The sequence below is a fragment of the Cydia pomonella genome, chromosome 1 (assembly GCF_033807575.1).
Source record: "Cydia pomonella isolate Wapato2018A chromosome 1, ilCydPomo1, whole genome shotgun sequence".
Lineage (NCBI taxonomy): Eukaryota > Metazoa > Arthropoda > Insecta > Lepidoptera > Tortricidae > Cydia > Cydia pomonella.
Genome location: NC_084703.1, coordinates 15,917,562 through 16,061,740, shown reverse-complemented (window position 1 = coordinate 16,061,740; position 144,179 = coordinate 15,917,562). Strand labels below are relative to the sequence as shown.

The 144,179-nt window shown below is 36.7% G+C and overlaps 4 protein-coding genes and 1 long non-coding RNA gene across 8 annotated transcripts in view; 4 read left to right on the top strand and 1 right to left on the bottom strand.

Annotated features, from left to right (window-relative positions):
* Nucleotides 1-441, top strand: part of LOC133516827 (uncharacterized) — a 1,675-nt gene extending 1,234 nt beyond the window's left edge. The window contains exon 2 of the mRNA XM_061849820.1: nt 1-441. This exon is cut by the window's left edge and continues 11 nt beyond it. Within this exon, the coding sequence (XP_061705804.1) occupies nt 1-264 (264 nt within the window). The 3' untranslated portion in view covers nt 265-441.
* Nucleotides 442-14,842: 14,401 nt separating this feature from the next.
* On the bottom strand, nt 14,843-48,510 carry LOC133516819 (SPARC-related modular calcium-binding protein 1). Its single transcript, XM_061849808.1, has 12 exons — nt 47,834-48,510; nt 41,830-41,998; nt 39,042-39,266; nt 25,855-25,908; nt 24,708-24,907; nt 23,643-23,769; nt 21,539-21,607; nt 20,275-20,390; nt 18,041-18,233; nt 17,529-17,622; nt 17,140-17,396; nt 14,843-16,217 (listed from the first exon to the last, which is right to left on the bottom strand). Exons 1-12 carry the CDS (start codon nt 47,918-47,920, stop codon nt 16,141-16,143), a joined length of 1,668 nt encoding a protein of 555 aa, XP_061705792.1. The 5' UTR covers nt 47,921-48,510; the 3' UTR covers nt 14,843-16,140.
* A 7,828-nt stretch (nt 48,511-56,338) lies between these two features.
* LOC133516853 (uncharacterized) lies at nt 56,339-65,825 on the top strand. The gene is made up of 5 exons (XR_009799291.1): nt 56,339-57,339; nt 57,574-60,635; nt 61,013-63,625; nt 63,715-65,184; nt 65,689-65,825. It is a non-coding gene; the product is annotated as an uncharacterized LOC133516853 (long non-coding RNA).
* Nucleotides 65,826-73,189: 7,364 nt separating this feature from the next.
* LOC133516639 (peptide transporter family 1-like) lies at nt 73,190-124,235 on the top strand. 2 transcript variants are annotated; one of them, XM_061849659.1, is made up of 13 exons: nt 73,190-73,475; nt 102,640-102,718; nt 112,410-112,551; nt 113,049-113,135; nt 116,091-116,365; nt 116,711-116,793; nt 118,288-118,452; nt 119,423-119,548; nt 119,635-119,757; nt 119,850-120,184; nt 122,352-122,571; nt 123,300-123,536; nt 124,008-124,235. In XM_061849659.1, exons 1-13 carry the CDS (start codon nt 73,419-73,421, stop codon nt 124,179-124,181), a joined length of 2,103 nt encoding a protein of 700 aa, XP_061705643.1. In that variant the 5' UTR covers nt 73,190-73,418; the 3' UTR covers nt 124,182-124,235. The 2 variants fall into 2 exon arrangements, with proteins under 2 accessions (XP_061705643.1, XP_061705649.1); XM_061849665.1 differs by lacking the exon at nt 73,190-73,475 and adding an exon at nt 83,130-83,349.
* Nucleotides 124,236-137,257: 13,022 nt separating this feature from the next.
* The window catches only part of LOC133516665 (pancreas transcription factor 1 subunit alpha), a 12,468-nt gene continuing 5,546 nt past the window's right edge, over nt 137,258-144,179 (top strand). The window contains exons 1-4 of one of the 3 annotated variants that reach the window (XM_061849699.1): nt 137,258-138,363; nt 139,721-139,893; nt 140,275-140,380; nt 143,420-143,540. In XM_061849699.1, the coding sequence (XP_061705683.1) occupies nt 138,311-138,363; nt 139,721-139,893; nt 140,275-140,380; nt 143,420-143,540 (453 nt within the window). In that variant the 5' untranslated portion in view covers nt 137,258-138,310. Of the gene's footprint in view, nt 138,364-139,720; nt 139,894-140,274; nt 140,396-143,419; nt 143,541-144,179 lie in introns of all 3 variants that reach the window. The other 2 variants (XM_061849694.1, XM_061849688.1) reach the window with 2 other exon arrangements.

Genomic DNA, 144,179 nt, shown 5'->3' with positions numbered 1-144,179 from the left:
CGGCGATCGGACCACATCGACGACATCCTGTTCGCGGAGTGGCGGCGCTGCGAACCCGAGTGGACCAACCTCCACTCCGAGGAGGCCGGCGTCAAGGCACAAGTGTTCGAGAGCCTCTTTCAAAAAGTTCTTAGCGAGACTATCGACCAATACAAACAGACCGTTCTCGGATTAATTACATCAGATGAAATTCACGAAAAATCTTTCAGAAAAAAAAAATCTACCGCCAAAATTAGGAGAGTCTTAAAAATATGTAACGTGTAATCTATTTTAATTATAAATTATAATTATCAGCCTGATGATCAATGGTTTTATATGTTCTTAGTTATCATTACGTATTTGTAATATTACTATATATATATAAATATATATACCTGTACTCGTATCATATTGGAAAAAAGTCATTAATTATTATTTAATACATACTATTTGCTGTTTGCATTTCTTTGGTTTTACTACCAACTCATCTCACATCTTTATGACTGGTTGGAAGGAAATATTGTTTTCCAGGAAGGAACATCGTTGGGATTCGCCGGAACATAGATTTCATCGTCAATAAATAGTTGAGTGATTTCCACAGCTGACTATTATAAACTATTCGGCACCCTCTTTTGGCACGTTCCTTTTGGTCCTTTATGCACCTAGGAGCTGTTTGGTTCACATGTTATATCATAGGGACCGTGCGCGTTGGAGGGTCTGCCATCTTGTGGCCTGAATCGGAACCATAAACATGTACATTTACACGTCACGTGTTTTCTTGTGCATAGTAGGTTCTCCCATCTTTTGGGCTACATCGGAATAATAAACATCACATTTACGCCTCGCGCCAAAAATCTGACGGCTCTTGTGCTGCCTCCTACAGTTCATGCACGCTCCCTATATGCTTTTAAACCTAAATCGTTCCTTTTCATTCTTGCGACAGAGGACTTCAATATTTTCGATTTTCATTCGCACACAAAAATAAAATAAAATTACAGTACATATGGTGCTACCTTATCGCCTTAAGTGCGGTAACTAGGACTATACGTGCGTATGTCGAACATTTAAAGATGCGAAGACGTAATTCGCAACTCGTGTGGATTTAAAGTACTACCTTCGGTCGTGTTTTAATTTATTAGCACTCGTTGCGAATTTTTCACTTTTCGCAATTGTATCGTAATCTCCTAGTGAGTGTTATATTCTTTGGCTTGGACTTTTTAATAAATCTTTCAGTTAGTAAGACTTGGAAAATTGTCACTTTACTTCTGGGACACGAACACCCTTTTCGCTTTAAAGTAATAAATTGATCACATATTCTACTAAAAATATCGGTCTTACTAAGTTTTTATTGGACGTTAAGCCGTTGTCTTTTGCCTATTTCAACGAAATCCGACCCGGGACATACTAGTGGTTCGTCCTAAAAAGAGACCTCGCGACATATACATACATTTAGAGATCCTTGATATTACGCGAAACTCTGCGTAGGGGTCGCCACTATCACAATCCATCACAATCTGAGGCTCAGCATTTAATTGCGAAATATTTAAAAAATGGGTAAAAAATGTTGTGTGACAGGATGTAGAAGTGAAAGTTTTGCTGATTGTGGTATATATTTTCACAGGTGAACCACAATCATTCTCATTCAACTTTACGATAAAAATACAAGACGATCATTCAAACTCATTAGGGTGACCATGATGTCGGCACGCTGTGAATCAGTTTTACACAATTCTTATTAGGTACTTCAGTAAGTTTATCTAATAAGGTATGTCTATATTTCGGCATGTTTAAATTGGTGGAATAATAGCTATTACAGAATAATTAATTGCCAGAATTGAAATCCAAAGTCCGAAACGGTTTTACTAACTATTTATATATACCTAATTAATTCGATATAGGTTGGACACACATTTCCGTCAGTAGAAAAAGGCGGCAAATTTGAAAACTAGTTGCAATCACAGAACTACGATGAGTAGATGACGCTTAAAGGATTAAATATAGTTAAAGTGTGCAAAACGTAAGCCATCACGCATATGAACATACCATGAGTGCGATAGAGGCAGACTACAAATGAAAAATCGTGACCATTTTTGAGTTCAACAGTGGCGGCTAACGACCGCCATTTATTAATTTTCAAACACATGTCGGGCGTCGTAACACCTTAAGTATGTTAATTAGAAAATATTAATCTCATCCACAAGGAATCCAGGGCTATAACCGCGAAAATCGAAGTTTATCAAGTGCGGGCGTTTTTCTCTGTCACTCTTATTACGTCTCAGTGAGAGTAAAAAAGAAAGATCCCCGCAATTAGTGAATTTCGTTTTTTTTATGGTAGAGGAGGCAAACGAGCAGACGGATCACCTGATGGTAAGCGATTACCGCTGCCCATGGACACCTGCAACACCAGAGGGATTGCAAGTGCGTTGCCGGACTTTAAGTTGGGAGTACGCTCTTTTCTTGAAGGTTTGAAGGTCGTATCGGTCCGGAAATACCGCAGGCGACAGTTCATTCCACAGTTTAGCTGTGCGAGGCAGAATGTTCCTGGAGAAATGCACAGTTGAGGACTGCCAACCATCTAAGTGGTGAGGATGGAAATGTTGTCGCGTAGGGCGATGGCGAAAAGAAGCGGCAGGGATTAATCCGAACAATTCCTCGGAGCACTACCTGTTGTACATGCGACTGAGGCCACTTCTCTTCGCAGCGCTAAGGAGTCAAGCCGATCCGAAATACGCTGGCAGTCGACAATTCGAGTCGCTCTTCGTTGGATGCGGTCCAGAGGGAGAAGCTGGTACTGGGGTGCCCCTGCCCATAGATGAGAACAGTATTCCAGTTTTTGCGGTAGGCCCCCAGTTATTAAATAAATAAATAAATAAAATCTTTATTGCCACACAACAAAATTTACAATTTGTGAAAATAGCTAAAAAAATACAAAATAACTTAAACTAATTAACTTAAATTAACACAATAATTATAACTTAAATCTATAATGTGGCAAAGGGTCCCAATCTCAGCATGTGCAGTGCCAGAGGGCTCTGCGCTGATTTTCAGACCGGTCCCAGTAGAGATCGGGGTCGGTCACTACTAGCATAATGTACCTTTCTTAGGTACAGCTCTATATTTACATCTTTATGTGTATTTGTGTGTGCCTGTACTATAGTTAATTAATGTGCGTATATGGGTATGTGGGGCTGGTATGTAGAAATAGTGTAGGTAAGAATGTACTTTGTATTGTGTGTATTATATTTTGTCTTTACATACAGATAAAAGAAAAAAAGAAGAATACATTAAATAAATATAAAAATAATAAAATGAAAATAATTTATCATAACCAAAAAAATAATAAATATATATATAAATATAATATTTGGAGCTACAACTTATTTTGCATATTTAATAGATGTGTACGGACTAAACGCTTATATTTTAAGAACGTTAAAGGTTCTCGCAAGGGGGTAGGTCATTCCAGACTTTACTAGCGGCAAATTTGAAACTCCCCCTGAAGGACGCAGTTTTATGCGGTGGGATTATTAGTTTCGTGCATTTTCTCAGCGTCCTTGAGCGCGTATCCTTTACCCATTTTATTTTATCAAACAGATAGCGGGGTTTTTCAAGATCTAACACCTTCCGAACAGCGCAAGCCAAATGCAGTCGTCTTCGATTTTCCATATTTAAAACTTTGTTTTCATTAAGAAAGGGAGTAATGTGTGACCTACTTGGAACTTTGTAGCAGAATCGGACACATGCATTTGTCTGCACTCGCTGTATGGACTTTTTTGTTTTAGCAAGTAGTCTCGGTCCATATACAATGTCGGCATGGTTGAATAGTGAAAGAACTAACGATTCGACTAAAATTTCCCTGACTTTAACGAATAGATATTTGCGTATATTATACAGTACCTTAAGTCTGTAGAAGGCATTTCGTATGTTTATATTCACATGTTCTGTGTGCCGCAACTCTCCATCCATGGTCACTCCTAGATTTTTTGCATATTCTACTTCTGAGATTGTTTCTGTATCAATACTGATCGTTGGTTTTTGTGCTTTGATTTTCAGTCGTTGACGTTTAGTTCCCATTATTACGAACTGGGATTTAGAAGGATTTAAAACCAGGTTATTCTTGATTGACCAATCTGCTACTATTCTGAGATCTTCGTTTATTTTACTAACTGCTGTGTCTAGTTCATCTGGTGAGCATGAATAATATATTTGGGTGTCATCTGCGTATAAATGTGCTTCACTATGTTTTAAGTTTTTTACAAGATCAGCCGTGTAAAGAATAAATAACAGAGGACTTAAAATAGACCCCTGGGGCGTGCCACGACTGATCACTCGAGTAGATTAGTATGTGTAAGCGAGAATGAATGTCGACAGAAGTTACGGCGGACCACCTTCCTCACGATCGATTATGGTGGCGGTCCGGTACACCCATCAGCTATCAGTAACAGATTTTAGGACGACTAAATTAAGTAAGATTTTGTGAAGCGTTTTACAGAAGAGAATAAACTGTATCCATCCCTTTTCAGGGGCCATAATACTAGCACAGCAAAAAGACAGTACGAAAATCTTACTGTCTTTGCACTTACTGACTATGCACAAATGGTCACCCTAATTAGAAAAAGATGCAACGGCCCACCTTGACTTCTCATGTGGACACACTTTTTAGCCAATGTAGGGTACATCCGGTTAATCTTATAAGTCCGTGATACGAGTATGTTACATACATGGACTCTGGAAAGGGTTAACTAACTCTAACCTGTATGCCGATCTTCCTCATATTCTTAAAATTAGAAACTTAGTTGTCTGATATGGATGTCGGGAACGTTCCTGCCTAATTTTATAAATAAACAGTATGACGATATTGTCTAACAAATGCAACCCTATTGACCTCGCTTCGTTCGGTCGATCATTTTACCAATCTCAAGCAAATACTTAACAAAACAATGTTTAGGTTTGGGACATGAATAAAATCACGTAGTCCAGTAGTTACATTATTCTCTTTATTCGGGAATAATTTAACAGAGAAAAATATCACATAGTTCTTATATTTAACACTGACTACTTAACATTATAAATACTTAGTTTATTTTATTTGAAAAAAAAAAAACGTCAATTTAGTAGGTACATATAAGTAGATAAGTAGATGCATATTTAGTTATTGTTACCTGGATGATTTGGGTTTTAGATAAAATCTCACTAACAACACGTAGACACGTTATATACATTCTGACATATGAAAAGTAACCAGCAATAGACATACATATTCCTATATTCATTCGTAAATATTAGTGTACGTAAGAAATCAGAAATATGTATTCTTAAATTTAGGGGCACTAAAACTGATATGTACGATTAAAATACTAATATGAATAATTATTTACTTATGTAATGTGATGACAATGTAAGTTTTGTTAAACGATATATAAATATAAATACCTATTATGCTATTATAATTTAATACACTTATTGCATCTGGAAAGAGGCGCTTAAATTGCGTCTACTTTATTCGTAGAATTGTTATGACCGTGAGCATTTTATGTGTCTAATACGTTATAACACGTTCCTTGTCCATGGTTTCTACAAATTAGTTATTATGGCGTTAATTTAACTGTCCAAATTACCCTTGGAAGCATATTTGATATGAGTATAATCTATCATCTTGCTCTACGCGCGTGGCCAATTTCGAGTGTGGCTTTTTATAAAAGGTAAACGCATATAAAACCTTTCAATATACCCAGGTAGCAAACTGACGTCAGTGACGCACAATTGACGTCATTTATAGGTCATAACAAGGTCAGTACTCTATTCGTCGAGAGTAGACGTTTCACTGACGTCTATTTAAGGTCATTATTAGGACGTACCATTTTGGACACAAAATTGACGTTTCACTGACGTCTATTTGGGGTCACTATCAGGACGTACTTTCTTTGTCACAAAATTGACGTTTCACTGACGTCTATATGGGGTCACTATCAGGACGTACCTTTTTAGTCACAAATTGGACGTTTTACTGACGTCTATTTGGGGTCACTATCAGGACGTACCTTTTTAGTCACAAATTTGACGTTTTACTGACGTCTATTTGGGGACACTATCAGGACGTACTTTCTTTGTCACAAAATTGACGTTTCACTGACGTCTATTTGGGGTCACTATCAGGACGTACTTTCTTTGTCACAAAATTGACGTTTCACTGACGTCTATATGGGGTCACTACAAGGACGTACCTTTTTAGTCACAAATTTGACGTTTTACTGACGTCTATTTGGGGTCACTATCAGGACGTACCTTTTTAGTCACAAATTTGACGTTTTACTGACGTCTATTTGGGGTCACTATCAGGACGTACCTTTTTAGTCACAGATTTGACGTTTTACTGACGTCTATTTGGGGACACTATCAGGACGTACTTTTTTATCAAAAAAATTGACGTTTCACGTACGTCTATTTGGGGTCACTATCAGGACGTACTTTCTTTGACACAAAATTGACGTTCCACTGACGTCTATTTGGGGTCACTATCGGGACGTACCTTTTTAGTCACAAAATTGACGTTTTACTGACGTCTATTTGGGGTCGCTATCAGGACGTACTTTTTTTGTCACAAATTTGACGTTTTACTGACGTCTATTTGGGGTCACTAATACGACGTACTTTCTTTGTTTTAAAATTGAAGTTTATTTGGGGTCACTATCAGGACATACCAGCTTAGTCACAAAATGGACGCTTCACTGACGTCTATTTGGGGTCACTATAAGGACGTACCTTTTTAGTCACAAAATTGCCGTTCTACTGACGTCTGTACGGGGTCACTATCAGGACGTACCTTCTTAAGTCATTAAATTGACGTGTCACTGACGTCTAATTGGGGTTGTAATATAATGGTAATTGGGGAATCTTTTGTAAAAACAAGAGACTTGGCAACACTACCGTGTTGAAACAGCGATTGCAGCGCCGCTACGCCCCGCCGCAGCGGCGTCACAACAACGTTATTAATTTTCGAACAACGAGTCAAAGACGTGCAGGCCTACCGCGAAAAACGAAATTCGCAAATTGAGGGGATCTTTCTCTTTTACTCTCACTAAGACGTCATTAGAGTGACAGAGAAAAATGCCCGCAATTGACGAACGTCGATTTTCGCGGCTATTGCCCTGTTTCACTAAACGTGATTCTTAATATTAGCGTAGTAACTTCTTATAGAAATTTACATCTATTTGGGGTCTCTGTTAGTAGGACGTACCATTTTAGTCACAAAATTGACGTTCTATTGACGTCTATTTGGGGTTACTATCAAGACGTATGTAACCGACAAAATAACGCGTTTCGTTTCTTGATACCAATTTGTCAATCTTGTATTGTAAAATATTTATAAAGTAAAAAAAAACATTTCCGTTTGTTTCGGTAACTCTAAAGTTGTTATACAGTATTTTTTTTATAGATTTTATAATTAATAACACCAAAACAAGCTTAAAATTGTTATTTTTAGAAACATCAGAAGTTGGAACGGAACGAAATTCTGACATTTTGATTGAAGTGTCATGTGTCATGTATCGTTTCCCTCCTTTTCCGTTTGCCCGGTCTGTTGTGTTGTATCGCGTCCGTGGGTGCTGTGCAATTCGAGACTCTTAAAGGTATATTTTAGTTTTATCACATGATAAACACATACTCAGTGATGAGTACATACTCAGTGATACAATTCAGTGATCAAGACGGCGGATCAATATCCATTGTAATCAGTGGATTACGCCAAGGCGTCGGGAGGTATTTTGGCCACCCGTCAAGGGATCTAAAGCTTTTGAAAAGGTGTTGGCGGATACCAAAACACCGGATGAGAAATGGAAACGATACTTCATCCAAAGAGTTTTTTGTGAGACTGGTACGTATATATTTATTTTAAGAACCACGTTGATTTTGCTATTGGTAAGTCACGTACTTAGAGGTATGGTATCTGGATGCAATATTTCTTGATTTACCGAGAGCTTACTAATGTTGGTGTAAGTTTCCGTTTTCTGTGATAGTTCAGTTTTTCGAAAATAAAATATGTAGAGTCATTGCGTTAATTTCCGTACAGATTATCAATTAATGTAATTGATTTTTAATTTTCTATTTGCGACATATAATTTTATGTAAATAGATTGATATATTGTTTTGACATTAATGATTGCAATAGGTACGTACAAATTTGTGCAGCAAAGTACGTTTATATTCAAATTTCGTCAAGTGGACGAAAACTAGTGCCGGACAAAAACCAACACACCTACATATAGGTAGTATTCTTGTTGGTATATTGAGTAAAATATGTTACGTTACTGTAGGTAATGTCATTGTCACAGCAGTGTTATGGATTTATTCGGATTTGTTATAGTATCTTGTAAGTTTACATATTCAGCAGTAATCTTAATTACAAACAGTATAGCAATAATTTAGTGAAGTTCCGGGTAAAACTTATTACCGGGTAAAAAAAATATTTTCGATTAGTTTAGCGATACACAGACAAAGAGACAGAAAGATAGAGTTGCTTTCACACTTATAATATTAATATGGATGGACAGCTTATGGTCATTTTCATAAACCTATTGCTGAGACAAGTAGCAGCATTTTTGGGATAATTTTACCTTGCATTGTGTCTGTATTAACATAACTTCTGTAGTGTCCAGGTAAATGGATAATTGACTGTGCTACTAACCACTTACTACCCTGTTCCTACTCCATCCTACATATTTACCAATAACCTTGTTTTAATTGACTGAGGGATGCATTATGTTGTGTTCATTTATTATTTTTGCATGTTGTGTGTATTTTTTATTTTATTTGCATGTAAAGACGATATAGATAAAGCCAAAAGAAAACTGAAACTGGTCGAGGAGACATCAGACTTACAGACTGAAGCAGAAGAAGAACCAAATTTTAAGCGGAAAAGAAATAACAGATATATTTCCACAAGCGATGAAGATGACGGTCACATAACGCCACCACCAATTAAGAAAAAAATCTTGAACAAAACAGCTGCTGCTGCTTACTATAGAGGTAAGTTGAGGTTATAGCCAACGGGCCATTATTATTTATGAATTAAGTCCCGCCACATTGAACAATTATGATGCTGTAGATACTTGTTGCATGTGTCAGAATAGTAAGAGTAGCTTTTTTTTCTAAGGTTTATATTGTCAATATTCAGTTTAGCAACTTCATAGGTGTGCAAAGTGTCAGAATTTACTTCATAACTGCCATTTTATGTTGCTGCTTTCTAATAATCAAACAACTTTCAGCCAGTTTATTTAATGTATTTTTGTCCCATGGTTCTCATGCAAATATAATATATGATATATCAGGTGCTTCCTATAACATTAGAAAATAATTAAACCATATTATTGTAACTCCTCAAACTGATCAACATTTGTTCAGCAACTTTAAAAAACTTATGAAATCTTCAGATTTTCTCTTTTTCATACAAATTAAATATTATTTTCAATATATCTGTTATCACAGTTCTAAGTATGGGGAACCCCCAAAATTTATTGTTTTTTTTTTCTATTTTTGTGTAAACATCTTAATGCGGTTCATAGAATACATCTACTTATCAAGTTTGAACAGTATAGCTCTTATAGTTTCAGAAAAAAGTGGCTGTGATATAATCGGACACACAGACGGACATGACGAATCTATAAGGGTTCCGTTTTTTGCCATTTGGCTACGGAACCCTAAAAATGAAATTTTTGACAAAAACTTATTTTGGTCAATATATATAGCTAGCTGCTTACTGCTTACTCTGTTATATCCATTAAGTGTTTCTTCTAGTCAAATTTATCTTTTTGTTAGAACACTGTTTTGGCATGGAGAGACAGATGGAAGGTTTTTCCTTTTCTGGTATGGACCCTTTAATATCAAGAGTAAATAGATATATTTTGTGTAGTTTTTTTTTTATATAGAAGTATGATATTACAAAGAACTCTCAAAAATAATATGTTATGGTTTGTACAGATACCCGTCAGGCTCAGCCAAACATTACCCGAGTTTCCCGGGAAGCTCCTTCAACACCAGAAAGTAAGTAAATCATAATTAATACATACCTAATAGAATATTATTCTTACCAGTAAGCCTAGCACATGATTGGCGCGAGAGTATGTCGCCGCTAGATAGACTACCCATCTTATTCTAACTGTATTAATTACAAAGGGACGGGTAGTTTATTTCGCGGCGACATAACCACAGGTGATTTATTTTTTAGGGTGTCGTACCAAAAAGGTACAAAAGGAACCCTTATGGTGCAACTCTGTCCGTCCGTCCGTCCGTCTGTCTGTCTGTTTGTCACATCGCTATCGATTTGGAATATTATAGTCATCAATAATGCTAACCCAAACACATTGAAAGTGTTATTTTTCTATTTTATTTTTATTCAATATGAAAAATGCCCCATATGAAGAGAGGACAAAATTTCAAATTACTAGGTCTAGTGGGGTATCGTTTCAAAGATCTTAAATGTACATTTAAAAAAAAAATTTGATTAATTTTTTCATAGTGAAAAATAATCATTCATGAAGGGAAATGTAAAACAAACACGCGGGATGGAATGTCCTACGTTTCCTCCCGTGGTGCGCATACTATTTTTCTGCTCGACGGAGGCGGAAAGCGGCAACTTCGTTTAGCGCAGCGGGAGCAAAGTTGACGCTTTCCGCCCAGAGGGCAGAAAAAATATAATCATGCCTATATCTTGAAAACTTTTTTGTCACTATCAAAAAACCTTTCGAAATTTAATTTGCAATTTAACCTCCTTTGCTGGTGTTAATTATACTTGAAATTCGTATGAGATTACACAAAAAACACCTTTTTTTTCAAATAAAACAAAAAAAATTGAAATCGGTTCGAATGATAAAGAAAAAAAACAACATATGTACACAGGTCCCGCAAATTAGTTAGCGAATTTGCCGATAGATGACGCTGTACACAATTATACTTAGTATACTTCTGGTCATTAAGTCTTTTGTATTTTTACATGAGATAATTGAAAGTTTGTACGGAACCCTCGGTGCGCGAGTTAAACGAACTCTCACTTGACCGGTTTTTTTTTTATTTTGGACTGGGTAAGTCGGTCTAAGCGTGCATTGTATTATTAATACTCATAGAAAATAAATATAATACATATTATGTTAATGTTTTTTGCCAACAGAAACCCTCTCATTGCTGAATGTAGTTGACGGGCTTCCTGTCTTGACAAACAGTGTCCTGCAAGGTAAGATATCAATGTTTAACCATCTGCGGTGGTTTGATTTTCATGTTCATGTATGTGTAATATGTGTGTGGTGTTCATTCCTATGTTCATTTCTACAGAGTAAACAGCTATAGCTGGTTTGATATTGCACGCCGTTGTATGGGAACCTTGCACTTTGTGACTATGCGCTGAAACTTGGCATCGTTGATTCTTAGCTGGTTCAAAAGTCTGCCCTGTCTGTCTACTTGGGGTTGCACGAAGGTCAATAACAACTGGGAACCTACATGGATGGACTTGCCTGTTGCTGCAGAAGCATGTCCCTCCCGGTCTGGATCTACCAGCTAAGAATCGACTGTACCAAGTTTCAGCGCATAGTCACAAAGTGCAGGGTTTTTGTGCACTATCAAACCAGCTACTAGGACGATTTTTAGAAATGACGTATATTCATCTTTATTTATTGATAGGTAGGTACCGGAAAAGTTTTGTATTGTTAATATTTTTGACTTGTCAGATTTAACAGAAGACGGCGAGGGGCGGCTAACTCCGGTTTCACGCATACGTAGTCCTTGGTCGCGAAAAGAACAACCACCGAATCTCGGCAGCGACGTGCCAGCAACGCCATCGTGCGGTCAAGGATTAAAAGGTAGGTAAAGGTACAAGTTGAAACACAACTACGCGTCGCTGATCTCGACTTCATGTCGCCGCGTCACTGACTGGTTTCTATGTATTTCTATGAAATAGCATTCGAACGCGGCTACACGAAGCCAGCGACATGAAGTCGAGCTCAGCGACGCGTCGCTGCGACGCGTATAATGATGTATATCCATCATTGGCGTCAAAAAGGTTAAGACACGCTTGTTGTTCACGGCTGGTAGGACGTTAATACTTTGCCGCTATATTATTTATACATACATACATTCGGTATCTTACCTGCGACCCATCACTAATACATTATTACATTAACATAACTGTCTTTCAGGTTTGCAAGATACAGTGGTGTCACTACTGACCCACATAAAAGCCCAGAATGATATAATCATCTCGATTTTGCGAGAAAAACATACAAGATTGGATTTAAAATCAGAGTTCAAATTTCCCATCAAAACTTCGGAGGAGTTGGAAATTGTGGAAAAATTATTAACGTCACAAGAAAACCATGCTAACGTGGTAAGTTTTAAGTTTGTCAATGCGATAGTATCATCGAAACTACAAGCGTACCGGATAGGTATAATAACCGGCATAGCCTCGTAACGTCGTAAGTAGCCGGGTCCACACAGAGCGAGCATACGCGCGAGGATATTGCCCCGTGCTTATGATCGCTGTGTGGACCCGGCTAGTCCCGTGTTTTTAGGAAGCAGGAGTCATAACTGCCGAATCTACTATTTATGAAGTACAAACTAGTACGTTTTTTAATTTAATACCCAAGTTTTAATACCTATGTGTTTCTTAGCGAGTGTCAGGATGACAGGACCATATATTTATAACAAATGTTACTCCAAGTTTTAGTACCTTTTTAGGGTTCCTTACCATAAAAGTACTAAAGGAACCCTTATGGTGCCACTCTGTCTGTCCGTCCGTCCGTCCGTCTGTCACATTGATAAATATCTCGAGAACTACTTAAGCTATCGATTTGAAATTTGGAATAGTCATGAAGAACGCTAACCCTAACACTTTGAAAGTATTATTCTTTAAATTTATTTTTATTAATTGTGGAAAATGCCCAATAAGAAGAATAATTATGAAAGGTACAAATTAGGTACTAAATCTTTGTCAAAAGTTGGATTCTATCGATATAACCCCTACAACTAGGGGGAACTGGACTTGGTCCTATCAACCTGACGTCAGAATGGCTGACCACTTTATTTTCAATATTTAGAGATTTTAAGTTAAGTACAAATTTTTCGATGTCAGGTACCAAATAGTACAAAAAATTGACACTCGACGAATTGTACACAGACAAATTGGTTTTTATACGATTTCAGAGAAATACCAACCCGTTATTTTATGATCTGCAGTATAGTTAAGTTTGTGAATGTTTTTGTAATAAGAAATATTTACAGGTAGCCTACTTCAAGAGCCTTGGTGGACAGGGCGTTAATAATAAAGTATCTAGAGTTATGAAAGTTGCATTGTCTGACTCTATGGCAAGCAAGTACAACTTTTACGGTAAAAGATCAGACAAGAAGCCATTTGCAGAACTACGTCTCCGGGCGTGTGCAAAACCATTCGATGTAGAAGGAACCCACCATCAATTACAATGTCACTACCAGCAAGCTTGTTGTGGATCAGACTCTGGTGAAAACAAATTCGGATTTTAGAAGAAATTCAAAGTGGCGGCCGTGTTTACAATCTTTGACTACGAATTCATATAAGGGTATCTTTCGGATCCTCAGATGTAATTTGTTATCGTGACTAGATCAAATTTTCCGTCGGACGTACCGTTTTTGAACTACAAGAAAAAAACTTAAAAATAGCAAAAAAAGTTCCACAACTTCTGGAATGGAGCAAACTCGGATTACACAAATTTAGGATCAAATAAAGGTATTAAGACGATTTGACTGGCCTCTTAAAATACTTAAAAAGTACCTTGTTAATATGTAGTTTATATGTTATTATTAAACTACTAGTTCCTTGATGTACATTTGGGGTTTTTTTATTTTTCTTGCCCCCGTTCAGCATCGCGTCGCATGCAATTGACAAATAGTCGTCATTGGGAAGTAACGGTTGCTTAATGATAATGAGTTTAGTTAATGAATTGGCAAATTAATAATTCGTATGTGCAATATATCAATTGAATCTTCAATAAACGAATGATAACTGGCTTAAATTGAAGTCCCATTGACGTCTATTGTATTTGCCAATTGAACGTCATTTTGTCGTTAATAGGACTTCTTTTGAAGACGTCGTAGTATCTTGCATACATCACAGCAGGGTAATAACGTAATACTGCGTACGTACGTTAGGACGATCCAAATGTCATTCATTGTGTAGAAAAAATACATTTGGATCGCCTCAACGTACATACGAAATTTTACGTAATTGCCCTACAGGAGACGTCTATATTACGTTACTAAAAGACGTCCTACTAACGACGTTAAAAGACGTCCATATTACGTTACTATTGAACGTCCTACCAACGACGTTGGAAGACGTCTAAATTACGTTACTAAAAGACGTCCTACTAACGACGTTAAAAGACGTCCATATTACGTTACTATTGAACGTCCTACCAACGACGTTGGAAGACGTCTATATTACGTTACTAAAAGACGTCCTACTAACGACGTTAAAAGACGTCCATATTACGTTACTATTGAACGTCCTACCAACGACGTTGGAAGACGTCTATATTACGTTACTAAAAGACGTCCTACTAACGACGTTAAAAGACGTCCATATTACGTTACTATTGAACGTCCTACCAACGACGTTGGAAGACGTCCATATTACGTTACTATTGGACGTCCTACCAACGACGTTGGTAGACGTCCATATTACGTTACTATTAGACGTCCAATACGACGTCGTTAGAGACGTCGTGAGGCTATGACATATGTTCGTCATTTCGAACGTCTGTACGACGAAAGTAGCGACGTCATTAACGTCTGAAATGACCGTGAATGGACGTCGTGACGACGAAAAATTGCTACCTGGGTATCGAAGTAGACAATGTGCCTGGAAATATCTGGGCACTTTTAACTCTATTCGTACGATATAAGTAGTGTGTAGATTTCAGTAATACATATGCTAATACTTTTAAATATTCAAGTCAAATTATATTACATTTAACAAATAAAATAATACTTCGGGTATAATTTAAAAATACCATGAAACTATGTTTAACAGTAAAAAAATCATAAAAAAAAACTATAGCAGCTACATTTCAATTGTAAGACAGTTTCATCTACTGGCACGATCAGACTCGAGTCACTGAACGTTTTTTGTATGTCCGCCTAGATTTTTTACTGATTTCACGTCTTTAGAACCTAGTCCTAGCGGTACACCCCGAAATTCAGTCAAATGCTGCGGATGGTGTTAAAAGTATGAAAATCGGTAAGATTGATTTAAAAATAAACGAAAAACAAAAAAAAACTTAATGTAAATATTTAGAGCTAGGGTTCAGTTAGGAATGAGGATATATGATGCAAATATTACAAAAAAAAATGGTATTGTATCTGGAGAAGCTCACACTTGATGTTTTGAAAATTAGTATTATTCTACTTAATTAAAAAAAATACGGAACGGTATTAATGTGATATATTTTTAGAATCGGCTTAAAAAACCCTTTCATTGAATACCATACACGATAGGTTTCTGAAGAAATTGTTAACGTCATAACTCCTCTCCCTTTTAATTTTTTTTAAATGTTCTATGTGTCAAATTGATTCAAATGGCCTAAACATAAATCTTACTAATTTTCATGCTTTTAACACAATTTGCAGGGTATTTTAGCGTACCACTAGCACTAACCGCAAATTTTTCGTCTTGTCCTCTTTATATCATCGCGCAAGTGTGGTGTGAAGTAGCCATTATTACCTCTTATTATAGGACATTATATCTTGCAAACAATAGTCCCTAGGTTTGTTTCTTTTTCATTCTACAGTAGGTAGGTACGTTTTTAGCGCTAGCCTACCATTATACACTGACCCTGGTTCTACTCGTCTCATCGCTGGCACCTAACGTCTAGTACTGCTTCAAAAATTTGACGAACTGCAAAAAGTCACAGTGTGTAAGCTGAATAGGCTTGTAGGACTTGTGCCGTGCCCGATAATTTCTCGGTCACGTCGAAGCCATGTTCCAACCGCAAAATTACGTAGTTCCTATCTTAACATTGTTAAAAATTAAGCTGCGGAATACGTGACTGTACATTTCGATTATTACTTTTAGTGAAAGCTTGTGTTTAAACACGAGCAACGCTAGCAACATTTATTGTAAAATCCATAGCTCTTTCCTAAATTTTAGTCATCTGCTTTCAGGATTGACTCAAGAGGATTTGGTCCTTTTCTTCTAGGATTTGAAACCTTAGTTGGCTCCGCTGAAAAAAAAAACAATATGATATTTGACGTCCAGTGGGTACATAAAATAAAACTACTGGAATAAAAACTCCGACCCACCGACCAGCTGAAGTCAGGCCGCGCCGGAGCGCATAATCAATGTGCCTATACATTATGTATGGCAGACGCGATGGCCTCCGTCCGGAGCCGACCGGCTTGCGGCCGTACAAATGTGAAATGCGCTCCGACTCCGCCCGTTTGGTGGGAATCGTACTTAATGAGGGCCATGATAGATAATTGCTGACTGTATGTAATTTGAAGTATTCTAAGGCCAGCTACTTGAAACTTTCAAAATCTTTTGGTAGGTAACTGGCAACAATTATATACTTGAGTTCAGAAGTATCGCTCTGCTATAGGAATAAAGATCAGCAGGTGGGCAGTTCGTTGGTGGCAGTCATTAAAAGTAATCGATATTGTTGATCTAGCTGAATGATATGAAACATATATAAACTCAGAAAAACTACGAGTATTCATCCTCCTCCTAGATAGGCGTTCCCTCAAATCCCTCATTACACTACTACAATTATCTGACCTAAAAGATGGCTTTTATTTAAATATTGGCTTTTTATGGTTTATGGAAACTATCATAAATAAAGGACGCATAAGGAAACACATATAAGAAATTGCTGCACGCTTTAAGAAAAGCGCTGCTTCATAACATTCCTATCGTCGAGCGCCTTTCAATACCACTCGTATTGGAATTTGGAATTGTTCGCTACTCTTTTTCACTCGCTGTGTCACCTCCAAACACGCCATCCACTCCGTGATAGTGATGTTGAAGTGGTGGATGATCCAGTAGCGCAGCAGCGTGCATCTGGACTTCTCTAGTGGCGCTGTTTTGGTGATCGATCGTACGACTTTCACTCCATCGCTCTGTCCTGACAGTTCATATATTACACTTACTCGTTTGGCTCAGTGGGAGTTGCGTGACCTCCAAGCAGGCCATCCACTCAGTTATAGTAATCTTGGAGTCGTGGTTGATGTCGCAGTAGCGGGGAAGCTTGCGCCCGCACCTCCGCAGGGGCTCCATGTTGGCGATCAGCTGGTGGAACGACTTCCACTCCCGTCGTTCCAGGGCTTTGTTTTTGTCCTTGTCTAGCATCACGTATGTCCATGTGGCCGCTTGCTCTTCTTTTGATGCCCCCCATTTTACGATTTCCCTGTGAATGTTTAAATGTCAGATAAGCGAAGGAGTACCTTGAGCATAGCATCCTAAAGTAGCGAGGCGTGACAGGAAGACCTTGGTGGCCAGAATTTAAGATCAAAGTGAATATAGCTTAATAATAGCTTACCCGGGTCCTGTTCCATTCGTGGTTGCCGCCATTTTTGTAATCAAAAATCTCATCAAGTCTCGCAGGAAGTTTGACTTCATTGGTTCGGGACATCCTGAAAATACACATAGTAATTTATGTCAAACTATAATTGTGGCCTGATTAAATTTCTCGATGATGTGATGAGTTGTATTTAGACTATCCAATAATTACATATTGGTAGATCTAGTGCTGAAAGGTCGGTCAAGAACCAAGAACCAGAGCAAATATGCCAGTACATATTTCAAAAGTACCTTGTATTGGGTGTCACTGCAGACCGGCAGAGCTTCTCAGTAGATCTTGAGATGGATCATTGTATTATTTTGACAGTTCTGAGCAGAACCCAACCGGTAATTTCAAGCGATGGACAATCAGACTCAGGTATCTCTAATGAAATACCACGCCACAGGTGTAGCGTAGTGCGGTGTAGCGTTACAGTTGTTGACGGAAGAGTTCGGTATGGGCTGCTCGGCCTAAAGCTGTATAAAATATACCTCTCATGGGGCTAGCGTGGTGCGGCGCGGCGTCGCAGTCCGGCCGCAAGTCCTTGACGGATGAGCCCGGGATCGGCTTGCCGGTGTCCTGGTGCACGCACCAGCAGTACCCGGTGGAGCGGTAGCATTGCGCGCGCGCGTATCGGCCGTCCCCCGTACACTCGGGCACGTACAGCGCCGCGGCGCCCGCCTTCTACATGAACAAACCCGATGTTTAGGTCATCAGCTTCATAAAAAAACATTTTGCTGGTGACAAATTTTGAGCTATGAAGTTGAATTCGGTGAAAGCCAGAAATACCTACATCTATAATTAACGGTGCTCAGCTGATAAACGTTGATCTACGGCTTGTTTTCCACCATCATGGTAATTATATTAATTATTAAAGAATATAATAGCTGCGTCGTTATATTTAGCAATGTGCTTTTTATGCAACTTAACCATCCATCCATCACGTCCAGACCCAACTAACAATCGGCAATTAAATTAATTATATTAATATACAGTCCTGTTAAATACGTACGTCAAATTATGCAGTACTTATTACCGTACCATGTATCTTTTTTTTATACTACGTCGGTGGCAAACAAGCATACGGCCCGCCTGATGGTAAGTAGTATCCGTAGCCTATGTACGCCTGCAACTCCAGAGGAGTTACATGCGCGTTACCGACCCATCTAAAGAAGAAAAAATTGTTCAATGACAACGTAGGTATTACTATACTACCCCGGTCGATTCAGTACATTAACAGATTCCATACTGACAACTACTTTATTATGTATTTATGCAACAACCTACTAACATAAGTGTAATATACGCCAGGTATGATATATAGTAGGTAAAAGGCCTTTATATAATTAGCTTGTTTAAATAAAAATTATACAGCTCTGGTATGCAGGGCAACGATATACATACTACTTAAAATAAATGAAAGTTAAACATGTTTTCGTGATTTTTTTTAGCGAGCCAACTTTAACCTTTAAAGGTTTTGGTTGGAGTCTGCCCTTGCATATATTCTAGTTTCCATGTGATTTTTTTCATGGCATTAGCTCTTGATTTAAACGTGTTAAAAACAATATAATGACTAACTATAATTTAGCGTTAGCCCCCTCTTAATGCTACTCTTGTTGACGTCTAGTTACTGTAATTAAGCCATGAGTTACTACCACGCTGATATAACTGTAAAAGGAGCGGCAGAAAACATGCCCATTTAAGTACTAACTCAGAAGTAGGTAAATTATGTTTGTCGTTAGTTATATTAGTGGCGATCACTTAAACCACATTCATAGACTTACTCCCACAGACTGGGCATTGGGATGCTTAAGACGGATTGTGGATGACCGCTTCTCGATAGTAAGGTAGTTCCCTTTTTCCATTATTAGGATATGAACATTATACGAAATATTATTACACAATTTCATGGAACTAACCTCTTTGTTTGACTTTTATCCTTTTTTTAAATTATAGAGGCAAAAGCGAAACACGAATTAAATACAATATTTTAATGGTTGATAACCAAAAAAACAGGAAAGAAATCAAAAGCTATCGTTTAGTGGGATTTATGTATGTTGGGTGTGACTAGCACGACTCATCTTACCAATATACTATTCCTAGTGTTTTAGATCTGGGACCACATTATAATAAGAGTAATGGTGAGCCATATTAGGCCTGATAATTATGGGCGTGCGTGAACAGCTTTGATATCCCACAGTAAAGGATATCAAGAAACCTATTAGTGTAGGATCTACACTAATTAGTTTATTTAAGCCCTAGTAGTAAGTAGATAATTGCCGGTTCTGGCGCACTTTATAAGTTTGTTTTAAAATTAAACTCGGGCGTGCATATATCGTTTTTTTTTGTTATTATACCACGCCTGCAAAAGGAGTTGTTACATGCGCGTTGCCGACGTGGTATAAGAAAAGAAATAAAAAGCCAGGAGTTCCCAACAAGCAGTTATGGCGCAGCGAGGCGGAATGGAAAATGCGGACTGCCTTGATGAAGGCCCCTTTCTTGGTCAAAAACATGAATATTATATTTACAATATCCCACAAGCCGTGGGAAAAGGCTGGGAGAACGCTGTAAAGGTAGCTTATGAGAGGAGATTTTTTTTAGAAGAGTAGCTACTTTAAGCATTTATTTTAGGAACACATTTAGGGCTAGTTGCACAAATACCGATTGAGAATCTGATCAATGCCACTCAGCAGTCAGCAGATGTGTATAAAGCAATTGCTCGAACCTGTTCGTCCAGAACGGCCTGTCGGTCCGTGAGGCAGTCGTTGGCCTCATCTTCTCGGTGAGCTTCCGATTCGGAGCCGTCGGGCGCGAATGAATGCCTGATATTTCCCGGCAAAACTGAAAAATAACGGACACATTTAGGAGCATTCCTTAGGATCCCGTACAAGCGCATTTTACACTTAGGAACAAAACTGTCCCAATAGTAGCATATTAGTAGAATGTGGAGAAGTTGATGTCGATCAAGGGGAGGGGCAATTAGTTAATACATAACAGTACTCCATGAAATTTTCTAAAAATCGGCTTAACATATGATGTACTTGGCATTTACGCTTATTTTGTAATTTTGAATCGAAAAGTAGAAAAAAAAAACACATTTTTATTTGTTCCAATATTTCTAGTTCCTTCCTATGAAAACTCCAAGTCAAGTGTGAAAATATGGGTGCGCACAACTTATTCCAAAATATAAAAATTTAAGAGTTACGGGACAATTATTTTTGTAGCAACATGTGTGCACCTCTATGTTTTTATTTTACACTTGACTATACAAAGAAGTTAGAGCGAGTAGAGTTTTTACTTAAAAAAATTGTATTCTCTCAATTTTATTTGTAAAACAACATATATATACTTATATAATAATATTAAATGTTATTATATAAGTATATATATGTTGTATACAATCGAAGTTAGGCTCTCATTTGAAACGTCATGCTTAAATTATATGAAACTTGGCATGAACGTTTACGTAACATAAGTATATAAAATTTATATACTTATGTTATGCCAAGTTTCATATAATTTAAGCATGACGTTTCAAATGAGAGCCTTATTTAGATTGTATGGAATCTGCGTTTTGGCAGCGGGTTAGTGTGACTCTTAAGAAGGTAGTAATGGAGTTCAAAAACGCCCCGCCACTGCTGTACGTGTACAGGGCGCGTAGCCAACGTTACAATCGTTAACGCTCCGTAGCGTATCGTGGTCATCTCTCTCTATCACTCTTCTTTATTAGCGCGACTGTGACAGTTGCGTTTCGTTCGCCACGGAGCGTGAACGATAGGCACGTTGCCCACGCGGGCTGATCGGTTCACGAAAGACGACATGAATAGAATGAACGAAACTTCCATTGTATTAGTGACACTTGTATCGGTATACAGTCATAGTCGCCATTTTATTGGTTGATGTCACATATCTTCATTCACTCATTCGTTCCATTCGTTCCAGCTCTTACGAATTGACCTGTAGAGTGGTGGTACTAAGGTCTATGTCACCTGCGCTCGGGTCCGGCGGCGGCTCTTCCTCCCCATAGTCGAGTTCGGCTTCCGCTCCGTTATCCTCGTCTGCGTTCAACAACATGAAGAAACGGAGAGAAACTATATATTATTATTATGTTTGCACAACGATATGCATTGGCGCAATCAAACATAAAAACAACGTTTAAAAATGTATATAATGAATACTAGAATATAAATAGGTGATTCAAATTATTCGGGTCACTCGTTGCCATGGTTAGGCTCTCTGGGTCAGTTTATAAACCCTGCTTTCATAATATTTTACATTTCACGTGAAATCACCGACTATATTCCAAAATCTCCCATCTATGGTTCATAACTAACACGAATATTTTCTTTTAAGTATAAATATTATTTACAGTAGATATGGTGCTACGTTCCCGCATGCGTGCGGGAATGAGCACTTTCCGCGCATATGTCGAAACTTTAAAGAGCTATAGTTACTTTAAAACGTACCATACACGTGCGAATAGGTAATTCGCAACTCGATCGATCGATTTATCACCACTCTTTGCGATTTCCTATTTTCTGCGCTTGTATCGTAAATAACTATTGAATGACTGAGTTAGATAACACTAAAAAGAAGATTGTTATTAATGCTTAATTATGTATTGAACTTTGGACCATAATTGCAGTATTGGACTTTTATAGTTGGGTGGTTTTACAGTGCCTAAACATACATTTGTGGGTACAATTAGGCCTTTTCTATAATGTGCCCTCTACCAAGCATGTGAGTATTTTTATTTTTCTAAAAAAAAATGTGTCCCGTGTCTTACGGGACTAAATATCAACAAGAAATTGATTCACCCAATTGTTTAATGTTCATACGTCCTTTTTATTTTTTATGATTAATACGAGTGCGCCGCGATAGTATACAGTAATACAGTAAAAGATAGTCTTTCTCACGCGCGAGGCACTATCGGTGCTATAACTATAAGGCATGTGCTGGGCCTTCATGAGTCAGTTTAGTATAGTCTATAAATTATCGCTAATATTTTTTTAACAAAGACACAAGCAGTACGTTAGTGTAATGTGATACATCCAAAAGTTAACGCATTCACTGCCACCGACGCATATATGCGTTCACCGTCATACAAGTTTGTTCCTAGGCCACGCCCCCTGGCAGTGAATGCGTTAAGGCACCAAATATTTAGATATGTAGTACAGTCAGCATCAATAGTAGCGGATGAAACAACGCGCCAAAAGTATCTGATATTCCGGATAACTTATCCAAATAAAGAAAAATCTCTAAAATTCACGTTCATAAGTATTTCTTTTACAGTTTTAATTGCTCTATATATTAAAGACATCACTTTTTGTTAAGTTGTTACAGAATGGAAGATACTTATGTATGAAGCGTTACTTGATCCGCTACTTTTGATGCTGACTGTACCTACCTCAAAACAATGACATTTAGACATGCGTTTACAAGCATGCACAAACTCTGTGTGTTATTGTCAATTGAAACCACAGTCCACGTAAACACATTCACGGTTATAATAATAACATTGATAAGGTTTTCCCACCACGACCCATTAGAAGGATTGCTCATACGTTTCACAGCTGGGTAAGTCCGGGAGCACGATGACGTCATCGGCAAAGACATGATTTAAAATGTTTTTAGGATTTTCGACAAAGTACTTCATGATTTACGACATATTTGTTTATTTACACCATTAAAGAGATAATTGGTCTAGTATTAGGTAAGATAAAAAGCATAAAAAAGCACTGTACAACAAAAATAGGTACAACTTATTTTTAAGTGATGATCAGATGCAACGAAAATCCCACTGGTATTCCCACTAATTTACGAGCAGAAACATTTATATATCGGTTTGTTTATTTGTTCCACGCTACTGATGAACCAGTAATACAACTTAGTATCTAAAACATGGTTGATATAACGGCATTTGGTTCTCATAGAAAACGCTAAAACAATCTTTCAGTGGCCGTCTTAATTGGTGCTGGAAAAGTGGGTATCTACATCAGAAATATTCTTCTCAAGAAATAAGTTCATAAATGCAGGGTTAAGTTACTCAGTACGTGTTTTTGGGACGTGGCGCGAAAACCTAAAGGTACTCACAATCCGGTGCAGGCGGTTCTGGATTCTCGAGCAGGCAGGCGGCCCACTCGGTAGCCGCGATCTCGCCGTCGCCGTCGGCGTCGCAGCCGCGGGCCCAGGCGCGTGCGCAGCGCTTCGGCTTCACCAACTACGAGTATACACAATTTGATTAGTGTACTAATACTACGAACAGAGTGGACGCTCAAGCGAGGCGTACAGCACAGCGTGCCGTGCGGCTTTTATGTTAAACAAATGCAAGTAGTCTCAGTGCTTGTAGCTCAGATTACTTTGACGCTGCCCACCCGCCGAGCGTTGCGCTGGACGCTCGACACCGAGGCCATACACTTAGACCTCACCGGTTGAAGCCTGTTACTATCTTCCCACACACTGTGACACTATTACGCTTTCTAGGAGACTTCAATCGGACACTGTCATGTCGATTACTTAAATGGTACACTAGTCTGGAGTTAGCAACCCTTGGAACTATTTGGAACAGCATTCGAATGTGTACAAATTACGCACTTCTGGCCAATTACTTATCAATAACTCGAGAAGAAGTTTTTGTAATCATAACACTAGTAGGTTAATAATAACACTAGTTGTATAGAATCACTATTAAATTGTAAAACTTCGACCACACAGAATATAAGACGCATAGTATATGAAGTGACGTACTTAATCTGCACTTAAGCCATAATTTATCGTAGTCCGTGCGCTACTTAAAGAGGGGGTTATACTGTTCTTTTCTAATTACTTGGCTTTACATAATAAATAACAATAATAAATATTATAGGACATTATTACACAAATTGACTAAGTCCCACAGTAAGCTCAATAAGGCTTGTGTTGAGGGTACTTAGATAACGATATATATAATATATAAATATTTATAAATATTTAAATACATAGAAAACACCCATGACTCAGGAACACATATCCATGATCATCACACGAATAAATGCCCTTACCAGGATTTGAACCCGGAACCATCGGCTTCGTAGGCAGGGTTACTACCCACTAGGCCAGACATCCCCTTTTAAAGCACCGACGTGGATGATTTCTTTATAACTCTAGAAAACAAGTTACTTTTTTGATGAGCCTCCTCAGTCCTCTGTACTCGGGCTTCTGCAAGGCCCCGCTCCTGTCTCGGTCGAGCTCCCCGAATTTCCAGTCTGCCACGGAGCGTGGCTCCATCGAGCCCGAGCCCGACCGAGCGCGCTCATACTCTACGCTGAATATCTTTATAAGATTCGCGTTGAATAACACCCGGTCTGATCGGGAACAACCTGTTAAATAGAGAATTAACATCTAAAAAAATCTTCAAGACCGCTGTAATCCAAAGTCCAAGTCAAAGATATTTTTCAACACTTTCAAGTTGTCACTTTTATATAGCTGTTATCAAAGATTTATACGAGTAAACTCCGTACAAGATAAATAAATTCTAAGAAAAAAACGTGTCTCGAAAAACGTATGCTCGAATACGATATACCTTTGGCCTATACTCGAGTAGATGGCGACAGCGTTCGATATTGAACACATATCAGTGACTCATTCTAATCCTGTGTCGAAACTACAAATTTACTTTGACACTACGACTCTATACTCGATTATGCTAATGTGCTGTTATTTTTTATCGGAAACAATCAAAAATTACTTGTTTGCTACTAAATGTGGAGGCCAAATTTGGTAACAAACAAGCATACAGTTCGCGTGATTGTAAGTTGATTTTTATTTATGTATAGCTTTATTTTGATATGATTAAATATTCGGACTCCAAGCTCCAACTAGCCCAGTCCTAGAGATAGACCGAGCTAAGATGGCAGCGATTTTGATAACCCAGCCTGTGCAAGTGTTAAGTAAACGTCATAATTTCATAGATGTTTGACGTTTAAAATAACACTTGCACTGCCTGGGCTATCAAAATCTTGGTCAGACTCTAGGAGTTTCAAACATGTACATACGTACACCGTTAGCGAAAATTGACAGGAGTATTATATTAAAAACACTTCATTTAGAAATTTAATAAAATTACAACTCTACCTAGACTAGACTATCTACAATAAAGGGTAATTATATACTTAGGTAATTCTACAAGAAATTAATAATAAAGACGACACATTTTACGCTGCTGATATCATGAGTCAAAAACGTCTATACTCGTAGTTTAAACGATGTCCATTCACCGCCGACTTATTCGCATGCATCTGAAATGAGACCTTCATCTAGAACTCACTTCTTTTATTCCGTTGACCTCGGACCGATGACCGACGTCTGGTGTGCGATTTACCTGGGAACAAAACGCCCTGCGGTTATAGTCAGGATCAATTTACGATCTTTGCGTATCGATTTAACATTTTAAATGTATAACGTCTTTTTAATTTAGCTTTTTTACTGCTAATGGATATCCTGTTGTTGAAGGTTACCATAAATACGAGTATACTTATTGATTACTAGTTGCAAGTTCCGAAAACATTGGTCGGTATTCCCTGTTAAGCAGTGTTGGCCGAACGTTAATTAGAATTGACCAATAACCATTACAAATTGAACCGTAAACAGTAACGGACGGTTACAGTTTACGGTTCAATTTGTAATGGTTCATGGTCAATTCTAATTACCGTTCAGCCAACACTGCTGTTAAGAGTGTTAAGTATTAGTATGTACAATGTACTTAGTCAGGTCATAAGTTCTGTCACAAAGGTTTTGACTGATAACAAAGCTATAGGTACAGATCCCATATTAATCTATATAAATAATAAATAAATATTATAGGACATTATTACACAAATTGACTAAGTCCCACAGTAAGCTCAATAAGGCTTGTGTTGAGGGTACTTAGACAACGATATATATAATATATAAATACTTAAATACATAGAAAACACCCATGACTCGGGAACAAATATCCATGCTTATCACACGAATAAATGCCCTTACCAGGATTTGAACCCGGGACCATCAGCTTCGTAGGCAGGGTCACTACCCACTAGGCCAAACCGGTCGTCAAAATATATATCTTTCTTAAAATACATAGTACCTGGGCGATCGAGCTTTGCTCGGTTATAACTAATTATTGTAATATGATGGTGTATAGGTGATAATCTTAACTACATTTTTTTACTAAATTAAGCTTGTCTAAAACAATAAAAATTAAAAAAAATATATATAAACTTGAACATATAAAAAAAAAAACAAAAGTTAGTCACCGGGCGAGATTCGAACCCGTAACACTCGTTTCTAGCCGTCCGCGTCTTAATCCGCTGGACCAGACGGACAGTGGCTAGCAACACGAAATTAGTGACCATATTCTGCGTCTTAAGAAAAACGCATGAAAACTCGAAAACACGCGTTTTCCCAAACATAAGACTAATCTAGATCGATTGTATACCCCCAAAAACCCCCATATACCAAATTTCAGCGAAATCGTTAGAGCCGTTTCCGAGATCACAGAAATATATATATATATACAAGAATTGCTCGTTTAAAGGTATAAGATATAATTCATGAGTATTGGACTGCCAAAATTGCAACTGTACGCGTGTTTTACCAAGTCTAGTTACTCGTTGGATGGCAGTCAAAAATTAGCGTGTCACTGAAACCCTAATTTTGAAGGTTATTAGCTGAAGTACAGACTTGTCGGAGAGCTAAGTGCTAGTGATAAAATAACTTTATAATAAAGTATTTTCATACAAATAAACAATTGTACCCATTTTATTAATGTGACATTGTTTTTTACTCCTTTTTGCAAAGTATAATTTTTCACAATCCAGCCGCATATTCACGTCTAACGATAATCCCACAGTAAACAAGTAGTAAATAAAAACGAGCTCTAAATTTTAAACGGATCATATTACGTTTTGATCAGTACAAAACAAGTTTTCAAATCATGGCAAACTCTTTTTATTAAGAGCTTTGTATTACATTTTATCAATTAAATTTTGGTTTGGTTAGTTTTTACCTTTGTGACAGAACTTATGACCTATCTAATTATAAAAGGCTATCATAATTTTGGCGCTTGGTCCGCTAAGCGAGAGCAACGCGTCTTCCGTTTCAGCGCGGGAAAAAATTCTTTCGTGCGGTAGACTGGCTCTCCAGCTCTTCTCTACTGGCTCCCGTTTCACCACGGTGACAATTGTCGCCTACATTGCTGGTCCTACTAGTAAACATTGCCGATAGGGACCGTGCGCGTTGGAGGGTCTGCCATCTTGTGGCCTGAATCGGAACCATAAACATGCACATGTACACGTCACGTGTTTTCTTGTGCACAATAGGTTCTACCATCTTGTGGGCTACATCGAAACAAAAAACATCACATTTACGCCTCGCGGCAAAAATCTGACGGCTCCTGTGCTGCCTCCTACAGTTCATGCACGCTCCCTATATGTACCGTTGTTACTGTTACGATGTCAATTGTCACCGTGGGGGAACAGGCCCCAGTTCGCATTTCTCCACCTAATCTCGTGAAATTTCGTGACACAGTTGAATTTTGTTGTCGATTTTTGTCATAATGGCGGATTTATGAGAGTTTGCGACGTCTGCAGCTCTTAGAGCTACTAGTATAGGTACCAATCACAAAGAGCGTAAGTTCAAAAGTCACGCCAAGGCAATAAATTTGCTGGTTAACGTCGAACATAAGAAGTACATGTCAAAAATTTCAATTTTGGTACAAACTTTTATCGCTGACTGTACTATTATTTCCACAGGCGACTAATACTCATTATGACAATTCTAAAAAACCAAACAAAGGTTTATGTTGTTTCATCACAGAGTTTCTATGGCCATTGGCCACCTCCTGTCTCCATCATCAGATCAGCACGATCGTATTATAATATTGCTAGTCACCGGACTTACATATAATTATGTATGCAATTTGTACGCAAGCTCAATAAATAAATAAATAAATATTATACGACATTATTACACCAATAGACTAAGTCCCACAGTAAGCTCAATAAGACTTGTGTTGAGGGTACTTAGACAACGATATATATAATATATAAATATTTATAAATACTTAAATATGTACATAGAAAACACCCATGACTCAGGAACAAACATCCATGCTCATCACACGAATAAATGCCCTTACCAGGATTGGAACCCGGGACCATCGGCTTCATAGGCAGGGTTACTACCCACTAGGCCAGACCGGTCGTATATGTATTTGATAAATTTATGAAAGTTATATAAGTGTACCTAATTGTTAAATACAGTTTGCAAATGCACGCTACATATCTTCTATAGGTATTTGTACGAGTATGCCATATGGCAATGCCTAGTGATGCGTAATTGGAAGTAGATATTTAGGATCTACTGTTTTACATTGTACTGCCTATGTTTAACAAAGAAATAACTTGGAATTTGTATCAGGCAGGTAAAGCAATACAGTTAAGTTGAATTAAGGCAACCGCACTATATAGGGGTATCGTGTATCGAAGGTAAAGGCGGCATGGATGCTCCTGTATCGGCATAGTAGGTAGGTATGGATATAGCTATGGGAGTCGAGAGGCCGTCTGCCCAACCGGTCCACACGCTAGCAGTGATGTTAGTGCCGGGCTTTTTGTCGATACCGATACCTATACTCCTTCCGTCCCTATGACAGTTTCTTCGTCTCTTTTGGCAGGGTTTATTTAAAAAAAGTAATCGATAATGTGGTTTTACCTTATTTGTATTACCGACTTACATGTTTCATTACTAAATAAATGAATGTGCTATACTTCCAAAAAACGTCAACAAACATTTTATGTGACAGTTACTCCATATAATAATTAACTGTCATAAGGACCATCGCGTATAAATGATCATCATGCCGTTTGAATTCTATGTATTTTTCGGAAGGGTGTTAAGCGTTTTAAGCTTAACGTTCATGCCTGTTTACCTCTATGATCCACTATAGGTACCTGTATCAAAAATGACTTCTAGTAAGTTTATGAATTTATTTTCAATTTTATTAAAAAATGGCCTACTTTCAAATGCCATCTGTAAAATGGCAAATAACAAAATATATTTCAATTTTGTATAGTGTTATTCGTGTTTCTAATTTCAAGGAACACAATCCAATATAATTGAATATATATAGGCTTTATTTCATGTTTAAGTTATGTAATTGATAGAAACCAAAGTCCATTCTAGCGAATTGGTGGCCTGTGTTCACTAGATCAACGGCCACATTACAACAATATGCTAAAAGCATCCTTCAAACCTCTTCGGTCAGGTTTCTATTTATTACTTTGTATTTGAATCGTAATCAAAAAGTAAAGTAAAACTTAAGAGAAGTGTCCCATCACTAAAGCATAACCCAATGGTCGATAAAATAGGACAACAAAAAGGGATACAAAAAAATACCGAAATCGGGTTTCGTTAACGACCGGGCAGACTTGTTGGCGCCTGGCCCAAATGGTTTTGATTTTGCATTGCAACTCTACGCAAATTGAAGATATTTTTTTCAAATACCAGATCAATAATTAAGATTGAATTTAGAAAGCAAATATTTGTTAAGCACACACATTATTTTGAAGGTACATATTTTTAGGTACTTAGCTACATAATAATATAATTTATTTTCATTTAACACATTCGTTTTATATACCTATACCATCCAGCGAGTAATTAGGTATATCGGCATACCTGGCTGTGATAAACGGACCGGATCACCCTGTTCGATGAGAATAATTCGCAATTAAATTGCAATTGAACTAAACAGGAATTAAGTAATGTTTCTATAATTGAATATTAGCAAGAAAACATGCATCTAATGAAATCACTGAGCATAGAATGGCAGCAGGGCAGATTGATCCAGAAACGTATGGACCCGGCATCAACAAAGCATTCATTTAAAAAGATATTAGTGTGGCTTTTTTCCCGACGTCTTGGGACTATGAAGAGTCCTCACCCAAAAAAACAGGGGAAAAAAGTTGACTCCATTGTATTTCGGCGTCAAGCTGTCTGCGGCGACCGCTGTTTCTAAGAACCCAACTTACAAGTGTTGTTGCCTCGCTGCTTTATAGTTCAAATTATAATGCTGGGTAATATTAATGGAAGGGCCAATCAGTTATACTTTCGAAGGTAAATTTGAATAAAACGACGCGCAGATTTACGATTTAACTCTACAATGGAACAACGCTATGTATTTAGATTAAAAAATATTATAATAATAAGAATTTGTAAAAGACAGACATAAATGATATTTCGTACATAAGTTCCGATAAACTCATTGGTACGAGCCAGGATTTGAACCCGCGACCTCCGGATTGAAAGTCGGACGTCATATCCACTCGGCCACCACCAACAAACAAATACTAATAACTATTTTTATTGTGACAAAGGTTACTACCGGTTACTAATATTATCATGAGTTTGTGTTGTTTTTAATGAACAAGCACCTTCCTGAAACATTTGAGATTTTAAGTCAAGCGGAAAGTCAAAAGTCCAGCGGAATATCTATAAATGATGGTTCTTGCTGCATCCGCCGTGATCTTTCAGACGCAAAGGTCGGTAACGTAGAGCTGTCTCAACGTATGCCGGGGAATTAGGATTTTAAAGTCAATACCCGCTCGAGCTAAAAAGCTTCGCATTCTTAATATGAATGTTTACGTTACCTTCCACTGACCCCGCCAAGCCGGTGGCGGCGGTCGTTCGGACAACCGGGTGATTAGGTACAAAGGGGTTTAAAGATCCTCATTAGTTTTGTGTCCGATACCGATATCATTAACATTAACTAAAAATGTACACCTACCATATTATTGCTGTTTATTCATAATAGTTGATTAAGCACTATTAACGTATATACTTTACCTTTAAAATAAATTATACGGGTGTACATGATAATGATGATAATATATGTAGACTTGAAAGAGCTCAAAATTTTATAATACTTTTCATGAGTGGCAGAGTTACAGATTCGCTACGATTTCAAGATTTTAATCGGAGTTAAACATTCCATTTAACAAATCACAACATGCTACGCGTATGCCCACGAGTAGGTACGTAGCTAGTGCGCTAAACAGTCGAGTCGTTCTCTAGATTGAGATTACGGGATGACAAAACGTGGAGAGTAAAGAGCGGCGTATTCCTTGCAACGGGGTCAACACAAGTGGCAATAAATGTTTAATTGCTTGCTTGTGCAGGCCCCAGTGAGTAATGGGCGCCTGGCTTTAATCGCCATTAAGAGCCCTTTCGACTGACTAGTGTTTCAGGTTATAAACCTAGATATTTTATAAATCTAGTTTGAATTACTAATAGTCTAACTGGCGAATAAAACCAAATGAGGCACAGGGACTATCAGCATCAAATAGGTGGGGACGACCAGAATGGTCAAATATCATTACCCACATTTGATATAAGAAATAGAAATAAGGACGGCTGTTTAGATTTTGCTTTCCAAAACTATCCCTTGTAATGTGACCTGTGCTCGCTACAAAGATCTGACAAATGAAATTACCACTAGGGGTAGGGTTCAAGGCAACATTTGGTCCATCGGTGTGAGCTACCGGCACATCAAGTCACATCAACAATTCAACATCAATCATGCTGTGGGCTTGGCAGAATGACTAGCGTGTGACATAAGATTGCAGTAAATAAGCCTTCACAAAGCTCTTATAAGTAATTTAATATATTGAAATAGACTGTGAACGTTTTTGCGTAGCTATAATAGTACATTGCGCAACAAGGGGGGTAAGTAAGATATTGGAAACGAGGGTAATAATCTAATCATTCCCGACTGCCGCAGGCTGGAGGGAATTAAAGGCCCGGTTTGCAATATTATTACCTCCGGAGTTACACACAATGTTTTTCGCCACACTTGCGAACAAAAAAAAAAAACAAATTTTAAGCGAAATAATTCTTAAAAACATTTCGAAAATTCGTCCGCCATCAGCCAGCCAGCCATTCAGCCAGGATTGAAAATAGTGGAAAAATATTTTAAACGATTAATTACATTAATCAAATTAAATATTTATAAACATATTAACAATATTATAAACATCAGTATTTTAAAAGTAAAACTCATGTATACTTGAAAAAACATTATGCCCAATATGCCCACGGGCATAGTGAAATAAAAAAACTTACGCCATAATAGCTCAGTGGTCTCTTTACATCTCAATATGATGGCATACTCGTACTATAGCACTTTTTACGAGCAAGTGTGATTAAAATACATTAAGAGCTTTGTTAGTTATTACATAAAGAAAACGAAGTTGAAAGGATGCTTCGTATTGGCGATAACAATTAAGATTGTGGTGATCGTTTGCTCTTAATTTAGAATAAAAACAAATTTCCAACTTACTAAGATTTTCCGAAACCTATTAAGTCTAGAAACGGGTTTAGTTACAAAGATATCCTGTACTTGAATGATGAAATGACGCAAAGAAGATAATTGCTTATTAAGAAAATGAAACGGTATATTTTCACCGATAAAGCTTCTGAAGTTTAAATTGTGACATTAATATTATGTACGAAGTATGTATTTCTACTGTTTATTTTTATGATTTATTTAAACTGTAGTACCTGCCTTCGCTGTGCCGATTTGATAAGTGCCTTTAAAATACATTTGGTATGGAGGAACTGACCAAATGTAATAGCAATAGCCCTATTAACTGTCTTGTGTCCAGTGGAAACTATTCTCAATCAGCATCATTGACAGATGTCAGGCCACTCAGGCAAGCCATTTGCTGCAAACCTTAAAGCCTTTCATGGGCGACAGACAGCATTAATCAACCATCTATAGTGTTCCGCAACGACCAGTGTAATCTAAGAGCCATTTTATGAGTCAGTAAATCAAGAAACAATTCGCTTTGCAGCAGACCAGCCCAGCAAAAACTGTTTTATTGCATTCCATTGGCTTAATGAATATTCACCTGGTTTGATCTTAATTAGAAATATAAGGTTAAACAAATTAGACTTCAGGCCATTCTGAATGATGCTACAGACGTTACAGTGATAATCAACACGAAAACGCGAAGTCAAGATCTCAGACAGACATGTTGTTGGAATTACATATTAGTTTTTATTTCCATTTGGAGTCGTAACGAACTAAAGAGTATAATAACATTAATAACTTTGTCCCTCCGTACGAGTATTACGAGTATATTCTGGTGGTGTATAGCACACCACCAGGTGGTATCATAGACACGGAACAAATTAGAAACCAAATCGTATGAGTAAGGTCCTCGATTGAAGGCAAGTTTTTATATAGGTACTCTACCTGGCTTTATTTTTGTACTGGAGTTTTTTTTTCATACATCCTCAGTTTCACAATAAAATTAGTCACTCGCCAAACTAACCAAGAAATTTATTACTAAGCCGTCTCAGGTTTGCAAACGTTTTTATTTTATTTTTGTGGTAAAGCAGTGGTGTCCTTGTTTCCTTTTAGTTTATGGCCATGACTTAGACCGTTATTGATCTAGTAAAAGAAGTGTCTCTGGTAGTTAGCATGGATTCATTCAAAAATACATATACTGTTCGAAATAATACAAAATGAATTTATAGTTATACTAATGATAACTGAATGGTATAATTTTGATCAAATCTGAATGATCCGATCCAGACATTATGCTCGCAAATGAAAACTTTATACATAGGTATATATTTTAAAGAATTAATTAAAGATGTAATTCGCAAGAAGCATACACATTTGGAATTTGCCCTTTTATTGTACTAGCCAAGAATTAGAATTATAGAGATTGAATTGTACATTATTATCCGAGTGCCGTGCCGTGATGCTGGGGTTAGTGCCGTGTTATAAAGTGGCATGTCTGTTGCGTTCTCATGATTCGCCGACATACGAGTACGTATACAATATATTATGTGAATATATTTTATTTGGACATGTTAGTTAGTAGCCTATCTTTCAATCCGGAGCTCGAGGGTTCAAGCCCTTACGCCCTTAAGGCTCTTACGCACCAATGAGTTGTTCGACATAGTCATTTGATATTTGTCAGTCGCTTTTCGGAGAAGGAAACCATCATGAGGACACCGAACTAATCCCAATAAGGCCATAGTTTCCCCGCTGGGTAAGAAGGTCAGATGGCAGTCGCTTTAGTGTAAATTAGTGCCAAAGTTAATTATTGGGATTAGTTGCTACCGGGGACCCCAGGCTCCCATGAGCAGTGCCTAAAAAGGCCAAAGGTAGGAAGATTATAGAATAAATAAATAAGATAATCCATTGAGACTTTCTCCCTAGTGTCTATATACCCACTACAATTACTGGTTCTAGTAGAGGGCAAAAATTGGATGCACTTGTCCTATTACGTAAATTTTCCCATCAAGGGTGGAATGTCCTCTAGTAGCAGTAGCACCTACAACTACATATCCAACAGTACGCCTTTTATTTACAAAGTGGTGGCACTTGTAATGTGGAAGCACGTGCCCTACCTGACTTTAAATCACGTTCGAGTCAACCATGTTAAGAGGTGAATATGCGGGCTCAAACCGTGTAAGGAAGCTGGCGATTAGAAGTGTCCGGGATCGGCGGGCGTCGCCCTGCGTAGGTAGACCCTTTGTCTGCATCTCAACCGATCTACATTCTAACAATGGTTGTCTTCGGCCGAACACCCCAACACTATCATCTGATATTCTAAGGATCACACAGAAAATCAAAAGTTTAAAGACTGTTTTGCCTTTAGTTACGGATACTGCAGCCAAATTTCTGTATGTTACCAAAAACCAACAGTGATTTTATTAAAATTTTGGCAGATTATTACATATATTTCCTGTTTTACCTTAAGGTTGACTGGTAAAGAATGTTTTTCATGGCTTTAAGTCCACATAGAAACACACACAATGAAGTACGATAGATTTATCTTTTTTACAATAAATAATAAATAAATAGATAAAATGTTCTTGTGTAACACACCTACGACATGGACCATAAGCTATGTTAGATAACCTTGTTTGATCCTGATATTCATTGAATTTCCCATATTGTACACGAGTTAAAAATCATATGTTAAAATCGTTTTTTATTCACATTTAAGATGTTGCCGAAATTAAAAACAAGCCGATCTAGCATTGAATGGAATGTCGCGGCATTAAATCATACGCACAAAGCATGACAATGACTTTCTAAGATATTCAGTATACTGAATCTAGAATTTATGCGCGTGTTAGTGCAGCGCTGTTGTCCACTTGTCACTTTGTTTAAGAATAAATAAATGATTAACATTTAAAAATATTTTTTGTAGCTCAGATATCGATCAACCAAAAACACAAACAGGTATATCGACACGATGATGACCTATATATATCCCACACATTCACCAAATTATTCTTTGAATGAGCATTTACAAATCATCACTACATTTTGGCGTAGCACCGGCCAATTGTAGATAGATACCAACAAATAGCATAATATAAGTCTCAATAAAACGTGAATCAGATCTTTGATCGCTACACCACACAGGCTCCCTATACGCACTTGTATGACTTCCCTATGAATTACCTACAAATGTAATTCAATTCGATAATACCTTTGCTGTAAACAGCAAGCGGGATTGCTACCTTCCGCCTACATGGGGCCCCTGGGCCCTTATATGTTCATAGTTCAACCGAGCAGAGTGTCCCTGCATTTGAGATTACAATAGACTAGCCTTGATCTTTGACATATCTTTCTAGACTATTCCATATATGGAACGATAATGGCAATTGTAGCTATTGACATCGAAGTTAGCGTGTCAGAAACGCCGCGTGTTAATCGTTGCACGTTGACTACTAAAGTGAGCAGTTTATTTTTGTAATTTTATTATTCTTTGCTCGGTTAAGATCGTTGTCTGTCTAGTTCTGGAAATTTTATATAAGATAAATCAACGTCAAGTCTAGCATAGCATCAGGTGTATGTTTCGAAAATGCTACGCAAAGTAAACACTCTCGCGCATCTGGAGCATTGTTTACGGCTTATTTCAAACATACTCAGACGCTATTTACAACTTACGACGTTACTAAGAACAGATGTTGAGAATCTGGATCCGAAGTTTAAGACAATTTATAAATGATTTATCTCCAGTTTAGTTGGAAAACCATCGTAGAGCAATAAATAACAAGAATCAATCTACAGAATTAAAATGGGTATGTTCGATGCATGAAAATTACGGTGTGGAGTTTAGACGATTCAGCATCCCATGACAATACAACGTTACCTCCATGGGACAGTCGAGTCGATGTATCAATCCAGGCATCGCTACGCTAGCCACCGTAGTTCATCCTTGGCTTGAATAAATCTACAACTTATAACATTTTTAATTATTTAGACTGATTATTTACACAATTTACACCTATTCAATAAGCAAAGATAATTTCATTCTTTCTGATCCATTTATAGATATCTAAACAATAGGACCTTGGTACTGAGCAATAAATAAGTTTTTGGCATAAAAATATTTTTTTTTGTATCAGGTTTTATCGCTGACTGTACTTTTTTTTCCACAGCCAACTAATACTCATTGATACAATTCTAACAAATCCAAAAACAATTAAGTTGCGTTGTTTCATTATCACAGAGTTCCTATGGCTATCCCTTGTCTCCATCAGATCAGCCCAATGGGACCATAATATTGCATTGTCACCCGACTTACATATGTAATGTAAATTATCAGCTTAACCGTAAACCGGGATATGAGTAAAATTTTATTTGCAAGTTTTGATTACAGACAGACAACGGGGGAGGTGAAAGTAAATAATTAAATAATAAGTTTTTGGCAAAAAAATCATTTTTGGTACAAGATTTTATCGCTGACTGTACTTTTCTTTCCACAGGCTACTAATACTCTTAGAGACAATTCTAAAACCTCAAACACAATTAGGTTGCGTTGTTTTATCACAGAGTTCCTATGGCCACCGCCTGTCCCCATCATTAGATCATTTCGATGGTGCCATAATATTGCATTGTCATTGTCACCCGACTTACATATGTATGGAAATTCAGCTTCATTGGATGTCAAAATATAACTTGAAAGATTTGACCCGTACAAACATAGTTACATAGGTACATACTTACATCGATATTTATTTAGCAACAAACGCAAGACTCGTATACTTATAAAAAAAATCATACTATAGGTTTACTAGGTAAACCATCAAATAATTTATGCAGGATAATCTACTAGGTATGATTGTTAACAACGTTCATGAATTTACTAGAGATAGGTATGACTTAGGATAAGGATAAGTCCAAATATCTGTGCTAGATATTTATTATACATATTTAATCACGTAATATAGTTTTAGGGATAATTGCCGTACTCTACCAGGGTGCCATGTGACCTTTCCCATTGTAACATCTATATTGGTTTGCAATGTCAATTTAAATTGCATTGAAAGTTTTTACGACGTATTGACCGATTTTGTTTTCGTTTGTCCAGATGTTCTCCTCTACAGGTCGCAATTCTTAACCAATTCTCGTGAAATTTGTGACCAGATTCTATGATTATATATATATTTTATCAATCCGTTTACGGATTTTTTTCAAACTGCAGAAATTGGTATAAAGGACTTGAGCGCCAGCTTTGTGAGTACACTGTGATAACTCAACGAACTAAGTATTTTTCACTTTTAGATTTTTTAAGCTTACCGCGATGTCCACAGCTCACAGAGGCACTATAGTCCCTGTAGACGAAGTAGCGCGCTGAGGCTGGTATAAGTAAACAATACATATCTACTATCTACAGGTTTGTAGATATACCTACGTACTACATACCTAGTTAATTAGATAACACATTCGGTTTTTTAGTTTTCCCCTATTATTGTACAATCTTCATGTTTGTCTACAAACTTATTTAAGCAAAATCACACATAGCACGCTCAGTCAGGGTCGTAAGCGTTAATGGTTTTATTAATTAGGTGTGCGTCAGGTTTGTGTAAATTCAAACAATGTTTTTAGGCTAAATTATATGCTAAAATCTCTTGTCAATACTAGAAAATACTCAACAGGCCTATTTCCACTCCTAATACCCCGTAAATATTAAATTTTCATGTAAATAACTCTTCGCAATAGCATACATATATTAAGCAGTTAGAATTTAGACGGTAGAAATTCGACGCAACAAAGTGGCATGTGTGTAAGATCCTACAACTTTAAATTTAAAGGTACCTAGACTAGTAGCCATGTCACGCCTGTCATTTTGCCGAGCCGAATATCCCCCAGGTCACCGTTGGATCGTCACATTAACTCTTTAACCTCCGTAGACTGATATATAAGACATACAATATGAGGCTCATTTCGCCGCAGTCTGATAAATAAGACAAAACTTCGAGTAACTTCGTACCGGCGGCGATACGAGCACGCTCGATGAAAAATTCTAAACGCTTTAAAGGTTAAGTGGCGTTAACCAAAAATTTGAAACATAATAGGTATGACCTGAATGCGGGTAAGCATTTTGATACGACGCGACGCCCATGTTGAATGAGGTACAGCGCCAGCAGAAGACTCACCAGTTTTGGTACAATCAGGTCTCCCATTCCTGACAGTGGTGTCCTGGAGCGGCTTGCCGTCGGGCGTGACGCACCAGCAGCCCGCGGCGGCGCCGGCGCCCGCGGCTGCGCACTGCACGGCGGCGTAGGTGCCGTCTGCGCGGCAGCGCGGCACGAAGTTGGCTCGGCGCCCGCCTTGCCCGTTCAGGGCATAGCGCAACGCAATCAGGCAGGATGATTGGCCCTCTAACAACGGTGAGAAATAGTTATTTGTGTCTTAAGGGAGAAAAAGTAGGACATTGCGTGCCGCGTGTAAAATTATCACCCAAGCTGAAGGCGAGGGTAGCAAACACGCGGGACGGAATGTCCTACGATTCCTCCCGTGGTGCGCATACTATTTTTCTGCTCGACGGAGGCGGAAAGCGGCAACTTCGTTTAGCGCAGCGGGAGCAAAGTTGACGCTTTCCGCCCGGAGGGGAGAAATTGTTATTTGTGTCCCAAGGGACGAGAAGTAGGACATTGCGTGCCGCGTGTAAAAAAACACGCGGGATAGAATGTCCTACGATTCCTCCCGTGGTCCGCATACTATTTTTCTGCTCGACGGAGGCGGAAAGCGGCAACTTCGTTTAGCGCAGCGGGAGCAAAGTTGACGCTTTTCGCAGGAGGGCAGAAAACACCATTATATCACAGACAGAGGCACAGTTCCGAGAGGAAAATAAGAGGGGTGGGCCAGAAGTGAGATACTAAGATAAAAAACATCGGTGCGTTTTTACAAGATTTAAGCATAGTCGCTACATAAGTGTGCTTTCGTTACATGTACGGAAGGTGTACCTATAGTTCTATAATACCGTGTCTTAAATATCTACTGGGTTATAGGACTTATAGGAAGGACAAATGTAGACAAAGGCATGTTTGATCAGAACAAGCCAATAAACAAAGGAGTCCTGTACACTCATCGATCATTATTTTTCAACAGACCGGTCATGCGGTGCACATGTGACGACAATGGTCTGCGTGTGTGTGTGACCATACATCAACTAGATCTATTGCTAGACAAACATGTTTTTTGCACGGATTCGTAGACGAATGATTTGTTTCATATTACAAATTTTAAATGTAAATAACATTCCGTAGAAAGTTTAAGGTCTGAGGATGCAAGGCATGTTAATAAGATGGGGGTATAGTCATTGAAATTTTACACTAATATGGTTAAACTGTAGGTAATCTTGTAAAAATTCCTGCTAATATGTTGATGTATCGAAGGGTATAAGAAACTATCTTACGAATATCAGGACACATATTCGCAGCAAAAATTGGTGACGGTCACAGTGGTGTGGCCGCTAGGACAAACAAGTCGCAATTGTATTTAAAGTAGCTTCTTTAAAGGGTTACCACACTTCGCCTTCTATCGGGTCCAGGCTCAGTATATGCCTAGTAAGTAAAACCTAACAGGATTCTATTTGGTCCAGAGATAGTATCGCTATGATAGCGATAGCGATACTATCTGATAAAAAAACACGGTGTACAAGCTGTTTAGCTTGTACACCGTGTTTTTTTAATTTCCGTTGATTTCTAGGGTGCATTCCTGAGCTTAAATTAAGTAACTTTCTCAAAGACACGGGTATTCTAATTAACTCCATTTCGGAGATAATCAATTTTTTTTCTTAGAAGGCCCTTACAAGCGTATACACTTGATTTAGGGCCTAATTTACATATTTTATTAGTGTTAATTCATACATTTGCTACTATACGCAAGTACTATCTCTATCTCGGACGATCGATGTTCGAAATGACATTGATATGTCACAGTTTTCAATTGTTTGGTTGAATTATATGTAATATACTTTACTTTTTCATACTTTAATGAAAAGTCAAAGTATTACCTAATGTTTATACCTATAATACTAGTATGTTGGAGCGTAGATTCAAAGGGCTTACCGCGAATACCGAAGATCGCAAATTGTGGGCATCTTTCTCTATTACTCTAATTAAGGCGTGACTAGAGTGACAGAGAAAGATGCCCGCAATTTACGAACTTTAGTGTTCGCGGTAGGCCCTCTGTTTTCTGTGCTCTGCAGTTTGGCAGATAAGTGCTTATGACTACTTCTGTATTCTTCTCACAATTAAATAAATAAAATAAAAATTACTGCAGATGCAGTTTGCTAAAATATGTGTTTTTTCATCTATATAGCAATCTAAATATTAATATATTTATCTTTAGACATGCAAAGTCTCCGATTGCAGGTAAGTTCTAAAGAAAAAAACATGGCTATACGTCTATTACTTCAAGTAGGTGCTGATTTTGCAAATTTTCCTATTTGTTTAATTCGTGTAAACGGTACCATTTCATCCCTTGGTTAACAATCTACTATAAGTAGGTACTAATAGCTCCAGTTTAGTCTATTGAGACGGAAGAGTAACTACGGAACCCTACACTGAGCATGGCCCTAAATGCTCTTGGCCGGTTATTGGTATTAGTGTGGATTTTTTTCTTTTTGTTTACATCGGTGACATGGCATTCGATGACTTTCAACATCTGTTGAACAAGTATAGGTAAGTACACCTTGTCAGTAAAATAAATTAGTACTGAAAATCCGCAACTTGGCGAAGTCCAAATATACTATATATGCTCTCTGTACACGGTGATCGAGAAGTTATAATTTTCTCGCCTATTTATAAGTCAGATAGGGATTTAGATATAGGTGCCTTATCGAATCAGGGTTTCCGACAAACAGAAAACAGGGTCTTAGTGAAGGAGTTTTGTAAGCATTTGCATTTTGCCACATTAATATCTCAATGGTAAATTTACCCGCACATGGTCCTTTTCTGGCTAGCGCCACGGGTTCACCCGAGCACTGGGCTTTGAGGAGGTGGCAGCGCGTCTGGTACGTCCGTCCGTCCGTCCCGCACACTGCACGACGAGGCCCGGCGTTCGCGTCGCACGACGCGGCACGCCCGGCGCAGTGCTCGTTGTTAGTCTGCACAAACGACGTTAAGCTGAAGTATACAAAAACGTAAAATTTTGCATATTCCATTATTTATAATCGCCATTATAAATCGTTTTTTTTTTCAACGATGTCCTTTTTAAGCTTCCAAATTTTTAACCGCCAGTGATAAGTTGTATACAGGCATAAATATTAGGTAGCCATTTGAAAATAAAACCAATAGAAAAGTTAAGTACCAATTGGATTCTACACGAATTTACACGATAGGAAAGTGCAGATTTCAAGAGCATGGAACTTGTTCACTGGGTTACGGTAATCTCTTCCCATCAATATTTACCAATATTGTTTTTACCCGATTTTAAGCTTCCAAAACATTTTTTCAAATTGCACATTCCAAAACATTTTTTTATAGTGGAAAAAAATGATTTATGAAGGAAAATCTGAATAAAAATTACCCCCCCCCCCCCCTCTTTACTCCAAAGTTTAGCTAAGAAAAACTATTTTTTGTGTGTTTATTACATTTGAATTTTCTATGAGATTACATTAAACACAGGTTTTTTAAAATAAATGAATCATTTTTGAAATCGGTTCACATGATTTTAACACCACGTCGGTGGCAAACAAGCATACGGCCCGCCTGATGGTAAGCATTCGCCGTAGCCTATGGACGCCTGCAACACCAGAGATATTACATGCGCGCCCGGCCTTTTAAAACCTTGTACACTCCTCCATACTGTAGCGCCTCGGGAAAACCTCGGCAATGAGCTTCCCATTCCAAAGCCGAAGCGTCCGCGGGAGGAAATTTCTCTTAAACCGCACAGTCCGCGACCATTTAGGTTCTAGGGTGTGAGGATGAACACCCTGCCGACGGCGAGTGGTGCGGTGATAGAAAGCGGCCGTTGGCATCATGTCAAACAGTTCTTCAGAGCACAGCCTATTGTACAAGCGGTAGAACACACACAAGGAGGCAATGTCTCTCCTTAAAGGTTCAATACCGCTTGTAAGTTTCGGAACGTCGACGATTCGTACAGCGCGCCTTTGGACTGAGTCGGATGGTCCAAGCTGGCATGCACGTACTCCTGCCCAAAGGTGACAGCAATACTTCATATGGGGTCTGTGATAGAGAATTATCGTCGAAAAACCAACATACGTTTGTTACATCGCGAAAATAAGTTAATTAATTTGCCGATAGATGGCGCTGTACACAATTATATTTAGAGGGACTTCTGATCAAAAGTCTTTCACCTTTATATTTACAGGAGATAATTCAAATTTTGTACGGAGCCCTCGAATCGCTAGTAAAACGAACTCGTGCTTGACCGGTTTTTTTTACTGAAGCGGAAATACCACCTGACCCCTTTTCTCAGATTTGACAATTTTAGTGGAGACTTCCAATGATGCAGAACATTTGAAAAAATACGTAAGTCGGGTGACAACGCAATATTATAGTATCATCGAGCTGATCTGATAATGGAGACAGGAGGTGGCCATAAGAACTCTGTGATAAAACAAAACGTAAACGTAACCTTATTGTGTTTGGAGTTTTTAGAATTGTCTCGATGAGTATTAGTTGTCTGTGGAAAGAAAAGTACAGTTAGCGATAAAAGATTGTAACAATAATGATATTTTAGCCAAAAACTTAGACGTATTATGCTGACTTCAAGGCAAAGATCTACTAACTAATATTTACTTGGATTTTATGTATCATTTTAGATGTTTGCTGCTATCTTAGGAAAAATATTGTGTGCAACGGTACATACTTTGTATCGTTTTGTAACTTCGGTCTTTGAATTTTAAGAACCCTTATTATGTACCTTGCACATAAATCATAATACTATATTATTAAAGCAATTGATAAAAGTAGGTATTTACTGTTTTATTTTGACATCTTCATTTAGAGAACCAATAAACTTCCGCACTGCATTATTTCATTTATATGCACCTCACCCAAAAAAAAATTGTCACATTACCAAATGCATACAGTTCATCATTCAGCGGCATTTGCCCTTTCGCAGATTGGGCATGCGCCTAGCAGAGCTGTCACCGGCGGGGAATGTGACGGGAATTGACAATCGTACTCAATTAATTTCGTATAGGAGGTATTGCCTATGTGACGTGTACGACAGTGACGCCGTCTGGAGTCTTTGGGCACATTCCTTATTCGACAGTCAGTCAAAGTCAGTAAGAGGCAAAAAATATTGTTTATTGATGCATTATATTTGTCTGCTAGACATTTCTATTAAATTGACTTCAGACTAGATTACGTGATTGCATTGTAAATTGTATGCATTATTTAAATTACATTCGTTCATTAATTACTTGCCTATCCACATCGATGCAAAACTTTCCGAGATAGTGCACGTATAAATAAACATACAAAGGGAAACATAAGGCTTTTTTGTTTTAAAAGCTCAAGCTATGCTTTCCGATTATAAAACAGGCGAGCCGATTAGAAAGGTCTTTCATCCACCATTCCTTGAACAATAGCCCACGTACTTGCGACGACTTCAAATCTTTTACTTACGCCTATTTTCCTTATAAACGGGCTCGATTGTTTTGTTAAAGCGTCATTATGATTCCACCCGCGACGCGGGCCTGTATGCGAACCTTCGTGCTAATGCTGATTTTGCTTGACATTGCATATTTTATTGATTTTTTATTTATCGCCGTACATAAATGTCCCATTTATCAATAATTAAAATTAGGCAAAACCCCTTTTTCTTCGAATTACCGCTCAATCGCCGCAGCAATCCTTAGCGCTGATTTTCAGTGGGGAGTGGGGACCCGACTTATACAACAACGAATTAGTGGCGACACATACGCCAACGACACAGAAAATAACAGACAGAAAAGATAAATAGAAAGGAAAAAAACCGAACACGTGTGAATCGGACTCGCCCACCGAGGGTTCCGTAAAATTTACTTAATTTTTTGGCTTATTTTTCTCCTGTACTTGTAGTGTAAGACGATATTACTTGCCAAATCTCATTTTTAATGCCCTTAAGCTTCGAGCAACACCGGCTTCCGACACGTCGGAAGGGAGCAGCCCAAGCGATACACACCGTATAAATCGTTCTGCCATTTTTTGCGGGGGGAAACGTGCATACAGTCGCACTTCTCACTCACTAGATACAAAATCCAATCTGTAATGAAGACACAAATACATAGAATATGACACACGTCAAAGACAAATCTTGCACACCTCGATCTCTTTTTGTGTATGGACGAGTCACAAAATGCACCGCCATAGGTACAGTTGTACCTATGCTTCGGCAGAGGGGAAATAGTACGAATGCCGTCTCCCTTCCCGGCGTTGCTGGAAGCCCTTAAGTGTCGAAATATTCGTTTTTACAGTATTCGCAGTAGTATATATTTATTAAGTTAATTCAGAAGTTTGATCTGTTCACAGCTTCAAGAGACTGTAGACCTGAGTAAATGGTTTTAATTTCAACTCGATACTTCACACGTTCCCGTGATAAATGGTCGTGACAGATAGACCGACGGACGACCGGACAAACTTATTTTTCTTTTTAGGGTTCCGTAGCCAAATGGCAAAAACGGAACCCTTATAGATTCGTCATGTCCGTCTGTCTGTCCGTTTATGTCACAGCCACTTTTTTCCGAAACTATAAGAGCTATACTTTTCAAACTTGGTAAGTAGATATATTCTCTGAACCGCATTAAGATTTTTACACAAAAAAAAAAACAATAAATTTGGGGGGTTCCCCATACTTACAACTGAAACTCAAAAAATCTTTTTTCATCAAACCCATACGTGTGGGGTATGGGGATAGGTCTTCAAAAATGATATTTAGGTTTCTAATATCTACTAACATTTTTTTCTAAACTGAATAGTTTGCGCGAGAGACACTTCCAAAGTGGAAAAATGTGGTCCCCCCTCCGGCAACTTCTAAAATAACAGAATGAAAAATCAAAGAAAAAAAAAATATGATACACATTACCATGCAAACTTCCACCGAAAATTGGTTTGAACGAGATCTAGTAATTAGTTTTTTTTTAATACGTCATAAATGGTACGGAACCCTTCATGGGCGAGCCCGCGACTACGTCCCTTCGTTAATTTAATTGTGAATCTCATAAGAGGGTATTATGTATGATAAGACTGTTAGGCCAAGCATAAGCGTACTTTCGCAGCGCTTTGTGAGTTTTTTTACTAAGAAGAGAAGATTTTATGCAATAACTCAAAAACGACTGGACCGATCATGTTTGTTATAGTTTTATTTTATTTATTTGTTATTTTGGATCCATGGTTCAAAAGTTAGAAAGGGGCGACACATCTTTTTTTTTTCTTTCGGAGCGATTATTTCCGAAAATATGAACTGTAGGCATAGCTAGCTGTCCGAAATTACGAAAACGATCCGGCATCGTTAGAAAGAACAATAAAAACCGATACAAATAACAACAATGAAAACTGGGCTCACGTAATCCCCTCTTATTAACATCGATTTGTTTTTGGGAGCAAGTTTTTAAAAGGCAGTAAGATACAATAATAAAAAAAACAAAGAAGTATTTTATCCAGTAACCCAAACAGTTTTATGCAGGTCGGTGTCTCTTTCAAGTGTCGAGATACCTACCTGTGTTAAGAGACACCGCTATTCCATTATAATGTAGTTTTATTGGTACAAGACAATTTTATACATATACAATAATGAAGTAATATCTTAGAGTGAAAACGCTTCAAAAATTATTCTAAAACTTGAAAGTTGGAATACTTTGAAGAATATAGTAACAATTTTAACCTTTACCTAATAATTGAATTTTACAATGTTAATGCATGTTTTACGAATACCTTTTTTCGGGATTTTAACCGATGACTATGTAAAAGATATGTAAGAGCAGCCTTTCATAGTTTGGATGGCTGTATCTACAAGCGTGCAGATAGTATAGTTATATTGCGTACCTACTTAATAAAATGGCAAGCATTTAGATGGAAATCAATAAATAAGACCTGCTTTTTTTCATTCCTACCTTACTTTACCGTATTCTTAATATGTATAATTAATTGAGTAGTTATTGTAATAAAAAAAAACTACAACAACCATACAAAAACCGGATTTCTATTTCGCAATATACAAATGTATATTTGATATTAGTTTAACGGGGATATCTAATTTACCGTTTCGTTAAGCTTTTTTTATTTTATATTAATTAATCATGATTAGACTATATTTTATTTTAATAATCAATGTTGAAAAATTAATATTTATGTAATGCATGTTGAATATGTACTTAGACTAGTTATTCATTATGGAAATAAAAGGCTTATTAATTGTGTAGTTATTGTAATTAAAAAAAACCTACAACAACCATACAAAAACCGGATTATTATCTCTCAATATACAAATGTATATTTGATATTAGTTAAACGGGGACATCTAATTTACCGTTTCGTTAAGCTATCTATCTCCACAGGCACGACCTCAGAGCCGGTTGAATAACATTACTCACAAGCAAAAAGCTCCTATAAAATATAAAGAAACGCCAGATTGTAACGGGGACCATGCGAATATGATGCGCTCTTATTCCTAGCTCTACAATTCTACATGCAAGCTGTCGCCGCCGATATCGATCGATGCGGTGCCGGTTCGATACAATCAAATAAAACAAGTAGGCTAACGCAAACAATTAACCAGGTAGGTAAATCTAATTATGTTATTAATATATTTTTTGTAAACGATGGTTATTTTGTATCGTGTGTTTTTATCAATAATTGATTACTTATCTACCTTATTTTTTTAAATAGATTGTTTATACACTTTTATAAAACTGTTTATACATTTGCACATACCTACATGACTTAATATTAAATTATTCATACATAGGAGAACAAAAGAAATATTACTTTACCTTAACGTTGGGCACTGCATCACTAACGTATAATAAAAACATAACAATAAAGAACTGTAGCATAATTAATGATTTAATAATATACATAATTGCTAAAAGGTATTAAAAATTAATTGTATTAATAAATATAATACTATTAGATCACTCGTTCACTAAACCGACATCGATCGGCTGATAGCTAAACAACTTTTTAATGATCATATTGACATAACTGGGTTTGATTTTGCACCGCACCGGTAATAATACGGTATGGATCAGACGCGAGACGTTCGTCTGGAGTGAGAGTTAAAACAGAATAAAATACATAATAACAAGGATAGAGCGATCCCGTGCGAGACGCGGCGCGCGCGCACCCCGCCCCGCCCACCGCTTAGCTGATTTGCCACTCTCCACGGGAATAATGATGCGCCATAAATACGATAAACCGGTGTTAATCACCAAATAAACAACCAGTCGAATAAAATATCAATATAATGAGCATTCTCTTTCAATAGGTATGTCATTTAGATCATTAGAAATATATTATCGCCTGACTCAAACGCCTAACTAGTAGTCACAATAAGTAGCAAATACCTACCTAAATATTTTCCATAAATCTAAGCTCTGTTTGTAGTAATAAGTACTAAGTACCTAGTTATTTTAACCGAAAACTAGGTAAGCCGACAAGGGAAATAAATAAATTTAATAAGACAGCCCGTATTTAAAAGTATCAACAGCGTATTTGAAGCTATACAGTTGTGTGCAATATAATAGCAGTCAATAAGAAAATGAAATTTAGGGGAAAACTATAACTTTAGATCAATTATATTGGATCTTTTTAAATAATTCTTCTGCATTACTTGACATTGTTTCAAAATTAACTATAACCTTTACTTAAATAATATTGGATGGAAGTAAAATATATATATATGAAAACCGGCTTTGTTACTAACTCGCGGAAACTCTTATACAAATGTAGAACTTTATGAAACAAATACAGTTGTGTACCTACTATAAATAAATGTAATTTAATATCTTACCTGTTATTTTCAATCAATTAGGTAAATCTAAACCCATGTCATCCAGAAAAAAAAAAACTTTTCTATAAGACGATTTTCGTCGCAGAGTGTAATAATAGTAAGTAAGTAAATATTCTTTATTGCACCAACGATTATACATTTTACATACATGTAAAACTACAAATACATTTTAAAGGAAAATAGAACCAGGTAACAACAGGCGGTCTTATCGCTAAAAGCGATCTCTTCCAGACAACCTTTGGGTAGCAGGAAATTTAGAACTCATACAAAGTCTAAAGGAGCTAAACATGGAGACTACTAAACACAAACACACATACTACTTATATAAGTATTAAAACAATACCTAATACACTAATACATATACAATATAATATAATACAATATACATGTATACTTACACATATACAATATATAAAATGGCAACTTAAGGTAGAGATAGAAAGTATAGTTTCAGCTGATTTTCGAAAATGGGGAGAGATTTAGCTAATCTTAATTCTACTGGCAAAGCATTCCACAACCGAACAGCCCGGAAGGTAAAAGAGCTATAATATTGTTTTTAAGTAGATGAGGGAGGAGCAAGAATATGAGTCTGAGAACATCATTAGTATGAGGAGTTAGTCATTGATAGTAGTCCATCATTTGAACTTTGTTGTTGATTTTAACCAAATACTTGGTTATGTTAGTTTGCTTGAAGCTCCAAAAAAATATGCTCCTAACTCTTATAATAATTAAAACTTCGAAAAAAATCAAACGTAGGGTCATATATAACGAATTGTTTTCAATAATGTTATTATCCAGAGAAGGAGGACTACGTTTCAATGAAAAGGCGGTTTCGCACGGGTCCTCCACTTTCGTCTTAACAGAGCGATCTTGTAAATCTGCATGGTGAATCTCGATGAAGTCAAACGCTAATTCTCGAATTGGAAATCCCTCCTCGACTCGATGCTTAGCTTTCTTTTACACAAAGTAGGTACAATCTTAATCTGATCTCCGTAGAATGATGATTTCCGTGACAAAAACTAACCTATGTAAGGACAATACAGGACGGGGAAGACCAACGGACCAACTATCCTCCAAAATTCGCATCGGCTCGGCGGATCCGTTCGCTTCGGCGGTTTAAACATTAGAGGTAACAGGCAGACAGTTACTTTCGTATTTACAGTATTATTCGCATTATTAGTAGAGACATCTGTTTAGTTACGTTTACAATTAGAATATTTAGTGACAAGCATAAACACGTTCGCCAACGTGGGGCAAAACTAAGTTTTTTTTTTTTGCGATAACACAGCGCCACGTGCACCAATTGCAGTTTAGCGCATGGCTTGCGATCTTGCAACAGAAGAATTAATTGAAATATTTGAATGTTTATGGTGCTTCTCTGGCTCCAATCGCTAAACCTCGACAATCATATTGTAGGATTTTAGAAATGCTAGCAGCAGCTTATTTATAGCTTGCTGTAACGGTAACTAGTCAAAAATATGAACACGCTATCACTATGTCGTGCCATACACAGACACAATTATAACACGATTTTGGGGGCCGGCCGCGAAAACCGAAATTCGCAAATTGCGGGGATGTTTATCTTTTACTCTCACTAAGACGTAATTAGAGTGACAGAAAAATGCCCGCAATTGACGAACTTCGATTTTCGCGGTTATAGCCCTGAGGCCGAACCGCGAATATCGAAAGTCAACATTTCTGCCTCTCTAATTGCTCTTGTAGATTCGACCGAAAGAGGAGCAAATAGACAAACGAACGAACGAAGTTCGACGTGTTGCCTCCCTGTCACACTTACGTACGAATTTACAAGTGCGACAAAGAGGCAACACGTCGAACGTGGTTCGCGGTAGGCCCTCTGGTACAAGTTGTACGCTACGCACACACGACAGCATTGGCTATGTTAATATCATTTTAATTTTAATGTTTGCTATATACCCTAGCAGAGTTCATGTGAACGCAACAAGTTGTAAGATGCTATTTATAAGACCTTATGTAACACATGAATACGCAATAAAATGAATTATTAATTATATATGTATACCACTCATGCTATGAGAAGCACAGGTGGTATGTCGCTTGCCATCAGCACCAATACCTTTCTAAGTAACATAAGTTAATAAAAGAATGATTTGTTAGATGAGTTTCCCAAACGCAGTTATTCCCTGCAGCTAATTTTCTTTTCGCCGTTTTTCATAGTCGCAAATTTTCCCACTTTTTAAATTTCCCTGTCTTATTATTTTCCGGTAGCGACTTTCATGACCGCATTTGTTCACAAACGCATTTTTTCAGATTCGTTTTATTACTCTGTAGTATATTTATTATCATAATTATTTTTCATTTTAGGCCAGTATGTAAAAGTAAAATACAAAGAGTTACACAAAAATAATACAAAATACATATAAACATATTATAAAAAACCTAAACTGTTTGACAGAGTGACAGAGATGAACAGAGAAAAACGCCCGCAATTTACGAACTTTGATTTTCGCGGTTATAGCCCAGGGCCGCAGAGAGATAAGCGGACTATCCACACTGTGTCCAAGAGTACCGCCTTCTGCATCTGACCTTTGATCCAGCCATCTAACGAGAGTCTCTCAAGGTGTTGGTCGAGACTCTTCGCTATAAAACCGTTACGACGACGACTATCGGGACAATTATCGTCGAATCAACATCCCACATGGCGGTTATCTCATGAGGTTTTAGGTTACTGGACATGTCCTTCTCGTCGGCTTTCAAGAGATTCTCATCATGATGTCAAAGAGCTCGGCCCGGCGTTTTGATCGATCTATTATCACCAAGTCAGGCACATATCTACAATTATATTTGTATCTCCTTGGATTTCACGGGCCTATAAATCCCGGTATCATCAGGGATGTAGATCCAACACGTAGAGGCCCCTTGGAGAGTTTTAATGTCATGTAGAACGCCTACTAGAACCTGTTCACATGCGCAAAATTAGACCCATGAATCGGTCGTAGCAGGCATTGGGACTATTGTAGAAAAAGTGAGCAGCATAACGGTCTATGGATTGAAGTTTGGGTGGACAATGAAACTGGGTTAATGTAAAGACGTCCGGGCACCAGCTATGTCAATGTTTTCACTAGTTATCGAGGCAGGCAGTGACTTACCAAGTTACCACCCACTAGATAGGCCCCTGAAACTGCCGTCCTGAAGACGACCAGGAGTAACACCGGTGTGAAGTTATAGATGAATCGTCTATTTTATTTGCGGATGACATGTCTATACTAACCTCATGTCAAGACACAACAGATATAAACAAAATAAAGTTACGAACTGGATGCAGGCCCACCACCTGGATATAAACTACGAAAAGACAAAATTAATGGCTTTTTATCCGTATCAAAAGGACCCAATCACTATCAACTGTAGTCACAATTCTATGAGGTTGGAGGTGGTCGATTCGTTTACGCTCCTAGGAATAGAAATCGATAAACACATATCCTGGAAGCCGCATCTAACCAACATAAAAGCTAAGGTCTCTAAATGTATGTATGCACTTAGAGAAATAAAAAAAACCACTAACCTCGAAACTGCGCTCATAACATACTATTCTTACGGTTACGCCTGGCTCAGCTATGGAATTATTCTATGGCAAAACAGCACCGATTTTTCCACCGTCTTTACGCTGCAAAGAAAAATTATAAGAATATTAGTCAATATAAAACAAACAGACAGTTGTAAACCACATTTCATAAAACATAAAATACTCACCTTGCTTTGCTTATATATTTTAGAGATCTGTAAATTTGTCCACAACTACCCCGAATTTTACACAAGACGTGAAGACCTGCCATTAAAATATGAAATGAGACACAAAAAAAGACAAATACTCCCAGCCTCTCGTCTAAAACTCCATTCTGCCGGTCCCTTAGTTATGTCTATAAAGATATATAATAATAATAACTTGCCAGAAAATTTAAAAAGCGAAACCAAAAAAAGACATTTTATTAGTAAACTGAAAGAAATTTTAATAAGGAAAGCCTATTATTCTATATCGGAATTTTTAGATGATAAAACACTGAAATAAAACTCTTATGTGATACATTCACACTAACACACAGACTCACACATAAAATGTACCTAACAATATTGGTGTTAGCTTTAGTTTAAGTATTACATTTTTAAGTTTAGCAAATAAGAATTGTTGCGATGCCCTTACAGGGTTCATATTTGATGCTCCTATTGTAAACATTATCATCTGTATAACAACATGAAAGCAATAAAATACTTGAATACTTTGAATACTTAATTATGTTATTATTAATGTATGCATGCGTAGAAATCGGTTACTTATACAAAACAACCTAATGTCTTCTTGAACGCACCCGTGAAAAAGGAGTTTGGAATATGTCCAGACTGGCAAGATGTTGTCGAAATAGCTTGGTTGATTTTGGTCTTTGTAATCTCTTTTTAATACTGTGTAATAATATAATAAAATAAATTTTACTGGAAACAGTTGTGTGCTGCAAAATTCCTCTTACTCAGTAGCCCCCGCCAAGACCCCTACCTTTTCCCCAAGCGCATTGTTGTTTTTTTGAACCCTCGTAACTTGGGTTTGGATTATACCAAATAAACCAAATTCTCTGAATATGATTTCAACTTACACATGAAAAGTTTCAATGATCTAAAAACCCCGATTTCATCACTCACTCACTCACTCACTCACTAGGGTACTTCCGAAAGTCTTAGATAGTTGAAATTTGGAATAGTTCGTGTAACAACAGGGCGTCTTTGCAAAGTTTACACAAAATCTTAACAAAGGGTCTAGCAGGCTAAGGAAGGAGAAGTGGCTCCTGTGACGAATATGTAATTATGACGTTTTTGACATCATCTCGGTGACGGTTCAAGATAGGAGGCTGAAAGTTAAGGTGTTTCTACATTATCTCTTCAAGTGGCATATGTCGTTTTTGAGTTATTGGAATTTTGTTTTTATTTCAATTAATCAAATTTGAAATTTAAATGACACAATCGGTTGGGAGTCGACCGCCTATCACTCCCAAGTGTTATAATATAGCCAAGAAATGACATTATAAAAATCTGATATTCGTCACAGAAACCTTCCTCAAGAATAATTCTATTGATAGATAAATAAATAAAATAAAAAAGCCATTTATTTCTGGTAAACTACTTATCTAACATGTTGATCATGTTGATGTTGATAGATATAAACTGTATGAAAATCTGTTCAGTAGTTTTTGAATTTATCACAAACCAGACAGACGCGGCGGGGGACTTTGTTTTATAATACTGATCTTTTGTGTGGTCAAACTCAAATCAAATAAATTCACATTCACTGATGTACTGTTTTAATTGCCTCTCCAAACCTTTGCAATATATTGGCTTAACAGAGTGAAAAGAAACAATAGTAAGAATGAGACAAGGTATTATATGACATTTTAATTAATTGTGGTTCCTGTTCGTTATTGTGTAGTATTTTTATTATAATGTCTGTGTCGTAGTATTTTAATTCATCATGATGACTTATAACATAGTTAAGTTAATATTATGTAATAATTTGTGTAATTAAAATATTTGTTAATGAATGAATTAATGTACTATATGTATAATATTTAAATAGCTATTAATATTTGCACGCCTTCTTAAGGCAAAATAGTTGAACCAAATTGTACCTGCCTATTGACCATCTTACTGTACACTATTTTATGCAAATAAATTACTTACTTACTTACTTACTTACTTACTATTGCAGCGGAGATGTTGGAAGAGTTGTTGTTGAGCAAATATTATCAACATGATTTGTGCTTTTCTTTTCACACAGTTTACTGATTATATTTTTTTTTATTAAAAGTTAAGAAATAAAACATTGAACCAATCTTATTCTCTAGAGAAATTATTTTAGAAAATAAGCATTTTGTCTTTCTTAATTAGGTATTAAAGAAAGGTTGCTTAGCACAAGGAGTTTCATACATTGACCCGCCTGGGTTCCTATTCCTATCATAATATGGGTGCTATAGAGATAGGAAGAGACAAGTCAATGTACAAAATTTCTCTTGGTAAACATCTTTTCTGTAATAAAAACAAAGTTACCGGTTAAAAAACATTCAATTCATGGCATGTTGTGGGGGTGTAGCCAACAATAATCGGAAACAAAGTTTTATAATCAACAAATGGCATATGATTGCCAGCTAAGTTTAAGCAACGAATTCAATTGATTGATCAAATGCCGCAATGTATTGTAACTCGCATGCGATGTAGAGGCCAGGTAGTTGTAAGAAAATCCATTACTGTATTGTTTTTAATCCTTTTCCAGGAATAGTATGATTTATTGACCACATATGCTAGAATTTCAATTTTAGCGTTCCGCATTCAGGTGCAAATTAGATTACATTTTCAGGAAATGTGACTTGTCTTTAAATGAATCATCAAAGCTGAATTAATTGGAATATATTTGTTGCTTTGGAAAAACCTTGTGTGGAGCCTGGAAAAGGGTTAAAGTAAAGAAACGCTACGAAAATAGATACATACTCCGAATAAATCGTTCTTCAATGTTGACTTCAACTAACCAAACAGAGGGGTATCAAACTAGAGCGGTCAAATGGGAATGAAGATAAAACACGTCGTATAATATGATAGCCGTTAATTTTAACATTATAATTCTTATAAAAAATTATAAATATTATTAGATTGAGACTATCTTTTAGTACCTGTAGTAATAGTAGTAGTTTTAAGCAGATTTTTCAAATAATAACACAAGACAACAAGTTACAATAACAAAAACCTGTCACTGTCAGTTGTGTTTTTTTTTCTTTTACAATTATAGCCTGGATGCGAGTACTTTAGTACGTCAGGTCAGTCAGTACTTAAAGTCCGTTTAGTACTTTCGATTTTTTTCAGATTGTACATGTACCTTTTTAATTCCTAACACTATTGGTTTATACTATTTGTGACAGTTTGTTTACATCATAATCATTAGAGTATCATCATTACTATTGATATTTTCGGTAAACATGGATATTTACATGAAAGTATGAAGCGATAGCTAAATACAATGTGCAATTCGGAAGAAAGATTTCTAAATGATCGCCAGCAATTAGACTATTCCTACATCTTAGAGTATTTCCCGTTCATTTAAGTGTTATACGTGTTTTTTTAATAATTATCTGCTGCTGTGTGCATGGTCTGTTAAATTATTGGAAAAAGTAAAATTATTTATATCGCATTAGTGCATCAAGCGAAGCGTTTGACATGTCTCTGAGTGCATCATAGTACATTACGATACAAGTGCGAAAACTAGATACCTATATCGTATAACGTTTTATAGTACATGGCCCTTTAAATTTTCGATACAGTCCCGTAATGTGCTAATTATCGCCCTACAACTACTACTACTAGCACCATATGGTCTGTAAAGTACATTAATATATTTTGTGGCTCTAGGTTATTAAAAACCCATTTTTAACTTAAAATTGGACAATAAAAAATATGTGTCGATCGGAATTTAATCAATACAAACCATTTTAATTTTAACGTATTATCTATGCATTTTTTTTCTCGCAATGTAAGCACGGAACGTTAATATTATAGTTTTTAGCAAAGAGCATAATTATAATCACTACGTTTTAGTTTGAGATATGTTTGACATAAAGTTAAACACTGAAGTTGACATTGACACTTCTGGCGTGGGAATAACTAGTAAACGAATTCATTGGGATTTTTTTTTTTTAATCTTTATTTATTTATTGAGGGTTTTTAAATAAATGCCACCCTCATAGTGGCTCTCTAACAAAACTACACCAGACTAATTTTCACTATTTCTACGTGCTATGATATCGATAACCATAGAATAAAGGAGCCCAGCCTCTTCCGAAGCAGGGGATGCTAGGATGCTATTGACTCGGCCGAGGTCATAGGAACAGACATTAAGCAAGCGACGCTGTGCGACACCTCGGCGACATTCCATTGTTATATGAAACACGTCTTCAATTACTCCGCAAAAACGCAAAATTATTCAAAGGAATGTGGCCAGATCGCAATCTAAAGGCAACAATTAGATCCTGCCCGTTCAACTTACAAAAAGAAAACCATGGGGCTCGAGGAAGTGAGGGTTGAATCGTTTTGTACCATATGCCCTTTGTGCGAGATCTTTCATCGAAATATTCAGACCACCTGCACATATTCTTGACTTTGTATAGAATATCAGTAAACCAAGGAACATTATGGCACTTTTCACTCATTTCGGATGCTTCTCTAGCCAACCGATCCACCAACTCGTTCCCCACAACACCGCAGTGAGAGGGAATCCATTGTAAAATAACTTTCTTTTTGCTTTGGGAATTTTGTGAGACTCAACATATGCCACTGCTTCCATTTAGGCAATTGATTCCCCAGTGAAGACGGAGGATTGTGAGGGACATTTGTATGATAAGAGGATGTGGTATCTAGGGATCCAAACTGCTGCTCCCACACAGCTATTGGGGCTCAATTTTAAAGCATCAGTGAAGATTGGTAAGAAATCTTGCCATTTTTCCAATTCTTTGTTTAATTTAATATTAGTTCCTGGATCATTTTTGTTGATATTAAAATCTAAAATTACATTGGGGCAGTAAGTTAAATAATTATATTCAAATTCAAATATTGGGTTTTTCTCTGTGTTATAAAGTGAGGAAGGGAGGTTTTCAATTTTTCTAAAGCTGGTAATGAATCTAGGTATTTGTTTATGGGTCCAATATGCATTTACAGATACCACAGATGAGAGAGCCTGTAAGCGAGGAATGAGGGGGTGATTGGATATCCAACAAGCCCTCAAAACATATCGGTCTGCAAGGAGTTGCCTATGGAGAAAAAGGCGAGCTTCCACACACTCAACCTGCATGGCATTCTTCGATGAGGATCTCATGGCTCCAAGAATGATCCGAAGACATTTGGCTTGGATAGCATCTAACTTTTTGAGAGCTACTTTATTGCATGGTTCTAGAACAAATGAACCATAGTCCATTTGGCTACGAATTAGGGCATTGTAGACAAGTTTTTGGCAGTAGGAATGAGCGCCCCACCAGACCCCAGACAGGGATCGGAGCACATTAATGCCATTTTCACATTTGTCAACAACATGCTTTAAATCAGGAACACCTGTCATTTTGGAGTCAAAGATAACACCCAGGAATTTTACACTTCTGCTGTTGGGAATAATCTGGTCTTCATAGTGGAGAACAACATTAGGAATGGAGTGGCTGCGTGTAAAAGTGACTGTGCAGCTTTTGGAGGGTGAAAGTGAAAGGCCATGTTCATCCAACCAGTCTTTGAGGTACACTAACGCCTCATTCAATCTTGTAGATGCATCATCTACATTGTGGGCTGTGGTATAAACCACCAAGTCATCGGCATATTGCAGAATATTGCAGAAGGGGAGGACAGATTGCTCAACATCAAATGTATAAAGATTATATAGAAGAGGACTGAGGACGGAGCCCTGGGGAAGGCCTTGCCATACAGTTAAAGGTGGGTGGAAGGTATTCCAAGTTCTGATTTTGATGGTTCTTCCCATGAACAGCTTGCAGATAATTTGTACAATTCTCGCAGGTGTGCTCAGCTGTAGCAGTTTTGCTCTGAGCAGAGGGAGTTGCACATTGTCATATACCGATGAGATATCTAGGAAGCACCCAACGAGTTGCTGCTTCTTAGAGAGGGCCAGTCTAATATCTGAAGTTAAAATGGTTAAGCTGTCCAAGGTGCTTCTTCCCTTGCGGAATCCAAATTGGGTATTAGCTAGGATTCCTTTATTCTCCACCAACCATTCCAATCTGTTCTTCACCAAGTGTTCAAAAATCTTTCCCATAGTTGCAGATAATGCGATGGGGCGATAGGAAGAAGCTTGGCGGGAATCTTTGCCTGGCTTCAAAATTGGAATTACAACTTGAGTCCTCCAATCCTCTGGGACCTCACTAGACATGAAAAACAAATTGAACAGTTTTAGAAGGTGGTCTTTGGAAGGAGGGCTCAATTTATGGATGAAGCAATATGGAATGCCTTCTTCTCCAGGTGAGCTGTTGCGGAGACCAGTTAAAACCATGTCAAGTTCTGAGATAGAAAAGGGGTTGTCAAGTGGAACTAAGTGCGAAACGTAAACTGGGTTTAGACAGCACTCTTCTGGGACAGATGGAGGGGCCAATTTGCTTGTAAATTCTTCCAGCCAGATAGAAGAATCGCAAGATGATGAGGGATCGGACTTAAAAGATCCTCGGAATTTCTGCATATTTCTCCAAACCAGTGATGATGGGGTTCTGGGATTAATATTTTCACAAAATCCCTTCCATCCCTTCTTTTTTGTTTTGTTAAGGAGGCGTTTTGTTTGGGCAGAGATTTTTTTGAAAGCAGTAAAATCTGTAGTGAGGCCTGTCTCATTATATATCCGTTCTGCATCATCTCTCTCTTTAACTGCTGCAAATGAAAAAAAAATGATTTTTCTTAGGAATAATTCTTGGAATTGGCGCCTAGCCGTTTTTAAGACATGATTTTCTGAGTTATTTGAACTTAACAGATTAAATATTAAAGGTACTAATTCCTGGAGTAATAAAAATAATTGTACCTAATCGTTTTTTCCTAAAAATAACTTGAAAAATTATAATGCCTGCAAAAGTGTAATAGCAAGAAAAATATAAATGAGTAAAACTTGGAAACCACAAATAAAATGGCTCTTATTATAATTGAATATGAAGGTACAAAAATTTAGCTTTTATAGAATTTATCAATAACCACGGGAATATAGCGTAATAAAGTACACCCGCCATTCTGACTGTCAGGATGGCGGGTGTACTGTTTGTTGGTGATAACTTTAAGTACCGTGAGGTACAATTTTTTTAAAGGAGGTACTAAATAGTACAAACCGAAGTATTCTCATGCGGCTATTAAAATCGAAATCGAAATTCACAAGAAAGCAGGCGTTAGCGTAGCGTAGTAGGCGCACTTTGAAATTGATTTTAATTGTGACGCTCTCAAGCAAAAGGTACCACATCGTCATAACCTTTCGGAGCGTCCTTATGGCAAACGACAATGTTGTAACTTTTTGCTTGAGAACGACACAATTGTTGACCCATTTACGGTTTAAGCAAATTCGTTGTAAATACTAACGCTATGACATCTCCAATGTAAACGATTAAAGCCCACGACTCACCGATTAAAGTCCGCGACTGTACCTAACTTGTTGGACTAAGAAAATAACTTCTGGACCTTATTTTATCTCATATAAATCAAGAGTTTCGTATCTTACCATCTTTTGGAAATGTTACCGGTAATATTGGTAACTTACTAGTAACATTCCCAAATGGAAACTTACTGGTAGCGGGAATGTTTCCGCAGCCCATCACTAGTGATAAAGCAACGCAACCTAAATGTGTTTGGAGTTGTTAGAATTATCTCGATGAGTGCTATTAGTTGCCCAGCTTGTACCAAAAAATTATTTTTGTCAAAAACTTAATTTGAACATGGACGCACACTATAGAGCAATAAAAATCTAAACGTTTGTATGGGTTTCACACAGAAAGACCCATTGCTATGGGTTTTAAGTGTACATTATTCTGATTATGTCTAGGTACAATATTATCACTTACGCAAGAACAACACATCGTAAATAAAAGTAATAAAAATGAAATTACTTTATATTTATTTTTCTTTTCAATCTAATTTTATTGAAGTGTTATAAGCGAGTGGACGGAATTTGAAAATCAAACAGCATGATGCACTTCTTCAATCAAACGCTACTTATTGCCGTTACGATTTTGTTTGCTATGCATTTTGTTAATGCGGTAAGTGGTTTTTCTAATATACGATATATTTCGCATATTAAAAATCACCGGATTTCGATAGAATACACCTACGCTTTGTTTAATTGCTAAATTGGCCTCTCTCGGTATCACTGCACAATGTCTGCCGTGGTACGTGGTACGCCTATCTCCAAAATGGACAAAGCCAGAACAACATATATATTTATACAACCTCTGTATATTTACGTTTCTCTCATCAGGTTGTGAAAAGCATAAGTCATTATGAGCATTAACCTGTAGAATGCAGACATATTCCATTCCTGCTATGGCTACGGCATTATTGCTTTTTTTGTATCAAAACATACGCTTATTTTGCAACTTTTCATATTGAACCTGACTGTAATGAAATCTACTTCCAGTGTTGTGGAGCCCACGGAGAACACCGCATTAAGCCACAATTCCACAGAATTGCTTTACCCAATCGAAAATCCCTTTTCCGTTTACGAAACAGTACTTCACCCTATTAGAAACTCTACTATCAAACTCTCTTTAACTTAAAAATTCTACCTACCTACTTATGAGGTTGTTATATAACAGGCGGAATTTCAAAAAGCCTCTGCAGTAGACTCAAGAAAATTACAAAATGTACCAAAAACCACAATGGCTATTGAAATACAGAAGATTTTGGCTCAAATTCAGGATACCAAGATTGTAAGGAATAAAGGTCACGCCCAAGAATTACTGAAACAAATGAAGAAAGTATTTCAAGCTGCCACTACTAAGTCTACAATGACCAGATGTCCTTTCGCAAGGTGCAAAGCAAAATCTACGCGACCAATTCATTAATTTGTTGAAACGCCCATAAACCGAGAATTAAATTCTGCATTAAAATCTACAGATTTTGTCTGGCTCTTTCTTTTAATAACATAAAAACTTCGCTAACTAGTGGCTCTCTTCACAGAGAGCTTAGTTGAAGACCTCGCGTAAAATATAATAAACTAAATGTAATACTTCTCCGCCGTTTAATAAAAATTCGTCGAAAAAATGATTTAATCATCAACCTGCCCACAAAATTACACGAGAATCGGATGAGAATTGCGACTTGTAGAGAAAAACCCGGACATACTAAAGCATTTTTGACCAAGCTAAAAAGGAAACCTTCGCTAATGCTCGGTCAAAAACTATATTTCCATTACTCCTTTCAGGTGACAGAATTCTAACACTACCAGTACCTTTGTGTTCGTTATTTTGAAGTATCAAAACTACCCTCATAGTAAAACATTTTTTATTTAGGTACACTCATGGACTCGCGGATTTTAGTCGATGAGCCATTTACGGTTTACTTTACATTGGACATTTCACACTGTTAGTATACACAACCAAATTAACTTGAACCCTAAATGGATCAGCAAACAAAGTCTGTGACCGTACCCTAGCTACATATTATAAAGATTATAAGTAGGTACCTAGAAAAATCGTTTTTGCCTTTTGCTATTAAAATATTGCCACATAAATATGCAAACGATGCACCAAACATTTATACAGATAAGGGTGGGATGATAAATATAATGTGTGTTTAAGCGCGTCTGCTAGCTGGCGCGGTTGCACGGAGCGGGTTGAGAACAACGAAAAATAGTATAAACAACGGTAACTGGCGCGGACGCGTGCGACGGATTTTAGGGCTCCAATACATGATGGCCCAGCGTATGTCAGTCCAAGGGACGCATTCATGCGTTAGAGGGAGCAAGTGATATTGCTATCTCATTCCACCGCATAGCTGCGTCCCTTAGACTGGCCTACGCTGAGACATCGTGTATAGGAGCCCTTATCTACAATGGCAACCGCGTGCGTGCGCCCCCTTCGTGCACCTGCGCCAGCTAGCGGACGCCCTTAGCTTTTGACGCGATTATTTCCAAATCAACTACCATGTTTTTAAAAAATTTAATTCATGACTCCTATTCCTTTTGAAATTCACTTTGCGCCAAGGAAGCAAAAAATAAATCTAGTTCTTTTAAGTATGCTTTACTTTAAAAAGATTTTTTTTGGTTTTTAAATAATGTACCACTTTGTAATCGTGATTGATTTATGTACATACTCCGTGTATAATACTAGTTTTATAGTACTAAATGATGATCTAAGGTAAGTCACGCACGCAGAAACAACAGACGGACACAGGGGTATGGCGAAACCTAACTACTTAACTAGGTAACCCTAAAAAAGAGAAATTCAACCTTATTTTACGTCGTAGATAACAGATGTTGACACTCGAAAGATGCTAGCTGGAATCCGTAGAGTGCATTATAGGAAAACGTCATAAATGGCAAGTGCCAAATTACAATACAGAAATCACTAACAAAATTCGATATTAAAAAAACATTTTATAAAAATGTATTCAAACGATTTTCGTCCTTTTTACATTCAAGTAAAGAAAGAAGAAGAGAAAGGTGACAAGTATGCCAGTATCAATATGGAAGTAAAACGTATATCTATTCCAGAGCCTCATAATCCATTTACGAAGAAAACTACTTTTACGCAAACTTACCCTTCGACGTTAGAGCCCGCGGTACCGCGGAAGCCTTGCTGCGGTTATTGTGGATAGCCTTTTTCGTTTGACATGCAAAATAAACCGGATAATCTCAAGGAAACGAAAAGCCGACCTCTCATGAATCTCCTCTGTGTCCTGTGGGCCAGAAGCATCGGTAACGTGTTAGGTTCTTCAATGAGATTGATATCCTGTCACTGCATGTCTACAAATGTATACCTTTTTATTTTACAATCATATTCACATTTGTCAGATTATATTGTACTAGAACTGTCTGACTTGGAGGAAGTTGAAGAATTCAAAACGAACCGTGGCCCGGCGCGACAATAAAGAGTATTTTGATTAAGACAACAGATTACTTATTGAATGTTGTAGATGTATTTTATATCCGTGGCCGTGTGTATGTAAAATGAAGTGATGATTTGCAAATGAAAGTCTTGACAAAGATCGTAAAATTATAAACTTGTCGAGATGATTTGACAACTTTGAGGTGAGTACAGCCTTATCATATTTAATCCACCTGTTCTACCCGCAGCCTAATCCTAGTAGGTACATTTTATATTAATTTCACAATTATAGGAACAGGCAAGAGCAGCATTCACCCAGTTCCCACAAGGTTGCTGCGTTTCGCTGCTTCCTTCGCTGTGCCGATCCAATGTTGTCCCTCGCCCAAAGAGGAACGAGCCAGACCTGTCTCCGGTGATCTGACAATTGTAATATTTTTAATGTTATCTTACCGCAGAAATAATCATCCAGTATGAAATCTTTGTTAATATGTTCCTATACCTATTTAAGTCCTACATAGGTATACACCTAGAACCTAGCAAAGTTGAGCGAAACAAGAAAGTAAGTTATTTGTTTTACAAGGGACAAAGTTGTTCTTTAACCGCTCGTGCTAATAACCACGGGCGTAGCGAGTGGTTCGATAAGTGGGATCTTGAGCGTTGCGAGGGTTTCAAGGCACGAGGGTTAAACAAACTTTGCCTGCAAGTGAAACACAAAAAATTTCACCACACCAACGCGAGGAAAATACTAACTGAAATACCCAAAAAATCAAACCAAATCAAATGCAAATGATCATAATAAAGAAATTATCATTCAAAATCATCATTTAAAAGTCAATTCTACCACAGCTAACATAAGAAAACTACTCAAAATTTGCATCTGATTACTTTGCCCCACATGTGGATAATATGCAAATTTATCATTAGTTTTTGAACAATCAAGAGGGCATTTACCAGTTGGTGTGGTAAATAGTGGCTGGCGCGTTATTTTTTACGCATGAATCCAATGCGCGCGCAAGGCTAAGGCGCGAACGAAATCGACAAACATCCAATTTCATAATGTAAAAATACTGATATTTTCGTATTTCTATTCGACGGATGGTGATCAAATCGATAAAATGTTATGTTTATTCATTAATGTAATTTAGGAGATAATTTAATCTATAAATTATGTTTGATGTAATAAAACCTCTTTGGTGGCACGTCGTATGCAACACGTGTGCTATGTTCATTACACACATTGGCTTTCTTATTGCGCGCTCGCTTGCAGCTCGCGCGCACAATATCGCCTCGTGTGTAATGACCAACTTAGCACACTTGTATCACAATGCACTATTACGATACAAGTGCAGAAAATAAATTCGCAACGAGTGGTGATAAATTAAAATACAACCGAAGGGAGTGTTTTAAATCGACACGAGTTGCGAATTACCTATTCGGACGTGTATCGAATAACGTTTTAGTGCATATGGCTTTATAAAGTTTCGACATAAGCACGGAACACTGACATAAATGTACTACCTCAATGGCACGGAAAGTAGCACCATATGCACTGTAGAATAAATTACTTATGACATTTTCAGAACTGGGTCACAGTGTGATCACACTACTACTAGTAACGGAGCACGCCGACAACGATCTCGAGCATTTGATTCAATTTGATGGTACGATTAGCACGCAGAACCCAACGAGCGCCTTGTGCCATTTACACAGAACATTCCTAAATAGTTCATCAAAACATCAGGGCCACCCTTCGCGTAATCGCGTATGTAGTATATTACAACTATTTATTTACCTATTAGAATTTATTGGCACCTAGTTTAGAAAAAAGGTATCGTTGTTGCGGTGAAATGATCTCAAATCTGAAATCTATTCTCAATTCGAAATATCTATCAGTAATAGATGTTATACTAATATAAAGTCTGACCAGTAATATATGATCACGCGCTATATTGCGGAATTTCATTGGAACTAACATTTTCGTATTAACTGAACTGTCACCCTATGCATGAGAATAACAGCGTCCTCTTCACAATGATCATATATATTCTGGTCGGTCTTTAACAAAATTTGGTACAATAACTTTCTTTAATTTCCTATGTTCCTACGCGAACGTACTGAACGTAGTCAGTTTTAGTCTAGCGAAACCACTTTAAAGATGCGTTCTAGAATATTCGAGAAACCGCTAGCGCAAAGGTCAGTGTGCATAGGCTCTTTTTGATCGCAAAGTGACCATTTTACAATTACGATGTCGGAAAATACTTTTCAGAGGGAGAGTATGTAGAGCTACTAAAATTCGCGTTGCGTCGCTGGTTCTCAGTTGCGATTCTTCAAAACATATTATTTGTATACAAATTATATACGTCTATATGGTTAATGTATAAATAAAAAGTTGTGAACCTCTAATGATTTCTTGAAAAAGTACCTTGTCATTTAATTACCTTCCTGTTTTATTAGGGTTCCGTAGCCAAATGGCAAAAAACGGAACCCTTATAGATTCGTCATGTCCGTCTGTCTGTCCGATTCTGTCACAGCCACTTTTTTCCGAAACTATAAAAGCTATACTGTTCAAACTTGGTAAGTAGATGTATTCTATGAACCGCATTATGATGTTTACACAAAAATAGAAAAAAAAACAATAAATTTTGGGGGTTCCCCATACTTAGAACTGAAACTCAAAAAATCTTTTTTCATCAAACCCATACGTGTGGGGTATCTATGGATAGGTCTTTAAAAATGATATTGAGGTTTCTAATATCATTTTTTAGGGTTCCGTAGCCAAATGGCAAAAAACGGAACCCTTATAGATTCGTCATGTCCGTCTGTCTGTCCGATTCTGTCACAGCCACTTTTTTCCGAAACTATAAGAGCTGTACTGTTCAAACTTAGTAAGTGGATGTATTCTATGAACCGCATTAAGATTTTCACACAAAAATAGAAAAAAAAAAAATTTTGGGGGTTTCCCATACTTAGAACTGAAACTCAAAAAATCTTTTTTCATCAAACCCATACGTGTGGGGTATCTATGGATAGGTCTTCAAAAATGATATTGAGGTTTCTAACATCATTTTTTTCTAAAATCAATAGTTTGCGCGAGAGACACTTCCAAAGTGGTAAAATGTGTGTCCCCCCCCCCCCGTAACTTCTAAAATAACAGAATGAAAAATCTAAAAAAAATATATGATATACATTGCCATGTAAACTTCCACCGAAAATTGGTTTGAACGAGATCTAGTAAGTAGTTTTTTTTAAATACGTCATGAAATTAAAAAATTTTTTTTTTTTTCAACATACCCATACATGTGGGGTATCTATGGATAGGTCTTCAAAAATGATATTAAGGTTTCTAATATCATTTTTTTCTAAACTGAATAGTTTGCGCGAGAGAACCTCCCAAAGTAAAAAAAAAGTGTGTCCCCCCCCCTGTAACTTCTAAAATAACAGAATGAAAAATCTAAAAAAAATATATGATATACATTACGATGCAAACTTCTAACGAAAATTGTTTTGAACGAGATCTAGTAAGTAGTTTTTTTTTAAATACGTCATGAAATTAAAAAAATTTTTTTTTTTTTCAACATACCCATACATGTGGGGTATCTATGGATAGGTCTTCAAAAATGATATTAAGGTTTCTAATATAATTTTTTTCTAAACTGAATAGTTTGCGCGAGAGAACCTCCCAAAGTAAAAAAAAGTGTGTCCCCCCCCCTGTAACTTCTAAAATAACAGAATGAAAAATCTAAAAAAAATATATGATATACATTACGATGCAAACTTCTAACGAAAATTGTTTTGAACGAGATCTAGTGAGTAGTTTTTTTTAATACGTCATAAAATTAAATTTTTTTTTTGTCAAACCCATACGTGTGGGGTATCTATGGATAGGTCTTCAAAAATGATATTAAGGTTTCTAATATCATTTTTTTCTAAACTGAATAGTTTGCGCGAGAGAACCTCCCAAAGTAAAAAAAAAGTGTGTCCCCCCCCCTGTAACTTCTAAAATAACAGAATGAAAAATCTAAAAAAAATATATGATATACATTACGATGCAAACTTCTAACGAAAATTGTTTTGAACGAGATCTAGTAAGTAGTTTTTTTTTAAATACGTCATGAAATTAAAAAAAATTTTTTTTTTTTCAACATACCCATACATGTGGGGTATCTATGGATAGGTCTTCAAAAATGATATTAAGGTTTCTAATATAATTTTTTTCTAAACTGAATAGTTTGCGCGAGAGAACCTCCCAAAGTAAAAAAAAGTGTGTCCCCCCCCCCCTGTAACTTCTAAAATAACAGAATGAAAAATCTAAAAAAAATATATGATATACATTACGATGCAAACTTCTAACGAAAATTGTTTTGAACGAGATCTAGTGAGTAGTTTTTTTTAATACGTCATAAAATTAAATTTTTTTTTTGTCAAACCCATACGTGTGGGGTATCTATGGATAGGTCTTCAAAAATGATATTTAGGTTCCTAATATAATTTTTTTCTAAAGTGAATAGTTTGCGCGAGAGACACTACCAAAGTGGTAAAATGTGTGTCCAAAGTGGTAAAATGTTGAACGAGATCTAGTAGTTTAAGTAGTTTTTTTTAATACGTCATAAAGGAACCCTTCATGGGCGAGTCCGACTCGCACTTGGCCGCTTTTTTCTAAACTGAATAGTTTGCGCGAGAGACACTTCCAAAGTGGTAAAAAGTGTGTCCCCCCCCCCCCCGTAACTTCTAAAATAACAGAATGAAAAATCTAAAAAAAATATATGATATACATTGCCATGCAAACTTCCACCGAAAATTGGTTCGAACGAGATCTAGTTAGTAGTTTTTTTTTAATACGTCATAAAAATTAAAAAAAAAAATTTTTTTCATCATACCCATACGTGTGGGGTATCTAAGGATAGGTCTTCAAAAATGATATTTAGGTTTCTAATATCATTTTTTTCTAAACTGAATAGTTTGCGCGAGAGACACTTCCAAAGTGAAAAAAAGTGTGTCCCCCCCCCTGTAACTTCTAAAATAACGGAATGAAAAATCTAAAAAAAATATATGATATACATTGCCATGCAAACTTTCACCGAAAATTGGTTCGAACGAGATCTAGTTAGTAGTTTTTTTTTAATACGTCTAAAAAATTAAAAAAAAAATTTTTTTTCATCAAACCCATACGTGTGGGGTATCTAAGGATAGGTCTTCAAAAATGATATTTAGGTTTCTAATATCATTTTTTTCTAAACTGAATAGTTTGCGCGAGAGACACTTCCAAAGTGAAAAAAAGTGTGTCCCCCCCCCTGTAACTTCTAAAATAACGGAATGAAAAATCTAAAAAAAATATATTATATACATTATCATGCAAACTTCCAACGAAAATTGGTTTGAACCAGATCTAGTAAGTAGTTTTTTTAATACGTCATAAATGGTACGGTACCCTTCATGGGCGAGTCCGACTCGCACTTGGCCGCTTTTTATTATTATTTTAGCACTTAACTATCCATAATTATTAATATATTGAAGCATTGTTCTAAACAATTAACCCGCAACTGACATAAATATACAATTTTTAACCGACTTCAAGATTTCAAAAGGAGGAGATTATCAATTCGTATGTATGTTTTTAGGGTTCCGTAGTCAACTAGGAACCCTTATAGTTTCGCCATGTCCGTCTGTCTGTCTGTCTGTCCGAGGCTTTGCTCCGTGGTCGTTAGTGCTAGAAAGCTGAAATTTGGCATGGATATATAAATTAATAAAGCCGAGAAAGTCGTACAATAAAATTTAAAAATTTAATTTTTTTAGGGTAAACCCCTACACGTAAAGTGGGGGTGAATTTTTTTTTCGCTTCAACCCTACTGTGTGGGATATCGTTGGAAAGGTCTCTCAAAACGAATAGGGGTCTTAAACAAACATTTTTTGATAAAGTGAATATATTCGGAGATAAACGCTCCGAAAGCAAAAAAAAAATGTGTCCCCCCCCCCCCCTCTAACTTTTGAACCATAGGTCCAAAAAATATGAAAAATTTTTGGAAGTAGAGCTTTAAGTTATCGCAAAAAGTTTCCCCTTCATATCATAGTAAAAAGACTACTATACTTTCAGCTCCAGATTAGCTTATTGTGACGGAGGAGTAACTACGGAACCCATGGCCGGACATGCTCTTGGCCGGTTTTTTTTTCTTTTTTTTTTGTTTTTGAAAAATTTTGAAAAAAATTTTTTTGTTTGAATTTATATATATATACAGATTGGTCCCGTTTTTATCAAAACTCAGTTCTGATGATGGGATCCATGAGGAATCGAGGAAACTTCAAATATGAAAGGCATACATATAGTGATTTTTGTATTTTCTTTACCAAATCAAGCATTAACATTAAAAAAAGTGACATTTTACGAAGTGGAACTGCTGATGATGATCAGAGTGGAACTCTTCAACGACGCATAGTACACGTTTGGCGATCTGTCCTCTTCGCTGTATTTGTTAAGCAAATTCGATTTTCAAGACAAATTTTTGTCAAGTTCGAGTTCTGATGATGGAGTCCATGAGGAATCGAGGGAACTCCTCAAATGTTAAAGGCATATACAACGTGTCCCAAAACTCAACGATAAGCCGGCACCAGAGGATGGAGCTGCTTATGATTAGTCGAGAAAAAATAAGGAAAAAAATATATCTCAATTATTTTAGAAATTACAGAAAAAAATGAAATTCATTGAAAATCGACATCCCTAATGGTATTTTTAACGACCATGTCTACAAATATTCAAATATTACTGTTTTTTATTTTGTTTTTGGAAACTTCAGTAGCCCTGCTATCTAACACAGTTCTTAAAAATACCAAAATACATGTGGTTTTTACACAAAAAATAATCAAAATTCATTTTGTCCCTACAATTTTGAAAGATTGTTTCTTACAGTCCACTTTCAATCATCATGGTGTAAAAAAATAGTATCGACACCACTATGGCAATTATTTTCAAAAGTTGACGCAACTAACCAAGATTCCAAAATGGTATAATACTTTGGGAAACCTAGTCACAACAAAAAACAACGAATTTTTAAACAAGAACCGACATTTTTAAATGTTGATATTAATCACTTTTGAAAAGGGTTGTTGTTGCAAGTTTTAAAATTTCAATGGAAAATGTGGGTAGTTAATACAATTTTCAAGTCAGTACACTCTGATCCTTTGTTCGCTGTGCACCGTTCCGTATTAATTGATGTGGCTCTCATACTAACAACTCTTGGCTTTGCTTTTTGGACTGGTGATCTGCAAACTGTACTGACCTGGCATTATTTTGGACTGTGATTGTGTTTTGTGTATTGGACTACCGTACACACCGTTGGAATACGCTAATATGCATCTCATTTATGGAGAATGCCGATGCAATGCTAACGCTGCTAGCAGATTGTATCGAGAAAGGTACCCAAATGTTCAAAGACATCCGGATTATCGAGTGTTTATTAATGTACATCAAGCCTTTGTGGAAGGTCGTTTACCATTTGACAGGAGACACACTGGAAGACCTAGATTGGAACGCGATGAAGAAGTTCTCAATGAAATAGAAAACGATTCAACTACCTCGGTACGTGCCATAGAACTAGCTACGGGAATACCAAAAAGTTCTGCACATCGAATTCTAAAACGTCACAGACTTCACCCATATCACTACAGGCGTGTGCAGACGTTACTACCGCCGGACTATCCACATCGGGTCGCATTTTGCCGTGCGATGCTGCAAAAGCACAGGGAAGATCCCCAATTCTTAGACAAAGTTCTATGGTCGGATGAATCAACCTGCAAGAAAGATGGCTATTCAAATCTACACAACTTACATAGTTGGAGCAATGAAAATCCGCACTTGATGAGAGAAGACAAATCTCAGTATCAATTCAAGGTTAACTTATGGACGGGCATCTTAAATGGAAATGTAATTGGACCCTTTGAGTTACAAGGAAACCTTAATGGTGATGGCTATTTGACCTTTTTACAAAACGACTTGCCTGAATTATTAGAAGACGTGCCTTTACGTGATTTACAAAACATGTGGTTTCAAAATGATGGTTGCCCAGCTCACTATGCCCGTGCAGTGCGAGAATACTTAAACCAAGAGTATCCAGGGCGTTGGATCGGGCGACTTGGTCCTATCTTGTGGCCACCCCGTTCGCCCGACCTGAACCCCCTGGACTTCTTCTACTGGGGCTGTCTTAAAGACAAAATCTACTCAAAACCCATAGCAACATTGGACGAGCTTCGCCAAAAAATCACACAAGCTGCGGATCATATCAATGGTAGAAGATATGCACGACGGATAAAACGATCATTTCTAAGGCGATGTCATGTCTGTATTAATGCCGGTGGCAGGCAATTTGAACATTTACTGTAGTATTAATTATGTAGTAAATGAATTTAAAAAAAAGGAAAAAAAAATGTACTATTTCTTTGCATTTATTCAACATTTTTCAACAACAAAAATCCTTTTTTGGGTACAGTAAAAGTGATTACCGCCAACATTAAATAATGTCGATTCTTGTTTAAAAATTCGTTGTTTTTTTTTGTGACTAGGTTTCCTAAAGTATTATACCATTTTGGAATCTTGGTTAGTTGCGTCAACTTTTGAAAATAATTGCCATAGTGGTGTCGATACTATTTTTTTACACCATGATGATTGAAAGTGGACTGTAAGAAAAAATCTTTCAAAATTGTAGGGACAAAATGAATTTTGATTATTTTTTGTGTAAAAACTACATGTATTATGGTATTTTTAAGAACTGTGTTAGATAGCAGGGCTACTTAAGTTTCCAAAAACAAAAAAAAACAGTAATATTTGAATATTTGTGACATGGTCGTTAAAAATACCATTAGGGATGTCGATTTTCGATGAATTTCATTTTTTTTTCTGTAATTTCTAAAATAATTGAGATATATTTTTTTCCTTATTTTTTCTCGACTAATCATAAGCAGCTCCATCCTCTGGTGCCGGCTTATCGTTGAGTTTTGGGACACGTTGTATATAGTGATCTTAGTATTTTCATCAACAAATCAAGTATTTACATTTGATGGAGTGGAACTGCTGATGGTGATGATGAACAGAACGGAACTCTTCAACGATGCATAGTTCACGTTCAACGTTTGGCAATTTGTTCTCTTTGCATGTTTGTCAAGCAGTTAGGTTTTCAAGGCATATTTTTATAATTCTATCCTATTTAGTTTTGAAATAATTGTCTGGTGCTTTATTTCATGCATGGTGTGAAATAATTTATTTTAAATACAGTCCTATACCCTATTGCGGGGATCTTACCAGTCAACCATAGGCCAAATCCGAAATGTGTCGAGGTGGGTGCAGTGACAAAAAAAAAACATGTTACCTCCTTTTCTACGAGTAGATAGTTAGGACGTAGCGTAGGACGCTGTCTTTTTAATTTCATTGTATGAAATCTAAAATCAACAATAATCGTTCTTTCACTGGTCTCCCTCCTTGAAGTCGGTTTTTTTTCTTAAAAAATATTTTTTACCTTTTTAGCACATAACTAAGAATAGGTGCTGTAGGTATTTTATGTAGCAAACCTACGTAAATAAATGAATCCATCTTATTTTATTGAAGCATTGTTCTAAGCAGTAAACACGCAAGTGACATTAGACGAATAAAAACTGCAACCGCAGTTCATAAGTTATGCGAGCGAGGATGACGTGTAAGTATTACTGAAAACATTTTTTACCGTAATACCATTACTAAGCAAGAAATATACATAGCCTGATTGGCTGCCTACGATTTATACCTATGGTTCGGCATGGTGTGAAGTGAACGTGTAATCCGTTTTAAATTTATTGTGCGTATTTATTTTATATTAACTACATACCTGTTATGTACACTACACAATGCAAACATGTACGGTAGACACATTATCAGAGTGATCACGTTACTTTATCTCGTTTCATCGTCTGCCGCAACGAGCTACTTACACATCTTGTGAAATCCAAAAGAAGGAAATTAAATCATAATTATTTTAAATGCAGTCACAGGAAGATGCCGAGTTGGAAGCTGATTTACTGGGAAAAGGAACAAAGGTAATGATGATTTTTCTTCTTTGATAACATGGATGGGTATATTGGGTTGAGTATGAGTTGTCCGTTACTATTGCTTAACGGCATCGTTGCTACTTTGCTTATCAGTATTATCTTCAAGGTACTAATTGGTATCCCGAATATGATAGAGTAAATAAGTAAACTGACTTTTTAGTACTCCTTGTTCTACTCCTTGTCGTTAGTATGTTAAGAGGCTGTCAACACCCAATGTCCTTGAAATTGATGTTACTTAAACAGTTTTTTAAGAAAGACTATTTGTTTTAGTCAAGTAAGAAAAAAATATGTTCATATTAATTATATTTCAAAGACCGTGGTTGTACTCGATACATGATTGAACGAAATCGGCTCGATAGAAAATAATTGCAAAGATTGGTCTTAAAAACACAATTAAACGGTTCTATGTCTTTATTGTTTTGACTTATGGGTCTGCAATTAAAATCACAATTTCAAAACATTTATATCGAAACCGCTAACGAGTAAAATATTACACTAATAATCCACTTTTTTTTATTTAAATTTTTTTTTTTTATTCCCTTGCCCAGGCCCAGTAACATGCGACAGTGCTATCTCATTTACTCTGATACAAATAGACAGTGTGCGCGCTTTAGGTATTGACAGCCTCTTAACGATTGATGTCTGACTTCTAAAACATTTCTTTTGAATAACTATCAGTTTCCTCTAACTGTAAATTTGCTTATTAAATGGAAAAGTGATGTAGACATAGGTAAGCGAGTGAAGATTTCTTATTTCTTACATATTTACAATGTTCATGTATGCCAGTGACGCTTTATTAACATGACAAGCGAAAAAGTGGAAAACGTAATGCAATATTGCAATATTACGTCGTTGAGAATGCCCAATCTGGTATGTGCGCGATTTTAATCAAATTAATTAATACCTTATGTATTTTGTAGCTAGGTAATTATTTGTAAATCAAGAAGGTACACATAACGGATTTGCCATTCTCAACGACGCGCATAGCCCTTATTACATTAATAATTTATTAAAGTAGTAAGGGCTATGCGCGCCACTGTGTCGTAGCGTAGCCAGGCGGCTAAGGTCCGCATTAGGCAAATATATATATATATATATATATATATATATATAATAATATATATATATATTATACCTTTAAACGAGCAATTCTTGTATATATATATATATATATATATATATATATAAATATATTTCTGTGATCTCGGAAACGGCTCTAACGATTTCGCAGAAATTTGGTATATGGGGGTTTTTGGGGGTATACAATCGATCTAGATTAGTCTTATGTTTGGGAAAACGCGTGTTTTCGAGTTTTCATGCGTTTTTCTTTCGACGCAGAATATGGTCGCTAATTTCGTGTTATCGGCCACTGTCCGTCGCGGACAGCGAGAAACGAGTGTTACGGGTTCGAATCTCGCCCGGTGACTATATGACCGGTGACCTTTTTGTATATATGTATAATTTTTAAATTATTAATTGTTTAAGACAAGTTTAATTTAGTAAAAAAAATAATTAAGATTATCACCTATACACCACCATATTACAATAAATAGTTATAACCGAGCAAAGCTCGGTCGCCCAGGTACTATATATATATAGTAGTTACTTTTATGTTAAAATCAATGTAATGATTTATTAGCTGTGCGTCCAATACGCACGCAGTTCGTCCAAATCGTTTTTGGTCCATTCGTCTACTACGCGTTTCGTCCATGATATGATGCGTCCATTTCGCAATTCGTCAATACGCAGTTCGTCCATTTCACGATTCGTCAATACGCAGTTCGTCCATTTCGCGAAAAAAAATCAAACAATATCATTTTCTATGGAAGGTACCCAAATATTTTTTTTGTACTTAGGTTTTATTTTACCGTTCTGTCGCCATGTTTATGTATCCATGCCAAATTGCAGCTTTCTAGCACTAACGATCCACAATGTACTATAGACCCCATTTTTGTTGCATGTGCTTTTTCTTCCAGAAATCGAAAGTTTTTGTCATTTTAAGCTTACTAGTAAAACTCCGGCTTAGATATGACGAGTAGATTTTGAGAAAAAAAAAAATCAAAGTTTGCCTTTATCCGGGTCCGAAAAAACACAAAATAAAATATTGCAAAAAATTTAAAACATATTTTCTTATCTTTATAACGATTATCAGATATTGCTATCACTCCGGATATATGTGCAAAATTGGGTCCTTCTACCTACTACGGATAACGAAATATTAAATAATTTGTCATTATTCTTTAGATTTTATTTAATCGTCCATAACACAGTATTAGCAGATAAAAAGTGACTTAAACGAAACCTTGGAAATACTTCTATTCATGGTATTAATTTTGTAAGCTAATTCAGCGTTATTTAGAAGTTATTGGTATTTTAATTTATATCCGGTTTATATCCGGGTATTTTTGTGCTAGGGTTGTCACTTCATCATAAAATATATAAATATATATTTTTATTTTTGAAGTATGGTTTTGTATATTATTTTATTATTGAAACTTCTTTTTAATCTTGATTTCAACTCATAAGCTTTTTGTTTAAATTAGCTTAAAATAACAGTTTCGTATTTACAGCGAACAAACTTTCGATGAAATGCTATGTGTGACATGGGAAGGAGTCCACCCTCGTTAGGCGATAGCTAAAACCCCATGTCATTACATGTAGCATGGAGATTATGGAAGAGAGATTGATTTACGGCTTGAGTCCATTACACGCTTGGATTAGAGCTTTAGAATTTGTGCTTAAACTTGGATATAAATCCGAAGTCAAAAAATGGCGAATTCCAGAAAATTCTGAAGGTGGTCGTTTGGTAAAACTGCGCAAAAAAAGAATACAGGATGAAGTCCGAGAAAAAATGGGCCTGCTTGTGGATGTGGTGCAACCAACGTCCGGCACCACTAATGACGGCAACCCAGCACGAAGAGCATTCTCCGATAGGTATCGAAGTACATTCGCTGAAATTTTGAATGTTGAAAAGTGGCTTTTAGACGATTTATAAATTATATTAACAGTCTTGTCCAGCAACTTGCAAGTTGATTCTGAGAAGTTTGGCAGTTTCTGCAGAAACCTGGCTTCAAAATACGTGAAAACATATAAGTGGCATCCAATGACAGTTACGTTACACAAAATTTTAGTACATGGTGCAAAAATAATAGATTTCACCACGTTACCGATTGGAATGTTATCGGAACAAGCAGCAGAGTCACGTAACAAGTTTTGGCGACAAGATAGGGAACATCATTCAAGAAAAATCAGCCGTGAATCAGCTATGTTTGATTTGTTCCACAGAGCACTTGTTACATCCGACCCATTTATATCGGACTTTACCATAAAAGAGAGAAAAAATAAAACAAAAAAGATTCCCCTACCTACGGCAGCAGTCAATCTGCTAAAACCCATTCATGACCATTTTAAAGTCACGGACGATTATTCATCAGCCGAGATAAATGTGGATGAAAATTTGATTCTTCAGAACGAAGCTGAAGTTTGAATAAGGTGAATAATTATTATCACTAAAATTTTAAAAAGACATTTACACCAGAATAAAAATATTATTAACACCCGGATATACGATTGTGACAACCCTGAACAAAAACTAAAATTACTGATAACTTCTAAATAACGCTGAATTAGCTTACAAAATTAATACCATGAATAGAAGTATTTCCAAGGTTTCGTTTAAGTCACTTTTTATCTGCTAATACTGTGTTATGGACGATTAAATAAAATCTAAAGAATAATGACAAATTATTTAATATTTCGTTATCCGTAGTAGGTAGAAGGACCCAATTTTGCACATATATCCGGAGTGATAGCAATATCTGATAATCGTTATAAAGATAAGAAAATGTGTTTTAAATTTTTTGCAATATTTTATTTTGTGTTTTTTCGGACCCGAATAAAGGCAAACTTTGATTTTTTTTTTCTCAAAATCTACTCGTCATATCTAAGCCGGAGTTTTACTAGTAAGCTTAAAATGACAAAAACTTTCGATTTCTGGAAGAAAAAGCACATGCAACAAAAATGGGGTCTATAATACATTGTGCGATCACGGAGCAAAGTCGCGGACGGAGGACAGACGGGCATGGCGAAACTATAAGGCTTCTGTCTAGGTGACCATGAAACCCTAAAAATTTTCAGGATTTTCTCTAGTGACTTCATTGAATTCGAATCCTGGTTGGTTTTACTTTCGCTTGATATAAAAATCACGAACATAGGTCATGTTAGGTTAGGTTAGGTTATTGATAATTTAGAGATGGGTAGGGATGGGTAAATGCTGAGTATTTACTCGGTATTTACTTGGGAGTTTTTACTTACTACACATCTCTATTGATATTCAAACGCACTTTGAACATTTGTAACAATGTATAAACAAAAGCTAAAAATATGATAATTGCTTCTAAGGATCGGTTAAGTAATATTTTTTTGTTAAAACTTACAAAAAATTAAAATTGTTAAAACATTAGCTATATCCACGGTCCAGAGCATGCACTTCCACCTGAATTGCCTACGCTTACGCGTGAAAGAATAACACGAACATCCGTATGTAAGGCCCCGTGGCCTTAAGCGTTTTATCTATTGTGGTAGGTAACGCCACCAATCATGACAATAAATAAATAACAATCACAGTGTGGCGATTTGCACTAGATCAAAATTATGCCCATTTATTATTTATTCTATAAAGTATCACTTGAAGTGATTTTTGTAAAAATATGTAGCGGATGGCAGTGTCGATTTCCATAGAAATCTAATTATGGCCAAAGTCACTTGGCGTTTTAAAAGTATGAATATAATGTTTTCGTCCCTCAATTATATGAAAATGATATATAACTTGCCCTAGTTGCTATAAGAACAGGAAGAAATATGGTATAGATTGGACCTGGTGAGCCGACTCTTTCCCTCCTCTTTTTGGGGGGTAGGCATGGTACAATCTCGTGGCTACCGGGCCAAATCAGCTTTGTTTGACCGAAGGGCCTCCGCTAGCTGACGTGGACGCCCGCCGCGTGCGCACGCTTGCGGGTCCTGAGGGCCTACCGCGAACCACGTTCGACGTGTTGCCTCTCTGTCGCACTTGTAAATTCGTACGTAAGCGTGACAGGGAAGCAACACGTCGAACGTGGTTTGCGGTAGGCCCTCAGGGCGGCTACCGGGAAATTCGTTAATTGCGGGCATTTTTCTCTGTCACGCTAATTACTTGTTAGTGAGAGTAAAAGAGAAAGATCCCTGCAATTTGCGAATTTCGGTTTTCGCGGTAGGCCCCCTGCTCCCGGGCCAAATCCGTCGCACGCGCCCGCGCCAGTTAGCACTGTTCATACGATTTCTTATTAGACGGGATGTCCGTTTCGGATAATCCGCGTCAGCTAGCGGAGGCCCTAAGGAACAATCGTACCAAGCGGCATCGCTTGAGACAAAAGTGCACACTTGTTTACCGTATTAATTCAAGTTGGAAAAAATTATAAATTTTCGAAAATTATTAAGTCTCAAAACACAATTATAGTTACGTACTACAGCGAATTTAGTCTATTTTAAAAACACCCCGAGAATTTAATATCAAAAACTAGTCCTTTAGGGTTATAATCGCACAAAACTAAAAAAAACGAAGTTTTCGCGTTTTTCTCGATTTTTGACAAAGTTGCGTTCGGCGCTCGAGGTCCCAAACTTGGATTATTCAATGGGCTAACATCATAACAAGCCTGCAAAAAAGAACTGCAGAACTACTGGATTTAACGCAAACTCTAATATTTAAAGTTACTGGATTATCAGACAAACGATTCGTATTTACATAAATCACCCGTGGCTGCAGTAATGAGAGACGCATATATTTTTCTTGACACGACTTCTACATAATATACGACTTGGATTGGACGGAATGCCTATTAGACAAAATGTCTGTTTGACTAAATTCATGTTGGACGAAATACGTATTAACGTAATACGCGTTGGACGAACTGCTGTTGGACGAAATACGTGTTGTACGTGATAAGTGCATGGCGACTTTGTCAATGGATTCATTCATGATTTCTCCTACGAAAGTTGTTAGCTGCTCCGGCTCTAATCATGCGTTTATAATATTATTTACATTGTAAGCGATATTTCAATGTTAATTATGGCCATCATTTTTTTTAACTAACGCGTAGGTAAATTTTTGTATTATATATTTTTACTGAAAGCTGTTTTGTATGGAGTTAGACATTACTAAGAAAAAGACGGCAATTTTGGTCACAAACGGCAATTTCGTATTGAAATCGAACTGAAATTTACCCAGGTTTTCTATATTTATTTACTTAGTTTTTCCGACGCAAAATTGATAAATATTGTTTTATGTTAAAACAATTTTTTTTTAAATATCTGAAATTACTTAGTCAGGTCATAATGGGCAATATATGGGCAATAAAGTCGTGTAAGTATACATATTTTTGGCACTTTTTTCGTATCGATATTTTCAAACGTGACCGTTCAGATCCCTTCTTATTCATATATATGGTTTGAAAGCGTATTTGATGTTGAATTAGTAACAAAATAATTTAACGTAATTTGCTGTGTCAGTTTTGCATAATTCTATGTAATATTTTGAAAAATGTTATAAAAGAACATGAAAAAATACGCGACCTGTTCAAGGTGATTTTGATCCCTATTTATTTATTTTTCTTATTTAGGATGGTTGAATCTTACATTAAACGAAAGCTGGATTTTTATCTTTCATAAAATATATAATTCATGTGTATTGTTATTCACACATGCCTCTTAACACAGCAGGTATTTGTTACTTAAAAAGAGGCGCCAACACTTACAACTGTATAAGTAATTCTTAAACAGAATAAACAATTTTTCATTTTTTTGTTATTGCCAAAATTGCAACTGTACGTGTTTTACCAAATCTACTCGTTGGATGGCAGTTAAAAATTAGCGTGTCACTGAAAAGTACCCTAATTTTGAAGGGGTTATTAGCTGAAGTACAGACATGTCGGAGAACTAACTGCTGGTGACAACAAAATCGTTCTAGAAAAGTGGGTTCATACAAATAAACAATTGTACCTATTTTATTAATCTGACACTGATTTTTACTCCCTTTTGTAAAGTATAATTTTTCACAATTCAGCCGCGTCTTCGCGTCAACGTCATTCCCAAAGTAAACAAGTAGTAAATAAAGACGCGATCTAAATTTCAAACTAATCATATTACGTTTTTAACAAACATTTACGTTTTTACGTTTTAAAGCTTGTTGTATCAGTATAAAACAAGCTTTCGAATCATGGCAAACTTTTTATTTATTAAAAGCTTTGCATTACATTTTATCAATCAAAACCTTTGTGACAGAACTTATCACCTAAGTACTACTATTAATGAAATGACTCATTATTGACACCTAAATAAAATAAAAATATAAAGCCTTATATTTCTTACTAAAACATTACAAATATAACAACACAATTTTAGGTTTATAAAAAACTGACTGAATTTTACAAAGCTTAAATTTAAAATTTATAATATATTTATTAACATTATTTTTAAGTAAGAACCCCTCGCTACCCGAAGGTGAAGGCCTCCTCTAGTGATTTCCAAGTTTCCCGATTGCTCGCCGTATTCATCCACTGTTTGCCAGCCACTTGTACTATGTTGTCTATCCATCGGGCAATCGGTCTACGTCTCTTTCTAGTACCCTTTGGTCCTTACCATGATGTTAATTTACGAGTCCATCTATTGTCGGTCAGCCTAGCTATATGACCCGCCCATCACCACTTCAGTTTTTTACAGTGTTGTAGAGCATCGCTAACTTTAGTCCTGTTTCAGATAATTTTGAGGTTTATTTTCTGTTGTTTAGTAACTTTTAATAAGCTCCTCTCCATACTTCTCTGACATCTATACTTTTTGACACCTATTAAATCATTAGTAGCACCTAAAAAATCTAATATGTTTTAACATCATTATGTTTACAAAATGATACCACATAATGGAATCTCAATTAGTGACCATCCTGGCTGATGGTTAAGATTCGGTACGTCAAGAAAAAAAAATTTTTTTAAACCGGACAAGTGCGAGTCGGACTCGCCCACCGAGGCTACCGTACTTTTTAGTATTTCTTGTTATAGCGGCAACAGAAATACACCATCTGTGAAAATTTCAACTGTCTAGCTATCACGGTCCACCCTGTTTTTTGGTGATAACTTTAAGTACCGTGAGGTAAAATTTTTTTAAAGGAGGTACTAAATAGTACAAATTACGTACAAAAATATGGTATGGTTTTCATTTAATTTTATTTAGGTACACCCGCCATTCTGACTCATCAAGCGACACCGTCTTTCCTTTCGTATCATTTATCCCGACACTTATCTGAATATGTAGGTAAATAGATACACGAAATTACCTGAACTAAACTTGTATCAAATAAACATAGTTTTTGAAGGTATAATAAGTTTCTGGCAAAAATTTCAGTTTTGGTACAAGCTTTTATTGCTGACTGTACTTTTACTCATACTCAACTTATACTCATCGAGACAATTCTAAAAACTCCAAACACAACTAGGTTGCGTTTTTTTATCATAGAGTTCCTATGGCCACCTTCTGTCTCCATCATCAGATCAGCTCGATAGTACCATAAACCATAATATTGCATTGTCACCTATGTTACATAATTATGTATGCAAATTTTCAGCTTCATTAGAAGTCGGGAAATGGGTCAAAACTTGTAAGATTTGAGCCTTACATACATACTCGTAGGTACAGTCAGCGTCAAATACTTTGTAGCAACCAAAGTAGCCAAATAGTTCGGTACACCATATATTTAGTATGGTGTTCCGAACTATTTGGCCACTTTGACTGCTACAAAATATTTGACGCTGACTGTACATTGCAAGTTACGAGTAATATAAAGCTTGTAAAAATCATGTTTTTATATGTACATTTGGTACCTACGGTCTTAAGGAAAAATACCGATCAAAAATATTCAACTCACCTCGTCACTAGAGTTTAGGTATGGACATTAGGCGCTGGTAGGTAGCAGATTGAGAGGTCATAATGTCGAAAGAATTTAGATAAGTACTCATTTCATAACTTATTTCTTGTTTAAGGGCTTGATCAGTACGATTACTATGATGGAATGGATATTATATATATCACAGCTAAACTTTGGAACGAATTGTCGCCTGCGGTATTTCCGGACCGATACGACCTTCAAAACTTCAAGAAAAGAGCGTACTGCGTCTGAAAGGCCGGCAACGCACTTACTTTTCCGGTGTTGCGAGTGTCCATGAGCGTGGTAATCGCTTACCATCAGTTGGTCCGTCTGCTCGTTTGCCTCCTATTTCATAAAAAAAAACATATTATATCAATTCAATTTTTCCACTATGACATGATATGATATATGTATTTTCGGTTTTATAAACACTCTTTTTATTTTAATATATGTTTAACTATAAGTAACTTAAACCCTACGTTATTAATCTCGACATGCGGTAAAGTACCCTATTAACCTGACTTACTTAAACACATGACTTTATTAGGTATATCGATCTCATTAGTAATGTATTAAAATTTCGTTAGGAGTTAGGTTTATACTCTTGTGTTCGGCCCTTAATCTACCGCGTTGTATGCGTCGGTGTCACTAGAATAGTGGATGGCTCTGAGAAAGATAGTGTCTATAGAGACAGTTTGAGTGGCTTGCGGCTACGAGAAGTCAGTCGTGGTTGTGCGGCCTCAGTAACGCGCGCACCGACTGTTCGCGCGCTAGCCTCCGCGCACGCGCACACCGGAGAATGCGACGCGAAACTTTCAAAATAATCCGTCAATTACCTGTCTTACATCAGTGAACGTTCGTTTTATCAGAATTCAAGACATCCTCCCTAACAAGATGGAACACAAAACGGGGGTTTGTATGATTTTTTGGGTAGATAAATTACTAATTGGCATTGCGAATTGCGCGGTAACTATGTACCTAGTCAAAGTCACGACTTTGAAAATTTATTTGATGTTTATAGGTCACTACATGCACATTAAAAAAAACCTTATATGTATTGTATTTAGATAGATTTAAACCATATTTAAAGTTAGCTACTATTGGTATCTTTTGCGTATTTGACGTTTTATTAAAATGTTTCTAGGTTGAACAATTTTTCGGTTCTATTCCTGACTCCTGAGGAAAATTTCTGTTGATAAAAAATGCAGTGTTCAGAGCTACAGCGCTGCAAGAGCTATAGCTATACTCGACGCGGCCAATGATAATCCCTATTACAGTTCATTTTTGTATTATTGTTTTTGGACTTTCTTCGGTAAACATTTGCACACACACACGCGTACACATTTTTTTATTTAGAAATGTAACAATTAAGTAATAAAATATTGTAATTTTTTTTTTTTATTAAGTTTATCCAAAAGCGAATTGGAGGAACTGTCATACGGATCGGCCGCGTTGCACAAGCACAAGTGCACACCATTGGTTACGCACGAAGTCAACGTTCTTTTCCCAAAGGCTGAGGCGAACACTTTCCTATCTGTTTTCTTTACGTAGCCGCGCTTAATATTTGTTTATGCGGTTTACTTCCCAAAGCGTTTACAAATAACATGCGAATGTAACTTGGGGTTTTAAAGTAAATTGACAATTGAAACATTAAACATATTTTTTGTCATAACTTCGGCATGTTTATTATGTGTGGTGCGCACGAAGATTAAACAAAACGCATTTTCTAAAAAAAAAAACAAATGGTACCTACGACTGCGTATAATAAAACTTTATCAACACACATGTGATAAGCTCTATACGACCGGCATAGCGTCATCGTTGCTTGGTCGCGCAAAAAAACGTCCCCAAATTATCTTATTAACAACAAAACAAAGTAATTTAATTTTCTATATATTTTAGTCAGTTATCCTTAAGTATTAATCCTAAAAGAATCTAATCAAACAACCTGTAGGAATACTTTAGCCAATTATCCTTATCAATCCTATTGTATTGCACATAAGCGCAAAGTGGGGTAGATAGATTACAGAAAACCCGTATAATCTGGTGTAAACAAAACATGAATGCTCGTGCTTTACACCAAGGCCCAAGGTTGGAAGCATCGAACGTGTATCTCAAGTGTCGACTGCCAACATTAGTTATCTGACAAACTGTCTATCAATTTTTTTTTTGTTTTCTTGTCACTTCACTTGGGATTGTTGGAAACATCCTTCAATCTAGGTACATGCTAATACGTAAACGTATACAGCTGTAATAGCTGGTGAGTAACCCGAAATAATAAGAAACTACGAATTTGTGTTGTCAGACCATAAGAAGCAAAATAATAATAATAATTAGGTGGGGTAAATTGGTTGACAGTGGTTTGCTAGTATACAGTAATTATCAGCTATTCTGAGAAAACGCAAGGCATTTCTATACTTTCTCTCGCACAAAAAGTGCTCCTTGGCAACGCGTTTTTACTTACTTATAAATTGGCCCGATGCACGATGCAGCGCCATCTAGCTTTCGCAACTTTATCGGCTTTAAATAATGATCGCAACAAAATAAATAAAACTTAATCCTTAAAAATATTCACCACAAGTCCAGTCCAGTCCAGTTAATAATGTGCGAAATCTATTTATTTTTAATGTTAAAAACATTAGGTTTTTAGTTTTAATGAAAACAATGAGAATTATCTGTGCATTTAATACTATTGTAATTTTTCTTTTTTGTTATGTTTTAATCAACAATTTTGTTCTGTCGTTTATCTTGTTTATCTTAACGTAGACGACAGACAGAATAAAGTTGTGCCACAGATAATTCATATCAGCCCTACGCGCCAAAAGTATGCTTTTGACGGGTTGTCAATAACTGTTATTATAACTATTATTACTCGTACAATCGCTTAATGTTAGTATACTGTATTAGCCATAGTACTTTATTAAACAAGCAAGCATTGAATCTGTGTTGACATATGCTACATAAAATGTTTAGCCGTCATGTTTTTTATTTATTAATTATAAAACTCCCGTTAGACTCGAATATATAAAATTGTTTTAAACATGTTCCGATCCAATTTTCATCGAGACAATTCTAACAATCCCAAACACAATTAGTTTGCGTTATTTTTTCACAGAGTTCCCATGGCCAACACCTGTCCCTATCATCAGATCAGCTCAATGTCATCATAATATTGTATTGTCATCCGATTTACATGATGTAAGCAAAATTTCAGCTTAACCCTTTTCCAGGCATAGTACGATTTATCGACCACATACGCGCCATTAGAATTTCAACTTTAGCATTCCGATTTAAGGTTCAAATTAGATTACACTTTCAGGAAATGTTACTTGTCTTCAAATGAACCATCAAAGCTCGATTAATTGGAATATATTTGGATTTTTTGGGAAAACCTTGTAGATTGGTGCGGCCTGGAAAAGGGTTATTCGGAGATCGGAAAGTGATTCAAATTTACATAGCTTCCAAGATTAACATTAATACTAACAGGGAAAATTATGTAAATAAAAGTTAAGCTTGTAAAAAGTAAATATTGACTTGTAGGTACTGTTGTATATTCTCGCAAAGTGGCAGGTTATTAGGCGACGGTCAGTTAACGCCGATTTAACCTATAAAATTATTTACAGCACATATGGTGCTACTTTACCGCACCAGTGTAATAATTAGCACATTACGTTTTTCGCACTTGTGTCATAATGTACTATTACAACTATGCCTTACTAAAGAATTATTGAAAGACCTTTCAAGTGAATTTTGGTTTCCTAGAATATGCCTCGAAGCCACTGATTACACCAAAATCTCACGAACAATACTAAAGTAGATCTACTAGGTGCACTTTTCAGCTAGGGATCTGGTGGAGTAAAAAAACCTCAACGAATATTAGCTCGACTCTTTCTTTCTCTCTCTCTAAAAAGAGTGTCTAAACTCACTGCAATCGAAATTAGAAAACTTCCAGGTACGAAGTCGTTTCTTGAGCGAATCAATCGGATGTCAGACTTATACTGGTAAATCCATTGTTAATCAGAACAATCAGTCGAATAACGTTATTTAGGTAGGTACAATCTCCATCAAATATATCGAAGAGAATAAATAAAAATAGCCTTTATTTTTTCATTTTTTTTTAATACTACGGCGGTGGAAAAAAAGCATAAGGCCCGCCTGATGGTAAGCAGTCTCCGTAACCTATGTACGCCTGCCACTCCAGAGGAGTTACATGCGCGTTGCCGACGATAGCATCCGGCAGGAACACAACACTATGAGCAGGGTCTAGTGTTATTTGGCTGCGGTTTTCTGTAAGGTGGAGGTACTTCCCCAGTTGGGCTCCGCTCTAGATCTGGAATGACATCTGCTGCGCTGTGTCCTACCACACAAAGCGAGATGACATTCACAATGCCCATACCTCTCTTTTGGACGTAGTTTAAGGACGTACATACCCGGGTCCAAGAACGTATTTCTGCTATTAAGAAATTACAATGAAAAAACTTACAATGGAATAAACACTTATTTAATAGTATCTGCAGGTATAGGTCTCCCCCTCTCTCCAAAGCGCTTTCACACTTCCCTGTCGCAGAATTTTTGTAATCAGTCATCATCATCACCAACAAAGTATTCCAGTAAATAAATCACTCCATCTTTTCCCTAAATGTTCGTGGTTTCTATTTCCATCACACGGAAACGATTTTGTCAGGCGCTTTGTGCATCTATAATTATCCATCCCAGGGGAGAGGAGCCTAAAGCGGGTTAGCTAACGAAGAAGGCCGAAAAGATCTTCGTTAATTTTATAAATGATTTTCACTTCATTTAACAAAAGAATGATCGAACTTCGATATAAGATAAAAAGATGTGTTACCTTTTAATTGTCAATTTGTACCTAGTCATTATTTATTTAAACAAATAAAGACTTAAGGTTTCCCCAAAAGCCCGCTTTGCCTTGCTCCCTAGTTTAAAGCAGATAACTACTACAATGGAGGAGAATATAATCACAAAACGTATTTTGATTGTATTTGACTATCTCAACTTAGTTAAAAAAACCGGTTAAGTGCGAGTTCGACACGACCGAGGGTTCCCTACAAACTTTGAATTATCTCGTGTAACTATAAAGGCAATATACTTGATCAGATGTTCTTATACTAAGTGTAATTATGTACAGCGCCATCTATCGGCAAATAATATAATATAACGTTCATTGCAAACCATTGTACAAAATAGTTACTAAGTTAGCGCGATTAAATATACGTATGTTGGTTTTTCGAGGATAATTCGTCTCTATCAGGTAACCGATTCCAAAAATTGTTCTCCTACTGGAAAAAAGGTGTCTTTAATGTAATCTTATAGGAATTTCAAGTGTAATAAACACAGCACATAAAGTTGGTTAAATGGCAAACTCAATTCGGAAAAGTTTTTTGTTAATAAATAAAAGTTACCAAGATAGAGAACCTTTATATTTTTTTCCTGTGAAATTTATAGTAATGTTAATATTATGTTTAAAAATCATAATTTTTCTTCGGTAAACTTCGAAGATAAGTGGGGGAAGGTTTTTTTCACATTTTCCTTGTATGTACAATTTGAGCTCTTTCAAATGATACTGCACTTGACCAGGTCACTAGAGTTTGAAATTTTGACCCCTCTTCATATTGGGCATTTTAGATAGTTGTGTTCGATTGCCGAGAGGTTTGACTGCCCATATTTGAGGCATTGTGATGATATGCATGTTTCTAGAAGTACCTATTATGTCTAACCACTAAGTAGGTGCTTCTAGAAACATAGCTGTCTTAGTAATTATTTAGTGATAAGTTTGTACATATTAACATAGCTGTAAGTGCATACTAACATATTTATGAGTCTAAAGTTACTTGAATTAAATGATTAAATAAAATGAATAAATGAATAAAAAAAAATACTTTCAATGAGTCTGGGTTAGCATTGTTCATAACTATTCCATATTTCAAATCGATAGCTTAAGTGGTCCTCGAGATATTTAGCGATGTGGCAAACATACAGACAGACGGACGGACAAAATAGCACCAATACGGGTTCCTTTTGTAAATTTATGGTACGGAACCCTAAAAATGATATTCAAGTCAGGTTATATTTATTCATACAATAATCTAAGGCCCATTTTATCAGTTTCAGAGACTGTCTTTCCGTTTTTTAGGGTTCCGTAGCCAAATGGCAAAAAACGGAAATAGATTCGTCATGTCCGTCTGTCTGTCCGATTATTTTTCTTATATATTATATTCTATATGAAAAAATTAAGTATAAAATCGTATCAAAGTATTCTATGTCGGTACCCGCTTTGCTCCAGAGCGCGTTATTTAATAAAATCTTGTGGAGTTCCATAGTATCGAAATAATACGGTTTTATCAACATTATGATAGATATATGACTGTAGTAGACGACAATATTCAATTGCGTCTGCTCCCAAAATACGAATAACTTGTACAGCTACTTTTCTTCTGTTTTCTCACACATTCCTTAATTATTCACACGCACATATTCATACATATATACTCACATTCATACACACATACCCTCATATAAACACTTTCACTTACATACAACTTACTGAGACCTTTTTAACTGTCTTTGTACTTAGTTTGATAGTTAGCCATATAATCAAAAAAAAAAATATTTAATTTAGCTCTAACAATAATCTATTCTGTTAAAATAAGAACCGCACCATTTCGAATACTTCTCTGAGATTCCCACGTTACAGCCTGACCCTAGTGTGGGATTTTTTTTTCTTTATTGAAAGAGCTTTATTGTCACTGAGTGACGATGTCGCTCTGTAAGTACTACATAAATCTTATCGTCTAATTAAGCCTATATTTACTTTTAAATTAAGTTTGCAGCCTCTGACAGCGGCTGGGACAATATATAATTACATCCACCAATCTTAAAAAAGTTAACGTCCTCAATCTCTCGGCGAACTGATTCGTTGCGAACACATTCCATTAAGATGTGATAGACGTCTTCCTCTACATCACACTCAGAACAATTCGGTGATGGAACTTTACGCATCATGTAAGCAAATTTGTTTAATCGTATGTGTCCACTTCGAAGTCTCATAGCAAGTGCTGTGTCCATACGATTTAAATTGCAGTCTTCAAACCAAGGTGCACGTGGAAGTTGTGGCTGGACCGTTCTATACCATATCCCCTTTTCACGCGATCTTTGGTCAAAAAACTCGCACCATAGTTCACGACAGTGTCCTTTGACAGCCTAAGACGATCAGAAAAAGTAGGTATATAATGAAAATCTATCCCGTCGCTATAGGCTTCTCTTGCCAGTATATCTACCGTTTCGTTTTCTGTAATGCCAATATGAGCCGGAATCCATTGTACCTTCACGGTCTTAGACTGCGTATTTAACATCAATATTGTCTTCAAAATTGAATAGGCTATCGGTGCTCCTCGAGACTTCGAGGTGCATCGAGCCAAATGTTGGAGCGAGCTTTTTGAATCGGTATAACAAATTTATCTCCCTGTATAGATTGAAATAAAGATAATGCCTCTGCAATAGCAATAAGTTATATTTGCATAATTGAAATATCGCTACATATTTTGAATTTCATTGATGAATGAGTTCGAGGATCATAAAATGCTGCTCCAGCACATTCTTTATCTTTTGAACCATCCGTGTATATTTGGTAGAAAGAACTGTAGTTAAATAAATAAATATTATAGGACATTATTACACAAATTGACTAAGTCCCACAGTAAGCTCAATAAGGCTTGTATTGAGGGTACTTAGACAACGATATATATAATATATAAATATTTATAAATACTTAAATACATAGAAAACACCCATGACTCAGGACCAAATATCCATGCTCATCACACGAATAAATGCCCTTACCAGGATTTGAACCCGGGACCATCAGCTTCGTAGGCAGGGTCACTATTACCCACTAGGCCAAACCGGTCGTCAAACAGTTAGCGTCCAAGGTTAGTTAGCGTCCAAGTATTCAAGACAAGCATGTTTTAACTGGTTGGAGCCGTAGGATTTTTTTGGTTTATTTATACAGTCCAAATTTAATCTAATGACATTTACGATATCAATATTGCTAGTCCAGGTCTCTAAGGAGAACATTTCCAACTGAGAACTTGCATAAATCGGAGCGTCTTTAAACATCTTACAAGCAATTACTAGTAGGGGTTCTTTCGATCTCACTTGACAACGTTGAGCATTAACAGCTAGATCTCCAACAACTTCGTTAGACTGATTATTAAGTAACGCTTTAGATTTCAACCAAAACTTGCACGCCAGGTAACGCCTGCGAATAAATAAAGGTGGCATAAATAACTCACATTGCATACTATGTATAGGCCTGCTTTTTATAAACCCTCCGATAATGCGCATGGCCTGATTTTGATTTTTTTCTAACTTATCAAGGTGAGTTTTAGCACTAGTGTCATACAAGAAGCTGCCATAGTCTAATCTTCTCCTTATAATAGATATATATAAACGCCTTAAATGCTTCTGATGGATACTCCATCCAGATCCCGCTAACACTTTAAATAAATTTAAATATATTTCCACTTTATACACTATTTCATTAATGTATTTACTCCAAGTCAGAGAACGGTCCAACTACATGCCAAGGTACTTAACATTACTAACATTTTCCATTGTTGTCCCTCCTATGTCTATGGACACGTTTTGAATGGTAGGACCCCTTTTAAACAAATAAGTTTTGCTTTTGGTCGCAGAATACGCTAAACCGCAATGTTTTAGGAGTTTGACTCGGTTATCTACGGCAATTTGCATGTCAACAACACCCTGATTGATATTTTTAACAGTTTTGAACAAGACAAAGTCATAATTTATGAAATATTGAATAAAAAAATAATATATTCTTTATTTTTTTATTCTTTATATACCTACTAGATTTCTAATTACCCGATGACATAATATTTTTTTTTGTATCTCGTTGTAGTTACATTATATACATGGTGTAACACGAGGAACCCCAACGATTTAAACCACGCAGTTCTGAAGCCATAAGAAGGAAAAAATGTAATATGAGTTTAGGTAAATTTCGCAAAAAAAATAAAAATTGTTTTTTTCAAAATTTTGAATGTATTTGTAAAATTTAATGTTATGGTAAAAATGGCATTGAAAATGTATTTGTACGTTTTTTTTTGTAAAACGAAAATTTACAAAGGTTATTTGTCACTATTAGATATGTATCAATAAGGATATTTAGACTACGACGCCCCATAATGGCATTACCAGTATCTCCATCAAAATGGCGTTTTGCACTAAGTGACAATAAAAAGATTTTTTTTAAAATTGGTATTAAATCCCGAAAAGTATATATGACATTTTAGTGTCTAAATGTGATCAAGAATACACTTAAGATCTTTCGGTAAAACCTTAATCGCACATTGTCAGAGACCCAAGCACTCGTGAGGTACCTAAGTAGTTGCATAACTTTCATTTCCTGCGACCTCGGTCTTTCACCAAGGCTGATTATTAAATACATTACAATATTCGACACCGTTACCGTCACCAATTCACACAAAACAATATTTTCATTGTCATCGCACGTGCTGTCGTTCACTACCTTACTTACCTTTTAATCTACCAAACTTGATCATTTTATGATGTATTTTAAAGTTATTTATTAACTTCTCTCGTGAATTGTTTTTCTCGTCACCGAATAACAAAAAGTGGATTGTGCAACGCGCGTGAAGCGAAATCTTTGTCTCGTGATCGTTAAAGCATAGCCGTGGTAATCATTAATACCTGTGATGCATTTCGATGTTGACAATAGAAAAGTAAAGTGCAGATATATAAATAATAATATAGGTATATTGGTATATAGACTTATAGCCGGCATATTTTATTTTCTTACAAAATGCTGCACGATTAACTAATGTGTTGTAGGTAGGCTTACTACAATAACAACAACAGCGCATTTCAGATTATCAACAAAATAATTCAGCACGCAATGTAAGTATATCCACAAACACATTATCTATCCTACCAACACGAAATGTGTCTGTTATGGTTCCGTGCCTCAAAAGTGTGTACTTATGACTTCCATAGTTATTTCTACCTTCACCTGTTATTTGATTTAGACCACCAGACCAGGACAATAGGTTTGTTAGATAACAGGTACTTATAAACAATGAGAAATTCCACATGGGTAGACTAGCTCAAACGGGAAAATGACGGGTAAACATGTAAATGCTACAATGGTTATGGCTTATTTTTATAATTTATTGCGTCTGAATCAAACGATCTACCTCTACAAAGATGCCACTTGACGAGGTAACTAGGAGAGTATTTCATTAGATACTCGGTTATTAGGGGGTGTTTAAAACGATGTTATTATACTTTTAGTGAGAATCGTCCCATATAGTTTATTATATTTCATTAAGGTCACTGTGTGGTTTGTGTTTGTGGTTACTACAATACCTAATATTCATTGAATGGAATGTGAGAAATACCTTTGGGTCTGATTGTATTTAAAACAGTTCACTTCGTCAAACATTCAGATTTCCACCGTATACCGTAGTCACCAGCAGCAGAGCGAGCCAGATGTCATGCAAAATGATCTGAGCAGAGAGCACAGCTTTTGGAACACGTGTCTCGCAGGTACTTCTGCAGCTGACTGTATGTTGTTTTGTACATATATAGCCATGGCACAAATTTTAGGTACTTATTCCATTCAAGTATCTTCACGTACTAATATAATATCATTTAGTATTTGTATCTACGTAGGGTTCGTGGTCTAAGATACATTATAAGAAATATAGTTATTTGCGATAAGAAATAAATGATAGATAATATTATTCACATTGACACATTGCAAATAGGTTGCCTAGTTAAATTGTAATGTAGTAATCGTATATTATATCAAATGAAAGCTTATTTATGCAATGTGTCAATGTGAATTTATTTCTTATTACAAATAAATAAAACATGAGGATATATATTTCTTATAATGTATCTCCTATTATCGTTGACATCAAGCTGATACCTTTAAATGCTTTTTTTTAAATACCACGACGCTGGCAAACAAGCATACGGCCCGATGGTAAGCAGTCACCGTAGCCTATGGACGCCTGCAACACCAGAGGTATTACATGCGCGTTGCCGACCCTTTAAAAACCTGTACACTCCTTTTTTGAAGAACCCCATACTGATTTCATAAATATTTATTCTGCTAGCTCGCTGTGTATTTTTTAAGATCATTTGATAATATTGTTGACATTATTTTTAAAGTATAAATCCACAGAAAACGGGACATTAGATTACTATACAAGCACAAGAAATTTTTGAGCGGTGACGTCAGCATATGCGGTGGTGAATAAGTTGATCGTTAATGGGGCTCCTAAGTTCGATAATCGGGCAGTTCCGCTTCATTCATGTGTTTTATTTGAGTCATGGTACTTAAATAAAGTTAATTATATGAATATTACGCGAATAGGTAAATTAAATAACTATTAATGTAATTTAATCATACAGGAAAATTGTACTCATAATAGTTAAGTACCTACTTATATTGGTAGGTTGATGTTCATGTTCCAGAGTTACTGTGCCAAGGTGAACTGCGCCTAACGATTAGAATACAAACTAGGAAGAATGGCATGTCATCAGATGACATAACTAGCATCGAAAACTACCTGTAGACAAGATTCGCTTTCGTGTGGAGCGGCAGACTCTGAGGCTAGTCGAAGGCTGGATCGGCCTTGGTGTAGGAACAACGTGTCTTCTAAGAAATAGGTAACTGCGTGAACCCTTCTTGCCTGCATACAGTCAGTTGCAGATATCGTTAGCTATGCGGTCGAAATGTTTAAATATTATCTAAATTCAACTATTGTTAGGTCAGTAATTGCGAGCTCATCAGACTGCTTCTGACGGATAGATACTGAACTAGAAAACTGTAAGCATAGATATACTTTAAGTCTTAATCTATAGAATAAGTAAATAAGTTTTAGGGCCTGTTTCACAATGTCCAAGTAAAGTCCTAAATAAACTACATGCCACTTATCTGACCAATAAAGTCATCATAGGCGTTTTGAAATAAGCTTAACTGGTAGATTACGTGCTCAGAAAGTTTTATCTGGCAGTTAATTTATTTGTTAATTAGCTAATCCTATACTTGGATATTGTGAAACAGTACTTTACTCTTTGAAACAGGCCCTTATAGGATAGAACTTTATATATAGGTATCAATGGCTTACACTGATGACGGGATGACGGCATAACATAATGCAGATTACCTACTGTAACACTAATTACGAGTAACATAATTGCGTAAAGATTCTTTTTGTTGTCTTGTTTTTGACCCAAAAAAATTTGACGGATGGAGTTTTTGTATGAAATGTAATTTAGTTTTTATTTTATCTCTTCAAACTATAATCCACAGCTAGAAAGACATGCGAGAGCACTCGACTTTATTTATTTATTTGATAGAATTAAGACAACGTAAATAATTTTGACCCTTACGAGTATTAATATAACAGGAATGAGGAATAAGCATGCAGTTTTGACATTGCCTTAGAAAGGTACGTGACCGATAGATACCCCATCGACTTTGATGAGATTGATAGTCGATGATCGTGACTAGGGCCCATGACCTAATGGATAAGCACCTTACGTAACGAAGGATAACTTTAATACCGCAGTATACTTTAACCTTTTAAATGTTAGAAGTGAAAACTTGCATTTCTAGGCTAAATACACCCACGAATATCCTGAATTGCCAAAATAATCGCTAGTGATTAGTTAATGATAGGACATAAATGTCTCGTCGTAGATTACGCAAGTTACCTCAAATTGCTCTCTTAGCTAACAAGGCGTGGGCGAGTGGAATCCTTAAATTATATTATTTTGCAAGACTTGCTCCTTTATGTTTAAACCTCCGATTTTATTGCAAAACAATATTTAGTACGGCTACCACGACTTTGACACTGTCATATTCGCCAGCGTGAGCGTAACTCACATATACTTACTTTAGTCTTTGGTAACTCACTTTCGATGCACAATTCGATGCATCTCGTTCGTACTAACATACTTGTATTAGTGTGAGTGATGTATAGAAAGTAAGTTATGCAAACGTTAGCGAATATGTCAGTTTGACACTGATAAGACAGTCGTGGTAAGGCTAAAGGTTTTAGCCAAAGAGTAAAGTAAGTATATAAATATACAAGTAGTACTTATTGATATGCAAATGTTTTCTTATTTCCTCGTAATAGTAGTTGTGAAAAGCACTATGTAATGCCGGAAACTCTAAAGATGGACTCGTACTAGGCCCTCAAACTCACTAGTCGATCTTTGAGCGGTTTTACTTTAATGTGCTATTATTGCACTACATATAAAAAAGATTTACAATTAAATAAATCGGCGGTCTTATAAGCAGGATATAAAAAAAAAGTTTTAAAAACAGGTAGTGCACGAATACGAGTAAATTAGTACAGTAAGACAAACACCCATTAAACAAACAGTACATATGCATACATATTATATAGATTTATATTTAGCAATACCTACATCTAAATAGTAACATAAATATATATACATGCATGATATCGTGACAAGCAAAAGTCATTAATTACCACCACAAGTTCATAGCCACAATGAACCATGTAACTACTAAAATAAGGTTGATTTTTGTTAAATATTTTTTTGGTAATTAGTGACTTTTGCTTGTCATCTGACGATATATTCACAGCGGCACACTAAAAGAAGAGAAAATTAGTAATGGTATTTCACTAGGTTTTTAAAGCTTAGAAGAGTATTTGCACACCTCATGTCTAACTTCAGGCTGTTCCACATCCGAACAGCTCGATACGTGGAGGAGTCACTGTAAAAATGCGTAGAAGAAGGAGGGGGAACAAGTAAATATTTCCGCCAAGGCCTGACGGAGGAGAGATGAGTAAAACGCTCCTTAAGATACGGAGGAGTAGAGGGGTTGAAAATAATGCCAAGTATAAAGAATAGCGAGAATATGAGACTTACGACAAGGACGTATTGAGAGTCACGTGATCTGGGCACGGAGGTCATAAATGTGATCAATTTAAATAAAATATGAACTCGTGTACGCGCATTATTATTAGAAACAAAAAGTTGAATTATTTAACGAAGAAAGTATAAATTGACTTAAGTCATTTGAGGTAATCCAATGTGGTAGGTAAAACATTGTGAATCTGAATCTCAAACTTGCCTTATTATTAGTTTATAGGCACTTATGGGTAACATCTCTTATCTAGAATTCTTAGAGACATTAATTATTGATGCTTTATCAAGAACCATTCACACGAGCGGCCGTGGGCCGCTCACAATCGACGTACTATATTTAGATAAAGGAATAGCGCAGTTAATGATATTATAGCATAGGTCTTTAATGTTTACACCAAAACCTATTTTTTTGCACTATTTTCAAATACCTACCTGCCGCAATCGAACACGAAACTTCGGTCGGACCCTACCGAAAATACAGTTTCGGCTGCTGTAACGTAACTGCGCTAACGTAAAATGGGATATCTTTACGAAACCTTGGGGGCTTTAAACACTGCCACAAAATTATAAATATTCAAACAAAGAATCTCGATCTCGATCTGTTCGTGTAAATTCTTAGATTTCTATGAATTTATATTTATCTGAAGCCAAAAATCCCGCATATAAAATTATTGTGATTTAAATACGAACATTTCAGTAGCACCTGCATTTCAAAGTGACCCCGTTTTACGGTAGGTACACTTAGGTAGAAACTGACATTACTGACGGACAAAGCAAATACTGTAGAGCCAGTGGGGGGCCAGGGAGTCGGGCATTCGCGGCTCCGTTCGGCTCAGCATTACTCCTCAGAGCAATTATTAGGGTAGAACTTGACGTCCCATTGTGTGCACAACCACCGATTAGATAATGACTTTACTTTTAGCAACCCTTAATAGCCGAAAGGGATAGTGCCATACATTATAAAGAGACAGCATTATTTGTCTTTGAATCACTGTCAAACTTCAGTTTTGTAGGAAGTGGCATTTCTGTAGGGTAGTACTATTATATTATTTATACTATGGTAGAGCTCCATAGAAAAATATTTCTCAAAATTATTCTTCTAAGAGGGTGCTAATGGGGTTGAAAGGTTTTATTTTTGGCAGTTTTCTCTCTCGGGCGATATATGGGTCTAGCTAGGAGTAGGTACCTAAGTCGTCATGCGAACTTTTTGTGTCAACGGCGACGGTACTGTTATACGTTCGCGACCGGTACCTAATTCCTTTGTCCTTGGGTTTATTGAATTAATCAACGTCCGGATTCCATACCATACATTGACATCCCATGTCATACTCACTAAGTTAAGAAATACTTTTTAGGGTTCCGTACCAAAAAGATACAAAAGAAACCCTTATTGTGCGACTCTGTCCATCTGTCTGTTTGTCACATCACTAAATATCCCTAGAAACACTTAAGCTATCGATTTCAAATTTGGTATAGTTATGAACAACACTAACCAAGACACATTGAAAGTATTATTATGCTCTTTATTTTTCTTTCATCTTAGACGAGGATTTTATAATATAGATATAAAAGTAAAATACAAAAATAATACAATATACATATAAATATGTTATAAAAAACCTAACCTAGGGTGCCGCTAGCAGCGGGGCAGGGCACAAGCTTCCGGTGGTCAGGGCCGCAGAGAGAGGAACCGTTGGACTATCCGCGCCGTCTCTAAGATCACCGCCTTCTGCATCTGTCCCTTGATCCAACCACCTAGCGAATCTCTCAAGGTGTTGGTAGAGACTCTTCGCTATGAGACCGTTCGCTGAAACGACTATCGGGACAATGATCGTCGAATCAACATCCCACATGGCGGTTATCTCGTGAGCCAAGTCTAGGTACTTATTGGACTTGTCCTTCTCGGCTTTCACGAGATTCTCATCATGGAGAATGGTGATGTAGACGAGCACAGCCCGGCGTTACGATCGATCTATTATTACGATGTCAGGCTTATTGGCTACAATATTAGTCCTGTCAGTGTGTAGTAGTAGAGCGTGGCACGACCATTTTCGAGAACTGGCTCAGGTGAGTACTTGTAGGACGGTACTTCGCAGCCCACAAGGCCATATAGAAGAGCAAGTTGCTGGTTAATAATCCTGGCTGCGAGATTATGTCTGTGCAACTACTCGCCGTTAGCAAGATGAGAACAACCGGACATGATATATCTGAGTGACTCTGACTGATATACAAGTGAATTATGCTCGAAAAACCAACATCGCGCAAATTACTTAAACAATTTGCCGATATATAGCGCTGTACACAATTATACCTAGTAGTATAGGTACTTCTGATCAAGTCTTTCGCCTTTATAACTACACGAGAGAATACAGTTTGTACTGAACCCTCGGAGCACGAGTAAAACGAACTTGACTAGTTTTTTTTATATTATCATTCAGACCATAAATCGTTTTGTGCTATTGTTGCATTTTTTGTTGTGTTCAGTTTGAAGACGTAATGTAGGTGGATTGGTGATGGAACTTACACGTGGAATGGTCGTAATATTTTGAATCTTGATATTTATTTTATAAATTAAATTAATTAAACATTTATTTCAGAATTATATTTCCATATTATAGGTAGTCTCAACTCGTTTAGCTTTCTCTTATTGGTCGCTCAGAATTTGGACATAACACTATTCAAATAAATGTAATATACCTGGTAGTTGCATGAGGCAAATTTATTCACAGATTTTTGTAACGTGTACGGGACCGTAAACCGAATCTAATCGAATTTCGTCCGTACAGGGTACAGGTTGGATATTTTTATAGTACAGGAGAAAAAACCTGCCCAGTGAGTGACGGTTCATGTATAATGGAGGGTTCCGTACCTTCATACGATACAAAAAATCCATAAATGCGAAATGGCGTAGATGAACACCTTTAGTTAATTTATTCTAAGTGAGCCTACTAAACACTCTTAACCCTTTTCCAGGCCGCACCAATCTACAAAGTTTTCCCGAAAAATCCAAATATATTCCATGCAATCCAGCTTTGATGATTCATTTGAAGACAAGTAACATTTCCTGAAAGTGTAATCTAATCGGAATGCTAAAGTTGAAATTCTAATGGCGCGTATGTGGTCGATAAATCGTACTATGCCTGGAAAAGGGTTGATACTTAATGCATAGTAAACCCTTAATAATTACTTTTGGCCTTTCTCTTTCAACTACTTAAGGGCCACTTGCTCCATCCCACTAACCCGGGGTTAACCAGTTAAACCCTTAACCCAGTGTCTAATTGTACAGGTAACCATGGTAACTCCAGGTTTAACCGGTTAACCTCGGGTTAGTGATTGGTCCAAGTGGCGCTAAGAGATAGTCTCATTCGCAAATTTTTGCTTGGGCCTATAGGGACCGTGCGCGTTGGAGAGTCTGCCATCTTGTGGCCTGAATCGGAACCATAAACATGCACATGTACACGTCACGTGTTTTCTTGTGCATAGTAGGTTCTGCCATCTTGTGGGCTACATCGGAACAAAAAACTTCACATTTACGCCTCGCGCCAAAAATCTGACGGCTCCTGTGCTGCCTCCTACAGTTCATGCACGCTCCCTATAGGCCCGGGCCTTGTGAGCCTAGGCGGATATCCGGTCCTGATAAAAAGAAATGTCAAAATGACGTATAGAGACAAACGATTATCAACGGTTTGTTAAATTGACAAACGTGTATGAAAAACGCCAGTAAGTATTTAGATGTACGATCACGTCTGAAAATATCGATACAAAAAAGTGCCAAAATATGTATACACGACTTTATTGCCCATATATTAAGGTTGTCTATACATATTTGTGGCACATTTTAGGATCTATATTTTCAGACGTGACTGTACAGTCACCAAACAGTCACGAAATTTAAAGGTTGTCAGTTTTGAACCTTTATGCCGTTACATAGAATCGAAAAGTGATAAACAATCAAATTCCGACTGTACATACAACGTAATTTTAATAGATACAACCGATTGGAAGCAATAATGATAATTAATCACTTACTGTGAAGAAGAAAAAATACTGAGTAGTCATTTAGTTATTACATATAAGACCACGCTTCTTCTATTATTAGGATCTTACTGGATTGAACTGGTTCTGAGCACGCGACTGTCATATCCTGGCCTAATTTTAGATCTATATCCATCTTGTTAGCTTTCATTAACCTCTTTAGTATAGAATGTCGTCCATAGACATTTGGGAATTCATTCCTTAATAACGTTTGTCGAAATAAGTCGTTAGTAGGCATGAACACTAATGGCGTTATTCATAAACGCCTGTTAAGTCTAACAAGCCCTTGATAATCGATTGTCCTTTAGCCGTCATTTTGACATTAGTGTACGTTAGAAACGGACAAATTTAACAAAGGTTTGCTAAGTTTTAGGAATGCGCAGGGCCGGGGTTCCGCCTAGGCAACCTAATAATAGTTTTCAACTGCCATGCCAAGTGCTTTAAATCCGGGTCCTAGAATACGTAGGTAACCATATAGGTATGATATCTAATCTAACTGTGCAAATTGCAATAAGTACGACGCCAACACAGCTTGCAAAACGATGACTTACTTGACTTACTTAAGTTATACTTACTACTCATCTACCTTGCAACTTGTAGACTTATAGGCGTGTAGTCTGATTTTAATATATTAGTTATGGATCTAATTCGTCATATCCTGTTCTTAAAATTAGAATACGCCGGTCTATCTCAGTACAATAATTTATGAATAATCAATGGTTTGTATGAATCAGATCCCTAGCAAATCTATCTGATGTCATCTGTTGTATAATTTTCCATAAGTAGTACAGATAGTAAGGGCCAGTAGGTATTAAAGTTGGAGCACGAGCTGTTTTTGTACAAAACCTGTAGCTGAGCTATACTTGACTCAAGAAAGTAATAGAAGATGACGTTGTTACTACATTGACTTCTCAATCTTTGTGATAGCAACGACATACTATAAGGCTACATTATAATTAATGAATTAAGTTAGGTACCTAATAAATTTCACAATCATAAAACCGGCATAGACTTATAGACATCAGAGCCCCTAGTGTAAATTTATTCAATTTGGAATCGTGACGTACGCGTTTGCGTTAAGTCTCATTTAGTATGGGATTTAAACACAGCGCGCCAAGCGGAACGTTTTGGAAACTCAAAATTCCAAACAAAATGAGACTTAAAGCAAACGCGTACGTCACGTTAAGCCATCGAATACACTAGGGGTACATAAGGTATACCAGTAGCTACCGAAGTCGCATTTTGTCACTGTCGAGTCAGACCCATTGCCCTATACTTAAAATCGAATCTATGCATTTTTAGGACCGTTAGGCACAATTTAACGACTCATAATTTAGGAAGTAATAAAACCTAAGTACCTAATTGTTAGAATCACGAACGATCATGTGCCGAATTAATTTAAAGCACTAGCAAGTATTTTTAGACAAAGTAACTATGTCGAGGATACAGTGCTCAGCCTTATTATTACCCAGGCACCTTCAGACTTGTCGGTCATGCGTGACTGAAGGTTGATGGTCATTTTTTAGGAATTTTAACTAAGCTAGCTTAATGAATATAATACAAGAACAGAGTGAAATTATAACGTGTATTACGTATAGTATATACCTATATATTACAAAACTTACCTGTCTTGCTTACTGTTTCTTTTTATGTTCAACTTAATTTTTTAATAATAACTACTGGGGGACTGGCCCAGTATATATGTTGCAGGGATCAAAACAGAGATTTGACCAATCCTTTTTACCAGTTGTCTAGAAAAAACGGTAATTTTATCAAATCCTTCAGTCGGTTTATTGAAATGACGAAATCGTACAAACAAGTCAATTCGCTTTGTCATTTCACCAGACCTTTTTAGTGGTTTGATGAAAACCCTGATCCATAAGCCATGTCAGAGTTGACGGAACGAGCTAGGAAAGTTAACTGAGGGCCTACCGCGAACCACGTTCGACGTGTTGCCTCCCTGTCACACTTAGCTATGAAGTTACAAGTGCAATAGAGAGGCAACACGTCGAACGTGGTTCGCGGTAGGCCTCCTGGTTTTATAAAATTAAGTAAGGGTACCTATGTGGCTAGATTAAGTGAATAGTACCTGTACCTTATTCTCTACCTCCTAAGTGCCCGAACACACCATTGTTCCGTGTATGTAAAAAATAATAATTATGAATTCTAACCGTTATTTTTTGTTCATTTCAGAAACTACCCTATCCAAAGGCCGTAGGATTCATAGTAACCAACGAGTTATGTGAAAGATTCTCATTCTATGGGATGAAAGGTAAGTTATATTTCTTATTCCTAGATCAGGGTTCCGCAAACTTTTGCTCCACTTTTTTAAAACCTTTTGTTAATTCGTATGTGGACCGGTTACCCGTTATGTCTTCTATTCACAAACTCTTATTAACAATCACTGGCTAACCTCTGGGAGTTTAGGAAGCCCAGTTAGAGAAACCCTGAGCTAAATCAATCGTGTCAATCAATCGTGAGTGTCGATGTAGTACACACTCTAAAAAATCCGACATTAAAAGCAGGGCTTAATTTATCCTAATTTGCTTGGTTAATTATTTTTATTATATTCAATCTTTTAGAACTTAAGCACTTCGTTCTGTAACGTAAGTATGTAGGTATAGTAACCGAGTAAAACAATCTTAACTAAAGCATAGACAAATAAGTAAGCATAAAACCTATTGATACGAAGTTTTAACCGAGCTTGCGAAAACTTATTTATAATAAGATTGAAATCTTAATAAGTTTTATGTTTTAAGCAAGTTTTAAACTTATTAGCAATATGTTTTATTATGGAATCTGTGCAGAAATAATAAAGAGTCCCAGTATACATTATATACGATTACATAATATAATGGATCCCTTACATTTCACGACTCTCCTCACAAAATTCCAACAAAAAAAAATTACTTACGGCATAGACTATTAACTTAATATTATTTAGTAAGAAAACTCATGTAGGTATGAATGAGCACTCTATGCTTACTTCTGATTTCTCTACCTAAAATTTACTTACCTACTAAAACTTCTCTCAACAGTTCCCTCTGCTCCCTAACTGTAAGAACTAAGACTGTAGTGGTGGTATCTACATAGATAAACACATGTGTAGCTATGTATCGAGAATACATGCGTAACCCGACCTAATAGGGGAAAGTGGGGGAAATGGGAACACTTAACTTAAAACGCTTCAAAAGATATAAACATGTAACAAACCTAATCAATTTCTACTTTATTTTCATTTTAAATAGTATCACATTTCAAGTTTCTGTTTTTACCTTAAGGCATACATAACAACGTTTAAAATACGTTTGCGATGTTAAAACATATTTTACTTGTAATTAGTATGTAGTAAAATAATTAAGAATGTAAGGGATAATTGCGAACGTTCGCGATTCCTTAGTTCCTATTTCCTAATTACCCCAACTAATTAATATCAAGAAAAATGAACATTACTAATGATTGTATTGTTGGTGAACTTGGAACCATCTGGGGGTTGAAAGCATATAACAAAATATTGAGTCTTCAAGTAAAAAATTCCATGCTTAGGTACATATATCAAGATATAAGTTGAATTTTTTTCGTTGGATTAATTGTGACCACAGGTGCATAGGTTCCGAATCTTACAGTCACTTAGGCACAAGAAGGCTTGTTTAAGTTTGTGTTAAACATATTCAAGATTTTGTATGCAATTATAAGGAATATATATCTTACTGTTCCTAATTAAGTACCCGCAGTTTCCATTCCCCCCTCTCCCCTAACTGATGGTTTATTTTCGTTTGTTGACTCTCGGAAATGATCAGAACTACATAAATTATCTAAATAAACGGAAGTCCAATTTTTTATTTTTTTTGAAAATTTGTATAGGTACTTAGAAGTTTTTTTATTCCGGTGTACGATGTGTCCATAGGTAAATACCATGTAATACTCGTAGATCCGTATAACCATATGCTGTATAAACTAGTGATCTCAGAATCCTATGTTACGCCATGACACTTTTAAAACCACTTCACGACGACCAGGCAAGTTACAAATCGCATGCTAAAGAAACCTCAATTCAAAAATTTCTATGGACGAAGAACATCGCAATATATATTACCAGATCTCGTAAATAAACTTCCAGCTGAATGGAAGGCAGAAATTTCATCTAATAATATTACAAACTATGTATCTATGTATCTTAAAAGAGTAATGTTGGAAGAGCTGTAAGAAAATTCGTTGTAGAATTAGAACTACTACCTATTTTCATATTGCATTTCCATAGCTTCTATTCCATATCAAAATCGGTTTAGTGGTTAGAGCGTAATGACGTGCAGAGAGACAGACAGACATAATGCATATCGCATCTATATTATTATATAAATAATAATATTAAATAATTTCAAATATTGTACTAGAAAAAGTTTGAATAATTAGTAGGATTATTAATTATTATTAGGAGCATCCTGTATTCGGGCAAGTGCAGAACTGCAGACCGGTCCGGCCAGAGCTGCCGCAATCAGCAATTTTAGCGCGCTCGGTGCAATAGTGTCAATTTTTGTAATTTATATGTTAGATAAATTAAATTGTGCATCTTATGAAGAGTTCCTTATGTGTGTTGTTATAAGATATTTTTATTGTTGTATAAAATCTATCGAGGATGGAGTATCGAGAAAAACCTTCCTGGTTTAACGATACTTTTGTAATTAAGTTCAGTATTCTGCTGTAATTACAAAAAAAAAAAAATAGTCATACCTACCCAGTGATGTATTTACACGCGGCATACCTGCACGAGAGGTTACTCTATAGGTACTTATTAATGTTCCTAACGTTAATCTTATCACTTGCAGCTTAGTCATGTTAATGCGTTTCTTAACCTACTAAAAACGAGTTTCCAGCGAACTATATGTATACACATTTACGCCATAATTTCGCCATCGAAGTTAATCACTTTATCATTAATGGGTAGGCCCTCGTATATTTATTCGAAAACACCACGATACTGCGTCTAAAGCTAATAAATGCAAGGCTTCGTTATCAATTTCAGTTCATTCTGATTAATATTAAGTAGGTGTTACTTATCATTGTAACACACTTTTAAATACTTCATAATGTATCTACTTGAGACATCAGAAAGGCCATAGTAATTCATAGAATCGAGTGTTTTACGGTTATTGGACTTTATGTATATACGTCATTAGTATTATTTATTCTTCTTAAGTGTGATTCCCCAACTAAAGATAATCTATACTTGTGGGTATAAATAATTGTACATTGTTGTTTATAGCTACCTAGCAAATAACTCATGTAAGAACAAGTCGATTTCCAAGATATATTAGTATATATGTAGTTGCATTGTTCGAGAGTAGCCTTGCATAGGAAATAGTAATCAACATTAACTAATAAATAAGTGAACATAAACATGTTTTCACCAGTACTGTTGCACGAGTAAGTAGGTAGGTATTATTTTTAATTATAATAACGTTAGGTATAAGTAGTAAATATTTTCTCATTTAAAAATTAATAATGCTAAGACATTTACAGTTAGTGAAAAAATCCGCGATTTTCCAAGCGGACTCTTAATTTTACCGCTTTCCTGGTTGCATCCTAAAAGAGCCCGCGCGCCGTCTGCTTTAAGCAACCAATACCAAGAATTAGTAAAATTACTATACTTAATACCAAGGATTAGCCCGCTTTCCTCGCGATTTTTTCCTTCATCGAATGCGATGAACAACTGGTAAGTATTGTGAAGGTTGAAAACCTTCACAGTCTCTTGATAGATAACTGGCAACGATTATTTGAATTCAGAACTATCGCCCTGCTGAAGGAATAAAGATCTGCAGGCGTTTTCATTCTGAAAGTTGCAAGCATCTGTGTTAGTCGACATTATTGTATTTCGTTTATGAAGAAAAAATATATAATAATATTAGAATCTACCTGGAGCGTTTACATTCCCCACCTCAGCTAGTCCGTACTCTTTTACATGGTGGAAGCGCGGGGTAAGGTTCTTTTTCCATCGGTTTTCCCTTACGAAGCCCTATCCAACCGTTTTGCGAGGATCGTAGCCATAGGCACGACCTGTGCGGATGGTTTGGACACGTGCTACCTTGAATAAGGCTGACACATAGCGAAGGGGTGTTAGGAACATTATTTACTCTGTAGGGGCCTGGAGTAGGTAGGAGTCTGTAGTAGGGTAGAATAGGACAGGGTGTAGGCACATAGGCACGACCTGTGCGGATGGTTTGGACACGTGCTACCTTGAATAAGGCTGACACATAGCGAAGGGGTGTTAGGAACATTATTTTCTCTGTAGGGGCCTGGAGTAGGTAGGAGTCTGTAGTAGGGTAGAATAGGACAGGGTGTAGTTTTGTGAAGATGTTTGCCACTTTCACCCGAGGAGGCGAGTATTTATTTAGAAATTTTATTTCGCTTAAAATTTACGTTTTTTTTTTGTTTAATTCTCACTGCACCCACCTTGAAGTTTCTGTTTTGCCTTATGGTTGACTGGTAGAGAATGCCTATTGGCATTAAGTCCGCCTGTTGTACTCTTTTTATGTGCAATAAAGTTTAAAATAAATAAATATGTGAAGGTTGGAAACCTTCACAGTCTCTTGATAGATAACTGGCAATGATTATTTGAATTCAGAACTATCGCCCTGCTGAAGGATAAATATCTGCAGGCGTTTTCATTCTGAAAGTTGCAAGCATCTGTGTTAGTCGACATTATTGTATTTCGTTTATGAAGAAAAAATATATAATAATATTAGAATCTACCTGGAGCGTTTACATTCCCCACCTCAGCTTGTTCGTACTCTTTTTTACAGTACTTACCAAAGATGTTTCGTGTACGTTCCAAGTACCTAATAATTGGTTCGTACATACAGGGTTTAATTTTAAACATAGTCCTTTTTTGGAAGCCGCGAGTCTTAAGCGCTCACCTACTTGCTGACTGTACAAAGATAATAACATGAAGTGCACTTGTAGCACAATTGGATTAGGACCAACCTCGAAATCTCGGGAAAAGTAATGAAATTTGGTATGTACATAAATTAAAGGCCCCCTTTTCATGCCCATACCATTTGACATTTGGGGACCTCGAGGAATCACAGCCAACTTGGAAAATGTGTACCATCCAGCAGAAATTTGCGTTTTAGTCTGTCCTGGTTTCCAAATTTTAGAGATGGCAACCCTACTTCCAGGGGACATTCTCCTTATAGGAAACAGAGGAATATGAATTCTACTTTTAAATATAAGTGCTAAATCTGGATTCAGCAAGTAATTTTATAGCAAGATGTAATTTTTCTGCAAAAATGTTTGGGACTTTCGTGTAGAGTTTAATAAGCTTGAATGTTACCTTACACGATATTTTCATAAAGAACGTAGATTTAGAGTAAAACGCGAATTTCTTGTGGATGGTACACATTTTCCAAGATGGCTGCTATTCCCCGAGGTCTCCAAATGTCAAATGGTGTGGGCATGAAAAAGCGGCCTTTAATTAAAGAGGCCCCGCATTTGTAGCGCTTCGGGAATGTTCTTTGACGCAGCGGTTGATGATTTTTATGTAATAATGCGGAAAAAGTCGGCGTCCATTGTACGGCGAATGTGGGCGAGTGGAAAAGGGATCCTAAAGATGATAGCAGATAGGCTGGACTCTGCCGTCCTTTCCCGGTCCACTGATCTGCATGTACAACCTAATCGGAGAGGCGTGCAGGGAGGGAGGGGCCAAAGAGGCCATTTATTTTATAAGTATAGGCTTAGGTCATATTTTTAGTATTTTTTTTGTAATATATGGACTCTGTGTGACAGTGTTGTCTGAAATAAATGATTTTTATTTTATTTTAATTTATAGACATACCAAATTTCATGACTGTTCCAGAGATTTCCAGGTTGGTCCTAATCCGATTGTGCTATTGAATGTAGGTACTTTTATACGAGTATGTAAGTAATTTGTAATCTTTCTGCATGATTGATATATTAGAATTTAGCTATAATCACAGTTTTAGTATATGTAGAACGCGTTCTTGTCTAGGTATACGATTATTTTCTTTTCTTTCTTTTTTATGTAACTGTATTATATTATTATATAAGTACATAGGTTAAGACAAGATGTCATTAAGCTAACTTTATCTACAGTAGGAATTGCTAATACGAACGAAAACAAACAGCAATTTATTTTTATAGTATATTCTAAGGGAAATACTGTTCTGCTTTACAGCACTTTATTTTGTAAGTACGGGCTTCTAATTTTGGTACTTGAACGATTTCTTCCGCCCAATTTAAGGCAGTGTTCCTCGCCGAGACCGTCCGGATTACAGGGATTACTGAATGATAAGGGCCCGGATTAGCGAGGCTCTACTGTATTAGAGTTGAAGCTGAATATTTTTGCGCTTTGTCGGTTGCATCCTAAAGGATTCCGCGGTCCGCTTTATTAGTATCCAAAACCTAACAAATTGTATTCCTTTCCAACGTAATGGGGGTATATGGGGGAAAATCAATGTTTCAACTGGCATTCTTTAATTAACTATAGGTACTTATAGATAATTTACTCGGTGAAATTTAATCGGTGATCAGGAACCGGTTTTTCTAATTAGTAATCGATGGCGATCACATCGTAGCACTAACACAACAATTTTTTTATGATATCTAATATTTAAGTTGATTTTAAATTTTATTTTAATTTATTGTCACTCTATCGATGGTTTAGTCTAAATAGTTTAAATCCTCTTTCCAAGGTAACAGCTAATGCTAATGTGCAATAGTCTGTCAATTTGTTATTGTCAAATTGTTAAAGGAGATCGTCGATTTTCTTAAAAGATATGCTCGCGTATCTTAGCTATATACTTTTGCTTTGTTTACTTAAATTAAGATTTGTTTTTGTTGACTCGTAGGAAAAGTATTGTATGCAACGTTGTATAAGTAGGTCAAAAAATGCTCGTGGCGTATTCCTTTACAATGTTCGCCTACGCCTTCGGCTCCGGCTCACATTGTAACTCACGCCACTCGCATTTATTGACCCTTCTTATACAACTGTTGCATAAAATACTATTCTTAACGACTTATTTTAGGCATTTTTATAGTCGATTTGTAATAGGGGATATTGCGCTAAACTCTGCGTAGAGGGCGCCACTACCACATTCTGAAACACAAAAACCTAAATTTCGATATCTGCCTCTCTATCACTCTTGCATATTCGAACGATAAAGAAGCCAGATAACGAAATTTCGATTTTTGCGTTTCACTGTAGGCCTCTGTAAACAAACCGCTTTGACGCATCAATGTCATCATAGTAAAAACTTCTCAAAAAATTGTTTAAGGCTTAGTTATATATAAGTTACTCTTTGGTTTAAGTGATGTAATAGTGCTGCTCTCTGGCGGCAGAACATTGCAGTAATACACCCTATTTAGAAGTAGGTATCTTATACCTTTAAACGAGCAATTCTTGTATATATATAAATATATATATTTCCGGGATCTCGGAAACGGCTCTAACAATTTTGCTGAAATTTGGTATATGGGGGTTTTTGGGGGTAAACAATCGATCTAGATTAGTGTTATGTTTGGGAAAACGCGTGTTTTCGAGTTTTCATGAGTTTTTCTTTCGACGCAGAATATGGTCGCTAATTTCGTATTGCCGGTCACTGTCCGTCTGGTCCAGCGGGTTAAGACGCGGACTGCTAAACGAGTGTTACGGGTTCGAATCTCGCCCGGTGAACTAATTTTTGTTTTTTTTTATATGTTCAAGTTTATGTATAATTTTTTAATTTTTATTGTTTTAGACAAGTTTAATTTAGTAAAAAAATTTAGTTAAGATTATCACCTATACACCACCATATTACAATAAATAGTTATAACTATAACCGAGCAAAGCTCGGTCGCCCAGGTACTATATAAATAAATAATGAATGACGCTTCTGATATTTTGAATAGTATCCAAACATGATCCAAACGCACTTATGTCAGCTATGACTAATGTCTACCCACAATTCAGTTTAGTGAAAACAGAATATAACTCCTCAGTGAAAAAACCTCACGGTTCAGGTGAAATTAAACCTTATGTCAATGCTATAATAAATACGTTGACAACGGCAACGCTTTTGATGCTATATCTGTACGAAAACATATTTTACAATTAAATGTATTGAACTACGGAAAAGAACAATAAAATGTCTTTTTATTATATATTTCTAATTCCCGTTTCATTTACCCCCAATATTATGACTATTTTGCGTACTAAAATGCGTTTTGTACGCAAAATTGTTTTGTTAATATAATAGTATGAACTTTTATACGCGATAGTAACCAGTGACCCGAAAATCGATGATCTCCTTTTTCGCTATAGATCTAAACTAAAGATGAGCCCATGCATACAATTCCGAACGAAAAGTCTCGTTAAGCAAAACACAGCGGCATCTGTTGTGTACTGCGTAAACTACGTGGCCGATGGTCAGAGCAAAGATACAATCAAGTCGCTTTGGCCAGACCCAGAGACATATGCGAAAGTAGACTGCACTCCCGTCTCCAAAAAACGTGTCTAGAAAAAATAACTCGAGGGCGATATTAAAATGTGATACAGAAATACATTATTTTTATAATTACATACGAAATACTTCATAACCAAGCTTGCTTTTTAGTGAATGTCAACATTTAGAAGGACTATTCTAAACTAAACCAGCCTACCTACCTAACCAATAAATATGACACTTGTGTCAATAAATATGGTAATAGCAGGTCTCCTTCGAGCCATCTCGCCCGGCACGCCTCTCGGAGGCGAGAGCGCAGTCTACTTTAATATGTGTCTGTGTTTTCAACAAGGTCGACATGGCGTCATAATGAGACAAAATTAACGTTTAAAATTAGTTTTAAGCAAGAAATTAATGTAATCTGAAATGATTTACCAATGATATGAAATCTCATATGTGTATTTGATTTTTCTATAATAATTTTTACACAATTTCGCTACACAATTAGGCATTTTTTTAAAAATTGGGAATGTTATATGTGACGCCTTTGCACTGCGCAACTCGCCACACGACTGAGCGCAGCGGTGTAACTAAATGCGATTATGACACCCATGTATCGACCCCATTCGTAGTGCTCGTAAGGTCAGTCTTTACGAAGTAAATATATGTCTATGTTTCCCGGCATGTTTCCAATCCAGCGATGGCACTTGATTAACATACACCTATTTCCCTTCAATAAAATTAGGGTGTCCATGTGGTTATTAGTTTTAAACGATAATAATTAATTGTAATTAATTCAATGGTGAGGTAAATTGCATGAGATCTGGCGTATTGAATTCTATTTAGGTTGGTTATTAATATTTTTCAACTCCTGATCACCGAGATTAAGTTTCAACGTGTATACATTCAGATGAATCATTTATCCCGCGTAGGCGGCGTAGGTATTCGCACAACTGTGATATTGATGACGTAATTCTACAATTGCGAATTATCTATCCTCGTATTTGTATATATGCGTTACTTATTAACATTTATTTCAAATTAACTGTAAGTAAACTTTACTTAAATAATATTGGAAGTAAATAAAATAAAAGTGGTTTATTTACTTTTTAGCTAAAATTCTCATAAAACTGGAAAACCCAAATAAATAAAACTGTATAATCATATAATTGTTTCAATATTAGTTTCGGTTATAATGACGTTCAATAACTATATCGAACTCAAACTATTGGGAACTAAGTGGACTTCCGCTTAGTTCCCATTTTTTTGCTGTTTCTGGTTTCTGGTTCCTACACACTTCATCCTACACGGTATGCCAATATTCAACTTCTGTGAATAATGATCGACCTTGATGAGCTGACCTTGTGATGTTTGAAGAAAGTAGCCAAAGCAACCCCTAGACGGAAAACCATAAACACATCGGCTTTAGCTGTTTGCAAAAAAACATCAATGAAAAAAATAAGTACAGTAACTTGTACATGTTATAAAGTTGAATTAAGTACTTACACTGTATTGTTTATGTTTTAGCGATCCTGTCGCTGTACCTCCGCGACAAGCTGGGGTACAGCGACGATGGCGCCACGGTCATCTATCACGTGTTCACCATGTTCGCCTACTTCTTCCCGCTGTTGGGCGCCATGATTGCGGACGGCTGGCTCGGCCGGTTCAGGTAATCGTTGCTATATCGCTTATGAAACAAAGACACACTTCAAATTAGTAGGTAGGTACCTGGGTACACTCAATCACACGACGAGCAAGAACAGACGCAGGAGTAAATTTTGTTCGGAATTCTCAAGGATATGGTCCTTTGCGAAACTTTTAAGGCCTCTCAATTGTTTCAATAAATAAATATCAATATCCGGCGGTGATAGCTGTTTGACGACTCAAAAGAGATAAGAGTTACATCAGAACTCCGTCCTTCACTTGCCGATTATGAACATTCTTTATCTCTTGAAATCCATGAATGGCCCCATTTTGAACTGGGATACCTAATCATATCATCGTCAGATAAATTATAAGTAGGTACCTACTACTTATCTTATGCCCCTATCTAATCTATTTGCTCTCAGAAAGTATCATGTTTAAATTGATAGAAGTTTGTTGCCGGCTACTTATTCATTTTTTACTGACCTGACCAACATAATATTTTGTACTTATGTTTTTCAGAACAATATTATACCTGTCAATGGTATACGCTCTCGGCAGCATCCTGATATCGGTCACAGCCATGCCTCCAGTAAACATACCTCAGTTGTAAGTGTTTTGGACGTAATTTTCCTGATACTTTACTTTAATTTTACGAGGACAGGAACGTCAGGAACTTAGAAAAATCAGCAGTACCTATGGATAAATTACGGTACCTATAGTAGTATCATAATTATGTCTAAGTCTCACGGACGTTTTCTAGATAAAATAGATTGTCATATAATTAAGACCACGTTTTATTAGGACTACTTAAAAATTTTAGACACCTTGCTCTATAATAATAACTTAATAAGTGTATTTTGAGAAAAAAATATATGTACTACACGAACGTAAATTCCATTTAGTGCCTACTCACTACGAACACATGACTCATGGCTCTTATCATATTATACACAGAACCATATTTAAGTGAAATCTAATTAAATATACTGTACATCAACATCAATCAGCTTTATTGATCAACATTAATTACTACGACTGTGACTACTGCGAGGTTATTGCTCCACCTCCACGGTTAAATTCATAAAGAGGTCACAGACATTCAATGTGGAATCTAATCAGGTCCTGCTGAAAATTTTAACTGACGGATCAGCCTGATTTTGGTTTTGTAAGTGTAATTGAAATTGTCAGTAAGCAATATGATATGGCAATAATACCTTTAATAACGTATTTATTAGCGTGAAATGTGAAGTCTTAGTAGGTAATACCTATACAAGGTGCTCAACGAAGAACCCGAAAGCTTTTGATTACGCAGTTCTGAGGCCAAAAGAAGAAATAAATCACTGCAGTGCCGGATTAACCATTAAGCAAAATAAGCACTTGCTTAGGGCACCACGTCTAGGGGGCACCAAAATCATAGGAAAAAAAAACGCGCAGGCTGCATCAGCATCGCAGTCGTAGTGTAGTACTTATGTACACGAAACTTCTTGATACGTGTGCAAGTACCCATCTAATAACGAAGGGTCGTAAGAGAGTGAGGACACGTAAGCACATCTCCAACCTTACGAGGAGGCCATCAAAGCTCATGGCCAAAAAATCTTACCGTCGGGCTTGTGGCCAACCGATTTTCTCGACGTAGATTACCGATTTTGTAGCGTATTTTGGTCTCTTGCACACCAGATGTGTCGGCCAGGCCGAGCTGCTGCTTGATTTATTTGGTCCTAAATGCGTGTAATCCCAGTTTGCTCTATCCCAGGAGGTGTGTAAACATTTTGGGATCCTTAGGAGATAATTTTTTCCTTTGGATTGCCAAACCACTCGATGTAGAAGGAACCCACTATCAATTACAATAGCACTTGGTGGATCAGACACTGGTAAGAAAGCGTTTTCGGATTATTAACATGATTTTACCAAAAATAAAAATGTCGACCTTTTTTACAATTTAGGTACTACGAATACATATTAAGGTACCTTAAATCAATCAACCAATCAATATATTTTATTCCAAGAACATAGTTAAATTACATTTCGGATCCTCAGATATCAATTTTAATAATAGTCGTAATTAGAACAAATTTTCCGTCGGCTGTACCGTTTTCGATTTACAACCAAAACAACTGAAAAAGAGGAAACATTTATGCACACCTCCTGGAATGGAGCAAACTCGGATTACACGTATTTGTAGGTCGAAAAAATCTAATTGTATTGGCCTAATTGTGACACATTATTATTTAAGAAAACGGGACTTATTCGCGTTTGATTAAGTTCTAAAATTACCTCCAACGTCAAAATAATGATGGCGACTTTACACAGTCTTCTCCGAGACCATGGGGACAACGCCGGCCTTGAAACGTCGGGTCAGAGGTAATTTTAAAACTTACCCTATTAAGTTCCGTTTTCGTAAACAATAATTTGCTATTTAAGACATTTGTGGCCATTGGTACTTGTTCTGACAAAAACCAATGGCCAATGGCTAAGCCCCTACTGAAGCTCGGCCTTTGCCCTCACATGAATGAGCTTCGCAGGAAAGCTCTAGAGGTTGCAAAATCCTGTGCGGAATACTGCCCATGTCTTACGTCTTCGCTTACACTTGGACCATGGTTGGCTCGGCCTCCGGACTTATGCGAAGCACGGTCTTCGAATTTGCTTACACTTGACCTTACCTACTCTTGGAACATTACTACTGCAGTTCTGTCAATTTCCGTGATAAAATGATGTGACGGATTGAAAATTCTATTCTCAGAAGTAATGCGGCAATAAACGTCACTCAATTTACCAAGAAAATTCAATGTAATCTTGATGAGGGGGCACCATGGTCTAGAAATGCTTAGGGCACCAAAATGTCTTAATCCGGCACTAAATAAATGGAATATGAGCTTAGGTCAATTTCGTCAAACAATTGAACTGTGTTCTTTTTTTGGTTTTTTTAAATGTACTTTTACAAAAAAAGTTAATATTATTGCTAATACTATCACTTGGTACTTTTTTCGCAAAACCTAGTTATTGCAGTATTACTCGCACTTGTCACTTTTTTATATCTGTCAATAAAGATATTTAGACTAGGCTCCATAGTGGCAACATCGCCATCAAAAAAGCTTTTTGTACTAAGTACTTTAGTTAATTATATGTAAATGACAAAATGACATTCCTATGAGATTACACTAAAGACACCTTCTTTCAAATAAATCAAAAATTATTGAAAGCGGTTCTCATGACCCCTGAAAAAACCAACATACATTCATATATTAGTATATATTATTACTGTAAGAATAGGTACTTAAATAAAATGGCCCAGGTATAGTAAGCTGCAGAGTTCAGTGACCCCTCCGGAAACAAATTTCTATGCAGGGGGGGTCACTTAATTTTATAACGACTTAAACCTTACGTAATCATAACAACGCTTAAGGCCAGGTTGTTTGAAAATCTCCCTCTATTATTCAATATAGTTCACTTCACTGGCGGATAAATATATCGAAGAGGTAGCAGTAACTATCTATGTCTCAATAATATAGGTATCTTAAAGGTCAAATAACTTAGCCTTAACCACGATCAATTAATTTACAGAGAGTTCTCAATACTAGCGTTGCTGTTGATAGCGTTCGGCACGGGCGGCATCAAGCCCTGCGTGTCCGCGTTCGGCGGCGACCAGTTCAAGCTGCCCGAGCAGGAGAAGTACCTGGGCTACTTCTTCAGCTTGTTCTACGCGGCCATCAACGCGGGCAGTCTAGTCTCCACTTTCCTGACGCCGATACTGCGCGCCGATGTGCACTGCTTTGGGGATAACGACTGTTACTCGCTAGCGTTCGGGGTACCCGGCGTACTTATGGTCATTTCAATAAGTGAGTATTCATGTTATAGTTTGGCGCAGGACTGTCTCATTTCAAATATAGACAGAGATAATCATACAAGCTTACAAGTAATGATTAATTATAACTCAAGATAGGTAGTAGGCGTCCCAAAATTGAAGCGCTTACCTTGTATCAAATTGTACAAGTTGCCTTTACTTGCATCTGAGCAAGCGAGAGATGTGCACGTTACCTATACGATTTTACCAGTAGTATGATAATTAACATGTTATATTTAAACCTAACTACTAAATTTTTTCATTCAATGTATGAATCAAAATGGATACATAAATTACAAGCTAAATGGATGTAAAATGAACGCATAACTTCTGTTTTCAGTAATATTTGTTGCGGGTAGAAGACTATATGTCGTAAAAAATCCCGCCGGCAATATCATAGGACAAGTTGGTGCGTGTATAGGTGTAAGTACTTTAATTATTAATAGTATTTTTAATATTTTAGAACGTTTGCTTATTGATCAAATGGAGATGGGTAGGGTTGGGGCACCAGATAAATACCCGTAATTACTCATTTAGGTGGGTAAAAACGATTCCTAATAATTTAATAAAATATTTAAAAAGTGATATTTAAGAACTAAATTGTTTTTATCGAAGAGTGTTAACGTAACATTATTTATATAATAAAAAGCATATATGATGCATAATGTTCACTCACTTAACGCTCATCATCAATGAGATCAAAATTTGTGATAGTGCGTACTTAACAATTCTGTTTAAAGAAGGTATTTATTTTTCAAATATGGGACTTAAGTTCTATCGATATTCTACATAATTGCATGCCGCGCAAAAGTGCGTGTTTATGCTGCACTTACGACCTTTTATTAAGGGTTTTAATTAAGAAAACTCATAAATGGCTTAACCAATCATATTCAAAGTATATTTCGAGTACTCTATTCTACGGCTAATCTCCCGATATTTTTTTTTATTTTGGCCTTTAGAAACGGTTTTTTAAGTATTAAATTTATCAAAAAAAGTTGTTTGGAAACATTAAAGTTATTTTTAAAGACCCATTTAATGATGTGCAACACGTTTGTGGTTTCTGATGTTTTTGTGACAATTTATTACATTTAGTACTTAATCTAGTAACGGCTTACAAATTACACCTATATTTCAAATTTATATGCCAAGTTTCAGTTCAGTTTAAGTTTATACCCACCAATTTGGATATAAACGAGTAAATACGGGTATATTGAGTAAATACTGAGTATTAACTCGGTATGTACCCGTGAGTATTTATTCACTACCCATCTCTAGCTCGACCCACCCACACTATAACATAGGATCTACGTGCGGTAAGGTACCCAAAAAAGTTGCAATTATTTACGTTCGATCAATTATAATCGACACACTGAATTGTAATTAGTGTTATTATGAATTATAATGTAATTTTAGTGCTATAATGACACTTAAATGAGTACTTATAAGAAGGCTTAAAAGGAGGTAACTATTATCAATTACACATATAGTATCCAAATAGATTTTACAGTACATATGGTGCTACTTTATCGCACTAGTGCGAAAATTAGCATATTACGTTACTGTGTCGAACATTTAAAGGGCCATATGTACTGTAAAACGTTGTACGATACATGTGCGAATAGGTAATTCGCAACTCATGTCGATTTAAAACACTCCCTTCGGCCGTGTTTTAATTTATCGCCACTCGTTTCGAATTTCCTATTTTCCGCACTTGTATCGTAATGTACTATTACAGTACAAATGGTGCTACTTTTCCGCACTAGTGTGTAAATTAGCACATTATGTAACTAAGTCGAAACTTTAAAGAGCCATATGTACTGTAAAATTTTGTACGATACACGTGCGAATAGGTAATTCGCAACTCGTGTCGATTTAATATGCTGGCAGGAAGTGTAAATACGAACTGTGTGATTGTAGCACGGCATCGTAAAGTCTGCCAAGAGCGAGGAGAAGCGCGAGCACTGGCTGGACCATGCGCAGGAGAAGTACGGGCCGGCGCTGGTGGAGGACATCAAGGGGCTGCTGCGTGTGCTGGTTCTCTTCACGCCCGTGCCCATTTTCTGGGCCTTGTTCGACCAGCAGGTAAAAAGATCATATTATTTTCACCGACAACAAACTCTATTTTAGGTACTCATATGTAGAACTTTGTCAAATGTTATTAAAACCTGACTTAACAAATGGTTTCTGTGTTTATACATGGAAACTGTTTTGATGCCTAAATATAGGTACGTTTGATTACTCTTTGGGTATCTAAGTATTAAAAAATAAAAACTCTAGTTGCATGGTGGAATTGTTGAGGTGTCACTAGCATTATAATTATTTTATTTTTTTATTGAATACCATCGACACCTTGCAATGCAAAATTAATAATCATAAAGGTTATTGTAAAACCTCGATATAACCACATTAAGGTACCTAAGTCTTCAAATGTTGACCATAAATTAAGTTAGTACCAACGTGTCATCCACCATCCAGATTTGTCATATCTAACCTTTAATGACATGAGAATACGAGTCAAAGGCGTTCGTGAATGACACGATCAAAGTCAATATATTCTTTATTCAAATAGGCCTAGCAACAAGCACTTTTAAATCGTTAAATTTTACAAATACCATCTTAATCTAAATATCAGTGCAATTTATTGATGCAGTTATTGTTGTTCTCAAAAAACATTGGATAATTATAGATATGTCAAACTTAATAATAAGGATTTCACAAAAGGATCGTCAAACACCAATATTATATTAAAATACTAGTCTAGAAACTTTCTAGAATAAAATCCAAATGTCAAAAAATACGGTATATATACATTGATTGATTGTATTACAGTTTCATCATGATTAACATAACAATAAATAATTCATTATTTACAATCACACTTAATCCCATGGTGTTTCATTATTCATGTAGTCTTGTGTGCTATACTTAATAGGCTTTAGAGATAAGCTTACGTTTTACATAATATTTAAATTTACTAACAGACAATTCAGTTATAATATTAGGAAGTTTATTGTAAAATCGTATCTAATCTATACCTGATTGCGTTCTACAGGGCTCAAGATGGACATTCCAAGCTGACAGAATGCGACAAGACATCGGCAACTGGGAGCTCAAGGCGGACCAAATGCAAGTGCTAAACCCCTTGCTTATACTTATCTTCATCCCGATTTTCCAAGTTGTAAGCATTATTTCCTTTTTCAATCAGAAGAGTAATCAGTTCGTAATATTATAAATTCTCAACTACCTACATTTTTCTTTTTTTAGGCAATATACCCTTTCATGACGTGGTGCAAACTTATAAGTAAACCCCTTCATAAAATGATATGGGGAGGACTTTTAGCAGCTGGAGCCTTCGTCATCTCCGGTATTGTGGAGTTGAGCCTTCTGGTTGGTATAATTATGAATATATAGATATTTTCATTACAATTGCCACAATTGGCATTTGAATAAATATTTATTACAATACAATTTCTTTGCAGCCAACATATGGTACACCTGTGGCAGCTGGACTGGCACAATTAAGAGTGTACAACGGATTCAACTGTAATTTAACACTAAGTATCCTCCATGAAAATAACTTAGGACAATTCCATGTCCCACCACTATCTGTATATGAAAAATTGGATATTGAAACGGATAATTTCATAGACCTCCCTTATTCATTGCAAGGAAACGCTAATGAGTGTGCTGGTGTAAATTACAATGGGACATTTAGTTTGAAACAAAAAACCGCTAAGTCCTTCTTTATTAGTAATGAAGGCGTCTACAATTTTACGGACGACAATGAAAAAGTAATTGGTGGAGTCGGTGTAAGGTAAACTTATACAATTTTATTTTACTATTTACGCCATTTAAATATACAATATCAAAATCCAGCTCAATGACATTCTTACATACAACAACTTATATTTACAACTCGTCGTGTTTTGGCCTATCGCAAATTTCACTTCTATAGTGATTCTGATAAATTTCATCCCAAAAATTGCAAGCTTTTTTGTCAGACCAAGGATGCACTAATTTACTTTCTTTGCCAATTAGCATTAAACTATCGTCTTCTAAAGTAATTGCTGGCCAATGGTACCTTGACGCAACCAGTGCAGGCGTAGGCTCTCCAAATTTTGCAAAATTGGCCCACCATTCTGCCAATTGTCTTATCATAATTTTGTTATTGTCACCAGTAGTGTTTTTCAAATTAACGTAATTTTCCCACATAGGCTCACATTTGAGTAAATAACATATTTCATCTCCGCTCGCTGAGCCTTTTACCGGGATATTAGCTCCAGCTAGAGCAGTACTTTTAACCGCATTAAATTTTCCAACGAAGTTAAACTTATACATAAACACTTTGTTTGAGTTAAACTTTAAAGAGGCTTTTATAAACTTGAATATAGGATATTTATAAAGATCTGAAGTATATCTCAAAAAATCAAAAACGGACTTTTCCGATATACCCTCCCTGAAATATTTGCTCTTTATCCTATTTGCTACTTGTTTATATGTTTCTGATGTGTAATTATGGCGACACCCATCAGAAAATGGTACCATAAATTTGAAGATACTGGAAAACATTTTCAAATAGTCAGGATTGTGTATAAATGGTATTATTTCTGAAATACTCTCTTGGCTATTGTACCCTACAATCATGGGTTTATTGAACTTAAGATTTGGTGTGCGCCGAAAAAAATCGTCTGGTAGCATCATGACCAAAGACTTGTTTGATTTCCTTTCTATAGTAGGTGAGAATGGGACCACGGGTCTCTGATAATTGATAACATCAATAGCGTTGTAAATCTTCTGTGATGCTAAAATAATTTTCTGCGTGGATGCACTTACTAGCTTCTTAACATCATGTTTAAGTAGCTCCTTAGATAGTCTATCAAATTCGAAATCTCTTTCACGTGAAACAAGCGAAGCAGAAAATAATGCCCCGCTTTGTAGAATCATCTTTGAAAAGAGATTACGTGCCTTTGTCATCAATAACCAAGACAGGAAGGTAGCTGCCGATCCGCTGCCCATGACCGTCACTCTCTTGCTGTCACCAGCGAAGCTCCTTATATTTTTCTTTATCCACTTTAAAGCCATCACGATATCTTTAAGTCCCATGTTGGCATGTGTATCTGTTTCGTTGATTTTAAGGAAACCGAAAGGCCCTATTCTATGTGTCACAGTTATAAATAAAACGTCATTGTTTATAAGGAAGTCTGCTCCGTGTAAATGACTCAAACTAGAACCAAATGCATAACCATGAATCCACACGATCACCGGCTTCAGTGGATCTGTATCAGTTCTTAGTATTTGAGGTGTAAATATGTTCATATAAAGACAGTCTTCATTGCCATACTGAGCGTGTTTGTGAACGATATGTGGCTGCGCGCAAGCACCGTGGAACTCCAGCGTAGCGTCCCAAAAACTTTTCCATTTCTTCGCAGGCACGGGGTCTTTGAATCTCAAATTTCTAATTGGGGGCTGAGCGTAAGGAACTTTATAGAAGGCATAGAAACGTTTCCCTTCGAAAACTGTAGCTACCTCAAGTCCGACTAATTTTCCTTGTTTGACATTTACCCAGACTTCACGAGACATAACTTTTGAAAACAGTGAAAGTAATAAGAAATACCACCTTCCGCGCATTATTCACTTCTTTTGTTATTGTAGTAGGTACTGTACCAATTTTGTCTAGTTTTTATCAAGAGATCTAAATTAAAACCACTCATGTGTCAAATGTTTTGATTAGGAGTTAGAACACTTAGAACTATGCGAAGTGAGAAACAAATGAAATTCTGTATACATATTTATTACTTGTTTCTAATATTTTAACAACAATACGTCTATCTATATGTTATCTATACCAATCTGAATAAATAACACTAATTCCCGTTTATTTATATTCTTCCCCATAATTTAACCCTGTTTAAAATCCCTTGTATAAAGTACTGCTCATTTTAAAAGTCCATAAAAATTACCTAGTTATGCTCTTTTTTCAGATTTTTATCGAATATTAGAGGCATCGCTCAAATATCAATTATAGACTTAAAGAAAAATAAAACAAAGCTAAGTCTAAAAAGTACTTATAAGGATAAGAAAATAATAGAAAGAGGCTCGTACGACGTCGTCGTGGACGACCAGACTGTGCTAACTGACTATTCATTCAAAACTGGAGGCGTGTACACAATCAATGTGTATGAAGATTCCAATGGAACTTACGTACGTATGATAATTAAAATATGACAACATTATTACTTATACAATGTGGAAATATTCTGAAAGAAATGATTGTTTAATTTTAATTATGATTCATGTTGCACTCGTTTTTGCGATCTCAACGATTTTCAATTATTGTATTTTATACAATCGTGATATTGATATAATAGAGAGCTTTTCAGTCGAGTACCGTGTCTCAGCAAGCTTCGTTTAGTAAGGTTTATATCATTTCTTCCACAAAAATAATAATTTACAATTACAATACCTTACAAAATAAACTAAGTAAGGTACGAGATTGAAATGCTTGATTATATCACGGTTGTATACAGTACTTTTCCACGAGTCTACTAAAATAATACTTTTTTTTTACTATAAAACCTAAATAAGTAATGAAAATTGGTAAGTATCTCAGTATACAAAAATGTAGTACAAAAGACATAAACCCGCGAAGCAACCGTTTATTTGTTCCTATACGGCGCGGCGCGGCGGTACGTTATTGGTATTTTTTTAAATTATAACTGACGAAATCGAAATGAATATTATAGTTGACTTGTGAGCCCATACATGAAAAGTACGCAATTATAGTTTGGTATACGAATTCTTAATTCAAACATCACAGTCGACGAGTAGAAAAAAAAAATTCACACCATGAACGAAATAAATCACCAGATAAGAAAAACGTTAATAATAGCATGCGCATGTACCTACTTACTTACTTTGTGTTATTTCAGGTTGCGGACGGCGTGATGATTACGCCGCCGAACAGCGTGCACATTCTGTGGCTGATCCCGCAGTACGTGGTGATCACGATGGCCGAGGTGATGTTCTCGGTGACGGGGCTGGAGTTCTCCTTCACGCAGGCGCCGGCCAGCATGAAGTCCGTGCTCCAAGCCGTGTGGCTGCTCACTGTCGCTATCGGCAACTTGATCGTGGTGCTGATTGTCGAGGGAAACTTCTTAGACGCTCAGGTATGTCTTCGAAATATCGATACCAAGGATCCTAACACTCGTAGGTAAAGGAAAAGGGTTTATGTTTACGCTTGGAACGATATCACTAGAAAAAAGATACCGATCCGACTCCGAGATACATAAGCTACATTGCGCACGATTTCGGACAGAAGTTTTTAATGGCTACAAGGTGTAAACTGTTTAACGTAGATTTGATGGAGTTAGGAAAGTGAGAATAACGACACACCCAATGACAAAATCGTTACTACACCTTTGTACTTATGTATTTTAATATTGCTGAATTCTGCTAATTAGTAATTTAATTGAGATTTAATTGAGAGAAGCATCAAAATGAACTCGCTACTTCCAAATTATGTTCCAAACAGTTCCAAATAGTCGATCGAACTCACGTTCTTTAGACGTTGTACTTTAGACAAATGTATATGTATATTTATGTGCTGTTCTTATTTCCCTATTATCGTTTGTGTATAGTGGAAGGAGTTCTTCCTGTTCGCGGGGCTGATGGTGCTGGATATCCTCATCTTTATGGCCATGGCGTTCCGCTACCGATACGTGGAGCTCCGGTCCAGCTCCGAGAACCTCGCTGTGGAGGAAATCAAGATGCCTCCCAAAACATACTCGAGCAAAGACAATAAACAAAACTGATATTTGTTGCATAGATAACCTGTATGTATTAATATATAAATGTTTTGTTAACAATTTCATCGTTTCATTTGTCTCGTACCTGCTTAGTATAATCCAGGTCACACATATAGGTCACACTATCGATCCTGTCGATGGAACAAAAATATGTACACGTCGGTTCCGAAATCAACAAAACTTCAGCTATGTTATTTTGTAATTAGTTTCATTTATAATATGACCCTTACGGCCGTGAGTAATGGTCGGTCTTTAAAAATGACATTGACATGGCTTTCCGATATATTTCGACCTCCAATCACTAAAAGTTGCTACGACTCCAGGGCTTCAAATATAATGGTCCCGAGATCGGATGCTGGTGAAAACGTTATTTTCAGGGAAAGGATTTTATTTTAATATTTTTTGACAGTTATAATGCTAATACCTGGTATTTTATGAAATTATTCGTAGTTTATCCAAAATGTACCTAACTTACGGACTTTAGCATAGCATAAGTAAAATACAGACAAATAAAATAAACTGTGGTGTACAGAAGCGAAACGTGTCTCGTTAAATGGCGTGAACACATTATACAATTGGTTTTGGGTAATTTGTGTGTTGTTCCCATCGAAACTAGGGGCGAGGGCCGCGACCCCCGTTCGCGCGGATAAACTGGATCGCACGGAGCTGCTCAAACTCTGACAGGCCGTCTTTTATATATGTGGAATTTTGTTCACAGCTCCTATATAATTACAATAGTGTTCATTAACAGCGTAAATAAACTCTATATATTAAAGGGCCTAACGTAATTTAATTAACGGATACCTTGTACTTTCTAAAGATACTTATTATGGGAAATATTTAAAAATAAAAACCAGACCAAAAAATCAAAAATAAATAAATAATCGGTTATAACAAATGGTACACCAGAATACTCATGATTACCTTTAAGTATATTTCATAACATTATTACGTTGCGTTTTCCCATAGCTATAGTTTAAGAACCAGTGTCATCAATTGAAATAAAAGGGCCTGCAGACGAGTAGTCGATAATTGCGTATAATATATGCTTAAAAACAACAAACAGACAAATACGGGTTGGGGTTGTATTCTTTACGCGAGTCGTATAAACATGCCTTTAAATAGGTACCTACACATACGCAGATTTGTGACCTAACATACCCTGGAGTAAACGTAAAATAAGAGCTATCAAGTGTATTCTATACACCCGCATTGCATTATGTTCATCACTATTTTATTCTTGTATTTTATAGTACCAATTCGGTGGCAAACAAGCATACGGTCCGCCTGTTGGTAAGCGGTCACCGTAGCCTATAGACGCCTGCAACTCCAGGGGTGTTGCCGACATGTGCGTTGCCGACCCTTTGAAAGTATTTTTATTTTTTGAAGAACCGCGTAGGTACCATACACCGTGTTTTTATTGAATTCCATTAATTCCGGGGCAAGTACGTTTAAGGAAACTAAATGGCATAGTTAATTTTCGAAAAAAGTTTTTTTTTCTAATTTTATTATTTTAGTGAAAAGTAATTAAATATTGCGCATAGCGTTGATGTAACACGGGCGGGTCTCTATTGTTTCCCATAAAGTTTTAAGTCATAATGTATTGTTTGTCCGCATTTTCGTTAGTCATAATTTGGTTTTTCTCAGAAACGCGTAACTTTTCAGGATTGCCATAAAACAAACCTAACCTAACCTAACCTATCTATAGGATAATCTAAGGAAATTCCTGAAAAGTTAACGGTTTCAGAGTTATGACTAATGATAATATGACTATCATTACATTATGACTTTCAATAATTATGTCAAACAAAGGGATCCGAACACGGGCATTATATTTAATTCAACCAAACAATTGAAAACTGACATCAATGTCATTTTGAACATCAATCGTCCGAGATGGTACTTACGTTTAGGACAAACAGACACTAAGGCAAATGTATACGCTCGTAACGTAAGGGCCTTATAAGATAAAAATGAATTATTGATTATTTCCGAAATGGAGTTAATGAGAATACCGGTGTCTTTGAGAAAGTTACTTAATTTAAGCTCAGGAATGCACTCTCGAAATTAAAGTAAATTAAAAAAAAACACGGTGTATATTGTAGTCCCTCTAGAAAAACCTCATTCTTTATTCATTGCACGACCAAACGTACAAAAACAGGCAACTGAGATTGGCAAGATGCAAGATCGGTAAGTCCACGTGTACTGCAAGTTCAGCCACATTTGTATCTTTAGAAGAACTTAAAAAAAAACAGGTTTATGAGAGAAGTTCAACATCCTCAAAATTACAAGCTCGCAGGGAGCTGCCTTGTTATTACTTGGAACGCGTATAAGTATATTCAGCGAAACGCACCGCCACTATAATGACAGTGTTTGAATGTAGTTCACGACACGGATTAATTAATTGTAGTTAGAAAAAGTTTTTGCAAAGGAGTCGGTACATGTTCCAGGCACTTGGGCAGCGAGCGCGGCGCGTGTCAGGCGCGCGGCCGCCGCGCGCCGGCCCACGTGCGCTCTCCGAGGATAATCCCACCAGACCATATGCAGACAAATAAATAAATTAACCAAATCCAACCGTAGAAGTTAAAACGCGGTTAGAAATGTTGGTTTAAGACTTTTTAAATTAAATTAAGACTCATGTGAAAGTTGATTGGGGAAATTTAAATCCAAAAGAGATGTCAATCAAAGTCGGGATGTGGTGCATAATTATTTAAAGAGTTGGTTGGTTGAAGTTGGAGTTTAAAGGCTAGCCGCTTATTTAAATTGTAAAGCTTTTGTATGGTGAATTTCATAGGTAGTTTCATACATTATGTATGCGTCAAGGGTTAACCTTATTCTTTTTCGCGATTGGTCCCCTAGTAAAAGTCATTTAGAATAAACTCAATATTTAATTTTATGCCCATGTACTCTGTCGTATTGTAGGTACTTTTGGACCGCCACTGTAGCTACTAACTGTTCAGATGGGGCATCCTTATCTTTACCCAAAAACGATCCAGTGAACCGGTGGTGACCACCACCGAAGATACGTACATAATTTGTGTATTAGAATCTACTTTAAAAAAATCTGATTGTTGGAAAAAGTACAGCGAAGAGCAACTAAAATGGTTGCTTCATTAAAAGACAAGCAATATGAAGAACGGCTTCAGGAATTAGTAGGTTTTAGAACATTGGAGGACAGAAGGAAGCGAGGCGATCTTATTCGCTATGTGCACGACTTTCATGCAACCTAGCATCCGCAAATCTAGGGAAAAACGTCAATTCACTACATCTTATAAAACTACTTCAAAACTAAAAACTACTGAACGGATTTTCATACGACTTTCATCTATCAAACGAGTGATTCTTGAAGAAGGTTTAGGTATATAACTTGTTAAGGTTTTGTGTAAATTGGTTGAAATATAACGATGTTGTCGGAAAAAATCACGCTGGCCAGGAGCTTAAATCGAAAACGCTGTCTAATCCGTTTGAGCTATAACAATACAATGTATGGTCGATGTTGAATGTCTATCTTTTAAGGATAACTTACTTACTTGATTACGTTCGTCATTTCACTATCTGAAGGTTGTCTGGAAGAGATCGCTGTTTAGCGATAAGTCCGCCTTTTGTTACCTACATATTTCTTTCTTGATTTCTTGATTCCACTTCCTTCGGTCTACCCGGTTTTGTGTTACTGCGCAACGGCCGCATAGGTAAGGGTGACGGTGGTGTTGCCATTTACCTCCGCAGTAACATCTCTTTCAAAATTATTTGTTCATCTCCGTCTTTGTTCTCTGGATCTGTGGAGTACTTAATACTGGAGGTTAGTATTTCAGGTACTAAAGTTGCACTAGGAGTTTTCTATTGTCCGCCTAGTGTTGATAATTTCACAGATCTGGAATGTATTCTTTTTTCACTTAGCGCTGATTACACACATCTGATAATTTTAGGTGATTTTAATACTGATCTCATGAAGAATAGCCTCAGGACGCGCAAACTAAATGCTATTGTTGAATCTGCTGACCTTTCAGTACTACCTCTATTTCCTACGCATCATAACACTGACACGTCAGACTCCTGGTTGGACCTTGCTATCTTTTCCTACACCGAACGCGTCAATATGGTTGGCCAACTCTCTGCCCCTGGTTTTTCACACCACGACCTCATTTATCTGAGCTACCGTATTCGACCCCCTAAGGTGCATCGTGTGTCTGTTCAACTGCGTAGTTTTGCTAGACTTGACATAGGGGCCTCAAAGCGTGACGCACATGCGACTGAGTAGTCGTCCGTCCGATGAGGCGGTGGCGTCTTTGAACTTGTCGGTCTTAAATCTTTTTGATAGACACGCGTCGGTCCGAACAGTCTAACTTAAACGCCCACCTGCGCCGTGGGTCACCCGAGCCGTCCACATTGCGATGACGCGGCGGGATCAGGCGTTTCGTAAATTTAAGCGCAATCGTTGCGAAGAAAATTGGTGTACATTTAAAATGGCTAGGAACAAGTGCAACCAGATGGAAAGAGCAGCTAAACGGAAACACATTCATGACAACATTGCCATGTCATCCCCTGCCGAGACATGGAAATTTTTAAAATCTATTGGTGTGGCCAAATCTAACAATTTTTCTAATAACTTTTCTTTTTCAACTTATTCGTTTTCATTAAATGACTTAAACGTGCACTTTGCCAAGCCTTCTTCACTAGATCCCGCCACTAAAGTTCATAGTATTTCACATATCAATGCCTTGCCCTGTATTTCTAATAAAACTTTCTATTTCACCCCGGTCACAAATGATGAAACTCGCAAGGTAATAACGTCTGTTAAATTCAACGCTGTAGGTCATGATGAATTAAGTAGGACGATGATTTTGGGCATATACTTAAAATTTTCAATCCCAGTTCACTTAAAAAATTTCGTCCCATTTCAGTTCTACCCTTTTTGTAAAAAATCTTGGAAGCCACAGTTATCTCACCACATATTCTCTAATCTGCTTTGGCCACTTCAGTCCGGATTTCGTCGTGGCCACGGCACTTCTACCGCCTTGCTCAAAGTGGTCGAAGACGTGAGGATCGGTATGGGCTCTTCGCTGCTTACAGTGTTGGTTCTTATCGACTTCTCTAACGCGTTTAATGCGGTAGATCACGATTTACTATTGGCTTTTCTTAAGAATGTGAACATTTCATCATCTGTGACTGAATGGTTTGCTTCCTATCCTTCCTATCTCCGTGACCGTCATCAGTTAGTTCAGGCTGACAGATCTTCTTCGGACTGGTGTGAACTCCAATCTGGGGTTCCACAGGGCGGCATTCTCTCCCCACTGCTTTTCTCCATTTTTATTAATCTCATTACCGTTAAGATTAAATGCTCCTACCATTTGTATGCCGACGTCTTGCAGCTATACACTCAAGCAAGTACCGACGATTTTGATCGAGCTATTGCTAATTTGAACGCAGATCTTAACTTCATATCTACCTGGTCACGTTGTTATGGCATTGCAGTCAACCCCACCAAATGTCAGGCCATCATACTTGGTAGTGCGCGCTTGCTATCTTTGACGGACACGACGTACCTACTTAGCTATAGCCCCTATCCAGTATGAGCAAGTAGATATAACTTTTGTGCCGCAAGGGAAGAACCTGGGGTTGATAATCGATAGTGGGCTGATCTGGGATCCTCAGGTGTCTGACGTTTGTCGTAGAGTGACCAATACTCTAAGAGCACTCTATCGGTTTAAACATTTTCTCCCGACCTGCACTAAGACTCTTCTTGTCCAAGCCCTCGGTCTGCCCATCCTGGATTATGCAGATGTGTGTTACAGCAATCTCTCTCAAGCTTACCTAACCAAGTTCGATCGGTAACTTAACAATTGTATCCGGTTTATCTTTGGACTCCGAAAATACAACCATATCTCCGCTTATCGCAAAAAACTTAACTGGCTCCCTATTCGTGAACGTCGATCCTTGCGTATTCTCTGCACTTTGTTTTCAATTTTATTTGATCCTTCAGTCCCTGATTACCTTCGTTCCGAATTCAAATTTGTTACTCCGCGCCCCGGCACTGATCTCCGAACCTCCCGTAGCCTTCAACTTATTTTCCCTCGACATCGTACAGGTTTCATGTCGAATTCCTTCAACATTCAGGCAATCCGGCTGTGGAATGATCTTCCTCTCTCTATGAGACAAGCCCAGAACAAATTCTCCTTCAAGCGCATGTTGCGCAAGCATCTGTTTGACAAGCTTAAAGGTCGTCCTCATGATCTTTCGGTTTGGCTCATGGTTGACTGGTAGAGAATGCCTTCTGGCATTAAGTCCGCCATTTGTACTCTTCATGTATTGTGCAATAAAGTTTAAATAAATTAAAATAATAAATATTTATACCTTTACATAGGTACTTTGTACCATTTTTGTAGTGTGCAATAAAACATTTTATTATTATTATCTCCTTTATTTATCTTTTTTCTCTTAGGCTAGGATTTTTACAATATGTATATAAAAGTAAAATATAAAAACACTTAAAAAACAATACACAAGATATAAACACATTATAAAAAAAAACCTAACCTAACCAGCAGCGGGGCAGGGCCCAAGCTGCCGGTGGTCAGGGCCGCAGAGAGAGGAACTGTCGGACTATCCGCGCCGTGTCCAAGATGACCGCCTTCTGCATCTGACCCTTGATCCAACCACCTAGCGAGAGTCTCTCAAGGTGTTGGTCGAGACTCTACGGACAACGACTATTGGGACAATGATCGTCGAATCGACATCCCACATGGCGGTTATCTCGTGAGCCAAGTCTAGGTACTTGCTGGACTTGTCCTCGGCTTTCACGAGATTGTCATCATGGGGGATGGTGATATCAACGATTACGGCCAGGCGTTGCGATCGATCTATTATCACGATGTCAGGCTTATTGGCTACAATAGTCCTGTCAGTGATAATAGCTCGATCCTAGGAGAGCGTGCCACGACCATTTTCGAGAACTGGCGCAGGTGAGTACTTGTAGTACGGTACTTCGCGGTCCACAAGGCGGTATAGAAGAGCAAGTTGCTGGTGAATAATTCTGGCTACGAGATTATGTCTGTGCAAGTACTCGCCTTTAGCAAGATGAGAACCACCGGAAATGATATGCCTGAGTGACTCTCCGGGACAGCGGCATGCCCGACAAATGTCGACCGTACCGTCCTTCAGGATATATTTCCGATAGTTGTTCGTCATCATAACTTCGTCCGCAATTGCACAGGCAAAACCCTCGGTTTCTCCGAAGAGGTCCCCGAATCGTAACCAGTTCACCGACGCGAGCATGTCCACGTCAGGTCCCGTGACGGCCTTGTAGAACCGCCCGTGTAGCACCTTACTCTCCCATGCCGCTTTGCGATCCGCAGTACTTAGTACCACAGGTTTGCGCCAGTTCTCGTTATTATTATTATTATACCCATTATTAACTTCTAGAAAAAGATCACATAATATGTGGCATATGCATAGCTATTTATACGGGTACAGTTTAATAATTATCAAGTTATTTATATTAAGCATTTCATACAGATTACAATGGTTCCTTATACCATACAATTTAAATTAATATTTCAGGAGTAATCGTAAATTAAAGTTTCATTTCGAGCCCTATAACTTGTACGAAATGTTAAAGATGCTATCAGCAGTTACTTCTTATTTTACCACCTTATGCGCTGGGATCGCTTTACTTACCCCCACCATGCACTTCGCACGTAGCCAATTGAGACATACAAAATCTTGTCTGGACACTCCAATGTTCCAAATATAAAAGACCTATACATATCAAGCCAGAATGTAAGGTTGAGAGGACACTCTAAAAAACTTGTTATCAAATCGTGTAGTAAATGTGTGGAACTTTCTACCAGAAACTGTTGTTAGTGCACCGTAGATATTAGATAAACATTTTAGAACTTTAAAAAATGCAAGATAAACTCCAGTGCTGCGGTACACACGCACCAGTTCCAAGAGCTGCTAGTGTATCAAATAAAATAAGAATAAATAATACGAGTAAGACAAAAAACAAAAGGAAATGTCTTCTAATCTCTAAAGATGCATCAAGTTCAAGTATGTAGCCCCAGGTTTGATAAAATCAAAAGGACTGCCCGCGCTCTGTGGTTGGCATTCGACAAAGCAATTAAAAGGGTCGCGTCACTCTTGAACACAGTTGTGCACACATGCGTTCAACAAGGCACTCGGCTTGTATCACACAACTCAGCCGACAAGAGATCTCACGCGAAAACTATCAAACATATTCGTGCGGGGCGTGGTCGCGCGTGCCGGCGCGTGCCTCGCGCGCACCCGCGACAAATCAATTACTAGCCTGACTCAGGCACAGCTTCCAAAATTAACTACAAATTACATCTCTCGCCGAAATTGCCTGATAATTAATACGTGCAGCGAGTTTAGGCCTGATTTGATCCACCATTTATCGCATGAAAAAATTATAGTTACATAAATACGTACGTACAAGTTACAACGAACTTTGCCATCGGAGGTCACATTTTGACTAAACTACTCAATGTCTCGACTATCATGCAAACACAAATTAGCTTTTTTTCTCAGATGACGTTATGTCTTTCTATGGAACGTTTTTTTCATGATTTTTACGGTTCAAGAATACCTGAGTACGATTCCCACCGTCCGGGCGGAGTTGGCGCGCATATTACATTTGTACGGTACGACCGCAATCGGCTCCTCGCGGACGTGACCGGCTCTCCATACATAGTGTATAGGCACTGGCACATCGAAAATGCACTCCGCACTATGGGCGGGATCGGCCGAAAAAAAGACATCGTCCCTACTTATCTGAGAATAAATTAATAATTTAAAAAGTACTAGAAAACACGCTTTTATAAATGCACGTAAAAACCAAAAATTAGTTTGTTATAACCTTGAAACCTGATCGTGTTCAAAGTCCATTACGTGACTTTTCTCACAAGTGCAAACACGACTATGATACGATATTCCATCATGGAATGCCAGTGCCTATCTTCCGGCTTCATCACCAGACCTTGAAACCTAAACGTGGTCAAAGTTCATTACATGACTTTTCTATAAAATTCAAACATAGCTATGATACAATTCCATCATGAAGTTCCAGTTCATATCTTCCGGCTCCATCATCAGATCAGTTCAACAGTACCATATTATTGTATTGTCATCAAAACTACATTCAGCTGCCAAATTTCATGACGCTACGATCCTTGGAAAATGGTTAAATTAGTTACCTTTGATTCCATTACATAGTTAGTTACATACAGTAGGGCTAAGATGGTCGATTTTTTATCATCTGTCATCATGCCTGTCACGCTCCATCAAGTATGTAAGTGCGAAATAGACGCATGACATGACAAGTGATAAAACATTGACCACGATACCGCTGGTCGACCTAATAAAAGCGTGTTAAAATATATTTTTTTAATGCTATGGGACCCAAAAATAGGTATGTATCTTGTTTCTCGGAATTTTTTAGTGAACCCGTCTTCTATTGTATTATATTGTATTGTATACGGGCGATTTTCGTGAAAGTCAGAATGGCGAGTGTACCTAAATAAAAATAAATGAAAAGCATACCATATTTTTGTACCTAATTTGTACTATTTAGTACCTCCGTTAAAAAAAATTGTACCTCACGCGGCTCACGGTACATAAAGTTATCATCAAATAAAACGGCCAAAAGCATGTCGGGCCATGCTCAGAGTAGGGTTCCGTAGTTACTTTTCCGTCACAATAAGCTAAAATGGAGCTTAAATTATAGTAGATTGTTAACTAAGGGATAAACTGTGGATGTACGTCTTTTTACTATGAAGGGTAAACTTTTTGTAATAACTCAAAAACAGCTAAACAGATCATGTCCGCTATAGTTTTCATATAATGTCTTTCTTAAGCTCTACTTCCACGATTTTTTTTCATATTTTTTGGACCTATGGTTCAAAAGTTAGAGGGGGGGGGACACATTTTTTTTTCTTTCGGAGCGATTATCTCCGAACATATTCATTTTATAAAAAAATGTTTTTGATTTTAGTTAGTATTTTAATTTAGTTATGAAAGACCTTTCCAACGATACCCCACACTGTAATGTTGAAAGAAAAAAAATTCACCCCCACTTTACGTAAAGGGGAGGTACCCTAAAAAAAATATTTTTTTAGATTTTATCGTACGACTTTGTCGGCTTTATTGATTTATATATCCATGCCAAATTTCAGCTTTCTAGCACTAACGACCACGGAGCAATGCCTCAGAATCAGAGAGACAGACAGACAGACGGACATGGCGAAACTATAAGGGTTCCTAGTTGACTACGGAACCCTAAAAACAGTACACCCGCCATCCTGACAGTCAGAATGGCGGGTGTACTTTATTACGCTATATTCCCGTGGTTATTGATAAATTCTATAAAAGCCAAATTATTGTACCTATTTTGTACCTTCATATTCAGTTATAATATGAGCCATTTTATTTGTGGTTTCCAAGTTTTACTTATTTTATATTTTGCTTGTTATTACAATTTTGCAGGTGTTATAATTTTTCAAGTTATCGATCTCATTTTTAAGAAAAAAACGCTAAGGTACAATTATTGTTATTACGCCGGGAATTAGTACCTTTAATGTTTAATCTGTTAACTTCAAATAACTCAGAAAATCATGTCTTAAAAATGTTTTTTCTTACGAAGAAGTCTTTGAATTGGCGCCTAGCCTTTTTTAACTACACCTAGCTTTATTTAGTGTGTAGTTTCCCTGTACGCGCCAGCAGCATTGAGCGTACCCGTCTTCTATTTATTAGGAATTTATTTTCCTACTTTCATAGAACACGAAATGAAAAGCAGGTTTTTTTGTAGGTGCCCGTTTTTAGGGTTCCGTACCAAAATGGTACAAAAGGAACCCTTATGGTGCGACTCTGTCCGTCCGTCTGTCACATCGCTAAATATCTCGAGAACCACTTAAGCTATTGATTTGAAATTTGGAATAGTTATGAAAATCACTAAATCCGGACACATTGAAAGTATTATTTTGTTATTTTATTTTTATTAACTATGGAAAATGCATAATATGAAGAGGCGGCAAAATTTCAAAATCTAGTGACTAGGTCAAGAGGGGTATCATTTGAAAGAGCTCAAATTGTACATTCTAAAACATTTTTTTTTCATTGTGAAAAAAAAAAATTATTTATGAAGGAAAATGTGAAAAACAATCCCCCCCCCCCCCACCTGCTTCGGCGCGGCTTGACTCCAGCCGCTCGGTGGGAATCGTACTTTAGAATCACTTTCGTGCTAGTCTGTCAAGATCCTTTAGTTCTCAAGAACGCGTGAAAATATCAAGTTAAAATTAATACCATAAATTTTTTGCAGGTGTAGTGGCACGCGCCGTTTTAGTTAACAATGGACAATGGATAAGCCGTTGAGGGCCAGCTACAAATCTAACGACTATAAGTACCTACTTAATAATAGTTTCACTAACTAGTAACTAGTAAAACGTAGCCGTACGGAACCCTAGATACGCAGGTCCATTTCGCATTGGGATGTTTTTTTACAGAAAATACACAAAAATGAAAGATACATTGATTGAGTAAGATGCGAAAAATCTAAGACCATTTCGTGCTTCGGATTTGACAGGACGCGCCTTGCTGCGGAATTTATGGGTTGTTTTGTTTTAGTATTAATGTAGAATAAGTTTGTGACGATGCTTGTGCGGATTACATTGTGTTTTGATGAAGAATGTGGCTTATTATGTTATTTATTGACATCCAATATTTTTATCTAATTATGTATGTAATATAGAATAAACTAAAAAAATGACAGAAGAACGATATCGCGCTGTATAGCTCCATACATTTTGCGGTAACTCTGATTGTCAAAAGTTGACGTTTGATAGTATAAGTCAAGAAGACTCACTTTTACCTACTGAAAATATGTGACATACAATATACCGAACCACAACTCTGGTGCTTCCGTAAACTGTTTGATTTTGGACGATTTAAGTATTAATCAGTAATTAGGCTTCAGTATAAAATTCCGGGTAGTTAAAGACAGTACATGGAGGGATTTACTTAGCTTGCTAGCATAACTCGCTATTAAAAGCAGTTTAAATGATTGAACAAGATGCATTATAGAGAGACCGGCTTGTGCAAACACATTCCAGATCCGAGTGCGCAGCTAATGTGCCAATCGTTAACGCTCCGTAGCGAACGAAACGCAACTGTTACTGTCGCACTAATATGCTCGAAGAGTGATAGAGAGAGATGACTACGGAGCGTTAACGATTGGCACGTTGGCTAAGCACCCAGTAATCTGTTGCCGTCGCGTACATTATCCTAACAGAAACATCTGCATCATTGAAGTGGAAGGCTCCTGGAGTGTGGTTTATGGGAACTGTCAGGAGCACGCCTGCGCCCTCCAATGGGAGGGCACGCTAGGCATCGATCCGACGGACCCCTCCCACACACTATTCGCCCATGAAAAAGAAAGTAACCAAATTTAGCAAAATTTCCATTTGACTTTTTCTCCGAAAACGCCTCGGAAAATGTTTCACACGCGGCATGAACTTGCACCAGGTGTATTTATCTTTATGTATATTAAGAAATAATTTATCAAAGAGTAAATACGTTAATTTATCGACAATTACCATGCAGGAGTTCATCTGTTTCATCACGAATATTTGTTATTGAGTTATTTTTCTTTTGTGTTTTGTTATCTCTATGTATCTAAGTATGTAATCTTATAATCTAGTAACTTTGTCACCTTTTGTAATGGGGTTCGTTTGCGCCAAATCCGGTAGTTCTGATTTTTTTAGACTCGTTTATGATGTTGGCTCAATTAATAATTTCAGTTTGTGACCTCGAGCGCCAAACGCAACTTAGTCAAGAAACGATAGAAACCGCGATTTTTTATTTTTATTTTAACCATAAAAGACTAGGTTTTGATATTACGTCCTCGGCGCGTTTTTAAAGTAGACTAAATGTGCTACAATACGAGTATTGTATCAGTGGACCTAATAATTTCCGAGATAAAGCCTTTCAAAGTTTATTTCGAAATTTTCGCGGTATTTTCGATATTTGACAAAGTTGCGTTCGGCGCTCGAGGTTACAAACTTGGATTATCCACTGGGCCAACATCATAAACAAGTCTGCAAAAAATCAGAACCACCGGATTTGATGCAAATTAAGTTACTGTATTAATGTATTTATCCATATTTAAGTAGGTAGAGTCAGACCAAGCTAAGTTGGCAGCGCTTTTGATAGCCCAGGCGGGGAACGTGTTATTTTAAACGTCAAACTTCTATGAAATAATAACGATTACTTAACACTTATTATTATTACGTATTTAGTCAATACATAGTTGTTCTAGCCTTATCTGCACCGCAGCGTAATCTGAGAATAGGCTAGCTAGGCTGTATACCAATCAAGGGTAGGTAGATCTATGCATTTGCCGGAGGAACTTCAAGTAACACTTATGTAAACTTATCTTTGGACACTATCATCATAGCTAATAACTAAGCACAAAAGTGTCAAAAACAAAAATGTCATAATTACAATTTTATTACACAGTCGTTTGAGATAAATAAGTCACAACCTCACCACCAGAAATTAGGCTCTATTATCCTTAAATTCCAGTAACAGAATGCGATACCTAAAACGTTTGTTTTTCTACGTATATCTTTAGGTGCAGTGAGTCATAGTTTTGTTTACAACAGTTATATTGAATTCGTTATACATATATACATGACCTTCGGCCACTAGCACTAAAAGTTGGAATTCATGAAATTTAAAATTAATTTAAAGTAAATTTTACCCTAATTCTGATAACTTCAGGAATACAAGACTAAGAATTTAAATGGAATATCAGCTACAACCCTCTGTTTCATAGTGGGTAAAGACCCCGCCCATCCTGTCCTCGACAGAGACACCCACTTGGGGGTGGCGGCGCGCCGCCCCTCTAATCTCAACCAAAAATAAAACTTTGCACACGGGAGTAAGGACTCAGATGCTTTTAGCAGATTCGCTACCCCTTGTTTGTCGGATAAATATGATGGTCACCCCTGGTACTATAAAATTAATTGAGTCGATTCGCAAAATCTCATACCGTTTAACGCTGGCCGCGGAAACATTGGTGTGTTCGTACGTTATCAGTGGCATTGTCATTTTGTGTTAAAGTAGGTATGTCAGGAGCCAGGACGCAGATTGCAGATTCATCAACTTCGCCGCCCTTAAGGTAAATAACTTATGTAAATTTTTTCTTACTTGTAATTTTATATATGAGTGGTTAATGCTATAGTGAATAATATTAATGAGCATTTCTACAAAAAGTTTGTGCAGAAATTATTGCCTTAAAAACATTTTGTTGCCTATCAACACTTTCAATAATTTAACAACAACTTTATTCTATTAAGTACCTACCTACTATTTTATAATTCATCAATTTCATCATCATCAGCTCTTGTCGGGGGAATAACCGCCATTCATCCCAGAGAAGATCTGTTATTTATTGTTTTGATTTCCCGATACGACACCACATTAATCTTCTCTTTAGCTTGGTCCATGAACGCCTGCTCGTATTTTATACCTAATTAAGATTCTATAGACTTATATTTTAATAATTAAACAAAATATTTGGCTTGAGAAATTAGTGAAAATCGGGTAGTGACATAGGAAATTTTAAAATGTTCATGTTTAGTTTAATTAGGGCATATTTGGTCACATACTTTCACTAATTTCAGCTGAAATAATAATTAACGTTCATATGACTAAGTCAAGCATATTATTCTTTGTAATGGGATGTAAGGCACCTACCGACTCCTTTGACTTGAGCTCTAATATATATATCCTAGTTCACACTCGTACTAATTACGCGGAAATTTGGTTGTACACTGAAAGAAATGTTTGCATAACTGTAACGAACATTTTGGTTACTGTTTACACAAAAATTGGGACTTGCGAACTATGTGTTATATGTTACAAAACCGTGTTTGGCTATCAGTGTTCAGGTATTTATTATACACTACAAAATAAGTTTTGTAAATTTATGCAAAGTTTATTTTCTTATAACCGTAGTTTAGTTATTTAGTAAAGTTACAAAACCAGTTCGGCTATTTTTTTTTTCAGTGTAGACTTTGTCTGTGCACTATGGTACTAATTACAACAAATATGGTTAAAGACTTTGTCTGTGCACTCTGGTACTAATTACAACAAATTTGGTTGTAGACTGTCAGTGCACTTTAGTACTAATTACAACAAATTTGGTTGTGGACATTGTCTGTGCACTATGGTACTAATTACAACAATTTTTTCAGTTTAATTAGTACGAGTGTGAACTAGGGTAGGTATCGGTTCTCAATTTCATTAGAGGTGAAAAGCTGAATTAGTGTTAAGGTCGTTGCAGCCATATCCGTATGTTGGAAATTCCGTACATGAGCATATTTTTCTAGTTTTTTTTTTTCAACTGTAGGAAACAGAGCCCATCTGCTATAGACTACTGAAACTAAAAGCAACCGCTGTTTTGTCGATGATGTTAATAAGTAGGTCTTTAAGGCGGATTGAGTCTGTTTTGACTTACGTTAAACTTTGTTCAGCGACAGTCGGCGGGTGGAGTACACAGGCATGAAGTTCTCATACGCGGACGGCTCTGACGACGAGGCTCCGCTGAACGCCGAGCTGCCGTCGTGCGTGTACGCCGCAGCGCGGAGCCGCCTGCAGCTCCCGCTGGCCGCCTACGTGCACCAGCACACCAGACAGCTGCACTCAGGTGAGTCCTCTCGCCGTCTCTCTGTGCTTGACGATAGATGCTTATCTAGAAAGAAAACCCCAATGAGATGATGAACGCCTTTTTCTTCAACATTAGGGGTCTTAATCTCTTAATGCACCTATGACCTATTTATTTTTTTTTACATTTCTTAGACGTTAAAAGGTTTGAAAAGAGTGAGAAGTCATGAAATGCAGCTACCAGTTCCAATATACGTTAGCAAATGAAGCTTCTGGGCGCATTATTTAGAAGGCACAAACCGTAACTTTAACTTTTATTATCCTGTCAAATTCTGATTCTGAAGTGCTGTTTGTCTGTTGCGTACGTTGCACCAGCGTGTACATTTAAACATTACAACAGGTAAATAAGAGTGTTGTCTGGCAGAAGTCCTACTGGAGGCGTCGACAGAGCCCGAGTACCAGTGCGGCGGCTCCCCGTACCGCGTGCAGCGCGCTGCGGCCAACGTCCGCGAGCGCCGACGGATGCTGAGGTCCGGCCCCAATGGGTACCCTTTAATTTGCACATTTTATTTTCAAGCTTTATAATATATTAGTATCAGGTTCTTTAACTAAAGGAACATGGAAGGTTTTATAGTTCTCTGATGTAGAACTGACTAATAAATATCCAAATTTATTTAATTTAATAATAATCTGACAGTACCTACTCTCTAATCACGCATTAATATACTAATTCAAACTATGCCTGGTTATGCTATAGATATTCACTTAACACAATACTAAATCCACAATAATACACCGCACGGGCTTCATTAGGTAAATCTAGATTCTCCTCCCGGCGTTTCGGATGTGACTAAAGTGAAAAAGAGTTAAAAAATGTTAATCAGTTTTATATAATTCCAAGCCTTATTCAATACCCATGGTGATGGTGCTTTTATGTAGGTGTGTAAGTCATGTAAACACCAAGAAATAAAAAGTAGTAATATATAAAAAGTGTTATTGAAATTGCTTGGGTAAAATAGGGTTCTGTACCAAAACAAAAAGGCACTAAAGGAACCCTTATTCTGCGTCTCTGTCCGTCCGTCTGTCACATTTGAAAATACCTCGAGACCTACGTAAGCTATAGATTTGAAATTTGGAAAGGTCAAGTGGGGTATCATGTAAAAGAGCTCATTTTTAAATAAAAAAATATTTATGAAGGAAAATGTGAATAATATCTCTTTATCTTATCTACGAAGTGTACCAACCAAATATTTAATTTTTTTTCAATAACATTAACAATATCATAAAATTACAGGAATAATATAATCATACCTACCTACCTCTATTTTGATAACTTTTTTTAATGATCAAGAAATACATCTTTAGTTTAATATGCAGTCGGTCGTCCACTATTGTCTTAACTAGCCTTGATTAGTAGAAACAAAAACTGATTGAATTAACCTTATATAGGGTATGTTTATTTTATCTTATTCTATTATTATAAACAAGGATTGAAAAAAGATAGGTTTCGCAAGAGTTATGATTTTTAACCGACCGAATAGAGGAGAAGGTTATCAATTCGACCGTATTTATTTGTATAAGTATACTTAGGTAATATTAAGTCCATCAGAACTCTGAAATTACTGATCCGATTTGGAAAATGATTATTTTTTTTGTTTGAAAGTATACCCCGTGTTTTTTTTGATTTGCGTTAATTTCGAGGGTGCATTCCTGAGCTTAAATTAAGTAACTTTCTCAAAGATACCGATATTCTAACTAACTCAATTTCGGAGATAATCAATCATAAATTTTTATATTATAAGGCCCTTACGAGCGTGTACACTTGCCTTAGGACCTGTTTACTTATTGATTAGTGTTTAGTGCGAGTTCATACTTTTGCTACTAAACGTACGTACTATCTCGGACGATCGATGTTAGAAATGACATTGATATATCACAGTTTTCAATTGTTTGGTTAAGTTAAATGTAATGCCCGTGTTACAACAACGCTATATGCAACATTTAGTTACTTTTTATAAAAATAAAAATAGTAAAAAAAAAAACAAAAAAAATTTTTTTTTTTTGAAAATTGACTACTTATGTCATTTAGTTTCCTTAAACGTACTTACCGAAACCCCGGAGTTAACGCAATTCAATAAAAACACGGTGTATACTTAGTTCCAAGTTGGTCCCATTTTTGTTAAACCCCAATTCTGACAGTAATGGGGTCCTTGAGGAACTGAAGGAACTTCTCAAATCTTATAAGCATATATACCGTGTTTTTTTTATTTGCGTTAATTTCAAGGGTGCATTCCTGAGCTTAAATTAAGTAACTTTCTCAAAGACACCGGAATTCTAATTAACTCCATTTCGGAGATACCTAATCAATATTTTATTTTTATCTTATTAAGCTCTTACGAGTGTGTACACTTACCTTAGGGCCCGTTCACATATTGATTAGTGTTTAGTAAGGGTTAATACATTTGCTACTAAACGTAAGTACTATCTCGGACGATCGATGTTAGAAATGACATTGATATATCACAGTTTTCAATTGTTTGGTTGAGTTAAATGTAATGCCCGTGTTACAACAACGCTATATGCAACATTTAGTTACTTTTTATAAAAATAAAAATAGTAAAAAAAAAAACAAAAAAAAAAATTTTTTTTTTTTGAAAATTGACTACTTATGTCATTTAGTTTCCTTAAACGTACTTACCGAAACCCCGGAGTTAACGGAATTCAATAAAAACACGGTGTATATTTATATATATATAGCGACTTTTGTATTTTCATTAACTAACCAAGCATCTGCATTAAAAAAGTGCCATTTGATGAAGTGGAACTGCTGACGAATACAAGAACGGTACTCTTCAACAACACGTGTTTCACGTTGGCGTTTTATCTTCTTCGTTAAGTTTGTTAAGCCAATACGGTTTTTAAGGAACGTTTAGGTATTTCCATGAGGAATGGATTTTGTCAAATCTTAATGGATTCAGATCCAGAAATTCAAACTTCAAACGTACGTACCCTAAGTGTAAAACTTTTTAATAATATGACTGTCGGGCCAGACAACAACGAGTCATGCAGAATGCTGTATCACTCGTAACAAAAACCAATTAAAATATAAGGACTTACGTTTACTTAGATACGAACATGGAAAATTATAGACCACACTTATGGCAGTTTGTAGGCCCACGCTCGCGCAGTCGACCACTTTTTATTTTTGTTTGTTATGTAGCTGCTTTAGCATTTCTGTGCCGATGTAGTTAATGTTGTATTTTTATCGTTGATTTTAAAGTTATTATGTTTTATTTGTACCGAGCACGATTAAGGCGCGGCCAAATATTCAGCGAATAAAGAGGTCCATTCAAACTTTCTCCGGAATTATAAGAAATACATGGGCCTAAAAGCCACAGTGATAAACGGACGAATTTCAGATAAGGCTGACAGGGCCTTTATACCCGCCGGTTTTATCGACCCACGCATTCATAAAATCTCAATTTTCCGGCAGTAGTAACGTAATTGTGACATGTTAGTGTCTGAAATGTGAATGTTGCTAAAATGTGCGTGTGACGTTGTGTCTTTAGCAGTATAAACTCGGCGTTCGACGAGCTGCGCGTGCACGTGCCGACGTTCCCCTACGAGAAGCGGCTTAGCAAAATCGACACACTGCGCCTCGCCATCGCATACATCGCTCTACTCAGGGAGGTCAGTCTTACAAACAACGTTCTATACGGCTGGTAATCGATCTATGCTATTACCTCTACGTACTACTCAATTGAGACGCTCCGGACTATGGATTTCAAACGATCCTGATGGTTTCAATGACAGTGTGTAGTTTAGTAGGTAACCCGTTTTTATTCAATATTCGGCCATTTCTCTTCAATGTAATGATATTGCAACTTTCCAAGTACCTCCACACTATACATAGAAGTAATACATCTGCTTTTGAGCGACGCTCGTAGCGCTACACTGCAATTCTTAGCATAAGGATAGTCGAAGAATGGTGGTAAAATATTGGTATGGATCTTGACTTTAGTCAAAAGATTATGAGACGTGAGTACGGACACAGATTTTAATTGTTGACCCATCTTCGGTACAAGCTAATTTGGTTGTCAATACTAACGTTATGAAATCTTCTAAAGTAAACCCTAAGTGGCTCAACAATTAAAGTCCGTGACTGTACAAAAAATGGTCTTTATAGTCTTTTATAACTAACGAAGCATGTGTTAACACATTTTAACTTCGGTCGTAGCGCTACATCGTAGCCGATAACGTGGGTTTCCCGGTATGTAGCGGAAATTCTTCGTAGAGGCAAAACGACATGTCGTGATTAGTGCTAATGGG

Bases quoted from the DNA above. Each gene is read 5' to 3' on its own strand.
- LOC133516639 (XM_061849659.1), top strand. From the start codon at position 73,419: ATGCAGTCACAGGAAGATGCCGAGTTGGAAGCTGATTTACTGGGAAAA. The intron at 102,719-112,409 runs GTAAGTTATATT...TTTATGTTTTAG, and splicing joins CTCATTCTATGGGATGAAAG to CGATCCTGTCGCTGTACCTC. The intron at 116,366-116,710 runs GTGAGTATTCAT...TTCTGTTTTCAG, and splicing joins ACTTATGGTCATTTCAATAA to TAATATTTGTTGCGGGTAGA.
- LOC133516819 (XM_061849808.1), bottom strand. From the start codon at position 47,920: ATGTATATTATTAAATCATTAATTATGCTACAGTTCTTTATTGTTATG. The intron at 39,267-41,829 runs GTAAATTTACCA...CACCGTTGTTAG, and splicing joins CAGAAAAGGACCATGTGCGG to AGGGCCAATCATCCTGCCTG. The intron at 24,908-25,854 runs GTGAGTTCTAGA...TCTATTTAACAG, and splicing joins AGGTCAACGGAATAAAAGAA to GTTGTTCCCGATCAGACCGG.